This window comes from Brassica napus, chromosome C2 (genome assembly GCF_020379485.1).
Source record: "Brassica napus cultivar Da-Ae chromosome C2, Da-Ae, whole genome shotgun sequence".
NCBI lineage: Eukaryota > Viridiplantae > Streptophyta > Magnoliopsida > Brassicales > Brassicaceae > Brassica > Brassica napus.
The window spans coordinates 14,558,254-14,702,432 of NC_063445.1; the positions used below are offsets into that span (position 1 = coordinate 14,558,254).

At 32.9% G+C, this 144,179-nt stretch overlaps 9 protein-coding genes, 3 long non-coding RNA genes and 3 pseudogenes across 13 annotated transcripts; 9 read left to right on the forward strand and 6 right to left on the reverse strand.

The window, feature by feature from the left end:
- Nucleotides 1-1,167: 1,167 nt before the first annotated feature.
- On the reverse strand, nt 1,168-2,628 carry LOC106408185 (annotated as a pseudogene).
- A 4,225-nt stretch (nt 2,629-6,853) lies between these two features.
- On the reverse strand, nt 6,854-9,563 carry LOC106407025. Of its 2 annotated transcripts, XR_007319735.1 has the most exons (6): nt 8,960-9,563; nt 8,785-8,837; nt 8,241-8,457; nt 8,056-8,149; nt 7,285-7,787; nt 6,854-7,135 (listed from the first exon to the last, which is right to left on the reverse strand). It is a non-coding gene; the product is annotated as an uncharacterized LOC106407025 (long non-coding RNA). The 2 variants fall into 2 exon arrangements; XR_007319734.1 differs by having other exon boundaries at nt 7,034-7,787.
- Nucleotides 9,564-37,045: 27,482 nt separating this feature from the next.
- On the forward strand, nt 37,046-39,853 carry LOC106394562. The gene is made up of 3 exons (XR_007319736.1): nt 37,046-37,166; nt 37,236-38,670; nt 38,813-39,853. It is a non-coding gene; the product is annotated as an uncharacterized LOC106394562 (long non-coding RNA).
- A 3,316-nt stretch (nt 39,854-43,169) lies between these two features.
- LOC106410077 lies at nt 43,170-45,298 on the forward strand. Its single transcript, XR_007319737.1, has 4 exons — nt 43,170-43,700; nt 43,788-43,921; nt 44,931-44,997; nt 45,077-45,298. It is a non-coding gene; the product is annotated as an uncharacterized LOC106410077 (long non-coding RNA).
- Nucleotides 45,299-46,511: 1,213 nt separating this feature from the next.
- Nucleotides 46,512-47,936, forward strand: LOC106408188 (annotated as a pseudogene).
- A 271-nt stretch (nt 47,937-48,207) lies between these two features.
- On the forward strand, nt 48,208-49,132 carry LOC125575329. Its single transcript, XM_048748215.1, has one exon. It carries the CDS (start codon nt 48,235-48,237, stop codon nt 48,946-48,948), a length of 714 nt encoding a protein of 237 aa, XP_048604172.1. The 5' UTR covers nt 48,208-48,234; the 3' UTR covers nt 48,949-49,132.
- A 341-nt stretch (nt 49,133-49,473) lies between these two features.
- Nucleotides 49,474-50,810, forward strand: LOC106407291. Its single transcript, XM_013848130.3, has 3 exons — nt 49,474-49,674; nt 49,896-50,173; nt 50,251-50,810. The coding sequence occupies exons 1-2, from the start codon at nt 49,594-49,596 to the stop codon at nt 50,160-50,162; spliced, it is 348 nt and encodes a 115-aa protein (XP_013703584.1). The 5' UTR covers nt 49,474-49,593; the 3' UTR covers nt 50,163-50,173; nt 50,251-50,810.
- Nucleotides 50,811-53,210: 2,400 nt separating this feature from the next.
- Nucleotides 53,211-55,673, forward strand: LOC106411260 (receptor-like protein CLAVATA2). The gene is made up of 2 exons (XM_022696022.2): nt 53,211-55,469; nt 55,503-55,673. The coding sequence occupies exon 1, from the start codon at nt 53,295-53,297 to the stop codon at nt 55,455-55,457; it is 2,163 nt and encodes a 720-aa protein (XP_022551743.1). The 5' UTR covers nt 53,211-53,294; the 3' UTR covers nt 55,458-55,469; nt 55,503-55,673.
- Nucleotides 55,674-56,622: 949 nt separating this feature from the next.
- Nucleotides 56,623-59,012, forward strand: LOC106411314 (protein TRIGALACTOSYLDIACYLGLYCEROL 3, chloroplastic). Its single transcript, XM_013852055.3, has 10 exons — nt 56,623-57,002; nt 57,112-57,234; nt 57,348-57,443; nt 57,531-57,608; nt 57,684-57,745; nt 57,831-57,906; nt 57,998-58,105; nt 58,203-58,381; nt 58,475-58,559; nt 58,666-59,012. Exons 1-10 carry the CDS (start codon nt 56,859-56,861, stop codon nt 58,702-58,704), a joined length of 990 nt encoding a protein of 329 aa, XP_013707509.1. The 5' UTR covers nt 56,623-56,858; the 3' UTR covers nt 58,705-59,012.
- An 88-nt stretch (nt 59,013-59,100) lies between these two features.
- LOC106411315 (ycf20-like protein) lies at nt 59,101-60,146 on the reverse strand. Its single transcript, XM_013852056.3, has 2 exons — nt 59,794-60,146; nt 59,101-59,728 (listed from the first exon to the last, which is right to left on the reverse strand). Exons 1-2 carry the CDS (start codon nt 59,913-59,915, stop codon nt 59,272-59,274), a joined length of 579 nt encoding a protein of 192 aa, XP_013707510.1. The 5' UTR covers nt 59,916-60,146; the 3' UTR covers nt 59,101-59,271.
- A 9,549-nt stretch (nt 60,147-69,695) lies between these two features.
- LOC106408189 lies at nt 69,696-70,946 on the forward strand. The gene is made up of 2 exons (XM_048748216.1): nt 69,696-70,175; nt 70,233-70,946. Exons 1-2 carry the CDS (start codon nt 69,954-69,956, stop codon nt 70,854-70,856), a joined length of 846 nt encoding a protein of 281 aa, XP_048604173.1. The 5' UTR covers nt 69,696-69,953; the 3' UTR covers nt 70,857-70,946.
- Nucleotides 70,947-73,873: 2,927 nt separating this feature from the next.
- Nucleotides 73,874-78,869, reverse strand: LOC106411366 (probable E3 ubiquitin-protein ligase ARI8). Its single transcript, XM_013852115.3, has 15 exons — nt 78,609-78,869; nt 78,321-78,445; nt 78,088-78,199; nt 77,908-77,998; nt 77,631-77,803; nt 77,431-77,535; nt 77,243-77,331; nt 76,854-76,961; nt 76,464-76,554; nt 76,276-76,365; nt 75,532-75,579; nt 75,293-75,364; nt 75,119-75,218; nt 74,553-74,679; nt 73,874-74,430 (listed from the first exon to the last, which is right to left on the reverse strand). The coding sequence occupies exons 1-15, from the start codon at nt 78,747-78,749 to the stop codon at nt 74,208-74,210; spliced, it is 1,695 nt and encodes a 564-aa protein (XP_013707569.1). The 5' UTR covers nt 78,750-78,869; the 3' UTR covers nt 73,874-74,207.
- Nucleotides 78,870-88,020: 9,151 nt separating this feature from the next.
- On the reverse strand, nt 88,021-91,187 carry LOC106407303 (annotated as a pseudogene).
- Nucleotides 91,188-126,858: 35,671 nt separating this feature from the next.
- Nucleotides 126,859-127,737, reverse strand: LOC106408190. Its single transcript, XM_048748775.1, has 2 exons — nt 127,424-127,737; nt 126,859-127,333 (listed from the first exon to the last, which is right to left on the reverse strand). Exons 1-2 carry the CDS (start codon nt 127,735-127,737, stop codon nt 126,859-126,861), a joined length of 789 nt encoding a protein of 262 aa, XP_048604732.1.
- A 10,888-nt stretch (nt 127,738-138,625) lies between these two features.
- Nucleotides 138,626-140,679, forward strand: LOC111213971 (protein FLOWERING LOCUS T). Its single transcript, XM_022715815.2, has 4 exons — nt 138,626-138,896; nt 139,707-139,768; nt 140,112-140,152; nt 140,229-140,679. The coding sequence occupies exons 1-4, from the start codon at nt 138,696-138,698 to the stop codon at nt 140,450-140,452; spliced, it is 528 nt and encodes a 175-aa protein (XP_022571536.1). The 5' UTR covers nt 138,626-138,695; the 3' UTR covers nt 140,453-140,679.
- The last annotated feature ends 3,500 nt before the right edge of the window (nt 140,680-144,179 follow it).

Below are 144,179 nucleotides of genomic sequence, written 5' to 3' on the forward strand. Positions count from 1 at the left end.
TGAGCAGCCATGTTAAGAGCTTCTACCCAGTAACCCGGAGGCAAGTTGGCTTGAAAGTGAAGAGATCGCACAAAATTTTTTAATGTACGAAGAGTGCGCTCAACCTTGCTATTTTGTTGAGAAGTGTGGGGTCAGGAAAAGAGACGAGTAATTCCATTTGAGAAGAAGAAGTTTAGAAATTGGATATTGTTATACTCACCACCATTGTCACATTTAAGTGATTTGATTTTGCAGCCAAATTGGTGTTGAATATAAGCTGAGAGATGAATGAAAGCTGAGAAAACTTATGGTTTCTTTTTCAGTGGATAAACCCATATGTAATGGATGTAAGTGATCAAGAAAGATGACATAGTAATTTTTGCCACCGATGCTGGGAACCAGAGAGGTCCAGACATCTGAATGAATAATCTTAAAAGGTTCAAAAACATCTGATATAACAAGATCAAAAGGAAGTTTGATGTGTTTCCCAAGTTGACAAGCATTACATAAAAATGATCTGTTTTTGAAAATTGAAGTAAATAAGAAGATAAAAGATATTTCAAGACATTATTGCCGGGGTGGCCAAGACGATGATGCCACACCGTGGAGCTTGCAAAAGAAGAAAGAAAAGATTGCGGAGAAGAAGATGTTGCAGCCGTGACATCAATGGAGTAGAGAGGTCCGCGGCTGTTACATCGGGGCAGTGGTGTTTGAGTCGTCAAGTCCTTAACCAAAAAAACAAAAGGGTCAAATTCAATCGAAACCCAATTGTCTTTAGTAACTGACGAACAGAAATGATATTTTTACGATGGAAGGACATACAAGAATGTTATTAAGATGCAAAGGGCGTTTTGTGTGGGAATGGAATGGAAACCAATGGCAGAAGTAGGAAGAGAGGTACCATTACCAACGAGAATAGAAGGTGTGTTGCTCGAATAAAAATGAGAACATATGGTACCTGGTTGAGACGTGACGTGGGCTGTGGCTCCAGAGTCGAAATACCAGCCGGAGTCTTGAGATTCTTGCAGAGCCATTGTGCCAAAAGCCTGAGCAAGGTTATGTGGAATGGTAGTTGGTACCAGTGTTTGATTGTTTGCACTCTGCTGGAATGGACCAAGTATGCCAGCGCTAGAAGATGGAGTTGCAGTGACTTGATATGCCATTGGACCTGGGCGCCATTATTGATGGCTTTGTTGCCAGTTCTGTTGTTGCCAGTACTGCTGAGGTGGTTGTGATTGACATGCCGAAGGATGTTAAACCCAACCAGATTGGTTGATGTTCCTTGTTACGGCCACATTTCATCCTCCACTGCGGCCTTTGTTTTGATTGTTGCGATAGTTACCATGATAGTTCCCCTGATAGTATTTTTGTTTTTGTTGTTGCTGACCTCCGTGATCGTTGATAGGTTGAGAGGATGGTGCGTTGGCTTGCGTTGTAGCAGCATGAAGGACTTGAGGTGTGGAGCTCTTGGTTTGCTTGCTGATGAGATCTTCCTCCATTATCAGCATGGAACGAGCCACTGAGAATCTTGGGAATGGAGATATGTGTTTTATAACATTTTGAATGTTATCAAACTTCTCTGAGAGACCATTTAAAATGTGCATAACCACATCACGATCAGTAACAGGAGAATCTACACTGGCGAGTAGACTGTGATATTCTTGAGTTTTTGACAATAGTCATGGACATACATGTCACCAATGGTGAGAGTACGAAGCTCGTTCTCAATATGGATCGCTCGTGCTTCTTTGTTGTCACGGAAATGGTTTTCAATTGTAACCCATAGATCACGAGCAGAGCAGCGAGTCTTCAATACCGTATCGAGGAGAGAAGAGGAGATGGTTTCATAGATCCACATGTTCATAAGGCCGTTGCGTTCCTTCCATGGTGTATCTTCGGAGTTTGCAGGGAGGGAAGTCCCGTCGAGATGGCCGGAGACACTAAACGTGAGACAGTGGGTCTCAAACAGTTCACGCCATGCATCATAGTTCATCTTTTGCATGTCGAGGACCACGGGAATGTATGATTTTATGTGTGTAACACCAAATGCTTTTTCAGTTATTTGCGCCATGATCAAAAAAAAGAAATATTTTGTGGGAGTAAGAGGAAGAAGAGATCGTGGTCGAAGGAAGAAGGAGAAGAAGAAGGGCAGCCAGGAGATTAAGGTTTGGCGTATGATACCATATAACTTGGTAAAACCCTTACTTTCATATATTACATTACGTAAAGTATATACACATTGGAGTCATTAGGGTATTTGTACAATATATGGAATATTACATATTTTCTAATCTATCAGAAAGTATCAAGTTGAAAGACAATTTAGCTGATACATTTATAAAAACAAAAACAAAAAATTTAACTGATATTTAACATTTTACCCCAAAAAAAAAAATTAACTGATGCAAATGAACGAATAAAGAGTGCGTCTTCGGGTAGGTACAAAATAAAAATATATAGTAATGGAAGAAAGAAACAAAATGGGGACAGTGTACGGAGACGATTTGATAGCTTTGCCACTTTTATGAGATAATGTCTCATTCGGAAAACTCGCCGTCGACGCATCCTCTTTCTTTTCTATATGCAGAACGGAAATTTGCAGCTATATCTTATATATTAATTGAAAACTAAATCTCGATCCGCGCAACGGCGCGATTTTTTATTTTTATTTATTTTTATAAAAACATTTTGTTTTCAGTTCTAAATTGATATATATTATAATATATATGTGTCTATCAATTTTTAAAACAAAATAAATTTACGATATATTTTTTCTTTTGAATAGATTGTTTCAAACTTTCACATGTATATGTATCTTCTTCTATATATATATTTTTAGATTATTATTTCATTATTAAAATCATAACTATATATATAAAGATTAGTAAAATATTATTTTATTGTCATATTCAAATATATTGTAACATTTCACAAATTTAGAAATTTTTTAAAAAATTAAACTTTTCCCTTCATAGATTTATATTATCGAGTAAATAATTAAACATTTAGTTTTTGTTTAATGTTTAAAATAAATTATATATTTTAAAATTTGTTTTCATTGGTTTATGGTAGTAAAGATTAATCATTGTTAGATAATCTGATTTTTGTTATTTAAAAAAAATCTTTATAATTTTAAAAGTTAACATCGATAAATATTTAAATAATTAACATATGGAAGTATAGTATTACAGCATTAAATTATATCTATTTGATTTATACTATCTATAAATTCAATGGATCATCTATTGTTTAAATTCAATTATTGATAGCTCAATAAAAATTTCTAGTATGCCCAAAATTTAAATGATAAGTTTAGAGATTAAATGTAACATGTATTTCTAGAAATAGGTTCATTAGGTCCATTTTTTTAAAAAAAATCACACATGAACCAAGGTTGTGACTTCTGTTTTAATATATAAGATCTTTTTAAAAAAAAAATGTAATCCCAATTTTGCACTAATTAAATTTTAGATTTGTTAAGGTGTCAATCTATTAATTTTTTTTATTATTGATGTGGCATCATTAAAAAGAGTTTAACCAAACCTTATCCTAATTTATTAATCTCTAGCGAAATACATACGGACCAAATCATTTAAGGAGTTGTATATGATATGGAAATTTATTGATGATGTCGTAGGTAACGTTTTGATCAAAACTGAACACATACAATAAAGCTAAAAAATATACGGCAAATTGCCAAAAATACTTTTTTCAAAGTACCATTTTCATATTTACACTAACGACTTTTACCATCATCTTTAATGAAGATTAAAAGACGTTTATAACCTTTGGATTTACTTTGAAAAAAAAAAAATATGCTTAACTAATCTATAGTTAAAACATCAACTCTAAACCCTAAATCACGAAACATCAACTTTTAACCATAAACCCCGAAACATCAATTCTAAACCCTAAACTTTCAAATCTAAACCCTAAAATGTTTTAGGGTTTTAGGGTTTAGGGTTTAGAGTTTAGAGTTTACTTTTTAGGGTTTAGGGTTTAGTGTTGATAGTTTAGGGTTTAGTGTTGATGGTTTAGGGTTTAGAGTTGAAGTTTAAGGTTTAAGGTTTATGGTTGATGCTTTAGGGTTTAGAGTTGAAGGTTTAGGGTTTAGGGTTTAGGGTTTAGAGTTGAGGTTTCGAGGTTTAGGGTTTAGAGTTGATGTTTCAGGGTTTAGGGTTCGTATTTCAAAAAAAAATAGGGTTTAGGATTGATGGTTTAGGGTTTAGGGTTCGTATTTCAAAAAAAAAAGGTTTACGATTGATGGTTTAGGGTTTAGAGTTGAGTTTTAGGGTTCAGGGTTTTAATCTTGAAATAGTATAATTCAAAAAAAAAATTAAAAAATTATTTTTTATTTTTTTAGATTTTTATTTATTTAAATATTTATTTATTATACATATAAAGAACGATGACATAAGAGTCTTTTGCCACTTATTGAAGAATGTATTTTTGAAAATATCCCTTTAATGATGGTAAAAATGAAAAATGGTAGCATGAAAGTTGTAAATATGTAATTTTTTCAAAATATATTGGCCCTACGATTACAATTCAAAGAATCTTCAGCAGCATAATGCATAGCAAATTGTCTTTGTATTATGAGTAAGGTTCTTTAGCTGTAAAACTTTTTTTTCCAAAATTTGAACCCACACCGTAGAGAAATGAAGAATAAAATACGAAGAGTTTGAAACAAACCATAAAACTACTGTGGCAAATGTTATTTTTTGTTTAATAACACTAGAACCTTTTCCGCGTTACACCTGGGTTTTTGCATAAAATATAAATAAAATATAAATTTGCATATTATTTTATTTGAGTACATATACATGTGGTGTTTTTTAAAGTACATATATATGTATATTTTTTACAGAATTGAAAAATGAAATAATTTATGACTTTGAAGCTATTTAAATTAAACTTTATTGTTTTAATATCTAAAATAAAATAGAATTAACAAAAACTAATTAAGTCTTAGTTATAATCCAATTCCTCATCTTTATCCATTTGAGTTCTTTTTTTTTTTTTGTAAAAGACCTATTTAAGTTCTCGGTATAAGAAATTGTTAGATTTATAATGATTTATATTTTTTTGGTTAGGATCAATACTGAGTTCTATTTTTATTTGTGTTTTTATAAATTGTATTCTCCTTTTCTTTTCATTATATGGTTATTCAAAAATTCATATGAATTTATTTATATATCTATACTATTAAAGCAGGATTTTATTGTCCTTTTTACCTTAGCCTGCTCTTTTCTTTATTAACATTGCATATTTCATTAAGGGTAATCAAGTAATATTGATAATACATCTATATTGGGTCTTTTTTTTTGATCCAGCCCACTGTCCACTTCAGATCTCTATTGGGTCATTTGGGCCGATTAGAGAAATCAGATTCAATTCTCTCATTTTTTTTTCTTTTGGCCATTGAGTCCAAGTTCAAATAATTTTTTTCAACCATTCTTAATTATTTTTTTTTCTTTTCTTAATATAATTTAAGTATTCATAAAAAAATAAATTTTTTCATTGAAAAGTACAAATCTTTATTAAAAGTATATAATTTTTTTATTAAAAATATTAACCACATAATAAAATTAATTTATGAGAGTTATACCAACTTAATTCATTAAAGAAATAAAGTTTAATTTTTTAAATATAAATAGTCATTTAAAATGAAACACGATAAAGAAAGATAAAAAGTTTAAGTCTTTTATAAAATAAAACACAAATATATGAAATATGACATTTACTAAATATATGTCAATTGAAAAAAAAGAGGAAAATAACTTAATTATAATATATTTATTTTTATTTAAAATAGAAGTCATGACACCTTTTATGTGTGATTCTTTTTATTTGGAAAATTCTTAAAATATTTATGAAATTTTACATAACTTAATTATAATATATTTATTTTTATTTAAAATACTAATAAATATCTTAAGAAAATGTCTAACCAAATCTTTCAAATATCTTTTAGAATCTTTTAAAGCTATATTTTCGAAATTATTTAATTAACATTTTAATTATGACAGTATAATTAGAAACTAAATTGTAGTTTAGTTTTGATTGTAAACAAAAATTAAAAATTATATAAAATATTTTAAAAATAATTTAATTATAATAACAATTTTAAATTTATTTAATTTTCAAAATTAATCTTAAGAAATATTAAAAAAGAAATATTAATTTCTATTTTTAATTTAAAAATAAAAATATGTTATCTACGAAATTATGATTTATTTTACATATGATTTTTTTTTAAAAAAAAATTAGACAACTTTTTGTGTTTTTTGACTTCAACATAAATGTTCTTACCATGCAATATAATTAATTTACACCTCTTTTCATAGATGAAACATTTGATATTTATTTATATCGTATATATGAGAATTTATTCTACTGTTATTGACGTCAGTGTATTCCCATGAGCTAAAAAAAACAATTCGGTTCATTATTTATACAGTTATACTAATTTGGTTTAATTATTTACTATATACCAAATTCTCTAATATGTAGGTTCAACCTAATTTAATTTTCCATATATTTCAAATTTAGAAATAACAAAAATCATGTAATTAGTATTGTTACATAATAATGTTTTCAAAATAAATTATGTTACAAATTTTTTAAATTTTTAAATTTTATTAAAAATGTTATACGCCATTAAAATATTATTATAAACTTAGATAATATATCTAACACTAAAATATATTAATTTATTGATATATTTTATTGAATAACTTAAATTATTTTAGTGATAAAAGAATTGGTTTGTTTCATGTGGCAAAACAAATTCCAAATAAAAAAAATCAAGATAATAATATTCTACAACATTTTTTTTTGTTTTTGAAAAAGAGCATTTTTTTGTATGGTTATATTTTGGCTTCAGAACTATTGAATTCAAAGATAAAAAGATTGTTTTATACACTTCTAACTTCTTCCCATTTTAGGATTAAGGTAAGAGTTCCAAACAATACTTAAAACATGAATACATGGTTGTAATAAAGTGATTAAGTTTTAAAAAGGTAATTTGTAAATTCTTCACAGCAAATCAGTTTCCTGAGTCCAAAGCAATTATTTCACTGTACTATTTGATGTGTCTTTTTACTTTGTTTCCTCTTAAATTCCAACAACCACTTCGTTTCTCACATGCATGTTCCTATAGATTTCAATGAGCACCGACGCTGTGATTCTCAAGAATATAGTCTTCAGGAACCATCTAGTTCCACGACTTTCCACAAGTCATAAGCGTATAAAAACAGTAAACCAAAACTAAGAACATAGTCAGGTCTTATTCAATTTCTTTACCATTCTCCTTGCAAGACGAAACTGAATTTTCCAATTCAGTTTCTATTCGTCTATGGCCCTCCATATTTTGTTGATCATACACTATCTCTTGAGCCTCCCTTCTTTTCCTCTCAAGATAACCCAGCCACAAAATGGTGTCTCTCTTCTCTGTTTGCTCTGCAGTTTCTATCCTCGGCCACACAATGTTATCTCTCTGGCTCTCTCTACAGTCCTGCGTATTCGCTTGAACCTCTCTCACCCTCCTGTGGTTGTTAGTGTTCTCACAATTTCTAAAGTATAAGCAAAGACATTTTATATAAGAAAAAAAAGCAAAAGATATTAATTCAAGCACTTAGCATTATAACCGGTAGGAACCAGTAAAACAGAGCTTGCCTAAATCAGTTTATTCAAGTTCACTACACTCTTAAAGAGTAGCAAGGATTCCTTGTATTGCAACACTACATACTTCATAGCTTACTCCCTGTAATATGTCTTCCAAGATATTCAAATAAGTGATCTTATTCCTGGCAAAATAGACAAAATTATAGAGTAGAAATAAGCTCATTAATCAGTTAACTGATAAACGTCTGTCTGAATCGTATATAATAAATAACAAAACATGCATGACCCGAGGTTGATGTTATGTTTACGGAAGTAACGTGCTACTATGTGAACATGCACTTATAAAATAACGTAAGAACATTCTCGATATGCAAAAGTAAACTTAGCACCAAGCCACCAACTTATATGTATCATGTCAACAGTTTATTAAAGCTGGAAATTATCAACTACCTATCGTCAAGCTTTATTGCTGCCATGAGGCGTTGAGTGCTCTGGGTGTCTTGGTTTTACATGGTTTTGATGCCCCTAATCTCTCCAACAATATCTGATGACCAAGATAAACACATACGCTACTTATCTGTGAAATAATTAAATTATTATATGGTGTGTGGCAAGGAATTTGTAGCTATTCAAACCTGGCAAATGACATGAGATTCGTATTTGCAGAACCTGAAGCTCTCCTCCGGGCTTGGCTCAGCTGTGGCTGTGAATTCCACGATAAACTTAAATCGGATTGCTTCTCGCAACATTGAAACCACTTAACCCATACACCAAGCCTTCTTGCAAGATATGTTGGAAGAGTGAAGACAGTTTGAAGGTTGATTGACCTCTAGATGATTGTGGCCAGCGAGTCTGCGACAGGAGTATATTAAACAAATTACAACAAACACCAAATATCAAATCTATTAATCCTCTCTAACAGAAAGTAAGTATTCAAGTTACCTTTGCATCATATTATATCAGCAAACAAAGACAAAATCAATTAACAAAACCAAACCACTTAAACTCTAGATTTCTAAATCAATAAACAAAGCCTAAATCATCTTACATCAGCAGAGGTAAATAAAACCAGTAAAACTAAAAAAAAAAAATATAGACGCAAGATTTCCAAATCAATATACAAAACCAAAATCATCTAAACCTGGATTTCAAGAAATTTGAATATAATGGTTTTATCACCTTTACATCAAGGAGGAGCATATCAACGCTCTTGAGTTCACCACCTTGCCTTTCTGAAATAGGAACATATAAAAAGTATTGAGCTTTACCTTTTGGGTTGGCTATATATATATATATATATATATATATATATATATATATAAGCTAAAATGAAGTGGATAAGCTAAAATGATACCTCTACTGGAGAAGAGTAAATGATGGCCGTGGTGGATAAACTTCATTGCTTTACATTATTGCGACCCGTAACTGTTAGCTTCGTCGTTTTTTATGTAACGCGAATCACAAAAGTGGAGGAAGAGGCGGCCACTGGGAAGTACGACCAAATCGGAGAGCATCAAAATTTGAAAGGAGGACGGCTGATTGGGCAACATCAGCCACATGGGAAAACATTTTCGAATTGAGGGTCCAATTCGAAAAAATGTTTCAACCTAAGGACTGAAGATAAACAGAGCTTTGTTGAGGGTTCCATTTGTTGTGAAGCTTGATTGCAAGGTTTGGGGTGTTAATCGGTTTGATAAGAATGAAGCTTTAATAGTAAAGCAAGGGAGACGGAAAGTTCTTGGAAGTTAATGGTATTAATGAAAACTGAAATTCATTGCTTGGTCTAAGAGGTGTGAGAAAGAGAAGGAGATGAAGAGATACCGGAGGTAGAAAGTTGGGAGGAAGAACATTATCTTACATAGGTATCCGATTGTTTTGTTTTTGTGAGTTTCACATAAAACCATTATTAATGAGTAGGGAGGGCTTCGCAATGAGTTTCAAGTTGAATTATTTGTTTATAAGCAAGTTTCACATAAAACATACGAAGCCCAAACATAAGCAAGTAGATGACATGGCTGATTGCTGTATTTTTACCAGTCGAATTTATCATCTGACGTGGACAGGCTATCTGATACTCTTATTGATTATACATTGTATACTCATATTGTATATTGATATTGATTATACATTGTATACAACCGTCTAAATTCTTTCTAAAACAGAGTAGTAAATGATGAAGATTGTATAATATCCAATCAGTCTAAATCACATACAGTTCATTTTTATTATGGTCATCACATAAGTTAAGCTAACGGGTACGTATTTATTGAATATATCCAAAATTCATTTTATGATTTCATGTGAAATGTATTTTAACACCATATCAGTGGAAAACATAATTAATATACAGTTTATCTATTGTTGATGTTGGTTAAGATGCATTTTAATTTCAACTTAACCGAACCATAATCAATCAGATTATTTCAAAATATTAATGTTAGAATGATAAACAAATCTTCTATATCCGTCTTACACACATATACGAGAAGGAGAATTTAGGTAAATATACATTTTTTTTTTTTTTTTTTTTGCTAATCGAGTATCCTGGCCCCACCGAGGTGGTCCAGACTAGAGACCGAAGTGAGCAAGGACGCTGCCAGGGCGTCACCATGTGGCTCACCGTGTAACGGTCTTCGGTCTCGGGTGCTGCAGCCCACATGTAAATTCCGCAGTGGCCAAGGCTCGAACCCAGGGGCGGGAACTCCAACTGGAGCTCCTATACCACTAGACCAAAGCAACTTGGTTAAATATACATTATGTTTTTAGCTATTAAAAGAAAGAAATAAATCCACAAAGCTTAATCAACTAACTATTATATACATCGAATATATATGCTTGATACACAATTCTGCATGAGGTAAATATGAAAATTTATATTGAATACTAAAAATACTTTGCCACCAAGTAATGAAATGCCCAAAAATTCACGGTAGGTAAGGAAAACGATAATAATTAGCTTGCATAGTAGTTAATGGTAAGGAAAACGATAATATATATGTCAATATACATACAAAGTTTATTTTATTGATATACTCTTAATATTTAAGACTTTAATTTGAATAATTTGATATTTTAAATAAAGACTTTCATTGACATACATTTGTGCAAAAAATTTAGTTATTTAATAATATTATGATATTATTAATCTTTTCCATCTTATGAAATTATAATAATTATAATTTATTTAATAGTTATTTGAATAGTTAAATAAAATAGAAACATCATATTTAAAAAATTAGAGTACTGTTTAATAAATTCAAATTTTAGTCATATAAAATTAAATTGAAAAAAATGTTATAAGAGATGAATATAGTTTAAGTTTTTGGTACAAAATCAAATAAACCAAAAACCGAAAATATGATTTAATATGGTATCTAGTTTTTATAAACGAAAATACCAAAAAAACTGAACTGAAACCATATTGAAATCCGTATTGAACAACCCTACTCTTGATATATAACTTTTACACCCGTCTCTTTTCATGCAAAGCGTGGATCTCAACCTAGTTATCAAATATAAAAGAATTCAAATGAACATAGTAAGACCCGTCTATTGGCAATGTGCTAAAGGTGTATTTGCTCTGGGTCCAAAACATTTTTCCTAAAATTTATTTTAGTGTTGAAGGTCTCTTTTAGAAAAAAAAAAAATTAAGGTCTTTTTTTCACCAAATCTTTTTAGTTTTTTGCTGTAAAAATAGACTTTGCACAGAGTCCACACATAGTAAATCCCCTAGACTATATTTGCGAAGTGATTTTGCCACATGTCATTTGTACAATCAATTTCACAAAACAAATATGACATGACTACTGAAATTGATGACATGTCTTATAGTTTAATATGACATGGACAATTGCATTTAATGTTAATTTATATTTTTGGTAAACTTTTTAAAATATGGTAATAACTCATATATTACATTTAATTTCAATTTATATTTTTAGAATTTTTTTTAGAATATGGAAATAACTCATAAATTATCATTAAAATAAATATATTCAAATATGGCATTATAAATTTCGAAATATAATTTAATTATATATTTTTAAATTATACAATTTGATTACTAAAATTTTCAAAAATGTATACAATTTTTTTAGAAAATTATAAAATTTAATCGTAAAATTTATTTTTTTCTTATATATCTACAAATTTTGTAAATATTGTTTAATTTTAATTTTTGGTAATTATGCAACTTTTACAAATTTATTTAATATATTTAATTAAAATAAATAGATAGAAAAATCTATCTAAGATTATAATTTCAAATATATACATGCATATTCTTAAATATAATTTTTATGTTTAATTAAATCAAATTTATATTAAATTATTGATACGAAAAAAAAAATTTACAATATTAATAAAATTTTATTTTAAAATATAATTTATATTTATCTGTTAAAAAATATTTTAAATTTTTTTACGCCAGAAAGACACCTAGTATTTTTTTTAAAACACTAAATATTTTATTAACAAACCATAGAACACAAGGGCTGATACAAACCATATAACACAAAGACTGATATAAAGCCGACAAAAAAAAATATAAAGCCGACAAAAAAAAGATATAATGCCGACAAGTTAACCAAACCCCATAAACAAAACTAGAGGATGAAGAACAATCCTTTGAGAAAAAAGGCCGGCTGAAAGAAGATAATTCCCCGGAAACAAAACAGAACAAACATAATGATTAACATTCATACACCTCAAATAAAAAAAATGGATAAAAACAGCAAAACACCCAAAAAGATGAAGAAAGGCTGAAATCTTGAAGATAAGAGATAAGCGTAGCAACCATAACTGAATTATCGAGGCAAAATTTGAAACACGGGTCTCATTATACTGCTCGTTGAACAAAAAAAAAGGTCTCATTATACTGCTCCAGAGATTAACAAGAGCCACAAGACAAACCACTTAAAACAAATCCGGGTAGACAAGGTGAGACAGTTAATTTTAATGCAATGCAATATGTTATGTTGATTTTGGCTTCACAGGCACATCAACTATGTTATGTTACATATCCACGGACCAGACAGAAAAAGAACAATACTGGAAAGCATCAATTGTGATACAACCAAGGGAAAAAGTATTAGTCAACAAAAAATTGGATATTGGTTCAATACAATACAAGAGATTGATATGCGCACCTGCACGCACGGTTATTAGTTATTACATTTTTATTGATATTTGTATTTTTTAATTAGTATTATATATTTTAGATGAATCGTAATATAACTAATTGTATTCAAAAAACCAGGACCGAATCGGCTAATATGGTTATTTTTAGTACAAATATCCTAACCTGTTTTAGATACATCTGTTATTTATATATTTTTAGGTTCATATACATCAGAACCAAACTCATCTAGATCTAGAATGACCTAACTCAAAACACCCACACATAAATTTATAATATTTAAGCGGGACTAACTTAAAAAAAAATGATACCCAAAAATAATAATTTGTGCCTAAATAGATAGCCAATGTTCATGTCTAACTGATTTTATAAACTAATAAAAATGATTTTTTCTATGTGTTTGGCTAAATTAAGTGTTCAAAAAGGCTAAATTAAGTGAAATAGAAAGTGGTTTTTCTTCAGTAAAATAATTATATGGAGTGAAAAATTAAGTGACAATAAATGTAATACATTTTTTATTATTTTGATGCCAATTATTATTTTATTCACAAAAACGTGTCTTTGAATTATGTTTTTTGCTACGTAATTTTCCACCGATTGAAACTAAAATTATAAAAAAAAAGTTTTAATAAAACAAACTAAATTGAATGTTTAACCATATGCAAAACTCAGTTATTTTACATTTTTGATTTTATAATTGGTACCAAGTTAATGTTGAGTAACTAATAAATAAAAATTTGCACTAATATTATTAGGGAGAATTGCCAAGTGTGACTCAAAACTTGGAGTCAAACCCAAAACAATACCCCAATTTGGGTCAAAAGCAAAAGTAACCTAAAAGGCTATTGAAATTACAACTATCCCCTTGTGACCAAACAAAAAAACGGATTTTTTTTTACGTTTCTACCCCTCGCAAGTCGTCTGTTTAGACGACTTGAAAATAAGTCGTCCAGACGACTTAACTGAAAGTCGTCTGTTTAGACGACTTGACAATAAGTCGTCCAGACGACTTAACTGAAAGTCGTCTGGACAGTTAGTCTTAAACATAATTTAAAAATTTTGTAAAAAATATTTTGATAAGTGAAAAATGGGAATTATGTAATTAACATATGTCTTAGGAGGTATAAATTAAGATATAACAAATTTCAATTGTTTTCAGCATAGATGAGTGAAAGTAGTGAGTCATGATATTCTTTAGTTTATGTTTCATCAACATATGTTGTAGTATTGTATGTGTTCTTAGGGTTAGATTTTGGAAAGCATTAAAACCGTTTTTGAAAATTTTTAAAATTACTTATGCGTGTTCATTTCTGTGTATAGTAAACACTATTTAAGTATAATTTGATTTTATAACGTGGTTAGTTAGTTAATCTAGTCATTTTAGTTTAGGGGTTCATTTTAGGGTCTAGGACGACTTAATATTTTGTCGTCTGAAAACAGACGACTAAATATTAAGTCGTCTGTTGTACATTATCAGCCATAATAAGTCGTCTTAACCGGACCAAACCTTAAAGTTTACCAATGTACTTTTAAAGCTAACCGGATTATTTACCCAATATATAAGGTGATTTTTTTTTTGTTTCATTTTCCGCGAAATTCAGAAACCCTAACAGTTCTCTAGTGACAAAGGCGATTTCGAATTCCCACGATTTCCGAACAAACCATCGTTCTCAACGTCGGCTATCTATCTCACTTCATTCTCACCGTTGTCGCCGCAGCTTCTTCTAACCCTAGCGCCGCCGATTCCTCTAAACCCTAGCGCCGCCGATTCCTCTAAACCCTAGCGCCGCCGCTTCCACTATTTCCGAACAAACCGTCGCCCTCGCCACCGTGGTCACCAACGTTCTCACCGCCGCTTCCTCTAAACACTAGCGCCGCCGCTTCTTCTAAACCCTAGCGCCGCCGCTTCTTCTCTGTAAACCTTAGCGCCGTTTCTCTGTAAACCCTAACGCCGCTAAGTCATCAATCTCGAGGAAAAGATGAACATAAAACGTTGTCTCTATCAATTTACTCATTCTCACCGTTTCACGTTTATTTTTTCAGATCTATAACCGCAATGACGAGTACTCCAACTCCTTCTGCGACTGGAAGACTTGTAAGTAATTTAAGTCGTCTGGAAAGTCTTCCAACTGGACGACTTAGTAGATGACTTAAATATAAGTCGTCCATTTGGAAGACTTTCCAGACGACTTAATTATAAGTCGTCTACAAAGTCGTCTGGACTTATATTGTTGTCTTTGATTATTTTGCAGACAAAAAGAATGGATATTCCAGAACTCCCCCGTAGGTTATACACATCAGGGGAAGAACCAGAAGCCCACAATAGCATTTCGTATCATACGGATAACAACAAGTTGCATACTGCTCTTAGGAAAGCTCTTACTGATGACGAATTTGAAGAGCTCAAGGAGTCGAGTTTGGGAGTTTTCATCAAGTTCAAGGAGCAGGGATTTGGTTGGGCTTCAAGGCTGGTTCACTACATGCTCAGTTTCAAGCTGGACATTAAGAAGAAGTATGAGATGTGGTCTCTCGTTGGTCCAGAACCTTTGAGGTTTTCACTGTTAGAGTTTGAAAACCTCACTGGTCTAAACTGCGAGTACATCGAGGACCTTGAGGCACCAAAATGTGACGTTACCCCAGAGATGGTTTCTTTCTGGGGGATGCTGGGAGTTCATCTGGAAGCTGGGCCAACTACTGATCAGATAATAGCAGCACTGAAGAGATGCGGGGATTGGTCCAGGGAAGATCGCAAGCGGCTCGCGTACCTCTCCATCTTCACTGGATTCATTGAAGGGAGAAAGTTTTCAACTGCTACACGATCTACTCTGGCAAGGCTAGTGATGGATTTAGAACGGTTTGAGAATTATCCATGGGGGAGAGTCGCGTTTAAGGTGCTGATGGACTCTTTGTGGAACAAAGAAATTGCTGGCTGTTACACCGTGGATGGGTTTATACAAGTTCTTCAGGTCTGGACGTACACAGCTATGCCGGAATTGGGTGCTAGTATTGGTGGTCCCAGAGCAGACAGTCCGTCTCCACCGATACTGGCTTACGAGGGCAGCAGAGGCCGCAGATCAATGAAAGCTGCTATCTTGAGTCAGGTATTTACTTCAATCCAAAAGACTGCACAGACGACTTATAATAAGTCGTCTGGAAGGTCGTCAAGCTGGACGACTTATTGGACGACTTAATTAAGTCGTCTGGAAAGTCTTCCCAGCTGGACGACTTATCGGACGACTTAATTAAGTCGTCTGGAAAGTCTTCCATCTGGACGACTTATTAGACGACTTATTATAAGTCGTCTGGAAGGTCTTCCAGCTGGACGACTTAGTAGACGACTTATAATTAAGTCGTCTATTTAGTATTTTTTTTCAAATATCTAACTCGATTCTTCTATTTACTGCAGACCCGCGTGATCAACTTTGTTGAGAAGGACATTAGTGAAATGTGGCCAAAATGGGACTCTGAGGTTGAGGACCTGCCCGCAGAGAACATCATTAAAGTCATGTATGAGCGGAGACCGTGGAAGTGGACCATGGATTGCTGGGAAGTCACTGGTACTAAGGTCAATACAAAACCTAAGGTTGTGACTCCATCGAAGAAGGCCAAAGAGATGGTTGTGTTGGAGGAGGAGGAGGAGGAGGAGGAGGAAGACAATCCAAGACCTCGGAAGAAAGCTCGTAAAGAGGCTCCTAAAGTGGCTAGTGAAGAGGCTAGAGAAGAGGCTAGAGGGGTGACCAGAGAGGAGTTGGAAATTATGTTCAAGGGCGTAGCTGACTGCATGAAAAAAGGGTTTAATAAGTGCATGAGGGAGTTTAGGAAGTTGTCCGATAGATTGGAAGCTGTGGAGAAGAAGGTTGGTGTCACCAATCAGGCTACCCTCCACCTCTAACCAATCAGGCTACCCCTCAAGATAAACAGCCTACCCCTCTTGCCAAAGAAACCGGGGGTAGAAACAAACATGCTACCCCTCATGCCAATGAAACCGTGGTTAGTAACCAGCCTCCTCCTCATCAAACCAAACAGCAGCCTCCTCCTCCTCCTCAAAAGAAACAGCCTCCTCCTCAAAAGAAACAGCCTCCTCAAATCAAAGAGGTTAGTATCAAATCCAGGGTTAACTAGTTGTCCAGACGACTGTAAAAGTTGTCTGGATGACTAGTTGACCCTGGACGACTTAAACGTAAGTTGTCTGGACGACTAGTTGACCACGGAAGACTTAATTTTAAGTCGTCCAGGGTCAACTAGTCGTCCAGACAACTTTTATTTAAGTCGTCCAGGGTTAACTTGTGTGCAACTTTTATTACAGAGATGGTTGCCGGAGGATACAGCAACCGAGGCGAACTCGGTAAATAAGATCTTGCCGGAGGATAAAGCAGATGGTGTCACCTCCAAAGAGATTGTTGTTGTCACTTCCACCGATCACCAACCGAGCCTCGCTTCCACCGATCAACAACCGAGCCTCGCTTCCACCGAGCCAAGCGATCCAGTTTCAGAACCGAGCCTGGTTGTATTGGACAAGCGTGCAAAGAGTAAACGAGCGAAGAAACCTGCTCCCACTGTGAGATCTCCTTATACGGCAGAGAAAAAAAAGATAAAGTGGCAGCCTATAATCCATTTCCGCCAGTAAACAAAGATAAGTTGAAGGAACTCGCTGATTGGTTGAAAACTGATCCGTAAGTGATTGCTTTACCCATAATAGCTTGATTTAGTCGTCCAAAACTGATTGCTTTTTTGTTTGCAGTCATTATTTAACTAAGACCGAGGACAAACCACGTACATCACCAACAAGGTGGTACCACTTCCTCCGGACAGCCAGAGGATGGCTGGAAGACTGCGTAAGTCTTCTGCACACGATTTAAGTCGTCTACAAAGTCGTCCAAGTAGACTACTTTCCAGACGACTTAAAGATAAATCGTCTGGAAAGTCGTCTACTTGGACGACCACGTAGACGACTTATATTTAAGTCGTCTGGTAACTTCTAACTTGTTATATTTAATATGCAGCATATAGATGCTTGGATTAATGTGCTAAGGCAGAGGTATCAGGAGAACCCACAAGCTTTCAGGAGCGAGCGAATGTGCTTCCTGGATCACAACTTTTCCCAGTCTTGGAGAGAGCAGTATCAGCTCTTCAAAACATCGGAACCTGATCACAAAGGTTTAGGAAGAGTTCTACCTGGTGGGGCGTCGAATTTTTATGACGGATCAATACCTTCATTTTGCCAATCAAACAAGAAGTGGGGGGAGGACATTGATGATATCTATGCGCCAGTGAACTTGAACGACAATCATTGGGTTGCTATTTGGATATCGATCCCTAAGAGGCACATAGTCGTCTGGGACAGCATACCTTCATCTAGTGTACCAGACGCATGGGATGCGATAATGGAGCCTTTTCTCCAGATGGTCCCTTATCTGCTTGTTGAGTGCGCAGCCACCGACGAAATACGGGTCAAATACGGGTTGGAGCCATACACATATGAGAGACCGCTGAAAGGTGTACCCACGGCCAACAATGGTGATTGTGGCGTGTACGCTGTAAAGTACATTGAATGTCATGTTCTCGGGGTCTCCTTTGACCCTAAAGACTTTGCTAGGTGCAACGCGAAGAAAATGAGGGATAATATGGCGGTGGATATATGGAAGGAGCTTGTTGATCAGCATCTGAAAGAAAATGTGGATGGTGATAAGTTCGTGGGCATGTATGATTTTTGAACTTGTCTTTGTATTTGAACATGTCTTTGTATTTGAACATGATTTTTTAACGAGCGAAGTATTTGTATTTCAACTTGTCTTTGTATAGATTTGTAAATATATAAGTTGTCTGGAAGAAATAAGTCGTCTGGAAGAAATAAGTCGTCTGGAAGGTTTTCCAACTGGACGACTTACAAATAAGTCGTCTAGAAGGTTTGGACGACTTATTATAAGTCGTTTGGAAGGTTTTCCAACTGGACGACTTACAAATAAGTCGTCTAGAAGGTTTGTACGACTTATTATAAGTCGTCTGGAAGGTTTTCCAACTGGACGACTTACAAATAAGTCGTCTAGAAGGTTTGGATGACTTATTATAAGTCGTCTGGAAGGTTTTCCAACTGGACGACTTACACTGGACTTCTAAAAATAAAATACACTGGACGACTTACACTGGACTTCTAAAAATAAAATAAACTGGACGACTTAGTAGAAGGTAGTCTAAAAATAAAATACAATTGAAGGAAGAAATAAGTTGTCTGGAAGGCTTGGACGACTTATAATTAAGTCGTCTGGTAAGTTTTCCAACTGGACGACTTACAAATAAGTCGTCTGGAAGGTTTTCCAGCTGGACAACTAGTCAACTGGTTGTGTACATTGTGGTTTCGTATGGCCAGTTTCCTTGCAGTTTGAGCATCTCCGTGCCCTGTGTTTCTTCCTGGGTTTGTGTCCTCTCATCCTAGATAGCTCCAACCAAGATTGCCATCTTGATTTCTTCGGTCTCCCCCGACCACCCTTTAGTTCTGGAGGAAAGCATTCTCGTTCCTCAATATGTTGTGACACGATAGGATATATATTCTCTGAGTATCCTGCATACAGATAATTCTACGAGAAACGGGCTAGTTTTGCATTTGACCGAATCGTGCCAGATCTTTGACTATTTCTGGACGACTTATAATTCAGTCGTCTCTGGGAAAGTTAAAATTTCAATATTTTATGAAAACTTGACGACTTACGTGTAAGTCGTCCTAGGTTAGTTTTGTAATTGAAAAATAAAACTTGAAATTTAACTTTCTCCAGACGACTTAGATGAAAGTCGTCCAGCTAAACGACTTAATTTAAGGTCGTCCGGGATAAGCACAGTTTGACCAGAAAATTGGGAAAAATTCTGGACGACTTTGCTTTCCCCGGACGACTTTAAATTAAGTCTTCTGGAGGGACGACTTTATATTAAGTCGTCTGGTTAAAGTTAAATTATGAAGTTTTATTTTTCAATTACAAAACTAACCTAGGACGGCTTAAACGTAAGTCGTCAAGTTTTCATAAAATATTGAAATTTTAACTTTCACAGAGACGACTGAATTATAAGTCGTCCAGAAATAGTCAAAGATCTGACACGATTCGGTCAAATGCAAAACTAGCCCGTTTCTCGTAGACGACTTATATATAAGTCGTCTGGAGTGTTTTTTTTTAACAAACAAAGCTAGACGACTTAATTTAAGTCGTCCGTTTGACCAGAAGACTCATCAGTAAGTCTTCTACATACAGATGACTTACTAGTAAGTCTTCTACGCGAACAGATCTTGAAAAAAAATTCAAATTTGTACCTTAAACTAGGTGAGATGACTTCGTTTGCACACAGGGTCTTCTCCAACCACCCAGAACCTCAAACGAAAGCAACCGTAAGTCAAAACGAAAGAAATATGGCTCTGTCAACCATAGCCCATATTTTGAATCAAAAGCTTGAGTTTTTTGGATGAATATAGAGAGAAAGTGAAAGAAATGTTGTTTTTAGTTCATAACAATTGAAACAGAGAGAGTGTAAAGAGATTTACATGCATTAAAGGGCATTAAAAGCTCCAAACAGTTCGTACAAGGTTGTTGCCACTATTCATTGCAGTGGCAATATTGTAAATACTTGAAGAAGATGAGGTTGAGACAGTAAAGAAGCCATTTTCGGAAAAAAAAAATGTTAATGGCATTTTCGTAAATAAAATGCAGGTGTAGGGTTAAAATCTCAAAAAAAAAGAGTCAAAAGAAAATGTTAGTTTTCTGTTTGACTCCAAGTTTTGAGTCACTTTTGCAAAAAGCCCATATTATTATTGTAATATAATTAATGATGTGATATATTGTTAACATAATATAATTAATGAAATTGTTAAACTGAATGTAATATGAAAAGAAAATTAATGTAATTATATTAATGAAATTATTAAAAAGTTCTTTTTTTATATTGCTGTCCATATTTCCAAACAATTCTAATTTATATTGTTATCAATGTTTCCAAACAGTATCAAAAATTACTTCAATTTTAATAATATAGATGAAAACGTTGATCCAATTGTTTATGTCTTCCAGTAATTAGTTCTTTCTCTGATTTGTTTGGTAAAATATATATCAAAAGCACAATGTAATATAGCTTACAATGGCAGAATGTTTATGAAAGTAAAATATATATGGATATGAATATAATTTAGTTATAACCGTGCCTAATTTACTAAAAGTAATCACTACAATTTTTACCTCTAAATTAGTAGCTAATTAAGATGGATTTGTAATGGTTTTTTAGTGAAGAATTAAAGATAAAATTATAAGTATCTAACTAAGACTGATTTGTGACAAAATGCATGATATGTTTGACATAAGAAATCAGTAGCAAGACGGAATTGGGAAGAATTTTCAGTGGTAATACATAACATATTTGAGACTGCCAATTATTATTTATTAGCAAACTTGACTGTTTAGTGACGACCTATTAGTCATCAATTGGTACGATTGGAGGCTACTGTTTCTTCACATAACGAAACTAAGACGGTGTAATAGTCACATAAAATGACGGTTCTGTGACTTGATCATTAGTTGGTAACTGTGGCTTTTTGTTACTTTTATGTATGGTCACGATTTGTGTCAGAATTGTTATGGTCTGTATACGTTGCAACACTGTTACATTTTTGATACCAACATTGCAACCGTATGCAAACAGTTATAAGTACGTCACAATGTCAATAATGTGACGAAAAAGTTCGTTACAAATTACAATACATTCGTTTTCTTCTAGTGATTGGACAGTTATGCGTTTGACAATGTGTTATAGAATATATAATCAAATCCCTCTTCAAAAGTGGTAGACCGATTTTATAAATACCTAATAAGATGTGTCTGGCAATATGCGTTATAGATTGTATAACCAAATTCCTCTTCCAGACTGAGATTTATTTGACTTTGGATTTTTTATAAACCTATACAAGCCTGACACTAAATATCGGGGAATTAGCCTTTTTCGACCCAAACAATTTCGGTCGTGCCAAATACGATCTAAAAAAATGATCAGTGCTAAATACGATCTCAACTCAATTATAGTTCAAAAATACTACCTAAACTTTTAAAACGTGCCAAAATCTGCATTAACCGTAGCAGAAATTAGTCAACCGTTAAAAAAATAAAACGATGTTTTGGTTTAATCTTTTTCTTAAAACAAATATGTTCATTCTGGTATTCAAACTCGTGCATTGATACACTTTAAAAGACACAGTATAACCACTGGACTAAAGTAAATGTTTGATATATAATTAAAATTTTAAAACTATATATACTACTATACTTTTTCATCTTCTCCAATTAAAACTTTGGTGTTAATTATTTCTGATTTGTATAAACACATGAACATGTTTTTACTTATCATATCTTTAATAAAATTATATTGTACTAAAATTGAAATAAAAAATATTTTAAATGATACAAAATTAAATATACTTCAAATTTTGAAACTATTTATAAATTTTTCTTATATAAATTATTTTAATTTTAAAAATTTGAATGGTAATTTGTTTATCTAAAAATTAATATAATATATTTTTGATATTTTGTTCAAAATGTTGGTTGTTAAAAGGACTTTTACATTTCTTTCACTGAAATATTTTGTTCAAAATATTATCACATTAAACAAGAACTAAAATATATAAAAAGATAAAATATATAGTACAATATTTTAATTTCTAAGAAGAAAATAAAAATACCATTCAATTTTTAAGAAATTAAAATAATTTATATAATAAAATTTTATAAATAGTTTCAAAAACTTAGGCATTTAATTTTGTATCATTTAAAATATTTTATTATGTATATTTTAGTATAATATAGTTTATTAAAGATATGATAATTAAAAAACATGTTAATGTATTTATACAAATCAGAAATAATTATCACCAAAGTTTTAATTGGATAAGATGAAAAAGTATAGTAGTATATATAGTTTCAAATTTGTAATTATATATCAAACATTTACTTTAGTCTAGTCGTTAGAGATTCTCTTTTAAAGTGTATCAATGCACCGATCAAATCTCAGAATGAGCATATTTAAAAAATAAAATAAACCAAAACGATGTTTTATTTTTGCAATGGTTGACTAACTTCTATCACGTCAACGTAGATTTAGGCATGTTAAAAAAGTTTAGATAGTATTTTTGAATTATAATTGAGTTGAGATTGTATTTAGCAATGATCATTTGTTCAGGTAGTATATATCTAGCATGACTGAAATTATTCAGGTAGTATTTGGCACGAATGTCGCTTTTTTCCCACTAAATATCTGTGCAGCTCTGAGATCCGCCTCTGTTGGGGTGTGTTTATACGACACCCATTCCAATTTTTTTAATTTTTTTTTAGCTTAGTTTAGGGCCCAAATCCCAACAAATTTAAAATTATTTTTTTGTATGAGGAAATATGGGTCTCGACTTTTTTTTAGCTCAAGGTCATTTTATATTTGATATAGGTCTGGGCCGTCTGGAAGCTGTCATATTTGCATAGAGAAAAGAATAACAAAAAGCTATGAGAAAAAGAAACCAAATAAAACTACGGAGAATAACAATAAAGAAAGTTGTCCCGGTGTGGGTTCTAGCTGTCTGGTCTTTGGGCTCTTAGCTTTTGAGATATTTTTATCTGTCAACTTTTGTATTAAACTATCGTATGAATGAATTTCAATTTGAGAAAAAAAAACTACTGAGAATAACAAAAAACTATGAGAAAAAGAAACCAAATAAAACTACCGACATAATCATTCCCTACACCTAGCAGCTTTCATATTCCCATAGAGCAAAGAATAACAAGTGAAGCTTTTACTTGGAAAGGGAAAATATCAAAAGAATGGGCGCATTGCAAGTTGGATAGATGTTTTGGAAATCCAGCCTGGTTTGCATTGTTTCCTAGAGAACATCATTGGTTTTTGGAGAGGTTGGGATCGGATCATAGGCCGATTTTAGTTAAATATGTAGGAGACACAGAACCACTCAGGGGGCAGTTTAGATATGACTAGAGATGGGCGGTGGATCCAAAATTTAAGGAGATAATAAAGAATGTGTGGAAAAAAGATCAAGCTCGAAACAAATCATTTCTTGTAAGGTTGGCAAAATGCAGAAAGCATATAAGCGGCTGGAAAAGAACTAATATTTCCAATGCCGAAAAGAAGATCCAACAGCTGACAAGTGAACTAAAAACAGAAGAGGACCTGAGGAATGCATCACCCAGAAAAATCTGTAGGATTAAGGATCGGCTGTGGCGTACAGAAATGAAGAAGAATATTGGAGAAAGAAAGAAGAGATAAATGGCTGATAGCTGGTGAAAAAACCTCTAAGTTCTTCCAAGCGTCAGTTAAGACACAAAGAGAAAGGAATGCTATGAATATGCTCCTTGATGAAAATGGGGTGGAAAGTTTTCTGGAGAAAGAAAAGGGTGAGGCAGCAGTGAAATACTTGGAGAACCTTTTCTCTACATCGGAAACTATGGAGCTCGAAAGTTTTTGCTCAGGCTTTCAGGCGCGAGTGAGTTCAGCAATGAACGAGGTTCTGGAAAACGGATAAGTATGCAAGAGGTTAAAGAGGCTGTGTTCTCTATCAACAGCGAGAAGGCCCCCGGTCCAGATGGTTTCACGGGGGATTTCTTTAAACAGAATTGGGAGGTTATAAAGGAAGATGTTTATAAAGAAGTCTGTGCTTTCTTTGACTCATATCACTCGAAGATTATGGTTAAGACTGAGAAGGCATCTCCCGGAGATAGTATAGCCAACACAGTCCGCTTTTGTATCCGGGAGATTGATAACTGATAAAATCTTGATAGCACATGAAGTGATTCACAGCCTGCACACTCATAAAGAAATATCAGCTGAGTTCATGGCAATCAAGACATATATGTCCATGGCGTACAACAGAGTAGAATTGAGATTTTTAAATCAAAATTTCGTCTGCTCTAGGATTCGGTGAAAAATGGGTCAGCTGGACCATGAGTTGCGTCGAGACAGTATCATATTCTGTTCTCATGAATGGCAAACCATATGGAATGATACGTCCTCATCAAGGTTTGCGTCAAGGGGATATACTGTTTGAGATACCCACATGCAGCAGAGGAGCTTATGAAATTTCCAAAAGTGTGACATCCAAGATGACTATGCCTTCATATGTGAGCCAAGGACCCCCTGTGATGGTTGACGGATCTGTTCCAAGCGGAAATGGTGAATATCGATGTGTAATCACCATATATACCCCTTTCCTTTATAGTTTAATCTTAAACTCTGTGTTTGGAGTTCTTTTTTCTATCTTGTGCGTACTTTTAAAACTCTAGTGGTTCCCTTTGAGCTGAGGTTTTTGATGGAATTTTCAGACGAAAAAAGATCATTGCCTCGACGCCCAGATCTTGACATCTAACTTTCTCCATTTCACAGTTCCATCACAGTTGTGTATTTCACTTGCTAAACAGTAAGCTCCTTCTGGAAGCACCGTAGCCTACTGGTTAAGGTTTAAAGGCTTCTACACTTAGGTCTGGGGTTCGAATCCTACACTATGCAATTTATTGGAAATTACAGGAAATCCAGGTTTCAAGTCCCGGAGAGAGCGATTTATTAAACAATTATGCAGATTACAGAAGAAAAACTTACAAATGATCTTCAACATGGTGCAAGTAAATCTGGCCAGACGTGGATCTTCATAGGACGGCTCAGGTGATGCAGTTAGGCGTAGGTCTTCATAAGGCAGGTAGTATTGTCGGTTGTCGAATCGTCTGTGTAATCTTTTTCATATCATAATTGAAATATCATAATAAATCAGTGTTAAAAAAAAACAGTAAGCACCTTAAAAATAAATTGATATATTGTATGGTAGGTCAAAAAAATCTAGAAAAACAAACACCAGAAATTAATTTGATGTTACTAAGAGTTAATTGTGTCTCACAACAGATAAATGATTTTATAAACCAAAAATCACTTGTGGGACATAAAATTTCACTTAGTTAAATTTCATTTTAGTAGCTTTTTATAAGAAACTGAAAATGTCTGTTAGCAAGAAGTTAGATATATATGAGTTCTTTAACAGGATTTTATGTGGTACAAATCTAGGAATTTGAAGTATTTTGCTTGTCTTGTTGGGTGTATAGAATTATAGCATGACATATTTTCTATACTATTCTTATTTTCTTTCCCTGCCAAAATACACATATTAATGGGCCAGCTAAACAAAGTGTTGTTCAATTAGGGTCAATAACATTTTTCAAGTATAACGAAACCATAACTATGTAAAATTTTGTACAAACCCATACAAGACTGAACCTAACTAAAATTCAACACTCCCTACTGCGCAGTTCTGGTGTAATTTTAATACACCTAAGCGAGATATCAATTAGACACGTTTGGAAAAGGTCTGCCGATCGAAAGATGAAGACAAGTTGGGAAAAAGGTACTGCCAATCGAAAGATGAAGGAGGGACAGGTTTCAGGATGATTCATGAGCTCAATCTCGGTCTCCTAGGCAAACATCTGGGGATACTTGTACAGTTTTCTCACTCGTTACTAGCGCAAGTTTTTGGGAAAATATTATTCATGGAGGTCGCCTTTGCGCACAAATCTGACTATAATCTCTCTTATGGATGGACTAAGATTATGGCAGAAAAATCACTAATGGCTTTAGAGATACGACAAAATGTACAATCACGAAATGAGATCAGAGCTTGGGAGGACCCTTAGATACCGACGATACATGCACGTCCTACTAGGTTGTCTATATCGGCGATTCATCCAGTCATGTCAGTAAGCGAAATCTTGATAGGGAAGTCTAGAAAATGGAATATGGAGTTACTTGAGAACAATGTTAGTCTGGAAGACATCCACTTATTCCGTCCTTGGCCATAAGCTAAACATATCATCACGATGAGTACTGCTAGAGTTACACGAAGAGTGGTATGTCCACTGTCAAGTTTGGGTATTGGGTGGCTACACATGTACTCAACAAGCAGGAAGAGGTGTTGTATTCAGAACCGAATATCACAAAAATTCAAGTCTTTTCTTGGAAGGTCAAATCACCACAAAAAATTCGTCATCTTATATGGAAAATCGTGACAGGATAGCTAGTTGTTACTAGTAATTTAGACAATCGCCATGTGCGATGCGATAATCACTGTCCTAGATGTGGAGCTGAGAATGAAACAGTCAATCATGCCAATTTTGAATGCCCACTAACAATACAAACATGGTCTCTAGAAGAAACCCTTATCCCGCCCTTGGTTTTCCCTTCCTCAAGTCAATACACAAATATGGATTTTCTCTTATGAAAGAAGAACGATAGTGAAGACCCATATTTGGAAAGAGATCCATATCCTTGGAAATCTTGTATATTTGGAAAGCAAGAAAGGAAAAACTGTCCAAAGGGATAAACATGGATCAATTGGAAACTATTCGACATGCGGAATCAGAATGCCATTCAAGGTTGAAGCCAACAGCAAACAGGCGGATATATCAGAAGTTAGCCAACCTTCTGCACCAACCATAATCGCTGAGATTTGTAGGATGGATGACTCATGCACACATGACGCACTCTTTAATGGTTGTGGATCGATATGGAAGGATTCCATAGGGGAAATACAACTTATGTGAAAATTCTCTTAAAATAATACTCCCACAATATACAACCGATTGAAGTTTTAGTTTTTATCGTATGCAAAAAATATTGTTTTATCTTAAATTAATGTACTTTATTTTAAAAGTAAAATCTAAAAATATGAGTGATATAACTTTATTTAAAAATAAATAAAACTAACAAAAATTAATAAATCAGATTATATATTTAATTTTAATCATATGAGTGAAAATCATAAAACATCAAATCTTTTAAGGGAGTATGATTTACGGATATTTTATTTTCTGATTTATTTTGCTTCGGAAAAATACGGATATCCGGTTTTTCGGATATTAAAAACATTTACAGATATTTGCGAATATTTATGGATATTTACAAATATTTTATCCATTTTATTCAATACAAGTAATTTTTTTAAAAAGAAATATGCAAGTTTGTTAAAACAAACATATATTTTGCATAATATAAAACAAAAAGTAAAGATTAATGGAACTATATGTTTCATAAGTAAAAATATAATAATTAGTTTTTTTATAAAACATAAAATTTTAGAAAATTATAGTTTTTATAAATATTTTATATTTCTTTCATTATTTAATACTTTTATAAGTAATTCTATAAATGAAATTATTAAAAATATATTGTAAAATAATAATTATATAAAATTACACATTGAAAACTCTTTAATCAATTGTAGATGTACTTCTATTTGTATAAACACCAGAGCTGAGTGGATATCCGACCCTGAATTTTTTTATGTTTGTGATTTACTTCGTTTTTAACGGATATTAATTTTTAATATTTGTTTTGCTCACTTACAAATATTCGGATTTTTCGGATCGGATCGAATCAAAACGAATCAAATTTAACGGATAAAATGCTCAATCCTAATTAATAAAGAGCATTTCGTTTAATAATCTATCTATATATATCTTACAATACTAAAAGGGAAATATGAAGCCATCTGAGCTATGCCACGTATCTTAATTAAATCAGAGAAATTTTTATTCTGCCATGTCATCCATGCTTTGGTCTAAATTTGTGGGCTAATAAGAAATCTAAGTGGCCCATATCAAGCCCACATCTCTTCTAACCTTAAGGATCGAACGTCACACTATCCCTTATCGTTTCGTGTAAATCGACGTTATCACCACTTTTGAAGTTTTGTCTCTTGCCGTTTAAGAAATTCTGACCCGTTACAAATCCATGGCTTCACCACCTTCTCCATTTATCGTCCTCATTTACTGCTTTCTTCAACTTAAAAAAAAAAACACATACGAAAACCTCCCACCTTCTCCCCTCTTCCATCTACCGAGAAAATAGCAATATAAATTCAAAAAATACCTTCTCAATCTACTCATACTGTGAAGAAGAGAGGCCTCTATCCCAAACTCAACATCGATTCCGCCAGAACTATCAATTATCACGAGGTTATCAACCGCTTTCCTGATTGTTTTGATTTTTGTGAACCAAAAACAATCTCATCTGATTTTAGGGTTGTGAAACAAAGATTGATTGGAATTAATATTTTCTGAATCAATTTTGATTGTGCTTTCATTTAAGGGAAATATAGCAGAATCAAGGACGAGACTCAGTGTTGCAAAGTGTTCTGGAGCTGAGATAACATTCTCATTTAGACAATTAGAGAGAGAAAGACAAGCGATATAGAGGATGAGGCTGAGCTTTTGTTTCTTGATTTTGGTTTCTGGTCAGAGAAGCATTGAATACTGTTTTATCCCACTGCCACTGGCTCTGAACCTCAAGACCAGCGATTGGCTTCGCGTTATCATCGGAGTAGAGTCATGCAAGGCCATGCTGGAGCTAATCTGGTGAGCTATTAGGTTTTATCACTGTCCATTTTCAAATTCTCTTAGTGTCCTGTTTTAGAATTTCTTTGTGTATAACTTCTGTATGTAAACGATTTTACAGGGACGAGAGCAATAGGACAATAATCTCATATGGACCACTACACCTCAAAATAATCTCACACAACCTACTTTAATCTCTATGGACTTCTTTCTTATAAATTACATATTTAACCTTAATAAATTTGAATTAAAAATAAAAACAAAATCCAATAAAATAAAATTAGAAAATAGGTGGGGTCGTCTTCTGCTTTTTCTGGTTCTTCTTCTACATGGTTTATCGTTAGCTCCTCCGCATCTCCAACCTCGACCGCAAACGGCACCTTCGACCCCAACTGTTTCAGTGCATGGCGTGAACTCGACTCCACGGCATTCTCCATCATCGATAGCTCTTCAACCGGATCCTCTTCAACCACGGTCGTCTTATATCTCCCATGACCATAGCTCGAATTTTTCACTGTGCCATGGACCTGCGCCTTAACTAAAATACGATTCACTATTGCGGTATGTCCTCTCCAAGTGATCTGTCGTGTCAGATGATGATTGTAACTCGTGACTTCCCTTGCAACCTTGCTCGATCTTGAGCTCCGACGCCACAAACTCTCCTCGGCTTTGTTCTGCAACTCCTCCACGAACGCCAGTGAGCGACATGTCCACAACCAAGCCCTATTTGCCACATCGATCCTCAATGATTTGGAATTGCCATTGATACACTAGTGTTCTCCAGGTTGGACCTTGTGGCGACCATCAAGGTATTCCCTTTCTTTTACCAGTCTTATATGTTTTGGTTTCGTGGTATCACATTAATTGTTCATCTGAGTTGCCATCTCCAATTCTGATACAAAGAATCTCATCTTCCATTTCTCATGCATGTCACTTGCCCGTTAAGAACTCACATTATGGGTCTCTGAGAACTCATTCACTAATGAGCAAATCACACTCCTCGGTGGCAACTCCGCTTCACCTCTGTTCTTTTCTTCGTTCAACACAACAAACAACTCAATCTTCTTCTCATTCTCAGATGGACAAATCACACTCCTCCTGCGGAATTTTCGTCACTTCCATTCTCTTCTTCCTCCATCGAGCAAATATCTTGATTCTCTTCCTGAATGTTTTATCATGTCATTGTAACTTAAATATATCATCCAATTTAAATATTTATAGATTAAAATTATGCTATGAATATATTTGATATTTTTTAAAAGTAAATAACTTTAAGTATTATTTGCATTAATATATTTTCTTGCAATATATTTGACTTACTATTATTTACTAGTAACTTTTTAATAACTTTTCATTATATATTAAACTTTTACTACTAGTACAACTCATATAACCCCTATAACTAAAAATATAACCATATACTAGACCTGTAATACTGGTACTACTGGTTCAACTTCTTAATTATAGAAATTTTAAATTTTCATTTGATTTTTCATTTGAAGAATTTTCATATGAAGATAACAATCAATTGACCAAATTGGTTTGTGTTTATAATGATCTTTCCTAATTATTTTTTTTAATATATTTTTTTTTGGCAATTATTACACTATCTCATAAGTGTCTATGTTCCACCGTATACTTTAAGGGTTTGTTAACTTGTTTGTCCACTATATTTATGAAAAACATATCTGAAATGTATTTTAACAAAATTGATGATTTCATTTTATTGGGGCAAAGACATGTACACATAAATAAGTGGTACAACTGAGGTAAGTTTAAAGTTTATGTGGTACAACTAGTTTTTTTTATTTCAATGCCAAAATCCAACTATGTACAAACATGTACAACTCAAAAACTAGTACAACTATGTACAAACCAGTATAACTCAAATAATAGTACAACTATGTTATTTTGTTTTGTATTGTGCATCACGTTTTAAACATGTATCATGTTTTAAACATTGTGATTGAACACTAATGTCGAGTAGTTGTACTAGTTTTACCATTCGTATATATCATCATCACTTGTCATTATTTGTTTATGCATCCTTTTTGAACTTGTGACGAATTCTAAGTTATATTTTCCATATTAAATTTTATAAATAGTACAAATAATACGAGGAAAAAAATAAAGATGCGTTTTTTTCAAGAACAATACAACTAGTACAATTAATTCAACTAATAAATATTAAAAAGTTCAATATTAAATTTTATAAATAGTACAACTAATACAACATATTACAATGTTGAAATAATAAATATATTTTGAATAACTAAAAGTCAATAACTATTACATATATAGTTAAATTGGTGCGAACGTATAAATCAATTTTATTAATCCAAAATTTTTTGTAAAAAAATTTGATAGGATATGTAATTAAATTTAAATGATATTAACATACATAGTATATTTTTAATATTAATGTCTATTAAATGATGTTTTCTACTCATATGTTATTTTTATCATGTGTATCTTTAATAGCAAAAACTTTAAATTATTGATAACAAAATTTTTATTGTGGGATTAATAATTTTAGTAATTTATAATTTAAAAAATTATCAATGTTAGTTCAAAACTTTTATCAAAAAAAATTATTCAAAGTAAATTTTGAAACTAAAATATTTATTTATTCAATATGGTTTATAGTTTAATTTAGAATGATATATAGACATATATATTTTAAATCTTAATGATTAATTAAATTAGACTTTTATTTATATGATTTTGTAATCATTTGTATTTTGTCATAACAAAAATTTTAAACCATGGATCGTAAAATTTGAATGTGAGACTTTTAACAGTTTTAGTAATTTATAGTCGTTTTTTAAAATTCAAAATATAACATATACAGAAAAATCTAAATTTTTATAATATGGTTATTATGATTTTTTAAAATTATTTTAATAGTTTAAAATTAAACAAATTTGATAAGATACATTATTTTTTTATCAGATCTTTATTATTCAAAATCATTAATTGTCATATATACTTTAGCCACATTAGGCAATTCCGTAATCTTTATTTAAGGAAATAATAAATGACATTAATAATGAATTTATGGTTAGTTTAATAAAAAACTTATTATATAATTAGATGGACCAACATATTTCTCTAATAATTCTAAGAATCATCATAGTGATGACACGTGGCTACAAAAAGAAGTTGTAATGTTTCACAAATAATATATAGGGGATAACTAATAAAATTGTACTAGTTAAAATGTACAACCGTACAACTAGTATAACTGTACAACTAGTATAATTGGTATAACTGTACAAATAATACAACTGGTATAACTAATAAAATTAATTTTTAATATTAAAAATAATAAATAAATCTGGGCCGGGTTTTGGATACATGGGTTTGGGTCCGAATATATCTGGTTGGGTTGGTAAATAATTTAAAATTTCCAGGTTTTTGGGACATTTTGTTCTTTTTTCATATTAAATTTAATTTAAAAAGAAATTCAAATTGAAAGAGGTCTAAAGTAGATTTTATTATACCCAAGTGGGTCATTATAGCATTTGATCCAGAGCAATAGATGAAATGTATGTTGATAGCAGCCACATCCGCAGACTATTTATCAAAACTTCAATAGTATGCGTTAGTTTTTACAAGGCCTTCTCTATAACCGGATTCTTATCAATGGAAACAATGATAGCTCTTTCAATAGGTAAGGGAGTGTTCAAGTTCGTGGAATGTGAAGTTTTTTTACAATAGTATTTGGTTTTGCCGTTTGTGTTAGATTTTTGATGTAGTTATGTGTGGCTTGAGTTGTTTTCTGTGTGTTTGAGTTTGCTTTTGGCAGTATGTTTGTGTTCTATTTATTTTATGTGTGTTTAAATAGCTTTGATAATGTTGCGTCTTAGATTCTGCTTTTGGATGGTGACAAGATACAAAACAGAAATAGTTGGCAGACTCAACCTGCTGATCAAACCAGAGGACTGGCTTATCCAGTTTGAAGTAAGAGAAACCAGAGAGAGGTACATCGCCTTAAACATTGTATCATTGTATGCTTTTGGGTAGCAAATAGTTTCTGGAGCTTTTACTCTTTGAAGCTGAAAGACAGCGCTCTTGAAGCCAAAGAACCTTATCAGTTGAGTCAGTAAAAACAGAACGTAAATACAGAGGAATAAGATATACAAGGCTAAACCAATCGTCCTTAGGGATGTTCAAGATATTCTTAAAAGAATTTTGAGAAAAATCTCTTTATCATTGATATTATAGGCTGATTACCAACCTTTCTGTCCTCCTGTAAATTACAAGTATAGTTAACACTTACGGATTGTGGTCCTTGGCGACATTTTGGTTGTTCATAATTGTGATCATGAGGCATAGACTAATGTTCACACATCAATTAAGAAATCAGCTCAATTATGGAAATATGAGTAAATACAGTGATAAAGAGTTACCTTTACATATTGTTGGAAGAAATTGTCTTGGCTTTCCCATTGCCATAAAAGTTGCCATGTGTTTTGACATATCTGTGTGACCATCTCTATACAAGGTTAAACGAATGTTACAGTAATAATACATTTAATCACAGATAGTGGTGTGAGTTCTTAATGGCATTGAAGACTAATGAAAGCCAAAGTAGTAAACCAATGTTGAAAGCCAAAACAATGTCGGCACGAAAAAGGAAATAAACCACACATCACAATACAAGAAAACAAATATCCCGTTTTGGGCAAGAGAGGAAGTTCGCCTTAATTTTGTGGCATGCTACTTGGCTAGAGAATAGTCTTTCTTTTGTTATTTGTAGCTTAATGATCATATATTCATCTCTCAAAAGCAAAGAACTTTTATTAGTAAGTAAGCAACAAACAAAGTGTAAACAAATAATCTTTAGATCTTCGAATATGGCCGATCGAAAAATATTTAAGTTAAAAAAAATTAAGCTACTCATACTCGAGTAGTTTTGTTGTGTCACTCAAAACCCTTATTAAAATATAAGTTATTAGTGTGATTTTTAATTGTAACGAACACTTTCTATTTCTCATTCATATTTTAACTTACTAATCTCTTCTTACAAAGTGATTCACATATTAAACCAAAGTTGTGATCCATTAGAAAAGAGAGAGAAATGTATAAAGAGTGACTATGTGTTGTTTAAAAAAAAAAATGAGTGACTACGTATTGAATTGTTTTATTGAAACTATGAGGTGTGTGTGCGTACGTTTGGATTAGTAGTGATTAATAACATATTTTAATGAGAATCCCAATATGCCAGATAAATAGATAAATGAGAATTTGAATTATAACTACAGTTTTGTTAACATTTTATTCATTTTCACCTTCGTTGTTCCATATATATTTTTGATATTAAAAGAACAACAATTTTAGTTTAATTTTCAATCATTTAAAATTCAATGGACAGTTTGTATTTGTATTTGTATATGTATTTTATATATTAAAGAACAACAATTATAGTTTAATATTTTTATAAATTCATAATGTATATGTATTTTATATATTAAATGTAAATATATTTGTCTGAAACCCGGGCGTAGCTCGAAAAAATCTGTAGTATCTATACTAAATAAAAGGCGGATATGCTAAGTAACTAGCGTGTCCACGTCGTCCCAAAAAAAACAACCAATAGGAAAGCTTCCTATTGCCGCGTTGGCGATGACGTGAAACCGAGTTTCAATCCGGTTGGGCCTGGGCTGGAATTAAAACATTTTTCTTTGGGCCTGGTTTGTTAACCGTGAAACCTAATCAGGTCGGGATTGATCTCTTCCCTTGCGACTCCTCTTCTTTCGACTTCTCCGTCTTCGATTCCCTTTCTCTTTCGATCCATTTCTGCAATCAATTGAAGACTCATCCACTATATGCTTTAATCATAGCTTCGTCTATCTCATTCAATGAAGACCTTTCACCTTACTCTCCATCATTTGTTGTATAAAACTCTTCCCCTATGTTTCGATGATAATCCTCAAGATATATTCAAAAATTCACATCGATGGAATCCAAAAGCCACCTTTCAGCCTCCAGCAACCCCACCTCAGACATGCAAACCGACGTCTCCTCCGCGATCGAACCGAAGTCAAACTTCCAGATCGACGGTTCATCCACACCGATGGAATCCAAAGGCCAGGCTCCAACATCCATCGATCGCATGTCGGCCACGGAGACGGACGGCTACTTAGTTCGAACGCAACTCAACCACTCAAACCGACGGTGAATCCCCGATGAAAACAAACGAAAAATCACATGCCCCCTCCACGATAGCACTCAAACATACCGGGAAGATCGTCGCCTCCTCCGCGATGCTGATGAAAACCGGCGGAAAGGCTGTTGGCTCTTCCGTGATTAAAACCAAGCCTCATGGTAAGGCTGCTGTAGTCTCCGGGAACGATGTCGAAGTTATGGGCTTTGACGAAGTGACACTTGGCCCACATGAAGCGGAGTTGCGGTTTCGTCTTATCCATTTTTGGGAGGCTCGAAACCCACATACGAAAACCCTCATTGGAGAGGAGATGCTTCTCATTGATGAGCAGGTTCATCTTTAATTTTTTATATGTATGTTTATTATTGCTCGGTTAATAAAGTTATTCTATTAATCGGATCACTTTCATATGCTGGACAGGGAAATGTTATAAAAAGATTTATTCCAGCAAGCCGTGTTCAGACATATCTGCGAAAGATGACATCAGGAACCGTTTACAGGCTAAACAAGTTCTTTGGATCGAGGAACAAAGCTCAGTATCGGGTTGCTGATCACAACGTGACAGTAATGTTTTCATGGAACACTGTTCTAACTCCTCTTCAGAATAGTCCGATACTATTTCCAGAAGATTGGTTCCGGTTTCGTGACCACGAGGAGTTCGAGGCTAACTGTGATCTCAGGGGTGTTCTTTATGGTAAGCCATGTCTCTTCCATTTATATTCAGCTATGATAATTTAATTAGCATTGGTTTGATTCTTAACTAACTTAGCATATTTCAGATTATGTTGGTCACATGAGGCTGATCAATGGGCAAGCTATGACCGAGCATCTCATAATTGACGAATCTAACATAGTAGAAAAGCGGCATCTGGTGGTCCATGTTCAGACACATGGGTGAGTTTGTCTAATGTTACAAGTATTATATGTCTGTTTCTATTAACATTTTATTTTTAATATCATGCAGCGGACCAGTGATGAAGCTATACCTATGGGACCAAGCCGCAACAGTCTTTTGCCAGAAGTTCAAATCTTATGGAAGCACTCCACGCGTTCTTTTAGTTACCACAATGAATCCTAAACGAATTGGAGCTTAGTAGTTCACTTACATAATAAAATTGTAATATAATTTGGTTACTAACACCCCACTGATGTGTTAACAACAGGGACTCTTGCTCTTACTTCTATGACATCTTCTAGAGTGTTTATGGACATTGATGTCCAGCCGACCAGGGACTATCTTGACTGGTAGGTTATTACGCATACAAAATGTATTTCATGCTCCTGCAGCTGTGCTATAATGTCCACTTTCTCATTCTGAACATGTTGGGTTCCAACTCAGGTGTTGCTAACGAGGTTATTGCAGATGTAGTCACTAAGCCTGAGACAGTAACTCTAGGTGAACTCTTCTCCTACATCAAGCAAGAAACTGCTAAGGTACAATGTTTGCTATGTCTTTCCATTTAATACGATATGCTTGTGTACTTAAGAAATTTCTTTTAACATTGTCATAGGTTGCTTGGTTTGAGTGTACAGCCACTATCGATGATGTACTCCATGGTTCCCCATGGTATTATCTTTCTTGGGGTGGGTGTAACACAAAGGCAACCAAAGAGCCTACCTCATTGGTTTGTACGAACAAAAAGTGTGCCAACTCTGAGGTCGTGGGAGTTCCACAGTAAGAGTTGTTAGCTTCATTACATCCATCTATTATCATCAATCTTTACTAATTTCCTTTCTTGGCAGGTACTTAACTAAGATCTCTGTTTATGACAAGAGTGAGAAGGCGGTGTTTGTCCTTCTTTGTGATGCTGGTCGTGAATTGACTGGCAAGCATGCTTCAGAGTTAGTTGCAAGATACTTTGAGGTAATTTCAAACATTTTTATCCACCAACTCAGTCTATGTTCTCACACGAGTGCTTTACTTGAATGTCAGTTTAACGAGGATGTGGGAGCTGATCACACTGTCCCGGTTCCACAAACTCTCATGGATACCATTGGTCAGACACGCAAGTTTGTTGTCCAAGTCTCTCAGCATAACCTCACTGGCAAGACTCAAACCATCACTGTCACAAAGGTACTCCCAGAACCAGCTCCACAAAACGCCATTGAAGATCCAGCAGATGAGAGGATTAGAAAGGCTTCTGACAGTCTTGAATCACAGGAAGCTAAGCGTGCTAAGAGTGAATAATATATCTTAAGTCATTGCCTGCTTCATAGTTTTCATTTCAGACTTTGCTTTCTTTAAAATTTATGTTTCAGACTATACTCCTTATTACGGTAGATTCTCCATTTTTGATGTTTGGATGCAATCAAATATGGTTTTGAGATTTTCGTTTGGGTGCAAATGAGTTTTTTTTTAACTATGATCTAAAATTCTTATATTACTCTTTGATCAATATAAAAATTCTTTTTTAGGTTCAATAAATGTGATAAACTCATGTGGAACACAAATTTTTAGTCTTGGTATTTTAGAAAACTAAAAAAATATTTTTGTTACATAAAAAAATGGAAAAAAAAATTATATATAACATTCAACCAACAAAAATATGGTATATTCACATTAAACCGAAAGTTTTCTTTAAAATTAAATAGCAAGCGGTTTATAAATAAATAACCCGGGAGTAGTCCGGGAAAAAAACCTAGTATATATATATATCAATACAATACTAAAAGGGGATATAAACCATGGAGAAAGTGTCCACGTCGACAGAAAAAATCGACCAATAGGAGAACAGTTCTCTGCCTCGTCAGATACGCTTCGACAAACCCTTATTTTCCCAAAATCGAATCTCGGACCTTTCTCTTCGTCTTCTCCGTCGTCTTCGTTTCATGCGTTTACAATTGATCGTAACCCACAGGCCATTTGCTTTTGGAATCTATGTTTGGAGGCGTATTTTCTGTGCCTGTGAATAATCCTCACTTGCGCAAATCTGGAAGTATAATCATGAGACGAAGGCTTGCACTGCGACTTCGCGTGCCTGATCTATACCCTCCTGAGGATGAAGCTCACGGAGGAGCGCGTGAAGTCGATTGTCTGCGACGCGGTCGAGATCGAGAGGGAGTTTGTGTGCGACGCGCTTCCGTGTGCGTTGGTGTGGATGACCCGTGAGCTGATGAGTCAGTATATCGAGTCCGTGGTGGATAGGCTTTTGGGTGCGCTTGGGTACGGGAAGGTGTACGGTGTGGCGAATCCGTTTGATTGGATGGAGTTGATTTCGCTTCAGGGGAAAACGAACTTCTTCGAGAAGAGAGTTAGTGACTACCAGAAAGCTTCTGTTATGTCTAGCTTCCGTTTGATAATCATTGAAACTCATGGCTAGGTACTATTGCCAAATTGTGAAGCCCTTTTAGTCCTTAGCAGCCTCAAGGTTTTTTCTTCTTTCACCCAAATTCTTGGACTTTCTGTAGAGATTTGATTTTGTAGCATGGAAAGGAGCTCTCATGTTTGGCTTTTTCTTTTTCTGTGTAATATAATGGACTGATTTGAGATTTAAATCTTTGATTCTTCAGGTTGCTCTGTATGTTGGTGGTCTTTATATTTGTGGAAAGGTTGGAGATTTTGATTTAGCTTTTGATTTGCCTCTATAGTTTTGAATTCTTTTCATTATATGAACATGTTTAAAAAACTTGCAGGTTGGATGGGAATCTGTAATGAAAATGGGACAAGACACACGAGAACTGTTCTTCTATGAAACATTTCTATATTACAACCCTCTCCTCATTGTAAGTCTTTGTCGAAATCAGAAACTCAAACCCTTAACGTGTGTTTCATTCCTCTAATATATATTCAATTACTTTCAGACAATGATGGTTTGGCTCTGGGGTGTTAATCTATGGGTGTTTTCTCGAACTGGAGTCGATTACGCAGCAATATTTTATCTAGGACCAGATCATCATAGTCACAAAGAGATATGGAAGGTATTACAATTCCTTAGTTACCTACCATCTTTATCCAATGATTTTCTAAAAAATCTGAGGGTGTAACAGTGTGCTAGGTGGATGACGACGATAATATTAACTAGCATGACTGCGTATCTGTATCTATACTCCCATGGAGATGTGTCCTTGGCTGCTTCTCAACCAGTGTAATATATGTATCTTCTCTTATTTTTAGAGATATTTTTTATTCATTTTGTTTCATAGAGTTTTGACATTTTTTTTCTGATGTTTTCCAGATTGTTTTGTATCTCTCTGTTGTGATCATTCCCATCACCCCTTTCGATATCTTCTACAAGGTAGGTTGATCTCGACGAAAAAACATTTCGATCCAAGTGATTGCTCCTGCAGCAGAAAACGTTGAGGTACCAACCAAGACAGTGGAGAAAACCGTTGTGGTTACCGAACAGGCGGAAGGGGGATAGGCCGCGACAGAGTATGCTCCAGCTCCAGTCGCCGTAACTGAACAATCCGAAGCACCAGTCGAAGGAACGAGCAAGGAAGTGGTTGTGGAAGAGGCAGAGAAAAAAGATGAAGAAACTGAGAAGAAACCAGAGGAGCCAAAGGTAGAGGAGGAAGAAGACAAGACAGAAACTCCGGTCGTTGTGGAGGAGGCAAAAACATAAGAGAAGGAGGAGGTGACTGAAACTCCGGCGGTTGTGGAGGAGGAGAAGAAGGCTGAGGCAGAGGAAGTTGTGGCTGTTGGTGAAGTCGCCGCTGAGAAGACCGAGGAGTAAAGCGGAAGAAACTATATATGCACCTTCGGTCTCATTTCGTTATCTTATTAAAATATTTATTTTATCAACATTTTATAAGTTTCTATGTTCTGTTGTGTTTATTATGATGAACTCAGATGTTTGGATAATTTGATGGTTGCTATATTGCTTACATGCTTGGTCTAGCTTTTTTTTTTTATCAGCAAGCAACTACTACTTGCCTACTTGGTCTTAGCTACAAGCTAGGGCATGGAATATTAAAACCGTTTTGCGTTTACAATTAGTCAAAAGAGAGTATAATTGATGATCCAAGTGATATACAAATCCTCAAATTTCTTTCCGTTTTTCAAAATGAAAACATAATCCGACGTTTCCAAAAAGATCACCGACCATAAGTGGATCATCACAGATGATTGTTCCCATGAGTTTTTGAAAGAGTTATTCAAAAGTAAAGATAATAATTTCCAACATACCACTAACTAACAAAATATTCGTAGTATACATGAAAAAAATCATAGAACTAGGGTATTGATCAACAAAAAAAATACTGAATAGTTTTAAAGTCATGTTCGGCCCAGCTCACTTTACCGTATTATTTAGGCCTATCTTTAATCCAAATCTATGTTTTGGTTTTACTATAAAAGCCTAATTCCATTCATTAACTGAGCATGACTCGCGTTTAACTTAGAAAATAGCGGTTTACTGGGCTATGAGTGCGGAACATCATATTTGCCGACTGTTGCGAAACCTCAAATTAAACCTTCGTTACAGACTGAATTGTGAACAAAATATTTTACGTAAAATAAAATCCACATAGGAAAAAAGGGGTAGCGGTCTTGATAAATTCAATCACCCAAAAGAACCGGATTGATCTCGACAAAGATAAATATTGGGCCCATTTGTTAATTACTGTAACAATTAGATTGATGTGGCCCATCAATAATAAGAGCGGACAAACTTATCAAAACAAGTTGAAATTCTTAAAAGCAACTGCAAATCAAATCTTAAATGCGAAAACTCGATCGAGATTTTAAGTTGTTACATTTAAATCACCATACTGCAGTAAAATATCCTAAAATACAAATTCCAATGTTTATTTAATAAATATAATATCAATGTTTTGGGAGAGTTCGGTCGCTACGTAGCGGCAGTTGACATCTATTAAAAATATCTATTAAAATTAGTATCGGCAATTGACATTATTGAAGTTGGTTATCTTCTTCTTAAGTGAAGAAGTTGACATCTATTAAATATATCAAATCTCTTGACATTAAAACACGGATTTCTATGTTCTAACTACATAACAAACCTAGAATCATCTTTCGTAGTTGTTAAGAATTTGATTGCTATAGTATTACTTATATGTTTAATTTTGCCACTCTTTCTTTACCAGGATCTTCGAGATCACATGAGCTCCAATGTTACAAGTGGAAGCTTAGAAACGTTTCCATGAGCTGAGCCGAGGTAAAAACTTCACCTGCATAGCTGTTAAAAGCTAACATTTGTTTGCTTTCTAACCAAAAAGAGTCTTAGCCTATTGTATCTGATGTTGTTTAATTTATATGCCCCAGATTCAATGGTCCTTGCAATTAAAGATTGGAAAACAGGGCAGTACCTACAGATTATGTTTGAGAAACCACAAAAGTTACAAGAGACCAGGAGCTATTCCATCACTCAACCAATGAAATCGCACATCTGCCACATCCGAATCTGGTTTCCAAACTGAATCTGCTTTGGTATCAATGAAACTAAAAGTTCATTCAATTTTTTTTTCTTTTCAATTCGTGTATATATATATATATATATGTGCGTGTATATATTGGGTACAAAAATCCATATAAGAGAATGCAATTTCTTAATTAAAAATTGATTAAATATAAAGAGTAAAAAAACAAGGTGTTATTAAATATATAAACTACAAATTAAATATGCTCAACGCAAACACACATAAAAGTGAGACATCATATTTGGATATATTTAAATAAATAATTTTAAATATATTATATTCTTGATAATTTTAAAATTACTTAAAAAGAAACTAAATTATTAAAAAATTAATATACAAATAAAACAAAAGCAATATTTTGTAACGTCAAAATAATAAATGAATAAAAATATATTAGGTTAATAAAATAGATTTTAGATTTTAAAGACTTCTAATTCATGTAATATTACAAAATTCAAAAATTGTTTATTACAATTAATATTTTACCTTTAGATATATTAAAATAATATTATAGATTGATATTCAATTGTCAGTTTTCAACTATTACACGTAAAAAAAATACGCTTATTTTTTGAAAAGGAGGTTTTATATTTTAAGTAGGTTATTGGAGTACTTTTTCTTTTCGTGAATTTATTCAAGATGAGATTCCGATCTTTTAAACTAAGTTAATATATGTTTTATATATAATTATATTTTTTTACATAACTCTTAAATCTCGGACTTGGTTCTTCATATTTTATTAGTTAATTGTGTTATATATAATAGAAATGCTTACTTCAAACTAAAAATATAAAAAAATCAAATTTAAAAATTAGTTAAATATAATTTAACATACAAAAATTCGCATACAAATAAAAATGATAAATGTAACAAATTTAAATATATTATCCGCGCGGAGAAAAGATCTAGTATATATATTATAATGAGGGAGTTTCATCACTTCTAAGACTATCCACATCAGCAGCATGTTGTAGATCCCACTTTAATTTTTTTTTTTAAACTAGTGGCCTGTAATATGATGCATGGTGATAAGAGTTTTATGATACATGGAATGGTCTTCGTAAAATAAAGGCCCAGTTGACCTCTTTGGTCCAAAAGCTATCTCTTCAATGGAAACTAGGGTTGTTATCATCGGTTCAGACTCATCTCTGAAACACGTATTTTGTGTTTCCATGAATCAGTTTGTCTTTTCCTACCTCTACATCTCCCCATCTTTACTCAGTCTTCATTAATGGATCCTAATCGAAACACCTACGAAAATCCTCCTTATATATAGTCAGGCCCGGCTCAAAAGAATTTTGGGCCCTTGGCAAAATAATCAAAAATTTTTTTTTTTACATAATTATATGATAACTTAAAAATTTCGGGCCTTATCTTCAATTTTTTTAAAAATATTGGGCCCCTTTTCAATACTATTTATGCAAAAAATCTTTTGGGCCCTAGGCCAATGCCCCTTTGCCCACCCTCCTGAGCCGGGCCTGTATATAGTTCATAAACTAAGAAACCCTACATCTCAAATACTCATCTCGAAAAAGTCTATTAGGCGCAGCTTATTACATCACCTAGAAAAATTATGCCTTTGATCCTCCAGTTGCTCAGACCGGCGTCCACCAGTCAACCTTCCACTCTCTCAGCCTTGGTTGTACTACTTTGGTCGCCTCCTCCGCTTTTGGGTTCCCGCAGCATCAAGAAAACGGTGAATTCATTCCTTGACGAAAAGGTAAAGAGATCTTCAGTCTATCACCACTTATCTATTAACTGTTTTTAATCTATTATCTAACTCTTGGTTAAATAATCTAATTTGTTTCAATCCATGAATTCAGTGTTATCAGGTTTTTGCGTTATTTATCATGTACCATTTATAAAAACAAACCTTCATTTTAATAGGATAAGCTCTATTTTTAAGTTTCATGTTGAGCTTGCTGTGGATGACGGCAAAGATAACGTAACGTTTGTAGTCTTCGATAAGGAGATGACAAACCTGACCAAATACGAAGCTGCTGCTCTTGCGCTTGAGGAGGTACTTTTAATCTCTAGGAATACATTTTCAGTGCTTTGACATTGTTACGGTTACTATAACCCCCTTGAAACTGCTAACCTACTACAGATAGCAAACGGTGGGGAGGAAGAGCTTCCTTGAAGGGCTTTAAGATTTTAAACTTAAGCAGCCGCACCGGTGGAAGTAATACCATCACTAACATCGTCTACAAAGAGGCTTTTAATGGCCTACCTCAAATACCCGTATGTTATCTCCCTTCTTTATTTACACAATTACTTCTACTATTAAACTTTAAACAAATCACAACCACCACACAATCGAAACACAACTAACTTTAATTCCCTAAGTAAGCGTTCGTTTGGGTTGTCATTGACTTCTTTACAATATATATCATCCTGCAAAGGTACATGAACGATCAGAAAAGCTAAAACAATGCTTAAATGGGTTTGGATTAAGATGAAACCTGAAGAATTAATGAGGTCAATTTATGCATGGAAAGATCGTCTTCTGCAACTCCCTGGTTAACACAAAAAAACAACTTCTAAGAATTAAAAATTCAAATCGGAAACAGACGTCAAATACGTGGAAACATTTTTTATTGAGTAAAAATTAGATTGAAATAAATATTTTTTTTTTTTTTGATTAACCTGGAGGGACTTCCACCCCGAGGGGCCAACCCCTCGGCGCGAGGCGGACCATTTGGTACTACGGGGAATTAGATACCCCAATTGCCTGGCCAGCGTATCGAACCCGCGTGTTCCGTATTGGGGTTTTTTATTTCCCCTCAAGACCATCTGGGCGAGCTACGCTGGTTTTGAAATAAATATTTTAAGTATCAAAAAATATTATGGCTATTCAGATGCTATAATATGGGTGTTGATAACTACATAAGCACATAACTTGAAAGATACTACTATATATACTTTAGGTTTAGTATCGGTGCCTCACAAATTAACATATGCGTAGATGAACTATACAAGGCAAGAGACCAACTGTTTTATAAAATTGATTAATACCCATAAAACTGAAACCAACAAAATTTGATTCTTTTTTTTTGACTTGTAGCTGTCAAAACTCAAAACAAAGTAAGATCACACTCAATAACGATCATCAGTCCTTTAAAAGTTTGATTCTTTTGAAAGAGATATGAATCAGCTCAACTAAAACTCAACGATACAAGCACCAAATCAGCTGAACTAAAACTAAATAGCACAGACTGCAATTTAACAATTTCCCCACTTACTTTTGCAGCTGTGTATGAGGAAGCCGAAGACGTTGAAGAAAATCAGTGAATTCACCGTAACCCAAAGGAGAAAAGGTAAGCATGTCTCACCAATACAGCTAAACCCAAACTTAATATATGTACTACTCCATCTAAATAATAAAATCAAACACAGGCATAGCAGCTAACTCTTCTGTGCTACAAAAAGGAGGCAAGTTCATCACCAACTTCACTTGCGTAAATAATAGAATCAAACACAGGCACAGCAGGGAAATTCAGAGACTCTTTAGGCCAAACGTTGTTACGACCCAAAGTATTTAGTATTTGTAACAAAAAAATCACTTCATTTTAAACCCGTTAAGATCCAAACACAACTAAAACTCCCGGATACAATTTTAATTCCAGTTTTTCTTTTTGTTATTTTCACATGTTTGTTTTAAAAACAAGTAACAGGAAATTACAAATTACCAAAACAAAAAAAAACTAACTTTTTAAAAGAACAATTAACTACAAAGTTTGGATAATGAACTGTTTTATTTTAAAACAAAACAGCATCAAATAAACAACCCAAATCAACTACTCTGTTATAACAAGAAATAACATACATAATTCTGAAACACAATCAATAACCACAATTAATCACCTCACCTCAATCTTATTAAAATACAAATCTCGGCAAATCAAACGTCCACAGCATAGTAATTAGAACAACACATCCCGATCCCGCGCTATCAAAGACCAAATATAGTAATTTAAACAACACGTCCCGACCCGCGCTTGGGCGGAGGCTACGCCCCTAGTCCAAAATGTGTGAGTGTCTGGCTAGTTTTGAAGCTGTTTAAGGCCACTCATACAGTTTCTCTGTTGAAAATTGTTTGTATATGGAAGTAATGTACTCATAAGGCTATCTATTTACCACGCAGAGCCAGCCATTGGTCCAAGCCCATCAAGCACTGGCTTCCGGCTGACAGAGTTATGAAATTTGGTCGGCCACAAATTCATAAGTGCCTTTGTGGTATAGTGGCTTACTGTTAACAGTTAAATGTGCTGGTCTTGTGTTCCATTCTCTCAGGTCACAATAACTTCTTCTTTTTTTTTTACTTTACAATAAAGTTAAATTAAGTAAATAAAAACGAAATTTTCGTTAAACATAAATTAATTACTTTTTTTTGTTACTGTCGCCGTAAAGCTTAAATTAAAGTCTAAACATATCCTTAATTGATATCATCTTTCTATTCCTATTACTTGAATCGTCTCTTATTTTCTTCTGCAATTGTAAACTGAATTGTCATCTCCTCCTCTTCTTGATCCATCATGGTAAATTCATAATTTCATACTTATGTACATATATTAGAGTTGACTTTCTGTGGAAAAGTAGTCAATTATATAGTAATATAATTCTTTTGGTTTCATACTTTCTATCTGCATATATATATATATATATATATATATATATATTCATGATTATTTATATGTGTTTATTTATAGCATAGCCATTGATTTTCTAATCGTTGCAGAAAGATGGGTCCTAAAAGAATTAGAAAAGAGATGGGAGGTGCTGAAGAAGAAAGAAAAGACAAGAAGCATTAATAAAATCTCAAGCCAATTCAATGTTAAGGTACGTTACAAAAACTGAAACTCCTAAACTTGATGAGGTTTTAGAAGATGAGACTATAGAAGATATGGAGGATGGTAATATAAACATTGATGATGATGAAGAGAATTTGGATGTGACTCAGAACCAGTCTGCTCTGAACATGAATAATAATGAGAGTGACGGTGGTGGTGGTGGTGGTGGTGAAAGCAAAAGAGAGACTGTGAATAAGGACGAAGAAGAGAAAATGGATGGTGTTAAAGAATATCAGATAATTGGAGATGTCGATGATCCTGGAAACTGGAAAAAGTTGATAATAGAATGAGAGATTTTCTTGTTGAGAAAGGTCCAACAATACGGCTACCGATTGATTATCATTTTCCAAGAGATTATGTTGGTAGATGTTTTTCTCATTCTTCTTATACAAGAGAAATAATAAATGGAGAGAAGCAAGATAGACAATGGTTAGTTAACTCCAAAGTAAAATATAAGGTCTTTTGTTTTTGTTGTAACCTATTCACCCAAGACAGAAATGCTAATCAGATTGCAACCAGTGGATACAATGATTGGAGAAATCTTTCAAAAATGCTAAATGAGCATGAAAAAAATTCATAAGCATATCATATGCATGTCTCAATTAATGGATAGAGTTAGAAGTGAGACTAAAGACGAACCAGACCATTGACAAACATATTCAATAAGAAGTTAACAAAGAGAAACAATACTGGAGAGATGTATTGTTGAGGATAGTTGCACTGGTGAAAGGCCTTGCTAAACAGAATATGACATTTTATGGAAGGAGTGATAAGATTCGTGTTGCTGGTAATGGAAATTTTTGGGCATGATTGAAGTATTTGCAGATTTTGATGAAGTGATGAAAGAGCACATTAGACTAATTGAAAAACATGAAACTTGTTATCATTATTTTAGTTATAAAATTCAGAGTGAGTTGATAGAGATGCTTGGGAGTGAGATCAAAAAAATGATCTTAAAGAAGATTCGATGTGCAAAATATTATTCAGTTATTCTTGATTTTACTCATGATATCAGCAACACAAAATATATATCTCTGGTCATCCGATGTGTAGATATTTCTGATACCTCACCAAAGATCAAAGAGTTCTTTTTGACATTTTTAGAAATTAAAGACAAAACTGGTGAAGGTCTTTTTGGCACCCTTCAAGATGTATTGGTTGATTTGGGATTGAGTATTGATGACATTAGAGGGCAAGGCTATGATAATGGGTCAAATATGAAAGGTAAACATAAAGGAGTACAAAAGAGATTGCTGGAAATTAATCCACGAGCAGTTTACACACCATGTGGTTGCCATAGTTTAAATCTTGCACTTTCATATATTGCCTCCTCGTCGGAAATAGCAGTATCATTTTTTTGGTGTTGTTCAACACATCTACTGTTTGTTTTCCTATTCAACAAATAATTGTGATGTTTTTAAGGAGATTGTGAATGGTATTACAGCTAAGCCATTTTCACAAACTCATTGGGAGAGTCGCATCAACAGCATCAAAGCAATACGGTTTCAAGCTCCTAAGATACGAGAAGCACTGTTTTACTTGGCAGATAACAATGACAATCCGAGAACAAGAAGTGAGGCTGAGCCTCTTGCCATGAGTGATATCCATGGAATTGGGAACTTAGAGTTTGTGTTTGGAATGATTATTTGGTATGAGCTTTCGTTTGTTGTTAACAAAGAAAGCAAGATCCTGTAGTCAGAAAATATGGATATTGATATTGCTATTGCTCAATTGAAAGGAGTTGTTTCTTTTTTTAAGGATTATAGAGAAACAGGCTTTCAAGCAGCCAAGAGAGAAGCTGAAAGGATTGCTAGTGAAATGGAAATTGATCATGTGTTCTCTAAAAAAGAAAAATGTCCTACTAAAAGAAAACAATTTCATGGGGAAGAGCCAGATAAAGTTGGAGAAGATGTGGTGCTAACACCTAAAGAAGATTTTAGGATCAACTACTTCATCAAAATTGTGGATCAAGGTTTGGTTTCTCTTGAGACAAGGTTTGATCAACTTCAAGGTTATGAAAAGACTTTTGGATTCTTATTCGACTTCAAAAAACTGAAGCTAGCTGAAGATGACAAGCTGATGGTTTCTTGTGCTAACCTTGAAGTTTTTCTGAAGCATGGCAATTATTCTGATATTGATGGTGATGATTTGTTTTTGGAGCTGAATTTTTTGAGAGGGGGTTTGCCTGAAGGTATTATGAAGTCTGCTGGAGTATTGGAGTTTTTGAAAAAAAGGGAAAGTTGTTATCCAAACAAATGGACATCATATCGTATAATGATGACAATTCATGTTTCCGTTGCCTCAGCAGAAAGAAGTTTTTCAAAGCTGAAGCTCATAAAATCGTATCTACGGTCGAGTATGTCACAAAATAGGTTTAATGGATTGTCATTGTTGTCGATTGTCATTGTTGTCGATTGAAAGGGATATGGCTGAAAAGCTTGATTATACAAACTTGATGAATGTGTTTGCAGGAAGAAATGCAAGAATAATCATATTTCAGCAGGAATGTATTGATTTTTCATGTTTTAAAACGTTTTTGTTTAAGATTTTTTTATTTAGTTATATAAAAACAATCAGTAGAAAAAATTATGGATCAGTCTTTTTTTTTTTACTTCGCTTCTAGCCACCAAACAATTAGTAGAAAAATTTATGAAGCTGTATAGTTTTATGTTTCTTATCTTCTTCATTGCACTGTTCTAGTTTCTAAGGGAAATAATCAAACGGCTTTTAGGAAAAAAAGTTCATTTGTCAGAAAAAGAATTTGATTCTTCAAAAGAATAAGAAGAATAAGCTGTTTAACTACAATTGGCAAGGTCTTTCAATATATTCGATTCGATAATGGTGTGGTAATGAAGTGGTAAATAAAGTAAGTAATTGGGACCCCACGTATTCCCTCAGAAAACAAAACATTTTTCTGCGAATAAAATAAATGTTTAACAAATAATTGAGAAAGTAGCTCAAGAGAAGTAGCACGAAGAAAGTGAAAGAAGAGAAAGCATCAAGTCATTCACTACTTGAGCAAAATCCCTAAACCCCACAACTCTTTCACAGACAAAAAAAACGATGAGTGCTTTAGAAGAATCGAAGGTCTCTATTGTTTTGTGGCTTCTCTGCTTTTCAATCTTCTTCACTTCGAGTCTCCAGGTAAGTGTGTGTCTTTTTCTACTCATCTCTGACCATTTACTTGTCATTTTATTCCTCAATTTGACCACTTTTCATCTGGGTATTTCTGATTTTGTCTGAAACGACCAGAAAAATTGAATCTTTAAATTGGTTCACTTTAGAAAATGGCTATTTCAGCGTCTTCTCGATTGTACTAGATTTTGCATTCTGGGCTCTGATTGGGTTTGTGTGGAATTTGTTAGGCAAATGAGCTAACAACACCATCTAAAGAAGAAGGAGAGATGAGGATGGTGCCATTAATGGAGGAGAAGTATATGGTGATGAATGAAACAAGAAGGAAGCTTGGGAGTTTCCAGATATGTTCAGTTTGTACTTGTTGTGGAGGTGCAAAAGGACTTTGCTTGCCTTTACCTTGTTGCTTTGCAATCAACTGCAACATCCCAAATAGACCCTTTGGTTATTGCTCCTTCACTCCCAAATCTTGCAATTGCTTTGGTTGCCACATCTGATATCTTTCACTGTAAGAATCTAATTTCTACTTCTTATTAGGTTTCTTCTCAATTTCTTTTTTTGATGTTTTGGTTTTAATTAATTCAGGGATAGAGGAAAGTAAATCGACATCTTGATTTCATCTGCAAAGTGTGAAAGGGAAGAAAAAAATAAATATGTGTTCTTGGTTTGGTTCTTTATTTTTATATTTTTGTTCATAATTCTATATTCAGCTTTCATTAAATTTCATTACCTACTAGCTTCAGCAACATCATCATCCTCATTAATTAATTATCTTCTTTTTGCATTGCCATTCTGATAGAGAAATTAGGGTCTTTTATGGAGGATCTTGTTCACACTTCAAGCTAGATTTGTTTTCCTTTGCCTCTCTTCAATCACTTTATGTATCTGTTTTTTTTTTCCTTCTTCTGTTTACTCCAGTTTGTTTCTCATGGGTTAGTATTTTATCACCAGGATTGTACTTGTAGCATATTTTGGGAAGGGTCTTTTGTTTTGTTAAGTTGGCAATTGGAAGATTAATATGATGATGATGATGGTGGTGGTGTTGAAGGTGTTGGTAGTAATGTTGAAGCTGGCTGTTAAAGCTAAGCCTTTTGTGATGAGTGATATGTTAAGATTATTAAGAATTGGATAAAGTTAAGTAATTATTGCTCTGTTCTGATCTGATAAGATCTAAGTGCTCGTTAGAGTTTAAAATAAACTGAAATGAAAAAGAGGTATTTTGAGTAAAAAACAATTATTCAGCCTCAAGTGCAAGGACTGGAGAACATCTTGTCATTATCTTTGAATATGATTATTTATTGAAAGTGCGAAGAGACATTGTTATTGTAATAAGAGATGTTTGAATCAAATGTTTGTCTAATTCTATTCCCTCTCCCCTCTTTTAGCATTTTTAATCGGCAAGATCTGGAATTAATTTACTAATTGTTCATTATTACTCTGTTCTAACACATGACACATCAAAAAGCTGTCTATTGAGAATTCAGTCAATGTTGGTGGTATGACTTTGATCATATCAGTTTCTTAGTGATTGCCTTTTTTAAAGTACAAATTGTGTGGAGAATAGAAATGAGATATCTCAAAATCTGAACATATTTCCCATTAAAACCCTAAATTAAATTTTATTAAAGTAGCAATGTTCCCAGCTCTTGCTCTTTGAGATTAAAGGTCATTTGGACAAGTATTTAGCTTATTATAAGATGTATTGGAAAATAAGTTAAACTTAAGAATAAAGAAGAAAAGAATTAAGTCAAGAAAAATTTGGATTTAAAAATGCCCAATTGATACTTGGTTTTTACTCTTTAGTTTCCTGGTACACAGCCTGTTAATAGTAGATAATTGGCGTTCTTGAGACAAGTAACAAGTATAATAATTTGAATATTTGTCGGTAAGAGTCAAATGATACGATTAAAAACTTCAAGATTCAACTTTTTTTTCTCTTTTTCTAATATATAAAAATCATATGATGATATTCATAAACTAGTAAGTGATTTGTTACTAATACAATCAACATCTTTCTAAAATCTAAATTAGTGTGGCAGATAACTCGACAACATCCAACGAGAAATGTGTTGATTCATCTCTGAAAATGGATTATAACACACTAAAAACAAACATAAAAAACGTAACTTACAAAAGTAACTTACAAATATGCCACAAGTAACAGACCAAATTTTGATTACTCGCATAAGACAAGCCAACTACCGAATATATCAAAATACCAAGTATTTCTCGTGTGCCCACCCTAGCAATTTGATAAAAGAAATAAAGAGATCAGGTTAATTGAGATATCGTAGGACTTATTAGCCATAATTTGTGTGGCCTAATATTATGGGAAATAGAATCCTAAAAATGAAATATCCAAGTTTATAGCTGGCTCGGGCCTCATTTAGTTTTTTTGCTCCGCTATTATGCCCGAGGGTTGGAACCATACTCGGATCAGCGTTTTCCCGAAGATTGTAATTCATCTCACATTAAAGATATGGGGCCGATTAGTTTCTGCTCAGTACAATATAAGATTAAATCAAAGATTATGTGTAATCGTTTGAAAATGATTCTGCCCGAGATCATCTCATAAACGCACGGAGTGTTCGTCTCAAGGCGTCTTATCTCAGACAATATAATCATCACTTATTAGATGATTTATGGTTTACACACAAAAGCAATGCTGAAGGGTGGAAGATTATTAAAACTGACATGTCTAAAGCTTATGATTATGATTGTGTTGAGTGAAATTTTTGGAGGTTCTCCTAGAAAAAACGGATTTTGATAGAATCTGGAAAAGATGACTTATAGGTTATGGCGTGTGTGAGCTAAGTATTTCTTCCTAGTGCTTTTGAACGGGAATTCACATGGTTTTATCAAGCCTGAACGAGGTATTAGGCAAGGCGATCTTTTGTCGCCATCCATTTTTATTTTATGCGCTAAAGCCTTGGTCAGTTACTTAAACATGTCTGAAGAAGCTAACCGTCTTCATGGGATAAAACTTGCGGATGAATTCTCTTCGATACATCATTTTCTATTTGCAGACGATAGTCTACTTCTATTCAAGACCACTCCGAGGAAGCTGAAGAAATTATGACTTGTTTAAAACTGTTTGGTGATTGACCCACAAGTCAAAAGCCTCGTAAGACATACGTATAAGATATTTCCTGCGGTTGAGATCCATTTTCAAATCCTAGAGAAAACTCAACATAATTGTCATGGTTAAAATCTAACATCTGAAAACTAGACATATAATTGGAACATATATATTCATGGTCTCTCAATTAATTTCTAAGTAATATATATAAGGAAAATATAGATATAAGTAAGAGAGAGAATATAAATAGTATCTGATTCCTAATAATTAGATTTAACATCTCTAAAATTTGTAGAAATAAATAAATGAACAGAATATTTTTTTTTTTTTTTTTTTTACAAATCCACCAAGTTTTTTACTTTTGATGCTCAAAAATACTAATTTGCTTTTTAAAAAGATCATATTCATATTATATAATAATTAATAGTAATAAATATAATTTGTGTCTGAACTATTACAAAAGCAGCGAAAAAAAAGAGAGAATGTTGTGTCTGTCTTTATCTCCCACTTCAAGGTCGCGTTGCTTCACTCTCCATTTGCAGAGAACGCTATGGTGAAGACTGTATATTTTACTCTCTTCTTCTTTTTCTTCTTCTTCTTCTTCCTCTTCTCTCCTTCGTTACTTCTAGCTCAATCACAGCCTCCAGAGATTGACCCACTAGACAAAGCCTCGCTATTGATACTCCGCGTTTCGATTCACGACCCCAATCGAAGCTTATCGACATGGTACGGCTCATCGTGTTCTAACTGGACAGGTCTAGCTTGTCAGAATCCGACCGGAAAAGTCATCTCCCTCACTATACCCGCTGCGAATTTGTCCGGCCAGATTCACCCGTCTCTCTGTAAGCTCACTTCACTTCAAATCTTGGACCTTTCCGGAAACAATTTCTCCGGAAACATCCCCGCTTGCTTCGGCGCGCTGCGTTATCTCAGAACACTCAATCTTAGCCGGAACAGTTTGGTTGGTTCGGTTCCCGGAACGTTCGTTAACCTTAAGGAGCTTAGAGAAGTCGTTCTAAGCGAGAATAGAGGTTTAAGAGGATCGCTTCCTCTCTTGGTCGGAGAATTGATGAATCTCGAGAGAATTGATCTAAGCTTCTGTTCCTTTCTTGGAGAGATACCTGAAACCTTGCTTTATTTGAAATCTCTAAAGTTTTTGAATCTTGAGAGCAATAACATGACCGGTACGTTTAGAGACTTCCAACAGCCATTGGTTGTTCTCAACCTTGCTTCGAATCGGTTTTCCGGTACGCTGCCTTGTTTCTACGCCTCTCGTCCATCTCTAAGCGTTCTGAATCTCGCTGACAACTCTCTGGTTGGTGGACTACCTTCTTGTTTGGGTTCTTTATCAGAGCTGACTCATCTCAATCTCTCCTTCAATGCCTTCAGCTACGAGATATCTCCAAGGCTTGTGTTCTCCGAGAAGCTCGTGATGCTTGACTTGAGCCACAACGGGTTCTCTGGTCGTCTCCCTAGCAGGATCTCCGAAACGACTGACAAACTTGGTCTGATTCTTCTTGACCTCTCTTACAATAGGTTCTCTGGTGGTATACCCTTGAGGATCACCGAGTTAACCAGATTACAAGCATTGCGTCTCTCTCACAATCTTCTAACGGGAGATATCCCTGCGAGAATCGGGAACCTGACGTATCTCCAAGTCATTGATCTTTCCCACAACGCGCTGACCGGACCAATCCCTCTCAACATCGTTGGCTGCTTTCAGTTGCTCGCTCTGATCATCAGCAACAACAACCTCTCCGGCGAAATCCAGCCGGAGCTCGACGCTTTGGACAGCCTGAAGATACTTGACATAAGCAGCAACAGGATCTCTGGCGAGATCCCGCTGACTCTAGCCGGTCTGAAGTCGCTAGAGATTGTGGACATAAGCTCCAACAACCTCTCGGGAAGCCTTAACGAGGCCATTACCAAGTGGTCCAACCTCAAGTACCTCTCTCTCGCAAGGAACAAGTTCAGCGGAACGCTTCCTTCTTGGCTGTTCAAGTTCGACAAGATCCAAATGATGGACTACTCCAGCAACAGATTCTCCTGGTTCATACCAGACGATAACTTGAACAGCACCCGCTTCAAGGATTTTCAGACCGCTGGATCTTCAGTGCCACCGGGGAAAGTAGAGATCAAGATATCGGCAAATGTGGTTGCTAAAGACGAACTAGCCTTCAGCTACGATCTCTTGTCGATGGTTGGGATCGATCTTTCCGACAATCTGTTACACGGAGAAATACCTGAAGCTTTGTTCAGACAGAAGAACATCGAGTACTTGAACTTGTCGTACAACTTCCTTGAGGGCCAGCTTCCACTTTTAGAGAAGCTGCCGAGGCTAAAGGCGTTAGATCTTTCACACAACTCTCTGTCAGGTCAAGTCACTGGAAATGTCTCAACTCCTCCAGGACTGACTCTTCTGAATCTGTCTCACAACTGTCTCTCTGGAATCGTTACTGAGAAAGAAGGGCTTGGAAAGTTTCCAGGCGCTTTGGTTGGGAACCCGGAACTTTGTGTGGAGTCTTCAGGAAACAAGTGTGATCCTGCAAACATTGATGCATCAGAAGAGGAGATATATCAAAACGAGTTGGTGGAAGGACCGATATCGATTTGGATATTCTGCTTAAGCGCGTTTATTAGCTTTGATTTTGGGGTGTTGGGTATCTTCTGCTCATCTCGTGCTCGGAGTTATGTTCTCCAGACCAAAGGTTAAACACTTAGTCATGGGCAAAGGGCAAAGGGCAAAGAGAAGACTGATTTGGTGTATATTCAGTTTCTGAAAAACATTGTCTAAGATGTGAAAGTAGAAATGCTTGTTTTCTTACTAAAGTATTAGTCCTATGCTTAATTACTTATTATCTCAAATGTTTGTTGTGTATATCTCTTAACCAGATTACGTTGACGCATGAACCAGGGACCTTTTCGTTCATGGCTGAATGTTGTTGTACGCGTTGTTGACAGATTTAATATAGTAAAACTGTAAAACTAAAGCCATCTTCACGGTTTATTACCTAACCTCTCCTTCTGATATGAAGGATTAAAAATGTGTACGACAATGGAAACAATGCCATTTCAGAGAATAATATAAGATAACCAAAATAATTCAATTTAATAATTCACCAGTCCTTTGAAGAACTATAAATCTAACAGGTCATTTACTGAGACATGATCAATGAAATACAAATCATAATATGAATAAATTGTATAAATAAATCCAATAAAAAGATAAAGGAGTTTGATGTTGTCGGTTTTCCTTTCCTCCCGTACAAATCAGTGTTCCGACGTCTTTATGCTTGTTGATTGTTTCTTCTTCCATGTGTGCATTTGGAGAGTTTCAGTCGGCAAAGCTTCGTCTTCGTGGTGTTTGGTTTGAGCTTCTATGAAGGGGAAAGTGGACGTTTATGAGTGCATTGTATTTGTATCTAAAGGTTGTGTGGATCGAGTAGCGGTCTTTCTTGTCGGGCTATGAAGTCTCAGGTTCTTTGTTCTTGGACGTTATCGTTTGGCAGCGCAGCACTTGATGAGTCGTGGTATGAATGTAAAAAGTGAAAATTCTCGTGTGACCGGCATGAGAAGCAACGATTTCGATCATTGGCATGTACTCCGTTTTAAAGTTTGCGAAGTTAATTTGTTTAATGCTCCTGTATAGTTGTTAATCATATATATAGGTTTAGTGACAGTTTTAGTTCTTCTGCTTTGTTTCGGTAAATTGCCTAGTGTGGATTCTAAAGATGCCACCTTTTTATGGGCTCTTAATTCTAGAGTTTTGTAAGTTATCCCCCTCAGCTTATATACTAAAACTTGTAGTGCACTTTAGAATGAATTTCATCAGATGAGAAAAAAAAAGAATTCACCAACGTAGCTTTGTTTTAATCATCACTTTTCTCTTCCTATCTCTCTCTGCCATTTTTCTATAAATGTTTTTTTTTTTTTTTTTTTTTTTTTGCGTATTTTCACCAATTCTAACTTTCGATATAAAGTTGGAGAAAAAAAAACTATATTCCCAGCAAAGAAGCGACCCGCAAAGCCCACACCTTTGATTCTTCTGTGTCAATTTCTCCAAAACGGTGGTGCATCTTCGATCCCATTCTTCAAGATCTCAGAACCCAGAATCATGCTGTCTTTTTCCTCTTCTTCCTTGCTCCGTCCAAGTTTACACTTCCAGCCTTCTTCCCACCAACCCCTTGCTATGTCTAGAAGAAGTATTAGCCCGTTCCGTCGGAAAGTCTTTTGCTGTTCCACCGCCACCAAATTCGATGTAATTTCACAAAGTTTCTACCTTTTTCTGCAATCAAATCTTCTGCAATTGTAGTCGGAACTTGTTGATTTGAGAGTGTTGTTGTCTAATAGGATTTTGATATCTGCAGAGTCTATCAAAGTCAGGAGGAGGTTTGCGTGAGCCTGAGAATGATTCTGATGTTCTTATAGAATGTCGAGATGTCTACAAATCATTTGGGGATAAACATATCTTGAAAGGTGTTTCCTTTAAGGTATACTTCTATCTTTAGGCTTGATAAGATCCTACGAAATGATCTTGTTCTGGGTCTTTAGATTATGTATTAAGTCTTCACACAATCTAACCACAGTTTTTTCGGTAATGTAGATTAGACATGGGGAAGCTGTTGGGGTGATTGGTCCTTCTGGGACTGGAAAATCAACCATTTTAAAGATCATGGCTGGTCTTCTTGCTCCAGACAAGGTCTGACAAGTCTTTCCTTTTCTCTCTCTCCCTCTCTCTAGTTAGATGATGGTATCCTTCAGGTTGTGGGTTGTCTCTAATGCTCAGGGAGAGGTTTATATACGAGGGAAAAAGCGAGCTGGTTTGATAAGTGATGAGGAGATATCAGGGCTTCGTATTGGCCTTGTAAGTGCTCTCTTCCTCATGACTCGTGCATTTTTTGGTTTGGAGTTTGTGTATCTAATGGGTTTTGTTTGACAGGTTTTTCAGAGTGCAGCTCTCTTTGATTCTCTTACAGTTAGTGAAAATGTTGGTTTTCTGCTGTAAGTTGTTATACATCACCACTCATTTCTCTAGCCACAAAGTCTTTTTTATTGATTTAACCTTTCCATGTTTAACTAATTTCAGCTATGAGAATTCAAAAATGTCCGAGAATCAAATATCTGAGCTTGTGACACAGACCCTGGCAGCTGTTGGTTTGAAGGTACCCTAATTTATCACATCAGTTATGAAAGATTTGCTTCACCTAGAAACATCTGGTTCTTTATGATTGTATTCTTTTCTAATAAGATCAGGGTGTTGAGAATCGACTGCCTTCTGAGCTATCAGGTGGGATGAAGAAAAGGGTTGCTTTAGCTCGTTCTCTTATTTTTGATACAACAAAAGAGGTCATAGAGCCAGAGGTAATGCAAAGATTCTTGCTAGCTCCTGCATTTTGTATAGTTCTTGATGAAAGTGTAAGTAACTACTCATCATGCACTGCTTTTTTCTTCTTCGTAGGTGCTCTTGTACGATGAGCCAACAGCTGGACTTGATCCCATTGCATCAACTGTAGTGGAAGATCTTATACGATCTGTTCACTTGACGGGCGAGGAGGATTCACTTGGAAAACCTGGGAAGATCGCCTCTTATTTGGTTGTTACCCATCAACATAGCACCATTCAAAGAGCTGTAGACAGGTTCTGATTATATAGTCCCACATTCTTGAAATACATAACATGATATGGTTTTTTTCTTTCATCCCTTGAGAAGTTTGGGTTTCTTCTATGCAGGTTATTGTTTCTGTATGAAGGAAAAATCGTCTGGCAAGGAATGACTCATGAATTTACAACCTCAACAAATCCAATAGTTCAACAGGTCCTTTTTCTCTTACATCTTCACTTCTAATTTCAAACAAGAATGTTTGTCAAGAGACAACTGCAGTTTGAGTGTCATTCATTGTTTTTGTTTTTGCATCTCTCAGTTTGCTACAGGCAGCCTTGACGGACCAATTAGATACTAAGGGACACAAACCAAGAAGTGGCGGTACATTGTTGAGTTCATGGCAACACTGAGTTGAGTTGTGTGAAGAGTCCTCTTGCTCCTATTAAGATTCTAAAGAAACTAGATTCTTTATTTCTTCCAAAACAAAGCTTTTAAGTCTACTTGTAAACACTCTTTTATCTTAGTAGAGCATAGATCAGGAAAGGATTGTAAGTTGAGGTTTCTTGTTTGAAGTAACAGTATTAATCATTGGGTTTTAAAGTGCGTTGAACAAAGACAATGATTCTGGCAAACATATGCCTCGAATTAAGTTGTGTATGCAGCCTCCTCTAACTCTCAGTAAGATTCTAAAGAAACTGTCTAGAGCAAAGCAATTGATTCACAAGCGTTCTAAAACAAAGTTTAAGCCTACTTGTAAAACAAAAGCAAGAGTTTAATGCAGACGTTAGTGCAAAGAACAGGACTTGCATTCTCAGACAAAACTGAAACTCTAGTTGCAACTGATACACTTGTGACTCTAATCAAAGGTTCTCTATATATCTATATTCATACAGTAGAAGAAAAGAAAGAAAGGACTATAAAATTTTCAGCTACCCAGCTTGAAAGCATCAACAAAGAGACCCAAACAAACACCAGCTTTCCAGAAATTCATAAACACAACAAAAGACTGCAACTTCTTGCCAGAAGAAGAAGAAGATGGCTTCTTCTTCTTCTTATACATAAGCATACCGATTCCTTCAATGGCAGCCACGACAATACCCGCAACCAGCACGTCCCAGTCACCGGTTTGGCCAAGAATGGTGGCCAATGCATTAGCAGTGTAGAAACCAAGAAGCAGCAGAAATATCTTCATGGGAAAGTTTTGTCTTGCGGAGTTTATCTTCACAAGCAGCTGTTTGCCTAACGCAACCGCGATTCTGGCTAGTCTAGTGCTACCTAGACCTGTTCTGTCTCCTCCGTTGTCTCCAGGACCAGGAGGAGGAACTGAAGAGCCCGTGTCTAACGCAAACGCTATTCTCTGATTCGGTCTTCGAATCTGAAAACTGTTAAGAGAGAATGTTCAGTGCCAAAACAAATAAAAAACCAAAATTAAGATAAAAGTGGGTACCTTTTCATGGGATTGATCCTTGTGTGGAACACATTTGTCATAAAGGTTCGACCTTTATCAATTTCGATGATTGATGACGATGATGATGTTAAGATGCGTGAAGCTTGAATTTGACATGCCATCAGAAGGAGAAGTCGGTTTGTGAGATTTAGGGTTGTTTTCAGCGAGTGACGGACGATAAGAAAGTTGGGTTTAAGACGAAAATGCTAGAAGCCTTGTTTAAAATTTTGTTCTCTTCGTCTGACCATTTTTTGGGTATGGGACGACAAGGAATTGGGAGAGAATGGATAGTTAAGACGTCAGAGCATGAATTTTGGTAACATGACAAGTTTACCGGAAATCTAGATTTCAAATTCCGAAAAAACGATTTATTAATACATGGTACAAAAAAAAATTTACCAGAGATCTTCAATATAGTGCACGGTTCAGATGATGCAGATAGGCGTAGATCCTCGTGAAAAAAGTAATATTGTCGGTTGTTGATTCGTCTATATAATATTTCTTATAAATGTAATGTCATAATAAATCAGCGTTATAAAAAAAAAAACTTTACAGAAATTTGGGTCCTTCAAATCCATCTTGAAATAAATATATAGTTAATAAAATAAATTACAATTATCAAAATTGGCAAATAAAATTAAACTGAAGACTAAAAAAAATTACAAGAACACAAAAGAAAGAGAAATAGCCTCAAATGGTTTTAGAACATCTTTTTGTTTCCAAACTAACCCACAAAAATCAAATTGACCAAAATACATTTCATCAAATTGACCAAAATACAATGAGAATTATGCACATCCTAGAAATATATTAAATGTATAGATATTTCAAAAATAAAACTTTTCGAAACTTTTTGTTTTAAAATTATTTTATGAAATAATTTTTTTAAAGAAAATTTTTAGGAAGGCTTTCTGAAATCTGTATGATTTTTTCTTGAATTTAAGTTATATGCATATTTCAGAAAGTAAAACTGAATAAGTATAAATTATATAAAATTTAGGAATATATTGATAAATATGTATAAGATCTTTATAAAATTTAGGCAAACTTTTCATAAATGTGTATTTTAAAAATACATTCATAAATGTATGTTTAGAAAGACTTTCATGAATATATATTTATGAATAACTTGTTGAATTTGAACTATATGTATATCTTAGTACACTACAAGAAAATGTTTCTATAACAACGAAGATTTACGAGGAAATTATTTCCTCGTAAATTTACATGGCGTTTATAACAAAATTACGAGAAGTCCAAAATTCGTCGTAAACTCGATGTAACTTTACGACGAAACAGTTACGTCGTAAAGTTAATGTAAGTTTACGACGAAAGTACGTGGAAAGATAAATTCGTCGTAACCGTTACATCGACATTACAACGAAACATGTTACCGTTATATTTAGGTGAAAACGTGTATTCTATGTGCTTTAACTTAACTAATTTCGTTGTAAAGTGGTTGTAAGTTCATGTAAAATCATTGTTATATCCATGTAAAACATTCTTTGTAAAATCCATGTAAAACATTCTTTGTAAAATCGTTGTTATATTTCACCTACCAAACTCGAAAATTTCTCTATATATATGTCATTTCCCACAACTTTCTTCCTCACAACACACAAACGAAAAAAAAAATCAGGAAAAAAAATTTTCAAAACAAAATCTAAGAAAAAATGGCCGGTGGCGGTAGTATTTACGAGTTACGAAGTTGGATGTATTTGCACAAATATTCCGACGGGAGGGTGACGAACGCATTTCTGAGCGGGCTAGAGACATTCATGCACCAGGCGGGTTGTACACCGATCACGCAGGAAAGCGGTAAGATGTTCTGCCCCTGTCGGAAATGCAAGAATTCAAAATTTGCACGTAGTGAAACTGTATAGAAGCATTTAGTAAACAAATGATTTACACCACAGTACTACATTTGGTATCAACATGGAGAGGATTATGGGGGAAAAGAAGCTAGTAGTAGTAATAATAATTTTGAGGATGCTCATCATAATGAAGAATCGAATCATTTGCATAATGAATATAATTATCATCAGGAGCAGCAGATGGTAGATCATGATAGGGTTCAAGATATGATTAGTGATGAATTTTTAGAAATAACTACAATAGTAGCTGATGGAACTGGAAATGTAGAAGAACCTAATTTGGATGCAAAAAAGTTTTATGAAATGCTAGATGCTGCAAATAAACCAATCTACACTGGTTGTAGAGAAGGTCTCTCTAAATTGTCTCTAGCAGCTAGGATGATGAATATTAAAACGGATCATAATTTACCTGAGAATTGCATGGATGCATGGGCGGAGTTGTTTAAAGAGTATTTGCCAGAAGACAACGTGTCTGCTGAATCTTATTATGAGATTCAGAAATTGGTTTATAGTCTTGGGTTGACTTCGGAGATGATTGATTTTTACATCGACAACTGCATGATCTACTGGAAGGAAGATGACAAGTTAGAAGATTGTCGATTCTGCAAAAAACCACGATTCAAACCGCAAGGCCGTGGGAGGAACAGGGTACCGTACCAAAGGATGTGGTATCTACCAATTACAGACAGATTGAAAAGATTATATCAATCTGAGAGGACTGCTGCGTCGATGAGGTGGCATGCTGAACATGTCCAGAGAGATGGCGAGGTTGCACATCCATCAGACGCAAGAGCGTGGAAACATTTCAACAAGGTACACCCAGATTTTGCTACAAATATTCGGAATGTCTATCTTGGGTTATGCACCGATGGATTTAGTCCATTTGGAATGTCTGGTAGACAATATTCTTTGTGGCCAGTCATTGTTACGCCGTACAATTTACCGCCGGATATGTGCATGAAACAAGAATTTCTATTTTTGACCATATTAATCCCTGGGCCGAAGCATCCAAAACGGTCTCTTGATATTTTTCTTCAACCGTTGATAGAAGAGCTAAAGCAATTGTGGTCGGAAGGGGTGAGGACGTACGATTGTTCCTTGAAAAACAATTTTACGATGCGAGCAGTTCTGCTGTGGACGATAAGTGATTTCCCTGCTTATGGGATGTTGTCTGGCTGGACAACACATGGAAGATTATCTTGTCCATATTGTCTTGGATCGACGGATGCTTTTCAACTGAAGAATGGTAGGAAGAGTTGTTGGTTTGATTGTCATCGTCGCTTTCTTCCAATTTCCCATCCGTACAGAAGAAATAAGATCTTGTTTCGGCAAAAAAAAGTTGTCAGAGACAGTCCTCCTCCATATCTCACCGGCCAGCAGATCGAAGCGGGCATTGATTATTACGGAGCTCAGGAAACAGTTAAGGTTGGAGGATACTGACATGTTCCTGGAAATATGTCTGATGGGTATGGTGTCTCTCACAATTGGCATAAGAAGAGTATATTTTGGGAGCTACCCTATTGGAAGGATCTTCTCTTACGCCACAAGCTGGATGTCATGCATATTGAGAGGATTTTTTTTGAGAACATCATGAATACAATATTTAACGTCCCTGGGAAGACAAAAGATAACAAAAAGTCAAGGATGGACTTACCTGATATTTGCTCAAGAAGTGAGTTACATATCAAGAGCAATGGAAACGTTCATGTTCCCATCTTCCGGTTGTCATCAGAAGCCAAAACAACTTTGTTTGAATGGGTTGCATCAGAAGTTAAGTTTACTGATGGTTATGTTTCAAATCTGTCAAGATGTGTTGAACGAGGTCAAAAGTTCTCCGGAATGAAGAGTCATGATTGTCATGTGTTTATGCAACGACTACTTCCATTTGCTTTTGCCGAGCTCCTTCCAGCAAATGTCCATGAAGCACTTGCAGGTAATTATAAATTTATAATATACATATGTTATGAAATGTTATTAATTTGATTACTTTTGCAATATACAACCATCAGAGCATTCTTCAGAGATCTTAGCACACGTACGTTCAAGGAAGAAGTCATCGAACAAATTCATCAGAACATTCCGATCATATTGTGCAACCTGGAGAAGATATTTCCTCCATTTTTTGACGTCATGGAGCATCTAGTTTTCCACCTACCGTATGAAGCATTGCTTCGTGGACTTGTTCACAACGGATGGATGTATCCGTATGAGCGACAGATGAAACATTTGAAGGGGAAAGCAAGAAATCTTGCAAAGGTGGAAGGTTCAATAGTTGCGGGGAGTTTGACAGCCGAAACATCTAACTTCACATCATACTACTTTGCTCCAACTGTTCGTACGAGAAAAAGAGTTCCTAGAAGATATGATGATGGTGGAGTACCGACATCATATGCAATTAATGTTGTTCCTGACATTTTCTGCCAAATTGGACGGTTTGGTGGTAAAACGAAAGAAGTATGGTGGTCACGTGAAGAGGATAAACATAGTGCCCACACTTATATTCTGCTCAACTGCGAGGATGCAGTGACCCGTTACTTTGAAAGGTAAATATTTTTGTGAATGTTAATTATATGAATTGAAGTTAATTATATATGACTTGATCATTTGTTTAATTTGCAGCATGTTTGTATCTCAAGTTGAAGAAGCAATACCAGGAATATCTGCAACTGATGTGGACACACGGAAAGATAAGCACTTTGTCAAGTGGTTAAAATCACAGGTACGTAATATATCTCATACATTTATTAATTAAGCAAGTGTTTTGATACTTCAATATTAATTAAGAATATCTGTTTTTTACAGGTTGATTATGACGATCCATATTATCCCGTATGGTTTCACGATTTGGTTCAAGGTCCAGTTGCAAAGGTCACCACATCACCTATGTATTTCACACGAGGATTTACCTTTCACACATACGAATATGAGAGACATCGGACAACGAGTAACTATGAAATATGTGTGAAAGGTGAAACAGACTTTTACGGGATCTTGCAGGAGATTATTGAAGTGGAATTTCTGGGGTTATTGAAGCTAAAATGCGTGCTCTTCAAATGTGAATGGTTCGATCCTGTTGTGAACCGAGAGATTCGGTATAACAACTTTGGTGTTGTGGATGTCAATTTTGGGAGAAGATACAACAAATTTGAGCTTTTCATTTTAGCTTCACAAGCCGAGCAAGTTAGCTTCCTTCCTTATCCTCGGCTTCGAACTTCTGGGATAAACTGGTTAGCTGCTATCAAAATTACACCTCGTGGACGTATTGTCGCTGGAGAAGAACCGCCCTTGCAAGAAGAAGACGCTATCACTGAAGTTGAGGTACCTGAACAACAAACTGATGAAATCCTTTTGATCAACCCAGAAAAGTTTCAATATGAAGATATTCCCGAAGATGCGACAGATGAAGCACGTGAAGACGAGTTCGAGAGAAGCGACGATGATGATTGTAATGATAGTGATGAGAACGAAAACGGTTTAGAGTGATGTAATATTGATGATAACAAAAATGATTTAGAGTGATGTAATATTGATGAGAACGAAAACGATTTAGAGTGATGTAATATATGTAACAAATTTTGTATTTCTCTATTGTAATGTATGTTTAAAGAAATATTGTTTTTATATCATCTTAATGTATGTGTAAAAAATGTTGTTTTATATAATATGTATTTTTTTAGATTTTAAAAAAAATATTTGGAGTTTTAGGGTTTAAGTTGGAGAAAGAGTAAGAAGAAGTAAAGAAGAAGATGTTAGATGATATGTGACTTTGGGGTTTAGAGATTTCATTTTCGGGGTTTAGGGTTAAGCGTAGTAAAATCCTTGTAAAAATAACACGGGCCTGGTAACTTCGTCGTAAATGAAAAGGCCGATTCCACGTAATTTCGTCGTAAATGGAAAAAGACGAATCCTGGTAACTTCGTCGTAAATGAAAAAAGACGGACCTGGTAACTTCGTCGTAAATGAAAAAAGACGGGTCTGGTAACTTCATCGTAAATGAAAAAAGACGGGCCTGGTAACTTCGTCGTAATATTATGTGGAGTTTACGACGAATGCCTTTCCCTATATATTGAGACGCGCCAGAACGAGGGTGCCTCGTTCATTACTCCCAAAGTCCTCTCTCCCTCTAAAGGTACCCCCCCTCTCTCCTCTATTATTTTTTAAGTTAGTTTAGGTGATTAGTTAGTTAGGCAATTAGTTTAGGTGATTAGTTATGTAATTAGTTTAGGTGATTAGTTAGGTGACGGAATAATAGTTTAGGTGATTAGTTAGGTGACAGAATAATTTTTTAATTATGTCGTAATTGATTAAATTTATTTTAATTTTTTTTAGATGGTTCCTAGGAGGAAACCAGCAGCACCTACTTATTCTCAGTTGTTTGGCGATGGTTCCGGTGCATCTTCTTCCGGTCCATCATCTTCCGATGCAGTTCCAGACTCTCAGACTTCTCAGAGAGTTTCTTGAAGTCCTCCTCCTCCACCACAGATGCCTCCACCTCCTCCTCCAGCGGCTGCACCTCAGTCTGCCCCAACAGGTGCAGTTCATCCAGATTTACGTGTGCCTTCATATGCACCATACGCGATATATACAGTTGAGGATTTGCTTGCCCAGCCTGGACGGGAGGGTTTGGAAGTTCTAGACCCCGATAGACCCCGATGAATTTATTAGTAAGTTATTAATTTTTATTACATTAAAATTTAAATTATTTTTATTTTCTAACAATTAAATTGTTTTTTGTTTCAGGTTTGGGGCTAACAACCGTGTTAGCCGGAGCGTTTCGGCGATGATTAAGGGTTACTACGACGGGGCATATCCGAACTGGAACATGACACCAAATCACGTTAAGATCACTTGGTTTAACTGTTTTGCGGCAAGATTTTTAAATTTAATTAAATTATCACTTTTAAACATTACTTTTTATTTTAAAATATTTATTATTAATTGTAATTTCTTCAAAAATTTTGTGTTTCAGCAAAGGTGGCATTGGTCTTTGGGAATCACCGAGAGGGTGAAGAGAGAATTCGTTGCAAAGGCAAAGACCCGCCTTTGCAACACTGTTTCCGATTGGAAGGACAAGTGGGAGATCTACGGGTATGAGGGAAAGCCCACTGAACTCACGACGGATGTGTGGGATGGCCTCATCGCCTATTGGAAGCTACCCTCTTCGATCAAAAAGGCCAATTCGTGCTCTGCTTCTCGAAGAACGAATGATAAAGATGGTCATTTGCCCATGGTTCACAGAACCGGATAAAAACCTCATGCATGAGTCCGTCTAGAAGCTGTAAGTTTTGTTTTTAATATTTATTTTAAAATTTTCAATTAATTTAAATTTTAATATTTAATTTTTGTTTTTTTTGTAGTTAGAGAAGACGGGAGTCTTACCATCTCTGTCTGAGCTATTCAAGATGACTCACGCCACATCCGACGGAGTTTTGGTGGATCCTGCATCTGAGAAACTCTTCCATGCAGTGGTTGCTCGGATTGAAGAACAGGAGACACAACTAACCCAGCAGTCTCCCGATGGATTACCCGTCACATTGACCACCGAAGAGGCCGACATAATCTTCGAAAAGGTACAACTTAAATTTTTTGTTTACATTATTTTTAATATTTTAATATAACTAACTATATTAATATATGTTTTAATTTTATAGGTGGCTCCTAAAAAGAAGGGACGAATAGTCGGCATAGACTCTCTTAACGAAGTTGAAAGGACAACTTCGTCATACACTTTGAGACGGGATGAAGAGACTTCTCAGATGAAAGCTCGAATGGATAGCCAGCATGTTCGTTTAGACTCTCTTGAGGATCTGCTAGACGTGATGGCGGTGGGATGAAACGTCTTTCGAGGTTAATTCGTCGTAACACCCCATTTACGACGAATTTCAACGAATACTGTTTTCGTAAAAAATATGTTTTCTTGTAGTGGTAAGATATTCTTGAATATGTATATTTTCCTAAATTTTAAGATGATGATGTTAAGATGCGTGAAGCTTGAATTTGACACGCCATCAGAAGGAGAAGTCGGTTTGTGAGATTTAGGGTTGTTTCAGCGAGTGACGGACGATAAGAGAGTTGGGTTTAAGAGGAAAATGCTAGAAGCCTTGTTTAAAATTTTGTTCTCTTCGTCTGGCCATTTTTTGGGTATGGGACGACAAGGAACTAGAGAATGGATAGTTAAGTCGTCAGAGCATGAATTTTGGTAACATAACAAGTTTAACAAAATGCATGTTTCAAGTCCCGGAAAAAACGATTTATTAATACAAACTATTAGAAAAAAAGTTTACAAGAGATGTGCAAGGTAAATCTGGTTACGAGTGGATATTCATAAGACGACTCAGATGATGCAGATATGCGCATATCTTCATAAGGCAGATAGTATTGTTGGTTGTTGATTCGTCTATGTAATATTTTTTCATAAATATAATGTATAATAAATCAGCGTTATAAAAAAAAGTTTACAGAAATTTGGGTCCTTCAAATCTATCTTGAGATAGATAGATAGTTAATAAAATATATTACAATTAATAAAATTAACAATTAAATTAAACTGAAGACTAACATAAAATTACAAGAACGCAAAAGAAAGAGAAATAGCCTCGAATAGTTTTAAAACATCTTTTTGTTTCCAAACTAATCCACAAAAATCAAATCGACCAAAATATGTTCTTTAAATGGTAAATGAGAATTATGAAATTCCTAAAAATATATTAAATGTATAGATATTTCAAAAATAAAAATTTTTGAAACTTTTTGTTTTAAAATTATTTTATGAAACAATTTTTTTTAAGTATAAAAAAAATTTAGGAATATATTGATAAATATGTATAAAATCTTTATAAAATTTAGGCAAACTTTCATAAATGTGTATTTTAAAAATACATTCATAAATGTATGTTTAGAAAGACTTTCATGAATATATGTTTATGAATAACTTGTTGAATTTGAACTATATGTATATCTTAGTAAGATATTCTTGAATTTGTATATCTTCCTAAATTTTTAGTAAGGCTTTCATAAATTGATATCAAAATTTTATAATATATATATATATATATATATATATTTATATATATATCTTACTTTCATAAATTGATATCAAAATTTTATAATATATATATATATATATAATATGCATATAAGTCAAATTCAGGAATATGTCATATACATTTAAGAAGACCATGGTAAAAATTTATTTTCGATTTTATTATTTTTGAAAAATTCATGTTACAACAACTTTTGATTTTATTATGTTTATTTTAAAATTTATTTATTTTATATATTTAATAAATAATTAACTAAAATTATGAATGAGAATATAATTATTATTTACCCTCTTTAATGAAATATAATTGTAAAATTGGATATATGTAAAGCGTTCAATACAGTAAAGTGGTCATTTGTGGAAGCAACTCTTCGAGCAATGAACTATCTTGAGCTTTTGTAACATTGATTATGCGTCGTATTGAAACAACAACTTTTCCGTTTCTGTTAATGGAGAGCTAGAAGGATTTTTCCCAAGCTCACGAGGTATAAGGCAAATTAAAGTTGCTCTCTATCACCTTATTTTTTTTGTCATTTTAAGAAATGTCCTATCCAAGCTTATTAATAGGGCAGTACATGTGGGTAATATTGGCTACCACCCTTTTTGTCGAGAGATTACCCTCACCCACTTAAGCTTTGCTGATGACATTGTTGTTTTCACGGATGGAGAACCTCAATCTCTCACAGGAACCTTAGAAGTCTTTCTTAAGTTTGCAACCTTGTCTGGACTTTGTATAAATGTGTCCAAATCCACGGTTTTTGCAGTTGGGAGAGGGAAGCAAGTCACCTCTTCTTTGCTTGCTCGTACACTTTCACTCTCTGGTTAGATGTCATGGGTTCATTTTTGGTAACAGAGACGAGTCCGGGTTGGGATACTACGATAGCTCAACTCAGGAGTACAACACAAGATTATCTCTCCTCCAGCCTATTGAGGTTATATTTTCAAGTGCCAGTGTACTATATATGGAGGGAGAAGAATGAGAAAATGCATAAGCAAATTTCAAGAGTTGTTGGTCATTTTGTCCGTATCATTAACAAAACGATCAGAAATATGCTAAGGTTGCTTGGACAGAAGTATGTTGCCCTAAGAGAGAAGGAGGTTTGGGGATCAGAAGCTTGAAAGAAGTTAATAAAGTTTATGGTCTTAAGCTGATATGGAGAATGCTAACAGGATCATCTCTCTAGGGGAAGTGGATTAGAGTAAATTTGCTAAAAGGAAGAAGTTTTTGGGAAGTCAACTTGAAGATGCAGACTGGTTCTTGGATGTGGCATAAAATGCTTAAGTTGAGAAGTGTTGCAAAGCTGTTTTACAAGGTCGAAGTAGGTAATGGGAGGCATACTTCTTTCTGGTATGATAATTGGTCTAGACAAGGAGTTCTCATAGACTTATTGGGTGATAGAGGATTCATTGATATGGGAGTGAGAAAGAATGCAACGGTAGAGGATGCTGTGTTATATGGTAGAAGGAGAAGAAGGCATAGGCTAAGCATTCTAAACGATATTGAGGATGAGCTGGATACCATCAGAAGTAATCCAAGTCTTGAAGGGATTGACAGGAGTCTATGGAGGAGAGATTCGGGTTACAAGTTGGAGTTTTCTACTCAGGAAACTTGGCATTTTTTGAGAGACAAGAAACCTCTATGTAGCTGGGCGCCTGGTATCTGGTTTTCGCAAGCGACTCCGAAGTTTGCGTTTATGGCGTGGCTCTCTGTTCGTGAGAGGATGTCGACCATGGACAGAGTGGTGAAGTGGAGTAGGGGGAGTAATGATATGTGTGTTCTCTGTCATAATGCTCAGGAATCGAGGAACCATCTGTTCTTTGAGTGTGATTTATTTGCTCAGGTATGGGAGTTCATAGCCAAAGGATTGTTGCGCCAGTCTTTCACTGTAGTTTGGTCAGAGATAATAACCATTATATCTGATAAAACTAGAGAGAAGAAGAGTTTACTTTGTATCAGATACGTCTTCCAAGCTGTTCTATATGCTTTGTGGAGAGAAAAGCTGAAGCATGGGGAGAAGATGATGCCATTACCAGCTTTAAAAAAGGTGATTGAGAAGGGAATCAGAAATACAATTACGTTGGTGCAGAAAAAAGGAGGGAGAGGAATGGAGATGCTAATGCAATTTTGGTTTCAAACAAGAATGTAATTAGCTTATAGTTTTATCTTTTGAGTTCTAGTATGCAATTTACTTTGCAAAAAAGTATGCACTAGTTGTAATAAGTTTTTTTTGGTGAATAAATTTAACATTCATTCAAAAAAAAAAACGATCAGAAATTATATCACGGCTACGAGGTACTACGAAAAACCAAGGCTCCAAGGTTTCATGCGTAGATGGTTCGGCTCTCGTGTACATAATACTTAGAAATTCATCGATTCTTTTGCAGCTTTAAGTTTTAATTTTTCTATCAAAAAATAATTTTCACTTTGATCTTTGAAGGCTATTTAGGGAACAAAGGTTATTTAGGAGATTTTCCTTAAAAGAAAACATGAAAGTTTTTTTCTTACAAAATACTAGACTTTTATTCGCATTTCCACATAAAGGATTTTTGTTTACTAAATTTTATTTAAATAAAATTATAACTGCATCCATAGTTTATGTATTTTAAGTTTTATATAATTTTACTCAATTGTTTCACATTATTTATTTTAATTAATTTTAAAAAATTAAGTTTTGAATTTTATAAAAATATAATCTGTATATATATATCTCTTTATTTAAATATTTTAAAATTAGGTAAAATAATTTATAAATGTCATTTTTTAGTTTTATTATGTTTGTATCATTTTAGATTTCAGTGTTAAATTTGTGAAACAAATAAGAATCGTTAGTTTAAGATGTTAATATATTCATATTTTAAATTTGTGAAGAGTATTTTTGATATAAATTGCAAAAATATATTTATATGTATTCTATTAATTGAATCGTACTATAAAGTAATACCATAATTTTTTTTAAAATATTTTTATTTTAATAAAGTAATCATTATAAGTTTAATATATATTGTGTCGATTTATAATATTTGTTTTGCGGAATAACAAATAATCATATCAAATTACTTTTTGGTTTTAGTTTTCTATTTTCAAGTTAAAAGTTTTATTTAATTATAAGTTATAAATATATAATAAGCATAGATTCAAAATAGAATAATTAGTTTATTTGGTGCATCTCATATTTTTAATATGTTTTTAACAAACTTAACATTGCAACGGCGCCCGAGACCAGCCAACAAAAATCAACACAATTTGTATCCAGACCTTACAGTGGACTCATATATTGATTCCACTTCGCGAAGATGGAATTCGCAGGCCCTACGAGATTTTGTAGACCCACAGGATGTGAAAATTATAGAAAGTATACCACTGAGCAGAAATCAGATGGTCGATAGAGAAGGATGGCATTTCACAAACAATGGAAGATTTACGGTTAAATCAGGATACCAAGTAGAGCGGATCTACCCGGATAGGGAACGACCACCATTATTGATGGGACCAACAGTTGATGCTCTGAAGGTATTTTGTTGGAAAATCCGGTGTCCACCAAAAATAAAACATTTTCTTTGGCAATTGGTATCAGGGTGTGTAGCAGTTAAGAAGAATCTGAAGGCGCGAGGGATGCAAGGTGAGATTTGTTGTGCAAGATGTGGAGCGGAGGAGGAGTCGATTAACCATGTGTTTTTCGATTGTCCTTCAGCACTTCAGGTTTGGGCTCTTTCAAAGATACCAACAAATCCAGTCATTTTTCCAACGAGTTCTCTTTTTACGAATATGGATCATATTTTTTGGAGGGTTGTTCCACAGGTGAAGGATCATCAGTTTGCTTGGATACTATGGTATATTTGGAAAAGAAGAAACAATAAGGTTTTTAGTAATTTGGTTATGGATCCTATGGATACTCTAAAATTGGCAGAAACGGAATCTACACTCTGGGCAGAGGTACAACTTTTGAATGAACGTAAAATGGGAACTCAGATACAGGTTACGACTCTTCCGTCAATTCCCGGACAATGGTGTTTTACAGATGGATCATGGAAAGAGGGTGATATTTTCTCTGGTCAGGGTTGGTTCAGTACGTTAGAAGGATTTGAGGGACTGATGGGAGCAAGGAATGTACGGGCCACTCTAACACCATTACATGCAGAGATGGATGCGCTACTATAGGCTATGGAATGTATGAGAAACTTACGACAATTTCAGGTTACGTTTGCAACGGATTGTTCTCAATTGGTGAAGATGGTTTCGGAACCAGAAGAATGACCAGCTTTTGCAAGTTATTTGGAAGATATCAAGAGTCTGGAAGAGAGTTTCATACGATCAGAGATTATCCATGTACCAAGAACGCAAAATACAAAGGCGGATAACCTAGCACGCAGTGTCAGGACACAAACGTCTTTCGTCGTTCACATGGATCAACATCTCCCAGCGTGGTTTACAGGGTCAATATGAGTCTGTAATGTTGTTGATAAAAAAAAAAACATTGCAACGGAATAAAACATATTTTAGTATGTCTCACATTGGTCACATTTTATTTTTATAAAATTATTTAATATAAATGAGTTAATATGTTTGTGAAACTGTCTAATATTTGATTAATGTATTGTATGATTGGTAAAATAACTCGTAAAAATATCAATCATTCCACGATATTATAAAATAATGTAGATATTATTTAGTTTTAAATATTTCTTTTTTATCAAGTAGATCTATATTTATCTATTTTTTTTATGACATAATATGACACTGTCAATTTATATAGGACTGACGTTCACCACCGTTGCTGAACCTTTTCAGCTGGAGCTTTCTGTCAGTGAAGCTTTAATCCTTCAATTTAAACGTGATGCATCATCAACGTACCAAAACTAGCATCACTTGCATGCGTTTGCCGGAGGCGGCTAGGCAGTTCTGAAATACTGCCAGAGCTTTAAGCCCAGAAGTCGACGGTTGGAACTAGAATTAGAATATATGTTGAGACGTCAAGAGACCCCAACCGTACTTATTCCGGCCTAGATCTATTGAATATATTTTTACGCCCATAATTTTCATTCCTACACCTCTAAAATTGTTTCAGAATGAAGGTTTAAAAAAATACATGCAAGAGACGAAATACTACCGAATTATTCGGAAAATGTAGTAAAACTCAATCAGAGTTGCCTAACGGAACTGAAATCCAACGAAGCGGAAGTTTAAAATTGATTTCGATCAATACAATAAAAAAACATACATAAACAAAAGTTTTTATCTCATCTCTTTCTCTGTGAAAGATTTAGGAGAGAGAACAGAGAAGAGAAAGATTTTCTATAAAACTAATTTACATAAATTGGCATTTAACCAATTTATAAATATCTTGTAAAGACTTATTCAGCTTTGATATTCCAACAGAAAAACATGCAAAAAAGTTTCGAACACACTTCCACTTGACCGACCATAGACGCGAGACAAAAACATTAATAATACAGTCTTTTAATGCAAGTAAGAAGATTTCTTGCTGGCATCCTTTCATTCAACGGCCATGTTCACAAATTTGGCAAATGGTGACCGACTTTGGATTTACAAGAGTGCAACGTTCACAAGCCCATTGGCCTCCTGAATCCGAGCTGCTGGCTCGGGAAGTGGATCCCTTATTCTTTGAACTTGCCGCTCGACCATATGCACCATGCGAGTTCACATCCGGTAACCCATTCTCCAGCGCTCTAACTAAGTTCTCGAAATAGTTTTTGGTGACACTGCTCAATTCCCAGTCATAAAAAAAATAAGGGATGAATGAAAACTTCCTTAAAGTTTACACCAATTTCTTGAAACTTTTTTTTTGGTGCTTATCAGTATTTTCTGTCGGTATAAAAATTACCTTGTTAAACCAGCGAGTTTTGTGCGGAACTCATTAAAATCTTCCGATGGACCTTTGGCTTCAAAGTACAACTTCAGTTCTTTTTCAGCACACTGATGAAGTCGTTCAAGGCCCGACTCAGCTTCGCCTAAATACATGGAAACAGAAGAGAAGAAATCAAATGATAAGCACAATAAAGCCTGTTACAAATAAATGTCCCCATACCAATTAACAAACAGAAATTAGCAGCCAAATATGATACTGCACCTGACCAGATTGGTTTAAGTTTCAGATTAAGGTGAACCACTTTGTTATGAAGACGCTTGAACATAAAATCCAATTTATTTCAGATAAGGTATATTCTCTTAACCATTCCCTATCTTACAAAAAAAAACTAATGATGTCTGGCAAATTTGGATCCATCATTACATTTTCTAATCCATTCCCTATCTTACTAGACTACATGATGTTCTATAAATAGGAAGCAAAACACGCAGGAAGTGATGCAATCAAGGAATCAAAACAAAGATTTTTGAAAGAACAAAAAAAGAGTTAAATGTAAGACTTGAGGATTAGAAACAAGTTACCTTGTAAGTACTCGAAAAACTCTCTCTTTCCATGCTCATGGTCAGGTATGTAAAAACCATAAGCATATGTCCATTTAAGAACTCGTCTGCATTCGACTATCTAATGATTGCAGATCAAATTAATGAGCCAAGTCCAGAAGTCTCAGATACCTTACAGGAGGAGCGGGACATTACCTGTAACCACGCTTCTATAATGAACTTCAGTTGTGATTCAGGCTGACACTGTATGTCACTAAGCTTCTCTATCTGTCAAGTCAATAAGAAAAAACATTCATCAAAATTTAGAAGTGTCATGCGTGCCAAATTAGATAACAAACAACAAGGGCATATATGTTACACATTGTAGAACATCATCATGATACTTTCTTTGATGATTCTTATTTACATGAGAAAGTATTGCACTGTAAGCTTACATCATCTGTTTGCATCTTCTTAAGATCCGCCAGCGCCTTTTGCCTAGACTGCAGCAAGCAGTGAAATTTATTTTAAATCATTTTAGAATAAACGCCGATGGGCTTTTTGTAAATACAAAACCTCTTATACTGTAGGGTTATTATTCAACAAAGAGTACATGAAAAATTTCAGACAGAATGATATGGATAAGAAAAATTCTAAGGTTTATTATAATCTCCCTACGACTAATTTCATTGATATGCTAAATATGCCATAGAATTTTAGAGCTGTACTTTGCTCTAGCAGTAACACGACTTGTTAAATGTTAACTATCAATCACAGACTCACAGTACCCAATCCCCAACGAGCATAAGCCAACAAGTAGACATACTAGTTGCTAAATTCTCACAGCTAGAGGACAGGTTCCTTATACAAAAAAATACATCATACACACTACATGCACTTCTTTCTATGTTACATAGCCTCTATGCATTCCAAAATCAGCCAGCTTCACTTTCTTAAATTTTCAAAATTCTAAGGAAAATATACATATGTATATATATATATATTCATATCTTATACTACTCTACTTCGAAAAATGATAATCATATACACTTAGGATTAGTCATTTAAATAGTTCGTCTACTTTTCTTGGTACATGAATAGATTTTTTGTTTCCCAGAAGCAAAGACTGCTGAAAATCTCTTTATTTATAATTCCCCTTTTAAACAGAAAGGAAATTAAATGAACAAAAATTGACATACCGATTGATTGGTTGCCCATCTTTCATAGTAGTGGGTATATCTCTCAAGAGAATTTTTTGCCATCTCTCGGCGTTTCTCAGTCTCATCATACTGCACAAAAAGATTACGAAAGACATAAAATGCGTTCAGAGATAGACTTAACATATCTGTTGTCAGTCAGGGGCAAAAGCAAAGTATATAACTCATACAATGCCGTCTTGCTTTGCTGCATCATAACGGTTACAAGCATAAAAGCCACCTGTCTTTTCACCATGCTCTGTCCATGCTCCCAGACAGAGCCTACATTTACATAATACAAATACTTATGATGAATATTGAGTGGAAGCAAAAAAAAATATAACCCAACCAGATTCATATAAGGAGTATCTACAAAACAGATACTGAAACATGCAGATACAAGACTTAACACAGTAAATTCCTAACCTAAAATAAAATAATCCACTTATTTTATATCTTGCTTCTGAAAATGAACGTAAAAATTCAACTCTTGAGTTATGATTCCAGGACGCATAGAGATAACATAAGCAGAATGCATGATATGATGGCATTCTGTACAATCAACTGCTTTATCAACTTACCAGCAGAACTCATATTTACATGGCGGGGTACATGTAATATGCATACAACCCTGGTTCTTCTCTATTGGCCGTTTACATTTTGGACAGGGCTTCGAATTTGCCAAAATCCTGAAAGTCAATATAGAGTTTAGAAGGACCAATTCAGAATGTGAAGCATCATGCACCCTACTCCTAGGAGGTGGATGAGAAGAAACCAAATATAAATTCTTCTAACAGTTAAAAATGAAAACGTATATCCATTGTTTTGGCTATATACACCATCAATACCAATACAATATAAAGAATCCATATATTTTTAAGAACTTCAAGAACCGGTCTAAGGTTGAGCACTACATGCCAAACATCATAAGCATCTACATATTTCATCTATATCGGATAAACCAACGTACCAATTCATGTTCTCAGATTCAGCGCTATTCTTCATGATCCACTTAGATACGGTGTCACAAACTACAGGACGGTGAGCTTCTTCAGCACACTGCGGTCACGATACACGTTCGAGTCATCCGGTACGGTGGTGTCAATTAGTTTCTACGCAATGGAAAGAGGAGACTTTTACATGAAAAGAACGACTTACATTCCAGCAGAAACTGTAACAACATCGACAATTCACATCATAATTACCACTCCCAACAACAAAGTTTACAGCGTAGTCACAGCCTGGAGCAGGACACCACTTGGTCTGAAGGATAAAGAACACAAAGATTATGCACTAGAAGACAACTAAACATCATGAACATGCCTGAAGAATAATGAAACTGAAGATTGATAGTTTACCTTTCTATTGTCTTCAACGTATGATCTAACAAAATAACTTGTGTACTTCTGTCTATCTTTCTCAGGAGCTAACGCATTGATCATATCCTGACCAATAGCAGCATTGCAAGAAGGATCCGGGCATCGTAACATAAGACACCCTGGACCATCATTAATCGCCGTGGAGATATAACCTAGGGATGGGTGGAAAGATCAGACAGATTACCCAACAAGAATGAACCATCATTATCTGTTACTTACTTAAAGATACTATTATCAGGACAGGAGTAAAACAAACCTTCCCAGCACGAATCGCAAAAAGGGTGACCACAAGCAGCAGCGTGCAATTTATCAGAAAGGTAAGTCTCAAAACAAATACCACAGGTAAGCTGCCAAAATTAGAAAAGCAAAGTTTAATTATTTCAGACAAATTTTACAATGCTAGAAAGAAATTAAAAAAGAAAAAAAAAAGACATACTTCGGCTTCAGCATCAGATGGGAAATGAACAAGAGGTTTGTCCAACAAGCCAACCGCATGTCGGACTTTTTCTTCGTCAGCAAACCATTCATCATGAACTCTGCTAACACACCTAAAAAAAATACCCATAAAATGATAAAGCTTAAAAGAAGTAGTGATTTTTAAGATGTATATGTCTGCCTGAACAGACAATAAATCTGGAAAAAAAAGAGAGAGAGAGATTGGAAAAAGACCAGTTGTAGTGACGAAGGAGGATAGCAGAAGAGATAGTTGAAATGGACAAAACAGAAGAAACCCTCGAGATGTCTTCTTCTTGAAGCTTACATATATCCTCCTCGCTTAACACACTATAGTTTTGCTATTTGTTCACAACAACAACAAAAAAAAAAAACAGAAAAACAATATTTTAAAAAAAAAAGACAAGTAATTAACGAACGATTGCGATTTGTGTTATTCAATAATCACCAAAATGAAATGGTCTGTGGTTGAAAACGAGATCCAGAAGATGATGAAGGACAAACCTGGCGGCGGCGGAAGACGAGGTCATCAGAATCATCAACGTCATCTTCCACGAACTCGTAATCGGCATCCACGCTATCGGCGTAATCGGAGTCGTTGTCGGCGCATTCGTTGCCGCTGTAGAAATCTTCATCACCATCCATCGAAATTTCTTTGGCGATCGATTCGATTCGATTCTCAACACTTTTTTTTTCGATTTTTGTAAACTAAAAAAAAAAAAAAGGAAATAAAGAAAGAAAGGCTCTCAGACGACGTTTTCCAAGGCAAATGGAAATAGCAAAAAGGTAAATTACGAATTAGCCAACAAAATTCATTCATTTTTAATCATAAATAATTTAATACTATATATAAGAAGAAGAATTCATTCTATTTTTTTTTTTTTAACAACATAAATTTATTGATTAATCTGTCACAAGTAACAAATAGATACATAATACATATGTTAATAAAAAGTAGGTAATAACATAACCAAGAAGACGAAAGAACAACAATTGATAAAATAAAAATTGTAAAGATGTTATTCTTTATGAGATCTTCTTTATCACTAGAGTATAAACTCTATTAATCTTCTTGCAAACTTTAGATCTTCGTCGCATCATAAACGCCAGTTTCCTTTGTTGTATTACGTTAATCTCATCCCAGTTTAGAACTATAAATAATTTATGGTTTAGAATCTAATGCACTGATTCAACCACAAAAATTAAAAACTGGGACGACCAACACATATATTTTGATACCAAATATATTGTATCAAAATATAGATTTCAAAAGATTCTTCTTTCGTTTCTGAACCCGATTTTCTCTTCTCGATCAGCGAGTTTCGTAATTTTCTTGGATCCCAAATTCTTCGACCAAGGCACCATCTATAACGATGAATAATCAAAATTGCAGTCAAAATTGCAATCGAAATTGCAATAAAAAATTGATGATACCTTGTCAAACTAACATCGCAGTGGGTCTTAATCACCACGGAGATGGAGAATGTTGGAGTAGAACTGTCCCACACCAACATAAATATCGGGTTCCAATAGCATGTTGTGTACCGAATGACGATGGAGACTTGTTGTTGATGACGTAAAAACTGATCGAGAATTGTAAATTCCCAGATTTTGTTTGATAAACATCACCATCCAAAGAGAAATGAAAAAACGTGACATTGGAGAAACGCCAGAACAATGGTCAGTTTCATCACTGAGATCATCATGTGGATATCTAGATCATAAGATTATCACCAGAAACACTCCTTACTTCTTTGATCAGACCAAGCGTTGAAGAGATGAGAGGAGAAGAGATCGCACTTGCGATCGCCTATAACCGTCTCTCCTTAATCCCTCTCGTCTCAATTCATTCTAATTTTATCGAGTTAAATCTCTATTCTTTTAATAACTTTTCTCTTACCTTCTTTCTATCTCTTCTCGATTTGCATGAGTAGGGTTCATTCTGATCAATTTAACACATATTTTAATAATTTGAAAAAATCAGTGATATTTGCCAATATTTTTTAAAAAAGTTTTATACGATCATTTAAACAGTTCTTAAACATTAAAATTTTAAAACAGTAATAACATTGTGGGAATTGTCCTTTTTATCGTCCATATATTCGTGAGTTTTGTCGATTAGAAAGGATGCTTGCCAGATTTGAAAGCATTTTTCTTGTCGGAGGAGTTTACCGAAATGACAAGTGTCATTGATCAAACATTGATAGAAGTGACATGGGTGTGACTTGTTTCTTCGGTTGCCATGATGCTCTGTTGAGTGGGGATGAGCTTGTCGGTTGAAACCGGTGTGTTGTTCTTGGTGGATTCATTGGCTTTTGGATCCATTTTGATCTAGTTGATCTTTTATCAGGTGCTTGAGTCGCAGATTTTTTAATTGTGTTCCAATAGACGGCGCCAAATTGTGAGAACTTTAAACCTGCAATCAAGTATTTTATACAACAAGGTGTTAGGTTTAAAGAAATAGTAAAAAATGATTTATGTGCGTAGATCTGTAAAACAATTTTCTTGAACTGGATTTAATATTGACAATGAAATGAGAAATACAAAAGAACGAAGCTGAATATAATACAACTCGAAAATAGTCTTCTAAGTATTTAGTGCACAACTAGCAAATCGTCTATTATTAATAGTCTTTAGCTTATCTTCGATACTTTTCAACTGGCTACAACTACACAGCGTATCTACGGCGTATGTGTTGTGCCTTGCTAGGAGGATATCCGACTCTTGAGTAACCGCTGGACCCTGAGGTGAATTGGTCTTATTCATTCTCTATCTCTAGCTGCAAGGTAACCCTTTAGACATATAGTTGAACTTCGTCGATGGGTGCCAGATTTATGTGTTAAATCCTACTCCAAAAATGATACTATATCTCCAACCCCGTGGTTCTGTTGGAACTCGTTTTTGACAAAATGGTTTTGGACTATTTATTGATAAGTTTTGGGACGAAGACGTTCGTCAGAATAACCGAATGTTTGACACTATGAAATAGTGTAATCATATGTCAAAAAACGAAATTCGTTTGAATAAGAAATGAAAGTCTAATGTGGATTATTTGTAAAATATATCACATTAGAAATATGAGGTTTAATTCCTCTTTTATTTAAAGTGGAGAAAATACATTAAAGTTTAAGACTTTGATTGTATAAGAAAATATATTTGGACCATACATAAATTTCATGTTTTGAAATTTAGTAAATGAGTCAACGGAATAAAAGAATTTATCTTTAATATTGAAATGGTCAACATTAGTTATGGAATGAATGCAAAGTTAATTTTGTATTTGTAACATCTCCATGAATGCACGTCCATGTTGTAATGAGAAAATAATTCTCAATCTCCACATTGAATACCATACGTTTTTGGTCGGAGGCAAACGTAGGGTTTGGTCAGTGGACTATATAATAGTCACTGCTCTTTTCATTCCAAAACACACAGCAATATCTAGAAAAAAAACAATTCTCCTACTTGAAATAGTTATGTTATTTTATTTTTTATTTTTTGTGTCTGAGAGTACATCACAGAAAAATGTTCGATAGATTCTGTTTTTCGGTGATGGTAAACAGAAACAATGCTGCAGTTGTATCCTGGGAATCTGAGCGTCATGCAGCCGTCACACTACGGGGCGTTTAAAAATTTAAGGAAAGAGATTAACCATCTCGACTCTGCAATTCTTCTTTATTCTTTTATTTCGGTATTGTAATTTTGATTTATATTCTTGTTATCTTTATAAATATCAGTTGTTCCCAATGTAGTAAAATAAAGTTCCTACACTCTTAAATCTTTAAACATCGTTTATGCTTTTGCACTAACAATACTGATATTTGTTAAAAAAAATTGTTTTTTTAAGAACAGGTTAAAAGATTCTCGAGTCCGATCTGCTAGATTATTTTAAAATAATTTTTCTGCCACTTGAGACAATCGGTTATTAGTATTAATCGTGTTCAGTCAATAGTAGTGATCGATCTTGTTTTCAGCACTAATGATACTAACATTGGCTTAAGTTTTATGAAACTAGTCAACAGGTGCTGATCGTGGGTTCTAGCAATCGAACGGGAAAGTAAATAGCAGGTTGTGGTGTTTGATTATTGATTATATTAAATTTCAAAATTTAATGATTTAAAAAAAAAAAATTCTATCAGTTTTGATCAGTTTCAATATGTTTTTTTTTAAACAAAAAAGAAAAGAAAACTGATGTTGATTTTATATCAAACCGTTACAAATTGCAAAGGAAAAGGGTTTATTGCTTTTGGTCAAAAATATATTTATAACTATTGGTACTTAATTAGTAAAACAATATGTTGAATAAAACGTTTTCCTGGATTAGTTATTGTGGAGTTATTGTTTAAACATTATTAGTCATATGTTTGGTATTGAGTAGTATATTAATCTGGGTTTGGTTTCTAGTGAACAAACTCATATTTCAATATAGCTAAACCAAAGTGATTAATAAAATCTCGATCTTTAAGAGATCGAAAGGTATATATATGGAAATGGATTTAGTGAGTCGACGCCCCAAATTTAGTTTGGGAGAGGTCTGCCACATATAAATCATTTGCCATAGAAAATAAAATGTTTGTTGATACTGATCAAAACATTTATATTTCGTCAATGCTTAAATGCAATTTGTAAAAGGATTGACCATGAAAAAAAAATGAAAATTTTAAAACCAATATAACTGAAACTGACATGTGTTTTGTAGTTTCTAAAGTCAATATGGTTGAGAATAATCATATAAAATTGTGTGGTTTTGATGGCAAAAATAATATCTTGTAATGATATGTATATTTGCTAAAAAAGTGTTTGGAAAAGATCCAAAACATACAAGTTCGATTTATTAATCAACTTGAGAGAACTATGAAAATAATTGTATGTAAAATGTGAATTTCTAAGAATGAAACACATTTTTCAAGAAAATTGTAATAATTTTCGAAATTGCTTTTTATTCATTTAAATCTAAAAGAGTTGTAGATTAACTTTCTAAGCTCTTAAGAGATGTTAAATTGTAATTATGCATGTTTTTGAGTTATCTCAAGAAATGCGGGGGAAGCTTTGCTTACCATATAAAGTCATTGGCAAGATGCCAAATGAACTTAGTGATAGTTATCACAATATTTTTTTTTAGAAAACAAGTGTTATACACTGAGTTTTGTGTATAATGGTTAATTGTATCTTGAAAAACAGATGACAAAAATCATTAGACAATTGATCTCGACTAATCTCAAGAGATTATGTCCACTATGATGACAACCTAGGATCCTTTTATTAAAGGTGTGTTATGAGATCATATTGTATATCATCAAAAGGAATGAGTAGCCTGTGAATTAAGATGAGGTTTGGCGGTAACTCTACCTAACTGACTGGAGATCCCAAGAAATAGGTTCAAGGAGACAACTAAGTCAAACTAAGTCTGTCCAAAGCACTGTAAGACTTCGGTCTATACCCAGTTCCTATGATGATTAAACAGTGCTACATGTAAGGATTATAGGATAAGCATTTGCTTTTAATGATTTGTGTCCATAGCTTTGAGATATGAATGGAGTAGTACATGATACTCCTCTAAACAAAGCTAATGGCAAATCACCTTGTGAGTGTGAAATGGAGCCGTTTCTAGGAGAATGAAGGAAATGCTATATTCTCCAAGTTCACTCATGATTACCAGGACTGTTCACGGCCAAAATGAACACAATGGAGAACCTAGTTCTGTGAGAGAATGAAGCTGTGTTATAGCTATTGTCTAGGTTTACACCAAAGCCCGAGAGGTTCAAGACATCATGGTCACCTCCTGGCCGAGTAAATCCGATAGGTATTAACAATGACTGGTTCAAAGCTGAAAAATTGCTACCAACTCATCATGCAGTGGATTTTTCGTTTGTACTCTCAAAAGTCCTTAGGTCGAGTCTTGTCTACGAAGTCAAGTATGTCGAGTCGTCTAGTGTCTAGAGTTATTTCTATTCATGTGGGGGATTGTTGGAACTTGTTTTTGACAAAATGGTTTTGGACTATTTATTGATAAGTTTTGGGACGAAGACGTTCGTCAGAATAACCGAATATTTGATACTATGAAATAGTGCAATCATATGTCAGAAAACGAAATTCGTTTGAATGAGAAATGAAAGTCTAATGTGGATTATTTGTAAAATATATCACATTAGAAATATGAGGTTTAATTCCTCTTTTATTTAAAGTGGAGAAAATACATTAAAGTTTAAGACTTTGATTGTATAAGAAAAGATATTTGGACCATACATAAATTTCATGTTTTGAAATTTAGTAAATGGGTCAACAGAATAAAAGAATTTATCTTTTATATTGAAATGGTCAACATGAGTTATTGAATGAATGCAAAGTTAATTTTGTATTTGTAACATCTCCATGAATGCACGTCCATGTTGTAATGAGAAAATAATTCTCAATCTCCACATTGAATACCATACGTTTTGGTCGGAGGCAAAAGTAGGGTTTGGTCAGTGGACTATATAATAGTCACTGCTCTTTTCATTCTAAAACACACAGCAATATCTAGAGAAAAGAAACAATTCTCCTACTTGAAATAGTTATGTTATTTTATTTTTTATTTTTTGTGTCGGAGAGTACATTGCTTTCATAACAGTGCTTCTCTGCTCATGATCTATACAAGTATGATTTGAAGACGGTTGTTTCCACTCTACTCCTTCACCTACATACGTTTGGAGAACCCGTCCACCGTGTCTTCCTATTGACAGACCTCCCTCGTCACTTTTGTAGTCATCTGACAAACTGTCTCTTAAAACATGTAGCGATCATTTTTGGTAGCATAATCATTTTTTGGTAGTAAAATTTCCTACTATTTAGTCTATTTCACTAAAAATTTAAGTACAGCCAACTCTTTAAATAACTTTTCTAGACACACTCACAGATCTTCAAGATATACAGAGTAATTTTAGGGTTCCTTCATGCTTGAGTCTATCTGCGTTTGAGTTCAAATGTACAAGTTTGAAAGTAATTTTGTTTCATTGTAGCATTTAAGATTCTTTGCAAAACTTTTGGTAATCTTTCTAAGTTATAGGGTAAAAGAGCCAAAATTATCACATTTTATTATCTCTCTTCATAGGTTCCTCATACGTTAAAACTTAAAACAACACTATTTTTAATACCAAATCTAAAGTTACCTAAAACAAAATTTTACCTTAATTTTATGGTGTAAGAATTTTGGGTTTTAAATGTTTGATAATTGGCTACTAAAACTTACGTTGTATATTAAACATGAAATCAAAATAGTTTGAGTATTTTTTTTAACAAATAAAACTTACATGATATATTTTCAGAATTTGTTTTAAGTAAAACGATCAGCATTTTAATGATTCAGTTTAACATGTTTCATAGTATAATTTTTATTTTAAAATACATAAGTGTTAATTAAATTTAAAAATAGATTAAATATTATACAAAGAGTCAAAAAAGTTTAAGTATTTTATACCTGATAAAAATTATATCAGATACTTTTAGGGAATTTTCCATAACTTTAGATAAAACCTTACAAATTACTAGATCCTGCAAATGAAACTAATAAGAATATGACAAAAGATACATGGAAAGGGTTTTCGATATGGCAAAAGCTGTTAAAAGTCAAAAATCAAGCTTACCAGTTCATGCGGGCAGGACCGGCTCAACACTGTCGGAGGTTCTAGGGCAAGAAATTTTTTTTTTTACCTTCTAATATTTATATATAGATAATGTTTAAAATATTTTTAAAATTTAATCAGTAATATTTTGTATATTTAGTGAAAATAAAACTATATACATATCAAATAATTTTGGGCATTTTTCAATTTTATTTATTATATTTATAATTTTTTTATATATAAAAATATAGATTTATAAAAAAATTAGACCCCTTAATTAGTATTATACGGAAGACACATGCTTAGATCCGGGGCGGTCGCACCGCTTGTCCCCCCAATGAGCCGGTCCTGCATTCGGGTTGAGTTTAATGATGGACAAGACACTTCTTTTGGTTTGAGTTACAAATGGGGAAGCTAAGAGCATTAGCAGTGGGGTAAAATAACTGAGTCTCTCAAATATTATTGTTTAATTATATAATTATATTTATTTCTTTTTAAAATAATTAGACAAATAGGATGTTGACATAGGGAGAATAAGCTCTAGTAAAAAAACTTACATCTCTTTAGACCATCCACAATAGGAGTGTTGAAAGTGGGTTTCAACTGTTGAATACCCTGCAAAGAGGGTGTTGAAATATTGTGCTTATCTATGTAGATTCAACATTCGTTGGAAAGTTTCAACATGTTGATAAAATTTTATGTGGACCAGTTTTGCCACTTGGCGTAAATTCATTAGATAAAAATGTTGTGTAGATTTATTTTATTTTTATTTTCACCCAATAACTAAAACTCATTTATTATATAATATTTTTTTTTTAAATAACAAAAATTATATCAAAATTCATAACTTTTTACAATCTATAAGTAGAGACTACTCTCATTATATTTGGACACAGAAAAACGTTATTTTTCCTATAATTAACTATTTTAGTGTTTTAAACTTTTTTGTTAAATAAATCCTAATAATAACCTTTTTAAAATTCCAAATTCTTCTTATTAAAAGTTACATTATTTTAGTATTTAAGTTAATTAGAATAAAAATATTATTAATATATAGTTATTATATTATAAAGATAAAAGTATGAATTAAAAATGGTGGGGTATAATGTTGAATTTTTATAAACAAACCATTGTAAAAGTTAAAAATGAAGAGGATGTTGAATAAGTTAGGTGGAAAAGTTGAATTGGAATGTTAAAAAAAAAAAATAGGGTGTTGAAAATGAAATGGTTGTTAAACCATCGTACATCGGTCTTATAAGTAAATGATCTTTCTCCCTCTTACGCTTTCACATTTACTTTCTATTTTTTTTAAGTCACGAAAAACTCACAAAATTTTACCACTGCACATGTTCTAATAGATGTTACCGGAACGCAGGGCAAAATTTTCTTGGAGTGCTCCTTAACGCGAAAGTAGGTGACGATTTCGGAGACCAGAGATGGCTGTCTCGTTGTAACCAAAGACGACACTTTCCAGACTTACGAGCAAGGTTATTAGAGACAATGCAGCAGCGCTCAGCTAATGGAAAAGAAAAGATCCTATGGCGCCACTCATCAACTGATTAGCGAGACAGATTTTGTGCATCTCAAACATGGGAGCAACTCAGAAGGATCAAACCTAAAGTGAGATGGGACAGACTTATCTGGTTTGCACAAGGCGTTCCGAGGTATTCCCTTATTGCTTGGTTGACAATCTGGTATCGCCTCTCAAGAGGGGACGGAATGAGAGCTTGGGGTCACACGCATGGCTGTGTGAAACTCGAGAAACTCGAGATCATATATATTTTGCTTGTCCTTATCTTACACGGTCTGGAGGAGGTCTACTGCAGGATCAAGCCACACGTGACTGGACAGAAACTCTTGAGACATTGATGACTGGAAGGCGTGATCGTATGGACCATATTCTGCTGTCTATCCAAACCACAATATATGTACTCTGGCGGGAACGTAATACTAGAGTCTAGAAGGCACAACGGAGTATGGAAAAATGGCAATCAGACTTCACGATTCATTGTAAAGGCGGTAAAAAGCATGATAGTTTCGTTTTTCTTAGATACAAGTTTCCCCATCGATTGACATGCATGCTTCGAAAATGAATAGAAGTTATGTACCTTCAACATTCTTTTGTTCTTTACACCGGTTTCTACGAGTTCCACAAGCTTAATAACAAATTTATTTTTTGATATTTCATAGATGCAAATGAGTTCTTTTGTTGATCAACAAATTTCAATTCTCAACCAAAAACAAAACAATAAGAAAATTGCTATTTGTGTTATTCAGCCTCGTAAAGAATTTATATCCAAAAACAAAATTCAGTATTGTTACGATTAGCTCTAGTTAATTACCTATTAATTAAAGACTTTCCTGGAAAGTTCATAAAAAGTCATTACATAAAAATTAAAATACTAATACCATTTGCAATGGAGTAAGCATAAACGACGAACATTAAGGAAGAAGCTAATTACTACTGTCTTGTCTTAGCATTTGCAAATACCCACTAGTTATGATCCTTCACCACCCGCCACCGCCGCTCTTATTACCACTAGACTCGTTTCCCCAACCACTATCTTCACCACTCTTTTTACCGGCAGACTCGTTTCCCCAACCACCGCCGCCACCCCAACCACCATCCTCGCTGCTCTTTTTACCACCAGAATCATTTCCCCAACCACCACCTCCAGAGTCGCTACCCCAACCGCCTGCACCGCCACTCTTTTTACCACCAGACTCGCTTCCCCAACCTCCATCTCCAGTTCCGGAATTGTTATTTCCCCAATCTCCGTTTCCATCTTCCCTCTCTCTGTTGTTATCACTCCGTCCTCTGCCTCGACCACGACCACCATACGGCCTAGGCGCTCCATTTGGATGCCCATCACCACGTCCACCACCATTTCTGTACTCACCGCCTCTCCCTAACACATACATTTTCACAATTTCTTATGTAAGACAGTATAAAGGTTCCTGGATGCTCGTCTGATATCCCGAAAGAGTACACTATCCTTGCAGGATTTTCACTCTTCTCGATCCTGAGAAGCTCATCAACTTCTGATTTTGTCCCCTTCCGGAACTTACTATAATTAAGCATGGTCTTAAGATGAGAGACTAGAGGATCAACATACCGATCCATGACCTGCAATTATGAAGTGTGGTAAGATTATAAAGAATTATGGTAAAAGAATCAAATACATGTTGTGCTTGACAGTGATATAATTAAAGGACAAACCTCATCTAAATCCTCGAAGGTGTCCTCTCCAATTGTCAGCGTCTTCCCAATACGCTGTAGGCTTGTGATGTCCTTGCTTTCTTTTCCACCTTCAACTATCTCCTTGTGAGCATAGACACCACCGTAGATCTTGAGCGTCAATGTCAAGTAATTGAGTCCTCGAGAACTTGGACGAACAATGCTTTCTCCAAAATCTTTGTCAGACAAATACTGAAAGATATCATAGCACCAACAAATAACCTCAGATTCTTTTAAAAAGAAGATAGCAGCAGATAACAAGACACTATTAATGTAAGCATCTTAACAAGTACCAAACAGAGTAAAAGAATACCTCGGTTGCTTGGTCAGCAGTGATGTTCTGGAAACGGGGATGGACAATCATCCGAGACTTAAAATGCTTCCTCACCAGCTCCTTTTCTTTTCGAGCTTTCTCTTTTTCAGTCTGGAGACTGTTTCTATCCTCACGGTAATAGGGATCAAGATTCTGGTTTTGCTGGCGCCTGTTGTTTCTCATTTCACTTTCCTTGCAAATAAGGAACACCTGATACCTCTCCTTTTGAATCGATTTGATCTTGCATGTAAGAATTTCGCCTTCATTTAGTCGGTCCGACAACTCGACAATGTCTCTCCCATCATCTGCGAAATCTTCCTTGGTAAGCATCCCAGTTAATCCAGAATCTAAGACACATATGGCTCTTCCACTCTGTAATCTCCGAACAGTGGCCTGGACAATTCTGCCTTCAGCTATGGTATCTTCAGTCTCTCCTGAGTTCATATAAAACTCTTCATCTGGAGTTGGATCTTTAAAAGGCATCCGCCAATCCTGGAAACCACAGCTTAACTCTCTCATGATATTACCGTAAGTTTCCTTCTTGTTCTCTCGTTTCTTGCTTGCAAGATACTCCTCAAGGACAACTTTCCTCAAAGAGCCTGGCCGATCTCTCACATGCTCTATTGCCATCTCTATTGCATCCTCATCATCATTGGAATCACCTCTTACATCTTGATCATAAATATCTTTTGCCAGTTCTTGTGCAAGACCATACGACTCAGGATGTATTCTGGTGTCATCCAATAAGTCGATAAATTGACTGCTACTAGCAGCCAGCCCACTCCTTAGGATGCGCAAGAAACCAGCTGCATTTACAAACACCTTTTTACCAAGACCATGCATTATCAGGTCCTTGCGGACAAATATAGATCCAGCTCTAACAAGCGACCTTTGCAATGACGCAGCTTTCCTAGGCCCAAGTCCAGAAATGAACTGTAAAGGAGAACAAAACCACTCATGGCTAGCTGCCAAATTAATGTCGATTCCAACCTGGTTTGTTATGTCAACCATAACCTGCTCAACCATCCCATACTTCTCGTCAACCTGAAGAAAATTCTCCAATGGATGAAGCTTCCAAGACAATATTTCCCGGCCTGGACCGCATAAAGTCGCAGCCATCGCAAGAGGATTCTGGAGATAGCGTCCAAGAGCAACCGCACGTTTCACGATCCCTGACTGTTGAGGTAGCTGTTCACCTGAGATTCGAGAATTTTCATATAGCCTAGGAAGTGATTCGTCTACATAAACAATGGTTAAATCATCCATCCCATGTCCAACATCTCTAGGCTTTTCCTCCACCATCTGGAATATGACCTGAAATTAAAAAAAAAAAAAAAAAAAAAGAGGAAAAACATGACCAAATTTACTATGCAAAAGAAATAGCAATGGGTTAGCAAATAAAGCTTATGGTATATGAACAGCTCCTAAAGCCAGAACATGCGGTTGATGGTCCATCATAAACTTTAAAACACGATCCTGGTCATTCTTTTTACGTTGCTGGTCGCTGACATTCTGGGATCGCAGTGTGAGAGATCCAGCATAAAGGACATCAAGCACCTCTCCCGATGAATCCAGCATCACAAACGTATTTGGTGGCTTTCCAGGTCCCCAACAACATGCCATGACCCTCATCTACAGGGAGAGTAAAAATCAAACCTTTAGATAAATCAGAAGAGACCCAAGCGAAATCACGGCGCGGAGAGGAAATTAGGGTTTGTGTACCTTCTTCGTCGGAAATGTCGTTCCTTGCCATTGTACTTTCGAGAAATTAAAAGTGCGACGGCGCAGAAACCATCCCTGAAAGATGAGGAAACGTCGATTGAGAAGAAGGTTTGGCGATTCTAGGGTTCGCGAAAAGCGGCGCCGGAGAGCAGAAGGCTTACCAGCGTGATTGTTTCGTGAAAGAAAACCAGAATCTGAATGAGCTGCTATATGCAATTTTCAAGCTTATATTTATACTGCGGCCTTTTTTTTTGTTTCTCATTTATTTAAATTATTGTTTCTTTTTTTACTTAAAACGATTTTTTTTTCCTGGTCGTAAAAAGAAATCTTTTAAATTTTCATTCTTTTCTAAAATTGTTTTACAAAACTTTTAGGGCATAAACTAAAAGCTAACATTTTTTTTTATTGATTTTCCTCTTTCCAGTTTGTATTAATTGTTATTTATAAAAATAAAAATTACATTAAAATACAGAAAATAATAAAATTACAGTTAAATGCATAATTAGAATTTTGAAAAATATTTTAAAAGGAAACTTGATTTTAATAATATTCGTATACAATTTTTTTTTTCTTTTTTCCTTGCTAAGAAAGTGTCACTTTTTGAATGTTGCACGTTATATGAGGTCCATGTTTTAATTTCCGGAAAAAACGATTTATTAAAAAATTATGCAAACTACGCAAGAAAGACTTATAAGAGATTTTCAACATGGTGCAAGTAAATCTGGAGAGACGTGAATCTTCATAGGATGGCTCAGGTGATGCAGTCGGGCGTAGATCCTCATAAGGCAAGTAGTATTGTCGGTTGTCGAATCGTTTATGCAATCTTTCTTATAATTGTAATATCATAATAAATCAGTGTTAAAAAATAAAATAAAGTGTCACTTCTGTTATTTTCCTTATATTCACACTCAATTTGATCTGATTTTTATCTTTGGCTATCACCAACCTTATATGTTGTATTATATTAGCTAATGCCCAATTTTGATCTAAAAATATTTTTCCAATAAGGATCCAAATTTTGGTTTTATCCACATAAATTATATTTGGATAAAACTCATCAACTAAAGATGTATTGTAGAAAAACCCAATTAAAAATTTGACGAACGAAACTCTTAATTTTAATTTCGTTAACGTCTGTCACCCTCCATCATAGAATTTTAAACGCATGGTGACTGACATTAACGGAATTAAAGTTGAAGGTTTCTTTCGTCGAATTTTTAGACGAGGGATTATTTTTCAATTAGTGTTTAGTTGAGGGATTTTACTACTAAATACGATTAAATGTCTTAAAATCTTTATTATCACTTATGCATTATTTAAAATTCTTACAATTATTTATAAGCCCTTAAAATAATTTCTAAATTCTTATACATTACTTTATCAATTTTATAACTGGTTTATAAATATTTTTATATTTTTATAAATGATTAGTAAGGTTTAACAATGATTTTATAAAATTAAAAACATGGTTGTTCATCATACTACAAAAACATGAAGAGAATAAATAAAGCAAGAAAAATAAATCAAAGATACAGTTTTATTGATTAACTAGGATAAGACCCGCGCCTTGCGCGGAATTAAGTTATTATTTTTATTATATTTTGGAGAATGAAACAATAGTTTGGCTTCATTTGGATTAGGGGTGTTCAATCCAGATATCGGGTTGGTTTCGATTCGGTTCGGTTTTTTTCGGTATTTTGGTTAGTAAAATATAACTACTATTCTAAATCTATATTTACTTTGACTTTAGTCTTTCACATACTTTTAAAAGATTTCAACTGGACAACTAAATTGATCAGCCAATCTTGTTGCTTTAAATCATTAATATATATATATATATATATATATATATATATAAATATATATATTATTTAGTTTGAATATTTATTAAATAAAAATTCATATGCGTTATATTTTATGATCATTTGTAACTTATTATAACAAAAAAAATAATCTATTGATCACAAAATTTTCAGAGTGAGAATCTTCAAATTTCTAATAATATATAGACGTTTTGAAAAATTCAAAATATAACATATAAGAAAAAATATAAATGTTTTTATTATATATTTAATATGATTTTTTTAATATCTTTTAATAATATAAAATTAAAAAAAGAACTAAGATACCAAAATTGTTATCAAATATTTATTATTCATAATAATTAATTTTCATATATACGTTAATCATATTAGGTAATTTCGTAGCTTCTAATTAAGAAAAGTGCAAAAACAATATTTGGTAGATTATTTATCAATTCGAATATTCGATAGTTAGTTTAATAAAAAATATAATGTAAGTTAAGATGGACCAACCTATTTTTTTTTAAGAATAGAATATTTTATATAGTCATTTATTAAATGAGAATTTATAATCATACACTTCTATGATCATTCATATCGTTTTATAAGTGAATATTTAAATCATCGATAACAAAATTTTCAATGTGAAATCTTTAATAAGTTTATAATTTATAAATGTTTTTGAAAATTCATTGAAAGTTTTAATATTAAAATATTTATGTAATCTTATGGTATATAGTTTAATATATATATATATATATGTTTTATTATTAAATGATATTTTTTACACATATGGTTTTAAAATCATGTGTATCTTCTTATAATATTAAATAAAAGTTCATATTAATACAATTTTATGATCATTTGTAACTTATTATGACAAAAAAAATAATCTATTGATCACAAAATTTTAAGAGTGGTGATCTTCAAATTTCTAATAATTTATAGACGTTTTGAAAAATTCAAAATTTAATGTGATTTTTAATATCTTTTAATAATATAAAATTTTTAAAAAGAACTAAGATACAAAAATTGTTATCAAATATTTATTATTCATCATAATTAATTTTCACATATATGTTAATCATATTAGGTAATTTCGTACCTTTTATTTAAGGAAAGTGCAAAACATTTTTTGGTACGTTATTTATCAATTCGATAGTTAGTTTAATAAAAAGTGTAATATAAGTTAAGATGGACCAACCTATTTTTCTAAGAATATGATATTTTATATAATTATTTATTTAATAAAAATTTATAATCATACGGTTCTATGATCATTCATATCATTTTATAACAAAATATTTAAATCATCGATAAAAAATTTTCAATCTGAAATCTTTAATAAGTTTATAATTTATAAATGTTCTTGAAAATTCATTGAAACTTTTAATATTAAAATATTTATATAATCCTATGGTATATAGTGTTTAATCTATATATATATATATTTATTTTATTATTAAATGATATTTTTTACTCATATGGTTTTAAAATCATGTGTATCTTCTTATAATAAAAATGTTAAACCATTGATCATTAATTTTTAACATAATAATTTTAATAGTTTTAGTCATTTATTGTCGTTTTTAAAAATTCAAAATATAACATATACGAAAAAATCTAAATTTTACTTTTATAGCTAATTTGATTGTTTAATTTATTTTAATAATATAAAATTAAACAAAAAATGATGGAGGAGATATAAATTGTTATCAAATCTTTATTATTAAAATCATTAATTGTCATTTATATATTAGTCATTTATGGTAATTCCGTAGGTTTGATTTAAGGAAAGAAAATAACATATCATATCATTATATCATATAGTTTGACCAACTTATGTATCTAACAACATATAAAAATTGAATGTGGACCTACTTATTTTTCAATTGAATGTAATTGACTACCTAATTGAGTGCCACCTATGCATTGGGGCCTATTTTAATTAATACAAAATTGAGGTTACATCTTTTCAAATGTTCCTCAATTAATATATAGGGGATATGGTAGGAGCATATAGTATTGCTTCGGAAATAAAAGAGAAAAAAATAATCCTACATTTGTTTTCCCGGAAGCAGGAAGAAAGTATCACTCGAAGTCTGGAAATCATGTAAAGAGGAGAAGAAGGCAACGTCATACTTTAAACAGGAAGATTGGATTTCTAAGCTAATTAGTTATCCTCGACACTACTTATAACTTAATATAACTTAAAAATATTAAATTATTTGATATTTACCAATTCTTACTAATAAAAGAGACTTTTTGAAGCTACGTAGAGCGTCCACATCAGCGAAAAAAAATTCTCCCGAAAGATGACACGTGGCATTATTATTTCAAAAATAGAAAATAAATAATAACTAAATTTGCAATATAAGGAAAAATAAATAATAAGTAAATAAACAATATAAGAAATAGAAACATTGCATTAAACAATAATAAGTAAATATACAATATAAGGAAAATAAATAATAAGTAAATATATAATTAAGAAATAAAAAACTAAATTAAACATATATCTGAAAAATATATAGTATAATAAATAATAACTAAATACACAATATAAGAAATATAAATATTAAATTAAATATTTACGTAATATTAGAATAAATAAATATAAAATAAAATAAAAAATAATAATCAAATATAGTATATAAGAAATCCTTACTAATAAAATTGACTTTTGAGGTTCCATAAAGCGTCCACATCAGCGAAAAAAAATTCTCCCGAAAGATGACACGTAGCATTATTATTTCAAAAATAGAAAATAAATAATAACTAAATTTTCAATATAAGGAAAAATAAATAATAAGTAAATAAACAATATAAGAAATAGAAACATTGCATTAAACAATAATAAGTAAATATACAATATAAGGATAATAAATAATAAGTAAATATATAATTAAGAAATCAAAAAACTAAATTAAACATATATCTGAAAAATGTATACTATAATAAATAATAACTAAATACACAATATAAGAAATAGAAATATTAAATTAAATATTTATTGTAATATTAGAATAAATAAATATAAAATAAAATAAAAAATAATAAGCAAATATAGTATATAAGAAATAAAAATATTACATTAGATATATATCCTAATATTATCATTGATATAAAAGCAAGAAATTTAGAATAAATAAATATACAAAATAAGAAAAGATAAACAATAAGTAAATATACAATATAAAAATGGAAAAACCTAAATTAAACTTATATCTGGAAATGTATGGTTAAATAAATAATAAATAAATATAAAATATAAAAATATTACATTAAACATTAATTATAATATTATAATATTACAATAATTAAATATAAAAATAAGAAAAATAAAGAATAAGTAAATATACAATATGAGAAATACAAAAAAATATATTAAACATCTATCTGAAAAGTATATAATAAAATACATAATAAGTAAATGTATAATATAAGTAATTGAAATATTATATTAAACATCTATCGTAATATTACAATTTGATATAAAAGCAAAACATTTAGATCAGTAAATATATAATAAAACAGTATATATACAATATAAAAATGGAAAAACAACATTAAACTTCTATCTAAAAAATGTATAGTTTTACATTTTTATTATTTCCAGATATTTTATAAGGAAATATACAATATAAGTCAAACAAGCATATAATATAAGAAATATAAATATTAATTCAAACCTCTATCATAATATTATCATTTGATATAAATGCAAGAAAATTTAAATAAGTAAATATACGATATAACAAAAAATAAACAATAGGTAAAACAAAATTAAGAAATTAAAAACTAAATAAAACATCTCTGTGAAAAAAATGTTTAGAAAAATAAATAATAAGTCAATATACAATTTAAAAAAATAAACAATAAGTAAATATATTAAACATATATCTGAAAAATATACTATAAAATAAACAATAAGTAAATATATAATATAAGAAATAGAAATATTACATTAAACATCTATCATAATATTACAATTTGATATAAAAAAAAACAATTAGATAAGTAAATATACCATATAAGAAATAGAAACACTACATTAAACATTTATCCGAAAAATGTATAGTCTTACATTTTTATTATTTCCAAATATTTTATAAATAAATACAATATAAGTAAAACAAGCATACAATATATGTAAAAGAAGCATAAAATATAAGAAATATAAATATCACATTAAACCTCTATCATAATATTATTATTTGGTATAAAAGGACGAAAATTAAAATAAATAAATATATAATATAAGAAAAAATAAACAATAGGTAAAATACAATTAAAGAATTAAAAAACTAAATTAAACATCTCTCTGAAAAAATGTTTAGTAAAATGAATAATAAGTAAATATACAATTTAACAAATAGATATATTACATTAAGCATCTATCGTAATATTAGAATTAATAAATATACAATATAAAAAAATACACAATAAGTAAATATACAATATTATAACTGAAAAAACTAAATTAAACATCAATCTGAAAAATGTATAGTAAAATAAATAATAATTAAGTATATTTTTTTACAACAATAATTAAGTATAAGAAATAAAAATATTACATTAAGCATCTATCATAATATTAGAATAAAATAAATAAATATACAATAAAAAAAAAATAAATAATAAGTAAATACACAATATAAGAAATAAAAACTAATATCAAACATCTATCTGAAAAATGTATTTTTTACATTTTTATTATTTACAAATACTTTTATAAGTAAATATATATACAATATAGGAAGAAATAAATAGTAAGTAAATATACAATATAAGAGATAGAAAAGTTACATATTATAATAAGTAAAAATATAAGAAAAAAGTAAATAATTAGTAAATATTGTATATAAAAAATAAAAATATTACATTAAATATATATCATAATATTATCATTGATATAAAATCAAGAAATTTAGAAAAAGTAATTACACAAAATAATAAAAGATAAATATTTAGTAAATATACAATATAAAAAAAATATATACATCTATCTCAAAAATGTATAGTTAAATGGAAAATGTATAGTTAAATAAATAATAAGTAAATATACAATATAAAACATTGAAATATTACATTAAACATCTATTGTAATTTTACCATTTGATATAAAAGTAAGAAAATTAAAATAAATAAATATACAATATAGAGAAATTCCTTAAGATGGTTAGTTTAACATTTTGTCACAAAATAGCCTTAATGAGAAAAATGACCAAAAGAAGTTTTATTAAAGAGTAATAATACATTTATGCCGTAGGGTTAACAAATCTAGATTTAGGGTTTAGAGTTATGGGTGAGGTTTTGAAGATAGGATTTCAAATTAAAAAAATTAAAATTAAAATTTTCAAAATAAAAAGTGGTTATTTTGGTCATTTTACTTATTCAATGTTATTTTTGTGACAAAATCTTAAACAAAATATTTGAGAGAGTTGCCCTACAATATAAAAAAACTAAATAATAAGTAAATATATAATATAAGAAATGAAAAACTATATTAAACATTTATCTGAAAAAATATAGTTTTCCGTTTTTTCCAAAGAAATATATAGTCACACAAACATATAATTCAGAATTTTGTCGGGAAATCGCCACATATACCAATGGTACCACTTTTCATGTTTACACTAATTACTTTTACCTTCACTTTTAATGAAGGGTAAAAGACACTTATACCCTAGGGTTAACTAATCTAGACTTAGGGTTTAGAGTTGAGGGGTGGAGTAGAGTTTTTGGAATGTGAAATTCAAGATTCTAATAAATATATAAATAAATAATTAAAAATATTAAAAATAGTTTCATAATTTTCGATTTTCAAAAAAATATTTTGAAAAAAATAAAAAAAAATTCGAAAAAGATAATTAAAAAAAAAATTTATAAAAAAGTTCGAATTTGAAAAACTATAATCCGAAACATAAAAAAAAAGTTAATTTTTTATTATTTATTATTATTTATTATTTTTATTTATTTAAATAATGATTTATTATATATAGATAACAAGGGCATAAGAGGATTTTGTCACTTAATGAACAATGTATTTTTGAAAATGTCTCTTAAGTGGTGGTAAAGATGAAAAGTGGTACCTTGAAAGTGGTAAACATAAAATTTTCCCAATTTTGTTGTTGTTCAGAATACAATGTAAAAAAAAACTATATAGTTAACATTTGAAAATCAAAATAGCTCCGCGCGTAGCGCGGATTAACTCCTAATAGTAATAAAAGAAAGCTTTATGTTCCTCCTTTATAAAAATTTATTGCTTTACTTCATTTTTTCGTAATATCACGAATAACTATGTTTTATTTCATCCTAACAAGTATCATAAATTATAAGAGTTTATAAAATCATTTGTAAGAGTGTTAAAATATTAATAAAGCTTTATAAATCGGTTATAAGATTGATAAAATATTGTATAAAAAATTATAATTTAGTTTAAAGGTTTATAAATAGAGTGTAAAAGTTTAAATAGTGCATAAGTGATAAAAAAAATTAATCGCATTTAGTAATAAGACCCATCAACTAAAGATGTATCGTAAAAAAAAACTCATCAACTAAAAACTTGACAAAAGAAACCCTCAACTTTAATTCCATTAATGCAAGTCACCCTCCCTGTAAAATACCGTGACGGATGGTGACATATGTTTACGAAATTAAAGTTGAGGATTTCTTTCGTCGGATTTTTAGTTAAGAGTTTTTTACGATTCATATTTAGTTGAGGGGTTTTATTACTACACTACAAGAAAACACCGGGATTTCGACGACAAATATAGTCGGTATGTCCTCGGAATAACGGTATTCCGAGGACATATCGACGAGAATGGTCGTCGGAAATTTCTCGTCGGAAAGTAAATTTTCCTCAGAAAATTCCGAGGGAATACCGAGAATTAAAGATTCTGAGGACATTCCGAAAAACAATCAACCATTCTTTACGCGGTGGACATCAGAGGGAGGCTTGATCCTCAGCTTCCCTCCTCGTACACGGGAAACGCGGTTTTAACGGCGTACGCAAAGGCAAAACGAAAGGCATTGCTCGAAGAACCGTTTGGGACGATTGTGGAAATGGTAGGAGAAGGTGCGAATCGGATAACGGATGAGTATGCCAGATCCGAGGGATGTTTTGGTTTCATCGTGGTGGAAACTGGGATTTTCGGAGGTTGAATATCCATGGGGAAAGCCAAAGTATTGCTGTCCCGTTGTGTACCATCGGAAAGACATAGTTTTGCTGTTTCCAGACATTGATGGAGATAGTAAAGGTGTTTATGTCTTGGCTGCTTTGCCTTCTAAGGAGATGACCAAGTTTCTGAAATGGTTTGAAGACACACTTTGCTGATTTCTCCTTGGCTTCACTTTGCATTGGTATTTTCTTAGTTCTACTGGGTACTTCATTTTATAAAAAAAAAAGAGCAAAGGTGAACGATCTGGTTTAAGAGTAAAACGGTAAAATCACATAATGCATGTTAACCCAAGAAGAGAAAAAAAGAAGTATGGTTTGGTTCAGTTTGAAAATGAATTCAGTTATACATATATAATAAATTTTAAATTAAAAAACAATAATTAATAAAAGTAGATTTGTATAATATGAGTATTATCTTTTTTTTTGTTAAACAGTTTATTTTAGTTGGTTATACTAAAATTGATTTTTGTTGGCTTTTCTTAAAAAAAAAAATCCAGTAAGATTATAAACACATTTCACTAATTCATTTCCCATTCATGCCCATCTCCAGCGTTTCTACTAGATATGGTATTTAGAATATATATGAAAAGAATACTTTATACCGTTTTATGTATTTTCTGTTATTTAAGATTAATTAAAAATTTGTATTGTAAGCACAAAATATATTGTAAATGAAAATGAATACAAAATATATTATAGTTCTTAAAGCGTGCATATAATTTTTCCCTGAACAAAAACATCTCAATATATAATTTGAATCTTTCGTTAAATCTCTTTTAATTTAACCATTCATTAAATTATAATTTGGTTTCTTTTACACTTTCTGAAATCAATAATACATCTTATATATTAAAACAGAAATCATGACTTCTTTTATGTATGATTTTTTTAATTTGGACCACCATTTAAAAATCTTATTAATTGTATTTTATTTAGACTAATAATAAATAGAATCTTTTAAATATTTAATCATAATATCTTTTGATATCTTTTCATTTTAAATATAAATAAATTTATTTTAAAATTCAAACAAATCTTTTTTAAAAGATTTTTACAAGATCTTCATTTTTAAAATTATATTTAAATATTTTCACTAATTTCGAAATTAGCTTAAAATATTATTATACATTAATATATTCAATTATCGTTTATAAACTGAAAAATAAAACAATCTATAATATTTTATTTATTATATAATCATAATCAATCATATTAAAATAAAATTATTATATTGAGCTAAATATAAAAAATGGTATTAGATTTATATATTTATATATTTTATATATTTTATTTCCGTAATTATAAAATATTTATGTTCAAAAATAAAATATAATATGTTGGTAAGATGAGTTAACATTAGCAAACTATATAATACATGTATAAAAATTAACATGTATTTCCTTAAAGTTAATAATATAAAATTTTTGTAACTACTTTAATCATAATATATTTTCATTTTAAATATAATATATATTTATATATTATAGTTTAAAAATTCTAATAAATCTGTGTAAAAATATTTTAACAATAACTTAATGTATTTTAAGTTATTGTTTAAAAATGAAATAAATAAATTATAGAGTTATCGTTTAAAAATGAAAATAAATAAATTATATTCTATTTTATCTACTTTATAGTCATGGTCATGTTAAAATACAATTATTATACTAAAATAAATATGATAAAATTATATTCAATTGATAAATTTATAAATTTTATTTTCATAAATATAAAATATTTATTTAAAAATATAATATGATGATAGACTGGCTTAAAATTAACAAACTATATAATACATGTCTAAAAATTAACATATCTTAGACTTTTGTATATACAATAATATATTATCTAAAATGAATAAGCATAAAAATATTGGTAAAAAGAAATCCAGTTTTGCAAGACGGATCAGAATTTAGCATAAATTAAATACAAAGTAATTTTTAAATATATTTTCTCATGAATATATTAATTTGCTTAATAACTAAATGCAAATACAATAAGATAAATATATAATAAGAAGTGACAAACAGATACGGTTTAAACAATTGATTAATTATAACATATAAACTATAAAATTATTGTATTTGAAATAGTTATATAAATATTTAAGTATATGATTAACGTTAAAAATATATACCACTTATGTTCTAAAACAATAATTTATGTATAAAAAAGTGAAAACAAACACCCGCACGGTTGCGCGGATCAAAATTTATTATTTTATTACAACAATTTCTTTCTCAATATGACAGCAAAGCTAACCGAAAGCTTCCGCATTAGTTCTTTATTCAATTTTCTTTGATTCTCTTGAATTTGAGCTTTGTTTCAACAAAAATCACCATGAATATTCCGATTAATCAACTCTCCATCAATTTTTATATTCAATTGATCTTCGTTTTATTTTCTTATTCCCAGTCTTCACTTGTTTTTTGACCTAGATTTGTTGTTGTTTCTCGTTGATTGTTTAATCCAACATGATCTTCTAATTCACAATGAGCTCTTCAAATCCAAATCAAACAATGACTTTTGATTGCAATCATCTATACTTGGACCAGTATTAGAATTCATTTTTCTTCATGATTTCAATCACTAATTCTGATTTTTGACGGCTAACATAGGGTCATAATGTTCACTTATCACTACAAGAAAACGTGCCCATAACAACGAACATTTACGACGAAAATATTTCGTCGTAAATTTACATGGTCTTTACAACGAAATTACGAGGAATCTAACTTTCGTCGTAAACGCCATGTAAATTTACGACGAACTGATTTCGTCGTAAACTCCATGTAAGTTTACGACGAATGTACGTGGAATGAGAAATACGTCGTAATCATTACATCGACATTACAACGAAGCATGTTACCGTTATATTTAGGTGAAAACGTGTATTCAATGTGCTTTAACTTACCTAATTTCGTCGTAAAGTCGTTGTAAATAATATGTTAAAACCATGTAAAATCCATGTAAAATATTCCTTGTAAAACCGTTGTTATATTTCAACTACCCAACTCGAAAATTTCTCTATATATATGTCATTTCCACAACTCTCTTCCTCACAACACACAAACGGGAGAAAAAAAATCCGAAAAAAAAATCAGAAAAAAAAATTTCAAAAAAAATCTAAGAAAAAAATGGCCGGTGGCGGTAGTATTTACGAGTTACGGAGTTGGATGTATTTGCACAAAGATTCCGACGGGAGGGTGACGAACGCATTTCTGAGCGGGCTAGAGACATTCATGCACCAGGCGGGCTGTACACCGATCACACAGGAAAGCGGTAAGATGTTCTGCCCCTGTCGGAAATGCAAGAATTCAAAATTTGCACGTAGTGAAACTGTATGGAAGCATTTAGTAAACAGAGGATTTACACCACAGTACTACATTTGGTATCAACATGGAGAGGGTTATGGGGGAAATGAAGCTAGTAGTAGTAATAATAATTTTGAGGATGGTCATCATAGTGAAGAACCGAATCATTTGCATAATGAATATAATTATCATCAAGATCATGAGCAGATGGTAGATCATGATAGGGTTCAAGATATGATTAGTGATGCATTTTTAGAAACAACTACAACAATAGCTGATGGAACTGGAAATGTAGAAGAACCTAATTTGGATGCAAAAAGGTTTTATGAAATGCTAGATGCTGCAAATCAACCAATCTACACTGGTTGTAGAGAAGGTCTCTCTAAATTGTCTCTAGCAGCTAGGATGATGAATATTAAAACGGATCATAATTTACCTGAGAATTGCATGGATGCATGGGCGGAGTTGTTTAAAGAGTATTTGCCAGAAGACAACGTGTCTGCTGAATCTTATTATGAGATTCAGAAATTGGTTTATAGTCTTGGGTTGCCTTCGGAGATGATTGATGTTTGCATCGACAACTGCATGATCTACTGGAAAGAAGATGACAAGTTAGAAGAGTGTCGATTCTGCAAAAAACCACGATTCAAACCGCAAGGCCGTGGGAGGAATAGGGTACCGTACCAAAGGATGTGGTACCTACCAATTACAGACAGATTGAAAAGATTATATCAATCTGAGAGGACTGCTGCATCGATGAGGTGGCATGCGGAACATGTCCAGAGAGATGGTGAGGTTGCACATCCATCAGACGCAAGAGCGTGGAAACATTTCAACAAGGTACACGCAGATTTTGCTACAAATATTCGGAATGTCTATCTTGGGTTATGCACCGATGGATTTAGTCCATTTGGAATGTCTGGTAGACAATATTCTTTGTGGCCAGTCATTCTTACGCCGTACAATTTACCGCCGAATATGTGCATGGAACAAGAATTTCTATTTTTGACCATATTAATCCCTTGGCCGAAGCATCCAAAACGGTCTCTTGATGTTTTTCTTCAACCGTTGATAGAAGAGCTAAAGCAATTGTGGTCAGAAGGGGTGAGGACGTACGATTGTTCCTTGAAAAACAATTTTACGATGCGAGCAGTTCTGCTGTGGACGATAAGTGATTTCCCTGCTTATGGGATGTTGTCTGGCTGGACAACACATGGAAGATTATCTTGTCCATATTGTCTTGGATCGACAGATGCTTTTCAACTGAAGAATGGTAGGAAGAGTTGTTGGTTTGACTGTCATCGTCGCTTTCTTCCACTTGCCCATCCGTACAGAAGAAATAAGACATTGTTTCGGCACAAAAAAATTGTCCTCCTCCATATCTCACCGGCCAGCAGATCGAAGCAGACATTGATTATTACGGAGCTCAGGAAACAGTTAAAGTTGGAGGAAATTGGCATGTTCCTGGAAATATGCCTGATGGATATGGTGTGTCTCACAATTGGCATAAGAAGAGTATATTTTGGGAGCTACCCTATTGGAAGGATCTTCTTTTACGCCACAATCTGGATGTCATGCATATTGAGAAGAACTTTTTTGAGAACATCATGAATACATTACTTAACGTCCCTGGGAAGACAAAAGATAACAAAAAGTCAAGGATGGACTTACCTGATATTTGCTCAAGAAGTGAGTTACATATCAAGAGCAATGGAAACGTTCCTGTTCCCATCTTCCGGTTGTCATCAGAAGCCAAAACAACCTTGTTTGACTGGGTTGCATCAGAAGTTAAGTTTCCTGATGGTTATGTTTCAAATCTGTCAAGATGTGTTGAACGAGGTCAAAAGTTCTCCGGAATGAAGAGTCATGATTGTCATGTGTTTATGCAACGACTACTTCCATTTGCTTTTGCCGAGCTCCTTCCAGCAAATGTCCATGAAGCACTTGCAGGTAATTATAAAACGTTAATATATATACATATGTTATGAAATGTTATTAATTTGATTACTTTTGCAATATACAGCCATCAGCGCTTTTTTCAGAGATCTCAGCACACGTACGTTCAAGGAAGAAGTCATCGAACAACTTCATCATAACATTCCGATCATATTGTGCAACCTGGAGAAGATATTTCCTCCTTCATTTTTTGACGTCATGGAGCATCTAGTTGTCCACCTACCGTATGAAGCATTGCTTCGTGGACCTGTTCACAACGGATGGATGTATCCGTATGAGCGACAGATGAAACATTTGAAGGGGAAAGCAAGAAATCTTGCAAAGGTGGAAGGTTCAATAGTTGCGGGAAGTTTGACAGCCGAAACATCTAACTTCACATCATACTACTTTGCTCCAACTGTTCGTACGAGGAAAAGAGTTCCTAGAAGATATGATGATGGTGGAGTACCGACATCATATCCAATTGATGGTGTTCCTGACATTTTCTGCGAAATTGCACGGTTTGGTGGTAAAACGAAAGAAGTATGGTGGTCATGTGAAGAGGATAAACATAGTGCCCACACTTATATTCTGCTCAACTGCGAGGATGCAGTGACCCGTTACTTTGAAAGGTAAATATTTTTGTGAATGTTAATTATATGAATTGCAGTTAATTATGTATGACTTGATTATTTGTTTAATTTGCAGCATGTTTGTATCTCAAGTTGAAGAAGCAATACCAGGAATATCTGCAACTGATGTGGACACACGTAAAGATAAGCACTTTGTCAAGTGGCTAAAATCACAGGTACGTAATATATCTCATACATTGATTAATTAAGTAAGTGTTTTGATACTTCAATATTAATTAAGAATAACTGCTTTTGGCAGGTTGATTATGACGATCCTTATTATCCCGTATGGTTTCACGAATTGGTTCAAGGTCCAGTTGCAAAGGTCACCACATCACCTATATATTTCACACGAGGATTTACCTTTCAAACATACGAGTATGGGAGACATCGGGCAACGAGTAACTATGGAATATGTGTGAAAGGTGAAACGGACTTTTACGGGATCTTGCAGGAGATTATTGAAGTGAAATTTCCGGGGTTATTGAAGCTAAAATGCGTCCTCTTCAAATTTCGATCCTGTTGTGAACCGAGGGATTCGGTATAACAAATTTGGTGTTGTGGATGTCAATTTTGGGAGAAGATACAACAAATTTGAGCCTTTCATCTTAGCTTCACAAGTCGAGCAAGTAAGCTTCCTTCCTTATCCTCAGCTTTGAACTTCCGGGATAAACTGGTTAGCTGCTATCAAAATTACACCTCGTGGACGCATTGTCGCTGGAGAAGAACCGCCCTTGCAAGAAGAAGACGCTATCAATGAAGTTGAGGTACCAGAACAACCAACTGATGAAATCCTTTTGATCGACCCGCAAAACTTTCAATATGAAGATATTCCCGAAGATGCGACAGATGTAGCACGTGAAGACGAGTTCGAGAGAAGCGACGATGATGATTGTAATGATAGTGATGAGAACGAAAACAATTTAGAGTGATGTAATATTGATGAGAACGAAAACGATTTAGAGTGATGTAATATATGTCTCTGATGTTGTATTTCTCTATTGTAACGTATGTTTAAAGAAATATTTTTTTTACCATCCTAATGTATGTGTAACAAATGTTGTTTTATATAATATGTATTTGTGTTAATTTTAAAAAAATTATTTGGAGTTTTAGGGTTTTAGAGTTTAAGTTGGAGAAAGAGCACAAAGTAGTAGAGAAGAAGAGATATGATGTTAGATGATATGTGACTTTGGGGTTTAGGGATTTCATTCTCGGTGTTTAGGGTTAAGCGTTGTAAAATCGTCGTAAACCGATGTTTCCACGTAATTTCGTCGTAAATGGAAAAACGCGGGCCTGGTAACTTCGTCGTAAACGTGGGCCTTGTAAATTCGTCGTAAACCGATGTTTCGACGTAATTTCGTCGTAAATCGAAAAACGCGGGCCTGGTAACTTCGTCGTAAATGAAAAAACGCGGGCCTGGTAACTTCGTCGTAATGTTACGTCGCGTTTACGACGAAACATTTTTTATATATTGGGACGCCGAGACGAGGCTGCCTCGTCCATTCCTCCTAAACTCCTCTCCTCTCCCTAAGGTACATTCTCTTCCCTCCTTTTTTTTTTTTTAAGTTAGTTTAGGTTATTAATTAGTTAGGTAATTAGTTTAGGTGATTATTTAGATAATTAGTTTAGGTGATTAGTTAGATGACGGAATCCTATAGTTTAGGTGATTAGTTAGGTAACAGAATAATTTTTTAATTATGTCGTCATAATTGATTAAATTTATTTAAATTATTTTTAGATGGCTCCTAGACGGAAACCAGCAGCACCTACTTATGCCCAGTTGTTTGGCGATGGTTCCGGTACATCTTCTTCCGGTCCATCGTCTTCCGATGCAGTTCCAGACTCTCAGACTTCTCAGAGAGTTTTTTCGAGTCCTCCTCTTCCACCGCAGATGCCTCCACCTCCTCCTCCAGCGGCTGCACCTGAGCCTGTCCCAGAAGGTGCAGTTCATCCGGATTTGCGTGTGCCTTCATATGCTCCCTTCGCGAGATATACGGTGGAGGATTTGCTTGCCCAGCCTGGACGGGAGGGTTTGGATGTTCTAGACCCCGATAGACCCCGAGGAACTTATTGGTAAGTTATTAATTTTTATTACTTTAAAATTTAATTAATTTTTATTTTGTAACGGTTAAATTGTTTTTTTCAGGTTTGGGGCTAACAACCGTGTTGGCCGGAGCGTTTCGGCGACGATTAAGGGTTACTACGACGGGGCATACCCGAACTGGAGCAAAACGCCAAATCACGTTAAGATCACGTGGTTTAAATGTTTTGCGGTAAGATTTTTAAATTTAATTAAATTTTCACTTTTAAATATATATATATATATTTAATATTTATTATTAATTGTAATTTTTTCAAAAATTTTATGTTTCAGCAAAAGTGGCATTGGTCTTTGGGAATCACCGAGAGGGTGAAGGCGGAATTCGTTGCAAAGGCAAAGATACGCCTCTGCAACACAGTCTCTGATTGGAAGGACAAGTGGGAGATCTACGGGTATGAGGGAAAGCCCACTGAGCTCACGACGGATGTGTGGGATGGCCTCATCGCCTATTGGGAGCACCCCTCTTCGATCAGAAAGGCCAATTCGTGCTCGGCTTCTCGAAGGACGAAGGATAAAGATGGTCATTTGCCCATGCTTCACAGAACCGGACAAAAACCTCATGCAGGAGTCCGTCTAGAAGCTGTAAGTTTTGTTTTAAATATATATTTTAAAATATTCAATTAATATAATTTATAATATTTAATTTAATTTTTTTTTGTAGTTCGAGAAGACGGGAGTCTTACCTTCTCTGTCTGACCTATTCAAGATGACTCACGCCACATCCGACGGAGTTTTTGTCGATCCTGCATCTGAGAAACTCTTCCGAACAGTGGCTGGTCGGATTGAAGAACGGGAGACGCAACTAACCCAGGAGTCTCCCGATGGATTACCAGTCACATTGTCCACCCAAGAGGTCGACAGAATCTTCGAAGAGGTAACTTAAAATTTTAGTTTACATTATTTTAAATATTTTAACATAATTAACTATATTAATATATGTTTTGATTTTATAGGTGGCTCCTAAAAAGAAGGGACGAATAGTCGGTATAGGCTCTGTTAACGAAGTTGCAAGGGCAACTTCGTCATACACTTCGAGACGGGATGAAGAGGCTGCTCAGATGAAGGCTCAAATGGATAGCCAGAAGGCTCAAATGGATAGCCAGCAGGTTCGTTTAGACTCTCTTGAGGATTTGCTAGACACGATGTCCGTGGGAAACCCGGTTATGCAGAGAATATTGAGTGAGAGACGAGCCGCTCTTGGAATGCCACCACGAGATCCCCAAGAGTCCGATCCAACCCGTCAACAGCCGAGCAACCCCACCAACTACTTCGACAATATGTAGTTTTTTTTTCTGTTTGTATTATGAATTTAAATATTATTGTACGACTTTTTAAAAATATGTTTTCCAATTTCATATTTTGTTTTAAAATTTAAATTATTTTAAATTCTGAATATTAAATATAAATTAAAATCTATTATATACTAATTAATAATAATATAATAAGAAACGATGTAAACTCCTCGTAAACATTACATGGAGTTTACATCGAATGTTTACGAGTGATTAACATCGAAATATTTACGAGGATTTTACATCGAAATGTTTACGAGTGATTTACAACGAAAGTATGTACGTGTGCTTTACATCGAAACAATTATGTGGGCTTTACGACGAAGTCTTACGTGGCGTTTACGACGAATCCTTTCCCTGCGCTTTACGAGGAATATATTTCGTCGTAAATGTAACGAGTCGTTTACGACGAAACCTCCGTTACGACGGACGTTTAACAACGAAACGTCTTTCGACGTTAATTCGTCGTAACACCCCGTTTACGACGAATTTACAACGAATACTGCCCTAGTAAAAAATATGTTTTCTTGTAGTAGTGTATGGTGTTGACATGTTCGTATGGCACTTATTTGCCGCAATAAGTTGGGTTTTATCAATGATACTATTCCTTAAGTTCTTAGTACTTATTGAGATGCTGGTTCTTAGTCTAAAAGTGACGAAAAATCATTAATTCATCACTGAAATCAGACTATGTAGTTTTCCATAGCTTTATTTATGATGTTTCTAGCACTAGCTGTTATCTTGCATCCATTGAAGCTCACGAGCCTGGCTATTATAGTGCATATCTTGTTGCTTACAATCCATATCGACCATCTCAATGTTTGCATTTAATTTGGCCGGTCCGGACTCGTCCGGCGCCTAAAGCGGTTCACTAAAAATGCTGCCCTTTTACTATAACTAAAATTTTCTGTATTTTAACAATATAATCAAAATTGTATCAAATATTATTAAACTAAAGTTGTTTTCAACAGAAAAAATATCAAAACATTTTTTGCAGATCACATTGATGTGATCTGTTTTTTTTTCCTATCCAGAGTTCAGTTGGTTGATTTTTTTCTATAAATCGAAAGAAAAAACAACAAAATATATATTTTATAGATAGAGTAAAATATATAATTAAATATGCTAACATCAAATTCACAATTTTAATTGTTTTGACAGAGATTTATAAATTATTAAATGATAGGATACTTTAAATTTTTTTGAATTTCAAAAGTTTCGAACCAAATTATATAAAAAAATGAAATATAGGATGACTTATTCCGGCAAAGCTCAATCACAGTGAAACATAGGAACATGAGAAAATGATATAATTCAACTTAATTGTTATAAAATTTTTACACATAGCTATTCTAGGAAAACAAAACAAAAAAATGAAAAAGAAAGACAAATGGAGAAAATAAATCACTATTAATAAAACAATAGAAATAATTAAGTTTTGTTTGATTAAATTGTTTATCTAATAACATATTATTTAATGTAACATACATAACAAAAGAGTTAAGTTGTTCGAACATGTAACCACAAACAAGTCTTCCGTAACTCTATAAATCTGTTATTCTCAGAAAAAAAATTATTATTACCAAAAAAAAGAAAAGTGAGTGGGTTTCGAACCTTAAAGGGAGGGTAACACAAGCAGATTTTAACCACTAGACTAAAGTTAATTTCTGAGTTGGTGCCCCTAAAATATATAATATTCTGTGGCGCCTAAAGCCTCCGTTTTATGGGTTTTACCCCAGGGCCGGCCCTTGTACTGGATACAACATCGACGAGTGCTACAAACTAAATCCGTTTGGTGGCAAACTATCTTTAATTCATATTTTCAGAAAATTTCCATATCTCTAGTATATCCTTCCTAATATTAGTTGGATATTTGATAGTGGGGGAAAATTACACATGTTTTCTGATCTGATAATGACACTGGTGTTCAAGTTAGGGTGTGATTGGTACATGACACTGGTGTTCCAGTTAGGATGTGATTGGTGGTGGCTGTAGGTACTGTCCACAGTCCAATTTATTTTTACAGCTCTAAATTCACATCAATCAAGTTTTAATATAAATTTCAAAATCACAACTCTTGAAATAATCTACAGCTGTACAAGTGCTTTGTAGAACCAAAAATCCAGAGTAATTTTTTGGAGCTTTCCATAAAATTCTACAACAATAAAATCTAAAGCCACATCAAAAAATCTACAAATTTTTTTCTACAGCAAAATTTTTAAAGCTACAGTCATTACCAATCGGGCCCTTAGTCACACAAGCACTGTCCATATTTGTGATTTACTTATCTTGCATAATGTTTTGCTCATTCTTATCCTCATTCATTTGCCTCGCTTAAAATTTGTTTAACCCACACCCCCTACTTAAATAAGTTTAATCCACATCTTCAACTCAAAATTTTCAAACCGGTCGATCCCACTGCCCCCACAGCGGATCAAACAAGGCAAGACAGCAGATAATGAGTCAAATTCCGAGCAGTACTAGTACGGGCTGTTACGGAATAGCCTTCACCTTTGTCACTGGTTGGAATGATCAACATAAGATGTGGTCATCTGAAACACGAAAATTAACGGTTTTATGTTCTCAGTCTCTGGAAAAAGTTTCCAGAATATAAACTTTCCGAAAATAAAAACTTTCCAAAAATGGAAACTTTCCCAAAATAGAAACTTTTATAAAATAGAAACTTTCCAAAACTAAAATATTTCTTAAATTAAACTTTCCCTAAATAATCTTTCTCTAAACTAGAAATATGGAGATGACAAACTTGCCAAAAATTTTGACGGAACTTTGCTGAAAACATGCCAGGAAATCTCGCAGGAAAATTTTACTTGTGACTAGTCGTCATAAAATTCAACAATAACTCGTCCATGACAAAGCATCGCTTTGTGTTGCTGGTGAAAAGAAAAATGGGTAAATCTCTTGTATAGAAGAAGGGAAGGGAATTTGATTTTCTATACTTCTAATGTGGGACAAAGTAAAAAGAATTATAAGTTTGAATTTTTTTTTTTTAAAACAAGTGCCCCAGCCATTCACGAATGTTACACTCAACTGATGAACTACTTAGACATTACAAGAGAAACATAAATATAATGCATACTAAGATCTGTAACCAAAAACTAGGTTCAGAACACTTCTTCTCAAAAACTTTAAAACCTAAAAATATGATAGAAATAAAGTTTAACCTAAACAATGGCTAAAATAGTAGATATAGGTGTAATTTTCATGCTGGTCAAAATTTGGGTTTTAACAGACCAGAAATAAAGAAACCAAATTTTGTTCCCTCTCATATTAAACTAGCAAACGTACCAATATTCAGTAAAACACGCATAATTTTCAATCTAACTGTTGAATAGACTTCAATCCGGTGCCACTTATATCTTGTTTCAATATTGGAGCTTAATCTATCAGTGGGAAATTCTCCATCCATTAGTAAACGTCTGACGTATATGCACCAATTCTTTATCTTTTGATGTTTTTTTTTGCACCCAATTCGACATCTTTTACACGAAATACCTTAAAAGACTCAATAAATGACTAAAACACACTATGGTTAAAAAACAACTCAAACCAAAGGTTAAAAACCAACAAAAACACGGTTTATCACTTGTAAATCCTGTACAGTTCCAATGGATTCCACTGTCAAACTGAGCAAGGAAAAAATATTCCACTTGAAAATGTTACTTCTTATAGAGAGGTTATTATCAATTTATTTACGTTAGGATCACCTCACTTTTTCAGATAACAATTTGCATCAATTTTTATCATGCAAACATATATCCGTCTTCATGCTGCTCATCCTTTTATGCACTACCTTTAGTCTACTACACGTCAATGATTGTTCAATGTAGTGGATTCAGAGTTATATCCCAATACTTTTACCAACGCAGATTGGACAATCTGTCCAAGATTCTAGAGGCTCAATCATTTAGAAACTCTGTTTGGGAAACTCTCAGATCACTTTGAAATCAAAGAAGCAACAGACTGTTGGTCACAGTAGAACCAACACATAGTATGATAGCATCGTCCTGCTACATATCAGATCTTATGGTTGGACTCGATTCTCAATAATTTTAAGGTTACAAACTTATAGTAAATACTAAGAGTCTAAGACTAAGGCCTTTTGTGATAATAAATATGCATATGTATATTTTGCTTCCAAACATATATTTCCATGAAGAACCAAACTTGTAGAGACTGGCTGTCACACGGTGAGATATCAAGTCAAGAATGGATGTTGGAAACTCTTTCATGTTTCCAACTTTACAGTTCTAATCAACATACTCTAAGTAAGGCTACTCATCCTTGTCTTTTCCAGATGTGTATTTCAAACCCTCTTCTTGCCTCCACATATTATTGAATTATTGTATAGTTTAAATTTCTGGTTAAGTCTCTTTTATCTTAACCATTCGTTTAATCAATTTGGTTGTCTTTTTCTTATACCGTCTATAACAGAGTTTTACACTATGAAATCATGAGCAATATTCTGTTACGACAATCTCTTTCCCAATACGTCTGGTCGTTGACTCCTCGCACTGTTGCCGCTGTTTCAGGACTGACTGACACTTCACCTGCACTGTTGCCTACATAGTGTCGGTCTCACAATCAACATAGCGTTTGGACTCATGTGCCTTCCAGAACCAGGGGTCTTCGAGCCTCCTGCGTACGACCAGCCTTGAGGCGGAAAAAGGATTAGCCGCCCCCATTCTACAGTTATAATTTTAGTGAGTTTTGGGAGGCTAGCCTTAACACATCCAAATCTTGAAAAGTCAATGCGGTAACAGCCACTGTCCCAACCTTTTCTGTCACTCCTTTAGTATTGCTTTGGCTTCGTTTTCTATACTTGCTGGTGCAGAAGCTACCTCAACTAAAAGAAAATGAATGAAGGAAGAAAGCATTAGAAAGACCTGCCACCTTTCTTGTGGATCATCATGTGGTTACCGGATAATGGGAATAACAAAGCAGAAATCTTGAAATGAGCACGAAATGTCAATATATGAATTCTTTCATTATTCGTTATTTCTAGGTCTTTTCGTTGCATCTATACTGTTTTTTTTATTCAAATTGACTAGATCACACATCATGTATACTATATTATTTGTAACGCTCCGACCGCCCACGGCTAATGGACCATCCAAACCCGCTCACTCGGCCCATAGGCCCCATCCTATCCGACGGATAATGTGTTAATTTTTTGAAAGCTCGAAATCATTGTTTACAGATCCTGCAATCAACACATGATTTTTCTCCGTGCTTTAGACGCACTGACACGGTATCACCAATCACTTCTCGATAGGTCACCTATCCTTCCACTACTCTAACTCAAGCACACTTAACCCTATAGTTCCAAACACATGTCTGTTGGAAAAGGTAAGTGCACTTTGGTGACATAAGTAGCCAAATCAATTCTCTTAAACCTTTCCACATATACCAGAAATCGGGATGTTACAATTCACCCCCATTCACAAAGCGCAGTACCCCCATTGCGCACCTGATAGGTCTCAAGACGCCTCTCGGGTCAGAACCGAGATGGCTAACTAGCTCTGATACCACTTGTAACGCCTCAACCAGCCACGGCTAATGGGCCACCCACACCCGCTCACTCGGTCCGTGGGTCCATCCCATCCGAAGGATGGTGCGTTATTTTTTCGAAGGCTCGAAATCATTGTTTACTGACCCTGCAATCACCACATGATCTTTCCCCGTGCTTTGGCTTCACGCACACGGTATAGCAAATCAGTTTCCGATAGGTAACTCATACTTCCACTATTCCATCTCAAACACGCTTAATCTTGGAGTTCTAAATGAATGTGTGACGGAAAAAGTAAATGCACTTTGGTGACATAGACAGTCAAATAAATTCTCTTAAACCTTTTCACATATACCAAAAATCGGGATGTTACAATTTTGTTATTCAAATTGACTACTAGGCATTGATATTTATGAAAGTATTCGACTCATTGTAAACTTATTGAATTTACCAGGCATAGAAAGTACATCATTTGGAAGTAATCCAAAGGGGTGACAATTCTTTTGTAGGGTTGTTGTTTCATGGTCATTGGCGAACACAAAATAATTTTACTTGTGTCACAATTAAAATATTATTTAAAATCATTATATCATCCCAAAATATTTAATATTATATATAGTTAGTGCATTTTTAAACATCTTTTGAAATAAATATTTCTACAAAGATACTAATTGGAATTATATAAAATATTGAATGTACAAAAAATAAATTAAAATATTTGTTTTTTATAACCGTGGGGATTCAAAAAGCCTTTTAAGCCCAAAACTAATTTTAGGAGGCCGATACGCGAAACTCGTTAAAAGTACGGTTAGGTGACCAATGCTACTCGAATCCATGACGAAAACTTCTTTTTTTACTAGTAGACCAAATCGACTTGGTTAAATTAAAATATATGTTGAGACTAAGTTAGAAAAATCATATACATTTTAGGGAGAAATCAAATGAAGAGAAATTTCTTTTTTTACCACAATTTTGGTAAAAATTATGACACGAATAAAATTATATATTTTACAAACATCAAATATAAAAGTGACAATTTTTGGGAAAAATAAAGCAATACACATGTACAAGACGTCTTTTCTTACCCTTCATTGCTCCCGTAGTCTTCTTTTATTCTAACTTTTGTCTTTTTCTAAGATTAGGGAGGTCAATGGCAGAAACCGAAACCTGTTGAGCCGTTAACTTTTGTTCATTATTGGCCAAAATTTTATCCTTCATATTTTAAGGATGTGCAAGGTATACCGTATACTTATATAATGGGATAATTTGATGGATCTAATGGAAAAATATTAGATTTGTAGTAAGAGACATTGTTCCAAAAAAAACAAAAAAAATGTAGTAAGAGACATAATTGGTGAAATATATAAAAAAAAATTGGTTATAGGATCAAATTTCCCTTATATATATAGTATATACAAGATTTTTTGTTGCCTATCTGCAGTATGCTTTTTCTTCGACTATTTGTGGCATGGCATGTTAACAAGGAAAATATGATACTATGTTTTATTATAGTAGAAACCTTATAGTTGACTCTTTTAAGTTTTAACTAAAATAAAAATAAGTCTTTTTGTAATAGGAATCTAAAAAGGAATCTATACTGAAAAACGAAGAAATAGAAAAGGTAAGGATGATTCATTTTGTTGGGTATTATTCTTAAGTGTGAGCTTTTATATTCTTTCCCACGAGGTTGCCCTCATGCACCCATGGTCATATTTTCAACTGAGATGCCACATCATCCATTCTGATTTTCTATTGGATATGCCATTTGTATGATATTTTACAGAGAATTTGAATGGAAATTTTTTCTCGAAAAAAAAAATTTGAATGGAATTTTAATAGATAATCAGAATACTGCTTATGTCATTCATGACGGCATTTGTAACTGGTTCTCGTGGTCGTGGACCTTTCTAAATTCATGAGATTGATTTTGTTTTTTTTTTCTTCTCTTTTTAACAATTTTTATTTTTGAAATAAATCACAAATTTAACATCAACAATTTTAAAACTTATATACAAAGAGTTATTCAAATTCACATGTCTAAATTTCAATGGTGCGACAAAAAGTAATTTAAAACTAGATTGCTGTTAATCCTTAAGTGAAATCAAGATTAAGATATCTGAAAATAATATAGACAACGTGTTAAGATTAATAACCTTACACTGAAAATGTAATGAGACAATAATAATAAGAGAAATAGCAATAAATCATTGTTTTCAAAATTAGCACAAAGGAGAAGAAAAAAAATCTCAAAATAGCATTCAGTAAATTATAAAAATTATAAATGCATCCCTTTTTATAATTTAATTAATTAAATATATAAAATGATTAAAAATGTTTTTTTAATATGTAAAAATAAATTATTCGCTGATTTATATGTGGTGTATGATTCAGTGATTAGGTTTTATGGTTTAGTAGTTAGAATGTGAAATTAGGATTAATGTTTATGATGAATGGTAATTTAAATTTTTTATTGATTAAAAGAATGCTATTTTGGAGATTTTCTTACTTATGTGCTATTTTTATTATAACATTTAAAAAGTACGTTTGATGGAGTTTTCCAAAAAAAAATTGAATTATTTATAATTAGCCTTTAATGATTTCATGTTTTATTTTTCTCATTAAAATTGCACTAGTACTTACACTTTAAATCAGCTATCAACAGTAATTCGATTTCTATAAGCACAAAAGTTACGTTTTGTTACAGCCAATTATTTATTTATTCCATTTCTATAATCATTGAAACAAGATGAGGACAACTCACAACAAAAATAATCGGAATCTGTTCGTTTGGATTTATATTTAATTTTTATTTTATAATAAGGTTCATAATAAGAGAGGATGAGTTCGACGTTTATCAAGAATAATAAGATCTTTCACATTATTGAAAAAGAAAAAAGGAAAAAGAGAAGATGAAATAGATACGTTGGTGATAAGAAGTGACACTTCTTGGCCAACATTAGAAGACGATTCCAAAAAAGATTGGATGAATAGCAAGTACAGAGATACTAAATGGGACACTACTAGGTTGCGTTCTTTCTATTTTTAGATTCGTTATTTGTACACAACTTCATATTTCCTAATTTTACACTTCTTTCTCCTCCACCCGAGATACTAAATGGTACAAATTCACAACAACAACAAGAGAAAGATGCACATAAGAAAAAATGAGAAAAATAAAAAGTTGAGGGCCGTATTTTATGGAATACTTATAGCCACCAACACCAACTTAGGTTACAAGACACACACACGCCAATTTATTCAGTTGTTCTGGTGATTTTTAGTGTCATTTTTGATAGAAAGAAGGGAAAATTGTTTTTAGACCAAAAAATAGGTACATTGGGCTAATCTCAAATTTGTATTATTTTTGTCTATGATGTTTTTTCTATTTATAAAAATTAGGAAAAATATGAACTGCATTGTAAATATGTATACCAATGTAGAGGTATTTTTTTGTTCTAAAAATATTTGAATAAAATTTTCAGATTTCGTTCTATGGACTGTTAAATGTACATTCTACAAAGTAAGAAATGAAATCCACGTTTTCATTAAATCTACTAATATTAGAATAAGTGATCTACGGAAATAACAGTATTCTAAAAATATTTGGAATACACATTCTGCGCTTTATCTATATTTCTAAAATATGTAGAACCAACAATCTACACGTTATTCAGAATCTAAAACCTGTAGAAACAGAATTCAAACAGCTTAACTGTATTCTACACATAGTAGAATGCAAATTATACGGATAAGTATGAACAGTTCCAAAAATATCGAAAGTGCATTTATGGAAAAATTTTGTTACCATTTTTGAGAATTTGACTTTTTATAAACAAAAAATTGTAGTTACGCCTTCTTCAAACACCTATCTTCCATATCCCCTTGATTATTCACAAAAATTTCAAAAAAAAAACATTTCGAAGTTTCTTCCATGATTCATATATATGCCTATTGTGGTGTATGAAAATTGATTGCAGTTTCAGGATGGAGTTTTAATGTCGATAAAAAGAACTGGGGAAGGTTACATGCTTTGGAATTTAGCTTCACTTTGGAAGAATTACAGAGAATTGTTATAGAGGATTTTGGTTTCGAAGAAACGGATGCCGATTTGGAGTTGAGTTATCTACCTATTGGGTTGATCAATACAGCAGGATGTCAACCGGTGATCATTGGAAACAATCGCCAAGTGACAAATTTTCTAGGGCTTTTAAGAAAAATAAGTCAAGTCGATTGTGTTTTACCTATAATCAATAATTCTTTTACATTTGACAATTTGGAACAAATATTGCTATACATTATTGTCGAATGTTTAGTTGTACTTGTTTAATCAGTTAACTGTATGAATTGATTAATATATATTCTAATTTTTTACATCAAACGGTTATTTAATTATTCAAACATGAGGTATTCTTTATAACTTGACCAAACAGAACAATCCATAAAATAATCTCTCTATAAAAAGATCAAGGTATTTTCGTTAACAATTCACTGCTCAATTACTCTCCCAAAAATATGGATTATAGAGAAATTTTTAAAGTTCCCTCCTAGTTTGATATTTACATATTATTGATAATTGATATCCACTGTATTTATATGTTGTGTATATATTTAAACAATTTGTACATAAATAATAATTCAACATTTGCTAAGATAATAACTAAAGACTCTAATGGTATATAGTATGTTTGAAAGTTTGGAATTAACATTTTAATATAAACACTAGGTTAAACCCGTCCCAGAGGTAGGTAAGCCAGTAAGAAACTAACAGAAAACATCTTAAATTTTAATATACACTAGTTTTTGTTTTCACTTTTCTATATATAAATTATTGTTTTTAAATATTAGTGGTATATATTTTTAATGTTAATCATATACTTAAATGTTTATATAACTATTTCAAATACAGTAATTTTATAATTTACATGCTATAATTAATCAACTGTTTAAAACTGTATGTATATTCACTTATTATTATATATTTATCTTATTGTATTTGCATTTAGTTATTAATCAAATTAATATATTCATGAGAAAACATATTTGAAAATTATTTTGTATTTAATTTATGCTAAATTCTGACCCGTGTTTCAAATCTGTATTTCTTTTTATTAATATTTTTTATGCTTATTCATGTTAGATAATATATTATTGTATATACAAAAGTTTAAGATATGTTAATTTTTAGACATGTATTATATGGTTTGCTAATTTTAAGCCGTTCTATCATCATATTATATTTTAAAATAAATAATTTATATTTATGAAAATAAAATTTATAAATTTATCAATTGAATATACTTTTATCATATTTATTTAAGTATAATAATTGTATTTTAACATGATCATGACTATAAAGTAGATAAAATAGGATATAATTTATTTATTTTTTATTTTATAAACGATAACTTAAAATACATTAAATTATTGTTAAAATACTTTTACACAGATTTATTAGAATTTTTAAAATATAATATATAAATATATATTATATTTAAAATGAAAATATATTATGATTAAAGTAGTTATAAAGATTTTATATTATAAGTTTTAAAGAAATACATGTTAATTTTTATACATGTATTATATCGTTTTCTAATGTTAACCCTTCTTACCAACGTATTTGATTTTATTTTTGAACATAAATATTTTATACTTACGAAAATAAAATATATAAAATTTATAAGTTTAATACAATTTTATTATATTTAGCTCAATATAATATTTTTCTTTTAATATGATTGATTATGATTATATAATATATAAAATATTACAGAATTTTTTATTTTTTTATTTTATAAACGATTACTGAATTTATTAATGTATAATAATATTTCAAACTAATTTCAAAATTATTGAAAATATTTAAATATAATTTCGAAAAATGAAGATCTTGTAAAAATCTTTTAAAACAGATTTGTTAGAATTTTAAAATAAATATATTTATATTTAAAATGAAAAGATATCAAAAGATATTATGATCAAAGTATTTTAAAGATTCTATGTATTATAAGTCTTAATAAAATATATTTAATAAGATTTTTAATTGATGGTCCAAATTAAAAAAAAAAATCACACATGAAAGAAATCATGACTTCTATTTTAATATATAAGATTTAAAAAGTTTACGCTTAATAAACAATAACTCCAACATTCAATATTTTTTTGTTAGAGATCATAAGATTTTATAAATAATAAAAAATTACTTTTAAACAAGTAATTATTTTACATTTTACATTTTTTCATTTATTAAAATAATAAATAAAATTAATTGTGAATGTTTCAACAGATAAACTATAGATCATTTCTCTCTTTCCTATACTTTTCTTTTTGAATCCACTATTAAGTTTCTTTTCTCTTTAACATTTTCTGTTAAATCTATAGATTTTAAATAATGTGGAAAGTGTTTTTTTTACCTTAAAATTAGCTTGATAGCCAAAAGCGTTTTTATTTAAAAATTTACCTACTTATTGAAATTTTATCAAATAATAAAATCATTCAAACTTATTAGAATATTTTATAAGAATATTCTATAAGAATATGATTATTTACTTTTTATCAGTACATTAGTTATAATATTATATATATTCAATACATTTTGTAAAATGATTTTTGTACATTGGCTATATTATATATACAATTATATGTTATTTACTTAACAGATTTACAAAATTTTATAATTAAACAAAAATCTTTTTACTACTGTATTATCTATTTATTAAGCATTCTAGTTTTGGATTTTTGCAAATGTGACTAAAAACTTTAAATCACATTCACATATGACGTGTGTTTTTTTTTTAACTTTCATTTGCCATATTTCCCCACAAGTTTAAGTTATTCAAAAAATACCATTATTTTTTTTCAAAAATGATTATATTACTCTGTCATCCTCATATTCCTATTTTATTCACAACACACTATCATCAATACATCAACTACTATGAACAACCAATTTCAAGCTCTAAATGCACCTAAAATCGACATCTGCATCTTCGTATCTTCATTTTTTACACACCCAAACTATTTCTCTTTTACTTTCTTTCTCATTTCACCCAAAATTTCAATTTTTTATTTCAAAATTTATAAGCTTACTTGAGTTACTCAAGTTCATATTTCTTGGTCAAGAATGAGTGGATAACTTTCATTAAGATGTTATATATGTGTGCTTGGAGAAGCTAAACATGACTTCTCTAAAAGTATTCTGGTCAATGCTAGGTTAGTTTTTCAATTGACTATCTTTTTTTAATCATAGAAGACTTCTATTGAAGAATTTTAGATAAGTATGTTAGTTTTGTAATTGACCAAAGTTTTGTAAATATTTGACTTTCATACGGTTACATTAACTCTTCTCATTGTCGCAAGAAATCCGCATATGTTTGTAATTGAAAATTGATGATAAGAATTTTAATATTAATTAGAAGTCTTCTCTTAAAAAATTAAAACATTGTCAAAAAAGTAACCCAGACAGATTTTTTGTGACAGTGAAAAGATTACATGTGACTGTAAGAAGCCTTCTATAGAAGTCTACTCGAAGAAATAATTCTTATAAAAAAAAGTCAAATATCTCTAAAACTTTGGTTAATTACAAAATTAACATGTTTATCAAAGAAGACTTCTCTCTTTGATATTTTTAAGAATTTTTCAAATAGAAAAGTAAGCCAATATATACAAATGAATACTTCTCAATAAATCTGTTGTAGAGTAGACTTCTTAAGAAATCTCCCTACATAAATTTGAATTTCAAAAATAACTTAAATGGAAAACTTATGTAGAAGTCTTATGCATCAATATTTATTGAACTTTCATTTTCTTTAAAATTAAGATGACTTTTAATATTTGTTTGTTAATTTGTGTGTATTAGTCAATATTGGAGTTTATAAATGAAATTCATAACTTAATTGGTGATAATTATGAATTTACAAACATTCATCTTTGATAATATTTCTGGCTAATGAGAACAGCCTTCTTTAAAAGTCTGTTGGGAGAAGTCTTCTGTGTTAGTTTTGGTAAAACTTGTGTCTTCTGAAGTATTAAATAACTTTAAAACATGATTTATCATTAATGATTTTTTTTCAAAATTGGGTATAAGCGTTCAGAAATCGATCTAAACACCCGCTTAATCAATAATTCTGTATAAAGTGTATGCTTACCGCCTAACCATTTTTGAACAATATAAAATATCAAAACAAATATGAGTAAATGCTGCAAATTTTGGGATAGGGTGGTCACCATAAATTAGGTTGGCAAACTTAGCATACGACAACAGTTCGAAAAAATATGCACACGACCAAAAAAAAAGAGACCATTTTACATTATAGTAAAGCTAAAATAAAATATTTACTAAATATACTTACATCAGACTCAAACCAGAGACATGAAAGTTTTTTTTGCTAGACAACCAATTACAACAAGGTGATAGTTTGATTACTCTGATTAACTGATTTGGCGTTCGATAAAGATAAAACAAAAACTCATTACTAAATTAAAAGATTTGTGTTATAAAAGAGATGCTGTGAAAACTTATTATTACTCATGACCAGAGGTCTATATTTATACAAGTATTAGACTGTCTTATTTAGACCGTCATAAGAGAAAAGAAAATCATATTCCTAATAGGAATAAGAAATATTACTTATCCTAAATACATATTGAAAAAGATAAACATTAAGTATAGATAAATGTAAACTCTCATTCGCTTAAGTCATTAGCGAATGGGCCGGGCGGTTTGGGTCTGATATAGGTCGATCACCACTTGGTTTATAACACTCCCCCTTGATCGACACATCCGGTTCAGGGCTTGTAACATGCTTAATGTTACCTCGTTAAAACCTTTACAGAAAAACCCAGTGGGACAAAACCATGGATAAGGAAAAAGAGTACAACACATGAACTCCCCCTGACTTGTACCCTCGTGTATGTTCTTCAAGTTGGCGCATGGACAATTTGATAGTTTAGCTTCATGGGCGCCAAGTCTTGAACTGGTCCTTTAATTGGCACGTCCCAAACAGATAGATAAATTTCATGGACGTGTGGTTGGTGTAGACATGGTGAAGAAGTCGGCTGACCTATCATATGACTGAACTTGTAGTCCTTTTGAGCTTCTTGAACGTTGATGTAGGAATAGCTCTTGCCGAAATGTAACTTGAGTTATCTTGTAACTCTCATATCTTCTGGAACTTCATTAAGACATGGTCAAGACGTGCATCTTTGCAGCTGACCACTCTATGTCCTGGTCAGACGAATGGCACTCGACCAGTACTCGGATGGACCTCTAATCTGCGATCAAACTTTACTCGCAAGTCCTCTCATGTCCCACAGATCCTCTAGTCACATGGCTTTGCCATACCGTGGACACTTTAATATATATTGAGTCATCGACCCAAACACATACGAATCACTTGGCTTCTCACGGACATGCCTTCGTCCATTCGGACATACATCACCCGTATTTGCTAATGGCTTATCCATTATAGCCGATCTTTCTTCATTGGTCGATCCATGTTGAGTTATAGACCTTGTCTATACTCGTCCATACCCCATGAGTGTCTAAGTTCATATCATTAATAATCATTGCTGCAATGAGTTTTATAATCTCATCAAACTATGGATCTGCAGTCAAATACACTCAAGGACCTTTATACATGGTTATCGATCTTTCTTGCCTTCAACAATGCCATATCCATTTGACCTCGACCAGACATACTTCTGGTCACTCTCTTGGACCATTATGGTTTCCTTTTATCTACTGATATAAACATAATGGCTTGTGCTTACATTGCAGTCTCATACTATAATCTTATTACTTGAAAAACATCGCAGTCCACACTTTCTTTGATGGCATCTCATGACCTACTTGCAGTGCTGATTTATTATAAACACAAAGGATTTATTTTATAAGAATATATTGACTGATTTGGATTGTTCTTTATCGAACTCATTCACTAAGTTTTACTTAATCTTATCATATTCAATGCAGCTGCTTTTGCTTCAGTCCATGAACAGCTTAGGAACAGAACAATGCTGTTCTTTGAGAACTTCTTTTCTCATCTTTCTGGTACATTTATTTTCTTTATCCAGTGATCAATATACTGCTTACTACATCATTATTTCTTTTGTTTCCAGACTTCATCAATTTCGAGTTTGTGTAGTAGCATCCACCACATAGGAGCATATTTCCTTATAATCTGTTCCTTTGGTCTCTATGAGTATCTTTGTGTAACAAGACATTCTTTGAATGCTGTAAGTAGTAATGTGAACGACCTCTTGACTACTTGGTCACGTTACACATCTCACGATTTTCTTTCCCTCACAAGACCCATTTATCCACTGGTCTATATCATCAGATGTCGTTTCTATATATTTGGCCAATACGCCCATCTCTTCTTTAAACTCTTTAAACCTCACATTTTTCTTTTAATCTGATCTTTATTCTTTATGAGTACACTTATGTGGGTTCATGATCCTCGCTTTATATCTTTAAACTCAAGTGCTACTCTCTTATGTATCTTTATACAAATATATCTCTTATGTGTCGACACTTATGTATATGGTTCCATTGTGTTCCAGACATGATCTAATCGATTTGAGATTTCATTATCCAGGACCTTTGTTACCTAGCAACTTGGTGTCCCAAGCTACATGGTTTGGTACCTTAGATGTTTAGCTGCGCAGCCTTTTCTCAATGTTTGGTATGGTTTCCCTTATGACCTCGGATCTGTATTCTATGCACCTTTCTCTTTTCTTTCCGAGGTTCCTTATCTTATGGAACACATTGGTCTATCTTGTATAGACTCTGTAGCAACTTGACTGTGTCTCTTTCTAGGACATCAGATTTCGTTTGGTGCTAAGCTGGTTATGACTTAGTCATTCTTTTCTTTTCTTTTCGGGTCAGTGTCTGGCATCTCGATTAGCTAGCTTTGTATAATCTTTTCTTTTCTTTGTTTGGACGTCTATAATCATATTCTCTAGTCCGAGGATCTTTGCCAAGACAATGATGGTTGATACCATACTATTTCTCTTTATCATTCTTTTCTTTGTACCAGCTTATAACTTTCTCCTTCTAATGTTGGATAGTCGGATTCATTGGTCATGCAATCCGTGTACCTGGCCATAATCTGATCACCCATGTTTTGGCTCAAGGTCTCTTAGAAATAGTGGGAGAAAGACATATTCTTATCCAACATATATTTCCAATCCTCTTCTGAGGTTCCATCTTAGACGGCACATATGTTTGTGGTGGTTTATTCAAAGTCTCTTAAGATGGTGTATGTCTGGTTTATGACCTGTATTCAATCTGAGATGAGAATATCTATGCTCACTTATATGGCCTGATGTATATTATCCTTATGTACATGTAAATTCATGATGTCCCTAAGCTTTAGGATGGATGTCCGAACCTTATAGGTAATGGCTTGCATGGCCAAGCCGTTTATAGCATGATCATAGACCATGGTACACGAATTTGTAGTGTGGTCATGGATTTAGGGTTTTCTCCTCTCTCCCCCTCATGAACATACTATAATTTTGTGATGCTTAGGACAATCAAGCCTAATGAGTTTCTCTTGTGTACATGTTACACAACGTGAGATCTTTATGGGATAACTCTGTATGCCTTTCAATAACAATCTTTGCATCAAGTTTTAGACTAGGATGGCTAATCCAGTCGTGCCATAAAAGTATATAATTTCGTGGGATATATCAGTATGGTCACCACAGCTCTTTCCTCTTATCACACTGATCTGTAGCATAGTTTTGATCAATAGAGTACGTAGGTATAGTCTTGACCACTTTCTTATAAGGTCTTAGGCATTTTCTTTCTTTAAATCTGAAGGAACTTGTTTCCTTTTGCCCATTGTTTCTATTTGGAAACCATTTTATTATAACTCAATGGGTCATACATTCTTGGGTGTATATAATGCCCTTTAGGCAATGCCTTGGCCATAGATTTCTTACTAGGCTACTATACCCGTACTATAATGCCCTTTAGGCAATTTCTTTATCAATAAAATCATTCACATTATCAAGCAAAATCAGGCAAGATATAATAGCAATGAACTCAAAGCATTTCATAAAACAATAAGACAAGATGTCGATTTTAGTCTTTGAGACAATCAGAAGTCTCAAAATCCAAGAGGTCGTCCTTTTCAAGGTCGGAATCATCATCAGCATCATACCCAATATCATGAACCATATGGGCTTCCGGGTTCTTGTTCTTAAGGCTCTCTTGATAGAGCTCACATAGATGTTTAGGGGTTCTACAATTCTTGGCCCAATGGTTACTCATCCAGCATCTGTGACAAGCTGGTTTGGTCGAGTTAGACGGTTTGGATATGCCGCCTCGACCACGGCCATAACTGCCTCCGCCACGGCCATAGCTGGAACCACGACCACGGTTATTGTGGTTTCCTTGCCGGCCATATGAGTAGTTGTCACGGCCACGTCCTTTGTATCTACTACGGCCTTTGCCGTGTGATCTCTTATCATCATAGACGTGGTTGCACTCTTTGGGATCTTTCTTTTCAGCCTCATTTGCTTCTGGTAATGTTGCTGTTCCGATGGGTCTCATCTCACTGTTTTTCATCAGGAGTTCATTATTAGCCTCGGCCAGGAGTAGGCACGAGATCAGATCAGTGTATGAGGCGAAGCCTCTCTCTCTATACTGCTGTTGCAGCAACACGTTCGTCGAATGGAACGTGGAGAATGTTTTATCAAGCAACTCTTTCTCGGTTACTTCCTCACCACAAAGTCTCATCATTGAGACTATCTTAAACAATACTGAATTGTATTCATCCACAGACTTATAGTCCATGAATCTGAGATTCTTCCATTCATGTTTAGCCTTTGGTAATAGCACCGTTTTCTGGTGATCATATCGTCGATGTAAAGCGGTCCAAAGGTCTAGTGGATTCTCCATGGTGAGGTACTGATCTTTTAGACCCTCAATGAGATGGTGGCGTATAATACTTATAGCCATGTACCGATTCTTATCAGTCTCATTGTTGCCCTCGATGATAGCATCACCGAGTTCTTTGACCTCAAGTTAATCTTTGTGTCAAGTGCCCATTGCAAATAGTTGTCTCCGAAGAGATTAAGGGCAGCATAGTCTAGTTTTGAGATTTTTGACATATGAATCACATTATCATTTGAAATTTAGGGTTTCACAATGTGATCATGTGGCCGCAAGACAATCAATAATCTCGGCCACAAGCAAGTCTTATACAATCATGTTTTCAAACAATCTAAAGCGACCATGGTGCGATCAATCATAGATTCTGTATTAGGCCGCACGGCCATACAATTCTATGATGCAAACTATTCAAGTTTATATGATCTATATGTCATGCTGGTCGATATTTTAAAACAAGACGAATGCAATTCATATTCAGTTTTATATGTTTATACAAACAACCCTAATCAATCGGTTTCTTATTATGAAAATTAGGGTTTTGATTTAAGCAATACTAGAATTCGATTTTAACAATATGAGATCAAGGTTTCAAGGCCTTTAGGATTTCAAATTCGAGATTAGATCTATCAATCAATCTATTAATCCTAAAACTAAGATTATCAATCTTTCAAACAAGAATAATTTAAAACCACAATGATCAAACGATCAGACAAGAACATCAAACAAACCGATTTACAATTAGGGTTTTAGGGTTCTTCATACAACCGAATTTTACATCCTATCATCTGGTTCTATATGATCAAATAATCACAAAATCTAATCACAAAATCTAACCGATATCCTATCGTAAATTTCTTGATTCCAAACTTAGAGTATTGATTTCTATTATTAGGGTTTTGCAAGATTTTAATTTGTCTTAAACCTTTATCAATCAAGCCAAATTCGATGTGGGCTCTTTATTAGGATTTCAGATTTACCTTTTCTTTTGTAGGGTTGAACCGGACCATCAAAGAGCAGAGAGAGTTCGCGAGCTGGTAAGTGCAGACTGGTCGGGTCGCGAATCGGGAACGAGCTGAAGCTGGTCGGATCGCTATCGTCTCGCTGGATCGTGCAGGCTGGACGGATTGCTACCAGGTTGCTATCGGCTCGTCGGATGCGGCTGATCTGGTCGTCGGAGTTGAGACGAGACGGGGAAAGCCTTAGATCGTCGCCAGCTTAGGTTTTTAGGGTTTAGTAGTTGGCTCAGGGTTTTAGAATCTATCGTGCTGATAACGTGTTATAAAAGAGATGCGGTGAAAGCTTATTATTACTCATGACCAGAGGTCTATATTTATACAAGTATTAAACCGTCTTATTTAGACCGTCATAAGAAAAAATGAAATCATATTCCTAATAGGAATAGGAAATAGTACTTATCCTAAATACATATGAAAAAAAATAAACATTAAGTATACATAAATGTAAATTCTCATTCGTCTAAGTCATTAGCGAATGGACCGGATGGATAGCTGATGGACCGGACGGTTTGGGCCTGATATGGATCGATCACCACTTGGTTTATAACAATTTGAGACTTGTTGAGTTAAGAAAATTCAACAAAAAGAAAGCAAGAAAACTCGTTGATAACTAAAAATATATACGTTTATCGGATAAACCAGAAGACGTAAAATCAAAAGGTTTAGAAAATAAAAGACAAGTGGGGGACAATCCATCTTTCTCCCTGAAGCGAACAACTCATCTTGTCTGCGACTAAACATTCTCTAACATCAGAAAGTCTTCTGGTTCTTATGTAAATTAAATTTATTGCAATTTTCTAAAGGTATTGTATGCATGATTTTTGTATCATTTCATTCTTTTGCCAAAGAGAGAACTCATTTTTGTTCGCTATCAAAATGTGCTATGTTAGATATACAATATTAAATGCAAAATACTGTTTTAATAATCGATCAACACGGTAAAATCATGTTCAAACGAAACGATGTATCTTGAATAATTTCAGTTTGTACGATGCGAAAGTTTGTAAGCAAATAGAATAGTATTATCGAGATATTCTCATGTTACAGATTAAAATATATATTTTTAAATGTTACAGATTAAAAACAAATATATCCTACATGCCATGGTCCAATTCTTCTATAAATTAAAAATATATGCTCAATATTATATGATTTTGTAATATTAAATTTGGAAATATAGTGTACCAAGAATATAATGCTACTATAAAATGAAATATTTTAAAATCTGGTATTCAAATTTTAGGAGTAATACGAGGAACGAATAAGATCAATATACACGCGTCATTGAATAAACCCCTCAATTGTTAGGTTATGGTTGTGAATTCATCTTCGAGGAGATCAATAGATGCTCTGATTAGTTGAAATGGACCAATGGTATATATATCCATTGTCAAAAACGTAATCTCCCAAATTAGCAAGTTTGTTCATAGACGCAGGCATCACCTGGTGAGAACAAATGGATGGTTGATATTTCATAATTTATGGATATCAAAATTCGTGTTCAAAAAAAAAAACGTGTTCAAAAAAAAAAAAATGGATATCAAAATTCAGAAGTAGGCATCTTTTTTTTTGTCAACAGAAGTAGACATCGGCTTTTAACTTTTAGTAGTTAAAATAACTTAACAGTAATAATATTTTTTATTTAAAAATATTCTCTGTTTATTGGTTTCAATGGTAGATTGAAATATGATGATATGTTTATTCTTTCTATCTAAGTCACCTCACAGATAAATATGCCATATGTGTGTCTGCTGCTTTTGCAACTTGGAATTAAGAATTACGAAGTTCGCCAAAAAAACTTGAAATTAAGAACGCTAAATCTTTTCAAAAAATAAAAATAAGAACGCTAAATCACATTTTACAACCTGCTTCTCTCGCTATAAGTCAGTATAGGTAACATTCTAAAAAAAGTCACTATATGTAACGATTATTCCATGTTAAAACATGAATGCTATACCTAAGCACTTTTTAATCGTAAGCATATATATATTATATTCATATTTTCCGATCATAAATATATTCTACAACAAATAAATGGCCTAAGTGTAATTTTTATTATTATTGAATACCATTTGAAATACACATATATCAAAATACTATCAAAACATTTTTTCTTTAAAAATAAAATTTCGCCACATGTTCTATTACTAAGAATGTTCTTTAAATAATTTTAATCAATTCATTAAAGATACTTTAATAATTTTAAAATATAAAATAATCACATGTAATAATTCTTATATTAATTAGCAAAATTTTCTTATAATAATTAATATGTATCTAAATTTTTAATATCTTTATCATTTATTTTAATTTTAAAATCAGAATATCTACATCTTGCATATAATAAAATTTAAATTATGAGAAACAAACATAAATAAGAAACCATAAGTAAATTATATTACTTGACCGGCATTCAAATTTAGATGTGTCGATTATCAAGTTTTATAAATGTGAGACAAATTGAAAAAATGAATTTATTTGGATTAGAAAAAACATTACAAACACTATGAGATGAGTTAAACATGCGGACTACCTAATTTGACTATATATAGCTATAATTTGACTCTCGTGAATATAACTATAATCTTCTAGTTCTCAAAAATAATAATATATAATATATTTATAACAGTATACAATTTATTATAAAAATATTGAAGATAAATATAGTTTGCCCAGTAAAATAACATATATTATTCCACATAAAAATACAATATCACTTCATTTATATCACATATATCTTACAATGGTTATTTTATTAAAAAGTTATGATCACGGATCCGAACCAAGTTGTGCAATACTTCCTCTATATTAAAGGAATGGTGTTATATATAGTTTTGTTGAGTATATTTTTGCACTGATTTGCGAAAAATAACATACTTGAAAAGTATTTAGAGTATATGGTTGAGAGAGTTCTTTTTCTATTGGGTTACAAGTCGGAGACGTAGTTAGTTGAAAGCAATGACTAAAATTTTATTGGCTACCAAGTGGGTGAGATATAATTTGGAATATTATCACACTACAAGAAAACACGCAACATTCTGACGGATATTCCGACGGACAATATTTTCGTCGGTTTTCTTTGACGACATTCCGACGAAATACCGACGAAAATCAGTCGTCGGAAATATCCGACAGAATATTATAATTTTGGAGTTTCGATAGGGATTTGATTCGTCGGAATTCCATCGAAATATTCCGACGAAAATCTGACGGGTTTTTGCCTTTCGTCGGAATGTCGTCGGAATTTTCCACGACGAAACAGATTTTAGATTTGCAAAGTTATTATAAATGTATAATTTGATACTTAAAATATCCAAATAACACATATATAAATTTATAATATGAAATTAGTTCATACCGTTAAAGTTTTTCATATAAAAAAATTATTTACGTATACATATCAACGTATTCGTAACATCCTCCAATAACACTTATATACTTATACAAACATATTACGGTAATATAAGAGTAGATTTTGATTTTGTATAATATCGAGTGAAACAAGTAATTATTTTAGTTAAACCTCTTATAAATCATTTACATACTATCAAAGATTTCTATGTAATCATTAGACTGTTGTTTTGAAACCCCAAATTCTTATTTCTCTAAATTCTGTCAGAAATCCGTCGAAAATTTTGACCAAATTCCGTCGAAAATCCGTCGAAAATTCCGACCAAAATCCGACGGAAAATACCGACCCCGACCAATCAAAAGACATGCAGAAACTCATAGTTTCTCGAGGCTTCCTTTGGCGATATTCTCGAAACATTCTGACGGAATTCTGACGAAATAAATGTGACGAACAGGTTTCGTCGGAATTTCTTCGGACTTTTTCACTTTACCCGTGGCGGGTTATAATGCTAAAGAAAGAGCTTGCAAACAGCCGTCAGAGCCTCTCGAAGTCTCCGATCTCACAGATGAAAGTGCAATGGAAGGGTGAAAGCCGATGAACGCCTTTCAGTCGAGTTTGTGGAAGAAAATTTGCGAAATTTATTTGATTAACTGCTTAAAATAGAACCGACCGAATTCCGACGGAAACTGTCCGTCGGTTATTTTTAATACATAAGCCGACCCTTCTTCTTCTTCCTCATTTTTTCTCTTCTCCTCTGCAATCTTTGTGGTCTTACTCCTCTCTCTCTCTCTCTCTCTCTCTCTCTCACAAATCTGTGACTCCGACCCCAAATCCTCCAAATCTCTACCCCAATCATGTAAGTCATCTAAACCTTTCTTTAGATTACATTTTTTTTAGGTTGGAATGTTAAAATTGTGGATTTTAGGTTTTGAATCTGAAGATTTAGGATAGAATTGATAGTTTTAGGAGTTATATGTTGTTAGATTTTGTTTTAGGTTGTTGTTTTGTATGTAGATTGAAACTTTTAGATGTTAAGATTTTAGAAATTATATGTTAAATATTTTTATAAGAATATTTTTTGTGTATTTATAATTATTGAAAAGTTTTATTTAATATATATATATATATATATATAATGCTTTCAATTTTTTATTATCTTTTATTGTTTCAAAACGTTTTTATAATTTTATATAACGTTTTAAGCTTTTTATAAAACATTTTAGGTTTCTATAAAAAAAATTTTTAAGTTTGTTATAATTTATAAAACGTTTTATGGTTTCTAAAATTTATCAAAACTTTTTTCACCTTTTTAAAAACATTTTCAATCAATAAAATGTTTTTGTGTTTTTTTTTAGATTCACTACAAGAAAACACAAGATTAACGACGAAAATTAACGAGGAAAAGTAATCCTCGTAAAATTACGTCGAGTTTACGAGGAAATTACGTGGAAAAGTAAAATCAGCGTTATTTCCTCGTAAATTAACGACGAAACCATTTCGTCGTAAAGTCGGTGTAAAGTGATGTGGCTTTTACGAGGAAATACGCTTTCCTCGTAAATTCGACGTAAAATTAGCGTGTTCTTTACGAGGAAATAATTTACGTGTACTTAGCGAGGAAATTATAGTTGTAACACGTTTTTCACCTAACTAATTTTCGTCGTTAATTCCTAGGAAAATTACAGCTACCAGATTCGAAAGTTTTCTATAAATATGGAAATTACAACTACCACATCATAGATGTATTTCACACGAGGCTATACTTTTCACACATATGAGTATGGTAGACAGCGGGCAACCAGTAACTATGGAATATGTGTGAAAGGGGAAACAGATTTATACGGGATCTTGACGGAGATTATTGAAGTCGAATTCCCAGGGATATTGAAGCTGAAATGCGTCCTCTTCAAATGTGAATGATTCGACCCCGTCGTCAACAGAGGTGTTCGGTTTAACAAATTCGGTGTAGTTGATGTCAACGGTGGACGAAGGTACAACAAATTCGAGCCTTTCATCTTAGCTTCACAAGCAGACCAAGTTAGTTTCCTTCCATACCCTCGGATGAGAGATTCAGGTATAAATTGGTTAGCCGTGATCAAAGTTACACCTCGAGGACGAATCATCAGTGGAGAAGAACCACCATTGCAAGAAGAACAGATAAATGAAGTCGAGGAACCTGAACAAGAAATTGATGGCATCCTTCTCATTGATCCGTATAATCACGAGTACGAAGATCTTACCAACAATGCCACAGACGAAGCTGTTGAAGACAAGTTTAATGAAAATGATGATGTTTCTAGTGATGACGAGAATGTCGATGTATCCGATTGATATATTTGATTTTCTGTACGGTAATGGGTGTTTGTTTTAGAAATAAGATATATTGATATTATAAGTTAAGGAATTGGGGTTTTAGAATTTGGGGTTTGGAATGGAAAGAATAGATTGAGGTTAAAGAATAGATTGAGGTTAAAGGAATTTGGGTTTGGGGTTTGGAATATATGAAGTAGAAGATAAGGAAGATGGAGTTTGGGGTTTTGAGTTTTGGATTTTAGGGATTTAAACATAATCCTCTTTATTTCCTCGTATACTAACGAGGAACTTACGACGAATCCTAAAAATAAAGAGCGCGAGACTCGTTAATTCTACTTAAGCAGAAATCATCGTAAACAACTCGTACTCTAACGAGGAAACAACGACGAAATAAAAAAATAAAGAACGCGGTGCTCGGTAATTCCACGTAAGAGGAAATCGTTGTAAATACCTCATAATCGGAAAATGCGGGCCTTGCTAATTCCTCGTAGAATAAAAACTAGAAAAAAAGAGAAGAGAAGAAAGATATTGGAATCACATGTGGCGAGACCTACGTAAGTCTAGCCCACATGTGTTCCAATATCTTTCTTCTCCTCTCTTTTTTTTCAAATCTTTCAAATTTGAGATAGTGTGGGATTTGTGATATTGTGTGATTTGTGAGTTTGTGTGTGATTTGTGATAGTGTGTGATTTGTGAGTTTGTGTGTGATTTGAGAAGGAAACTTGTGGGTATTTATAGAAAAGTGGGCCTCTCTAATTCCTCGTAAAGGGAGGACTCGTTAATTCCACGTAATGCAAAATCGTCGTAAAGACCTCGTAATCTGAAAACGCGGGCCTCGCTAATTCCTCGTATAGTAAAATGCGGGCCTCGCTATTTCCTCGTATTGTAAAACGCGGGCCTTTGTAATTCCTCGTAACTTTACGAGGAAATTACGAGGACATGTAGTCTCTTATATATATTCCCGAGCGCTCACTCTTTATTTCGTCTCAAATTCCTCTCCACTTCCTCTCCATTTCGTAGCAATGGTAAGTCTTTCTAATTCCTCTCTAATTTGATTAGTTTAAGATAGATTAGATGGTTAGTGTATGAAATTTAGATATGTTTACTGATTTTATGTTAATTAGTGTTGATTAGGTGGTTAGTGTAGGGAATTTAGATAGGTTTATAGAATTTGTTAATTACTGTTGATGTTAATTTTAAAAATTAAATTTTTTTTTCCAGACGATTCGAAAGAACAGACTTACTCCCCATTACAGAGAGATGTTCGGTGAGTCTGGTAGTCGTTTAGACCTGTCTTCTTCAGCTCCCGTTTCTTCTTCAGCTCCCGGTTCTTCGGATCCGGAGACTGTCCCCGAGACTTAGTCTTCTGAGAGAGTCTCTCGGTCGCCTTCTTCTAGTCCACCTCATGTGCCTCTTTTGATGGCTCCTCCGACGATGTCTCCTTCTGTGCCTCCTCCGATGGCTCCTCTGATGCCCGCCGAGATTCATCCCGATTTGATGGTGCCTCCGAGTGCTCCTTACTCGCAGTACACTGTCGAGGACCTTCTCCGTCAGCCAGGTAGAGAAGGTTTACCAGTCATAGACCCCGACCGACCGGACAGAACTTTGTGGTATGTTACATTAAATTTTTTTCAATTCTTTTTCAATTCTTTTATAACATTAATAAATAATTTATACTTTAAATTTCTTTTTTCAGGTTTGGGGTTGACAATTGTCTTGCATCAGATGTAACGGACACGATCAAAGGTTACTTCTCCATGCCACATCCGAACTGGAGAAAGACGCCAATCTACGTCAGAAAGACGTGGTTCAAAATTTACGCTGTAAGTTAATTTTAATTAATTATATGTATTTTTACTTTTTCATGATTTATATATTTTTTTTAACTAATTGTTAATTTAATTTTTTTTTGCAGCAAAAATATCATTGGTCCATGGGGGTTACTGAGAGGGTGAGGAAACAGTTTTACGCGAAGGCGAAAGTTCGCTTGTTGGACACGGTCTCCAACTGGAAGGGTGACTGGATCATGAAGGGATATGAGCGTGGCAAACCCGCTGAGCTCACCATGGATGTATGGGATAGCCTCATCCGTTATTGGCGGGATCCTGAGTCCATCAGAATCGCCCAATCTTGCTCTGCCTCCCGTAACATGGTAGATGAGCACGGCCACAGGCCGATTTGGAAATGGTAATTAAATATTTTATTTAATTAAATTTTTAATATATACATATATATATATATATATGTATATTCTAACTTTTTTAAATGTTTTTAGGCCAAAAAGACGGGACAACTCCCGTCTCTTATGCAACTTTACGAGAGTCGTCACTTTATCCACACATGAAGTGGATAAGATTTACGAGGAGGTAAATTTTTTAAAATTTTAATTTTTTTTATTATTCATTTAATTTAACTTTAAATTTTTACTAACAATATTTATTTTTTTGTTTTTAAGGTGGTCCCTAAGCAAAAGGGACGTACGTTGGGGATTAGTTCCGTCAACGATGTTCCGAGAGCGGCATCGTCTTATGCTCAGACACGGGAAGATGAAGTCACTGCGCTGCGTAGAGAGTCCGAGCAGCTGCGTAGAGAGTCCGCTCAGATGCGTAATGAGATGGACTCGACGCGATCTGCGATCACAGCTCGTATGGGTGGACTCGAGGGCTTCTTGGACGTTGTAGTGGCCACAAATCCGGAATGAGAGTCTTTGTTGAGGAACTTGCGATGACAAAATTCCATTCCAGGCGAGTCATCATCCGACACACATCTCGAGGCAGATGTAGAGAGGAGGAGTGATGAATTCTACCGGGCGATGAAAGACTCTTAGTGTTTTTTTTTTTGGTTGTTGAATTATAAATTCAAAACTTGTTTATACATAAAATATTTTGGTATTGATTTTTTTAAAAAATTTTAATTTTATTACTAAGTTAAATAATTTTAATTATTTTTTTAAATTATATTTTTAAATTCTGTAAAATAAAATAACGAAGTAAATTCGTAGCTAATTTACGACCTATTTACGTGGAAACTTTACGAGGAAATGACGAGAAAAAGTAAACGAGTATTTTACGAGGAAACATTTACGAGGATATTACGAGGAAAGATAAACGAGTACTTTATGAGGAAATACTTTCGTGGTTGTTACGTGTACTTTACGAAGAAAATCTTTCGAGATATTTACGTGTAGTTTACTAGGAACATGTTTCGAGGTATTTACGAGGAAATCTAGCGACCTCCTTACGTGGAATATTTACGTGGTCTTTACGACGTAATGAACTTCGTCATTACGACGAAATATTTTCCTCGCTAATTTACGACGAATTGGCGAGGAAATATGTGTTACGACGAACTAGTAACGACGAAACGTGTTTCCTCGCTAATTCCTCGTAAAGCCTCTTTTACGAGGAAAACCGTCCTCGTTAAACTTATGTTTTCTTGTAGTGATTTAATTAAAACGTTTTTCAGTTAGTAGAAAAAGGTTTCAATTACAAAAAGTTTTTAAAAATTTTTAAAAATGTTTTCTCTTTGTTTTAAAATATTTTCAATTTATAAACCATTTTATATTTTTTAAAATTTATAAAAACATTTATTATAAAGGATTTTAAAAACAATTATACTACAAAAACATTTTTCTAATTTTAATTACATATATATAAAGAATTAAAAATATTTATTATAAATGATTTAAAAATAATAATTATCTTAAAAAACGTTTTTCTAATTTTAAAATTTTATATATATTTAATGAATTAAAAATATTTATTAAAAATATTTAAATAAAATCTGTTTTATTTTTTTTAAATAATTTATAAAGTCTGTCGAAATTTCGTCGGAAATATGTTCGTCGGAATTCTGTCGTCGGAGTTTCATTGGAATTTTTTTTGTCGGAATTTTGTCATAAATATGTCTGTCGGATTTCGTCGTAAATTCGTTAGAAATTTCGACGAAATTCTGACGCAATTTTTATTTCCGACGAGTTATAACCGACAACTGTTTTCGTCGGAAATTTGTCGAAAATGGCTTATTCCAACGGATTTCCGACGAAATCATCCCTAGGAAACTAGTTGTTTTCTTGTAGTGTCAGTCTAGGTACTAGAGTGGTGGCTTTGGAAGAATACCACAGATATAAAAATAAAAAATAAAAAGACAATATGTGATGTACATAGAATCAGTTTTAGATTCTCGTACATCACTAGACAAGAAATATATTGTGGTGATGAGTTCACCGACCCAAGCTAATTCAACTCCCAAGACACTATATATATCACTTACTAGTAGAGGGTTAGTTCACAAGAACGAAGAATAAAAAATTAAATCAGAAACCACCTGTTTGTTTTAGATCAAAGATGTCTTTAAGTAATAGAGATCCTCTTGTGGTAGGGAGAGTTGTAGGAGACGTTCTTGAATGTTTCACAAGATCAATCGATCTAAGGGTTACTTATGGCCAAAGAGAGGTGACAAATGGGTTGGATCTAAGGCCTTCTCAAGTTCTCAACAAGCCAAGAGTTGAGATTGGTGGAGAAGACCTAAGGAACTTCTACACTTTGGTTCTTACATTTAAACTCTCTTTTGTCTCATCTCTTCTTCATTTCTTCATTATTCGTCTTCTACTATTACTTGGCCATGCAGACCCATAAGGAGGCCTTTAGATAATATTTCCCTTGTTCTATTTTCTTACGATTTATTTGTTTAACTTCTAGATACCCATGTTAAGAAGTATTTTTTTTTTTACTTTTTACCATAAAGTATTATACCCATGAATCATTTCATCAAATACCAAACTAAATGTAAACAGTTTTATATTTTTGTTTTTATTAGAACAAATAATTTTATATTCTTTCACAATTATTTTATTTCTTTGTCTCTTATCTAAATCCCAGATGTTTTCCTTAAAAACTTTTTGCATACTCATTCTTTTATTTTGGGTAAGAATCTTGGTTTTTTCTTTGTTCCTCCAAAAATTTAGATTGTATCTTTGTTTTTTTTTTGTTTTTTAATTCTTCGATGCTTTTAAAAAGGCAAAAAAAATATCTGGGTTCGAATATGCAAAATAATAATAATAAAGAAACTCAATGGTCATTTACAAAAATATATAATGTTCATTTTATTATCTCTATTGTATGACTGTTTGAATCGGTATATTCAAGCCAGTCTTGTAAATACTCTGCTATACAAGACATATAGCTAGGACCTACCTTTTTCTATTTATCTTTCTTCTTCTTCTTTTTTGTGTTACCTCGTTTCTCAAACTTCAAAAAGTAACTTCTGCTTTCTTGATAAGTTTGAGAATGATAATCTTATATTTTCATTCTTCGTCTTATTTGTAACGGATTTTAGTGTTCATGGGTTTAATGTAGGTTATGGTGGATCCAGATGTTCCAAGTCCTAGCAATCCTCACCTCCGAGAATATCTTCACTGGTTTGTGCACTAATTCACCTCTTTTATTCAAGTTTTTTTATCCTCAAACATGTTTGCTTTAGTTAGATATAAATATATAGACTCAACCACACATGCAACATGATATGTATATCAGTTGGAGACTTTGAAAATTTGTAAATCAGTTATAACAAAAGTCAAACATCTTCCGTTTAGTAGACCAGAACATGTATAATCAGGTTTAAGAAAGCGTTTTATCACTTTGTCTCCTAACAAAGCCCATACACCAAGGATAAACTCAAGGGATTTCAAAAGCTTTAGATGTGCATATAAGAAATGTATATGTGCAATATCTTAGAGAATTATGTGGGTACTCTTATTACAGGTTGGTGACTGATATCCCAGCGACAACTGGAACAAACTTTGGTGAGTTTTATTCTATAGATTGATCGCTAGACAGTCGATAGAACGAATTCACATGTGTTTGATGTTGTATTTACAGGCAATGAGATTGTATCTTACGAGAGTCCAAGGCCCAACTCGGGTATTCATCGTATCGTGCTGGTATTGTTCCGACAGCTCGGTAGGCAAACAGTGTATGAACCAGGATGGCGCCAACAGTTCAACACTCGTGAGTTTGCTTCCCTATACAATCTCGGCCTTCCCGTGGCTGCGGTTTTCTACAATTGTCAGAGGGAGAGTGGCTGCGGAGGACGAAGAAGTTAGATGAGCCTCTTCTTCTTTTAATAACTTGATATTGCACACTCATAATGAGATTTATGCATCTATAGTCTTATAAGAAGCCTTTTACGATACGAGCAATGAACGGTGATAATAAATATAGTAGTTTTATATGTATTAAATAAATCCGAGGGGGGGAGTGTTTTTATTTATATGGTGTGTGATGCAATATTTATATCATTCTACATGAAATAAAAGTGTTATATATAGCATGTTACGTATGTATTATTCATTTTGATGCAAACAGTATCTTAACATTCGGAAAAGATGGACTATGAATACGGTAGTGGCATTGGAATCTGCTTTTTGTTCTACTTTTGAGTTCATCATGATGATCACATAATACACTTTTTAGCTAACGAATCATCGTATTTATAACGATTTTTAACGTTAAAACCCCTTTGTTTTGGGTAAAAATCTTCAAACTAAGTATTTAACGAAAAAACCCCAAACTAAATTTATTTAATGAATTAAATCCTAGTAGGTCATACTACCGTTAAATCTTTAATTTAGGGGTTTTTACATTAAATAAACATAGTTGAGGAGTTTTACCATTAAAAATTGAAGAAAAATCAAAATGTTTATAATATTATCTAAAAAATTAGTAACTGAAATTTTCAAAATTAACACTTTTAATTTTTTTTATAAATATATAAGTTTGATATGTTTTGAACATCAACATCATATATGTATAAATTTAAAACTTAAAAACCCATAAAATATAATAAAAATTTATCTAAAGATTTACCTGTAATAAAATTACTAAAATGTTAAAAATGTGAAAGACAAAAAAAATATAATAAAAATTATATCTTATCTAGTAAAAATGTAATAAAGATTTACATGTAATAAAATTACTAAAAGGTTAAAATGTAAAAAACAAGAAAATATAATAGAAATTATATCTTTTTTAATAAAACTGTAATAATAAATCTTTAGATAATATTTATTATATTTTTTGAGTTTTTACATTTTTAATTATACATATATAATGTTGATGTTAAAAACACACCAAACTCATATATTTACAAAAAAAAATAAAAGTGCTAATTTTGAAAATTTAAGTTACTAATTTTTAGATAATATTATAAAATTTTGAATTTTTTCTTTTTTTGATTTTTAATGGTAAAACCCTTCAACTATGTTTACTTAATGTAGAAACCCTCAAACTAAAGATTTACCGGTAGTAATGATAATTATGACCTGCTATGGTTTAATTCATTAAATAAAATTAGTTTGAGGGTTTTTTCGTTAAATATTTAGTTTGAGAGTTTTTACTCAAAACAAGCTTAGTTGAGGGGTTTTCACGTTAAAAATCTTATGTATAACAATAAACTTGTTGGAGAATATTTGTTTGGTTTCTAAGTCAAGGCTCAAAAGATTGGTATGGGCTTAATCCAAATACATTTACAAAAATGTTACATTTTTATTTGAGAAAGAAAACGAAGGTTGAAAATTATTATTTAATCAAAAATTATAGTAAAAATATATCTTAAAATTTTTTATTTCAAAATAATTTATTTTAAATAAATTTGAACATATAAAAAATTTAAATAAAAACTTTTTGTTTAATAAAAACAAATTATAGTCATTAAAAATTAAATTAATTCAAGATAAGGAAGTAATTATTAAAGAACATATTCTAAAACTTAATTAGTACCATCATTTTGGAAATTGTATGGTTTATTTAATCTTCTAATACAATAACAAATAAAGATTCAATAATTTTATTTCTTAATAGTAACGATTAATATGATGTTCTTATAACGTATGACCAACTCTATCTACTTTTTCTCACATTAAATCGAGTATTTTTCACATCATTCAAATAAAAAATTTTAAGAAAATATATATAAATAAATAAAATAACAATTAATCAACATACAAAATGAAAAGTAATCCCTGTTTTACGTATTTAACTCAAGGATTGCAGTATTTTATTGAAATAATATACATACTATTATAATCAAAATAGAAAATATTGAACAAATATATATAAAACAATTACGTTTTCGTGAATCTGTTTAGTGATAAGATATACTTATGACATTTAAGAAGAAAATAAAAATAAAAATTTAATGCTACAAGAGTACATTTACTTTTGTAGATTCTCATCAAAACTTAAAATGTTTATATATTATTCCTTTGTTTATTACCTGTTCGTAGGGTAGATTAACTCTTCGTATTTGAAATATGACAAAAAAAATAGAATGTCTTGTAACTGCTTTGTTTAATTATTAAAACATCAGCCTTGCCATAATCTTAGAGCATCGGCATTGATGAAGGTTCTAAATCAAAGTTTTTCATAATATTATATTAGTATAATTTGTCTTAATGATTAAATTTTAATATAGAAAAAACAGGCCAATAGTAGTGTCACAGAACTAATCTGAGTCTCTCTGTTTTTTTTTCTTAGTACCTCAGGCAAAAGACGTCTCTTCTGTTATTTCTTCTTCTCTCTTGCTTTTTGATTTGTTTTATTATTTTTATTACAAGAATTTTGTTGAGATAGGTAGTGCTGCGGGTGCCCTTAGAACATCTTTGGTGGTGAGAGATTACACTAGTTTCTTAAAAATATAAACAATGAATTTGATTTTATCAATTTGTTTTAAATAAACTAAACCACTAATTAATAGACACGTGGCAATAGAATTTCTTGTGACAATAGATGAGTCTTTTCCCGAAGGTACCTTCTCACTTTTCTCTTCCTATTTCTTCTTTTATTTTATTTGGAAGATTCTTATTTCTTCTTTTATTTTATTTGGAAGAAACCTATCTATAGACTACCATTGCTGGTGGCCTTATGCTTCTAAATAGGCATGGACATAAAATCTGGAATCCGAAATTCGAACCGAACCCGAACCAAAAAAACCGATCTGTTATCCGATCCGAAATGTAAAAACACTCGAACGGGTTTTGTAGGGTGGTACAAAAAATATCCAAACCCGAAGTGTTATTAACTGAATCCGAACGAGTAACCCGAAAAATCCAAAATTAATAGTCAGTATAAATATTTTGAAATATATATATAAGTGTTTCAATTATTAAATTAAATATTTGTGGTAATATGATATATAATAATAAATATTAAAATTTTAATAAATGTTTTAAGTACACAGTTAGTTATAAATAAGTATTTTATAATTTACTCATTGAAATAAAAAAAAAAGTATATTTTCTATAATGTAATACATATTGTTTACAAATGATGTTTATTTTCATGCTTGATTTAACATTTTATTGTTATTTTATCAATTTTACGTGTGATAGATTAATTTGTATTTAATTTAGATGATTTTCTTTATGTTTTTGCTTCAAAATTTTTGTTTTTTTACTTCAGTTATATCCGAACCGAACCGATATAATCTGAATCCGTATGATATATGATTACTTTATAGGTTTTAGGACGCAATACAATTTTGAACCGAACCTGAAGTGTTATTATCCGAATCCAACCCATACTAATAAAATTCTAGTATGGGGCCTAGGAGCATAAACCCGAAAATCTGAAAATCCAAAAAATCCGATCTGAACGCCAACGGGTATCCGAACGTCCAGGTCTACTCCTTAACATCCATGCTAATCCAAACCAGAAATAGTAACATAAGAATAATTTGCATCCCAAAAAGCTGGTAGCGACTTGGTTTAAAAAAGCAAAGCAATTTACGGGTAAAAAGCAATAGAAGATTCAACAAAAAAGAAAAGAAAAGGA

Coding starts and splice junctions, on each gene's coding strand:
- LOC106407291 (XM_013848130.3), top strand. CDS start 49,594: ATGAGTGCTTTAGAAGAATCGAAGGTCTCTATTGTTTTGTGGCTTCTC. Junction 49,675..49,895: donor TCTTCACTTCGAGTCTCCAG/GTAAGTGTGTGT, acceptor GGAATTTGTTAG/GCAAATGAGCTAACAACACC.
- LOC106411314 (XM_013852055.3), top strand. CDS start 56,859: ATGCTGTCTTTTTCCTCTTCTTCCTTGCTCCGTCCAAGTTTACACTTC. Junction 57,746..57,830: donor GAAAATGTTGGTTTTCTGCT/GTAAGTTGTTAT, acceptor AACTAATTTCAG/CTATGAGAATTCAAAAATGT. Junction 57,907..57,997: donor TGGCAGCTGTTGGTTTGAAG/GTACCCTAATTT, acceptor TAATAAGATCAG/GGTGTTGAGAATCGACTGCC.
- LOC111213971 (XM_022715815.2), top strand. CDS start 138,696: ATGTCTTTAAGTAATAGAGATCCTCTTGTGGTAGGGAGAGTTGTAGGA. Junction 139,769..140,111: donor CTCCGAGAATATCTTCACTG/GTTTGTGCACTA, acceptor CTCTTATTACAG/GTTGGTGACTGATATCCCAG. Junction 140,153..140,228: donor GACAACTGGAACAAACTTTG/GTGAGTTTTATT, acceptor TTGTATTTACAG/GCAATGAGATTGTATCTTAC.
- LOC106411315 (XM_013852056.3), bottom strand. CDS start 59,915: ATGGCATGTCAAATTCAAGCTTCACGCATCTTAACATCATCATCGTCA. Junction 59,729..59,793: donor AGGATCAATCCCATGAAAAG/GTACCCACTTTT, acceptor CTCTCTTAACAG/TTTTCAGATTCGAAGACCGA.
- LOC125575329 (XM_048748215.1), top strand. CDS start 48,235: ATGGATATTGATATTGCTATTGCTCAATTGAAAGGAGTTGTTTCTTTT.
- LOC106411260 (XM_022696022.2), top strand. CDS start 53,295: ATGGTGAAGACTGTATATTTTACTCTCTTCTTCTTTTTCTTCTTCTTC.
- LOC106408190 (XM_048748775.1), bottom strand. CDS start 127,737: ATGGCTATAAGTATTATACGCCACCATCTCATTGAGGGTCTAAAAGAT. Junction 127,334..127,423: donor AACGTGTTGCTGCAACAGCA/GTATAGAGAGAG, acceptor GATGAAAAACAG/TGAGATGAGACCCATCGGAA.
- LOC106411366 (XM_013852115.3), bottom strand. CDS start 78,749: ATGGATGGTGATGAAGATTTCTACAGCGGCAACGAATGCGCCGACAAC. Junction 78,200..78,320: donor CTCCTTCGTCACTACAACTG/GTCTTTTTCCAA, acceptor TATTTTTTTTAG/GTGTGTTAGCAGAGTTCATG. Junction 77,332..77,430: donor GTTACAGTTTCTGCTGGAAT/GTAAGTCGTTCT, acceptor TCGTGACCGCAG/TGTGCTGAAGAAGCTCACCG.
- LOC106408189 (XM_048748216.1), top strand. CDS start 69,954: ATGCAGACTGGTTCTTGGATGTGGCATAAAATGCTTAAGTTGAGAAGT. Junction 70,176..70,232: donor CTGTGTTATATGGTAGAAGG/AGAAGAAGGCAT, acceptor CTGGATACCATC/AGAAGTAATCCAAGTCTTGA.